This window comes from Astatotilapia calliptera, chromosome 18 (assembly GCF_900246225.1).
Source record: "Astatotilapia calliptera chromosome 18, fAstCal1.2, whole genome shotgun sequence".
NCBI classification, from domain to species: domain Eukaryota; kingdom Metazoa; phylum Chordata; class Actinopteri; order Cichliformes; family Cichlidae; genus Astatotilapia; species Astatotilapia calliptera.
The window spans coordinates 28,121,264-28,242,699 of NC_039319.1; the positions used below are offsets into that span (position 1 = coordinate 28,121,264).

General features: G+C 40.8%; 1 protein-coding gene across 6 annotated transcripts; it reads left to right on the forward strand.

The window, feature by feature from the left end:
- The first annotated feature begins 699 nt into the window (after positions 1-699).
- Positions 700-106,493, forward strand: carmil3 (capping protein regulator and myosin 1 linker 3). Of its 6 annotated transcripts, XM_026148432.1 has the most exons (41): positions 700-1,032; positions 2,802-3,075; positions 6,336-6,430; positions 19,035-19,085; positions 22,472-22,531; positions 22,613-22,734; positions 25,895-25,989; positions 26,416-26,486; positions 26,656-26,729; positions 37,354-37,429; positions 40,724-40,812; positions 45,196-45,290; positions 49,124-49,210; positions 51,545-51,654; positions 53,162-53,239; positions 59,545-59,621; positions 64,141-64,245; positions 68,427-68,496; positions 68,604-68,685; positions 70,712-70,808; positions 70,905-70,959; positions 73,190-73,362; positions 74,361-74,429; positions 74,817-74,910; positions 80,211-80,309; positions 80,400-80,519; positions 86,467-86,580; positions 87,193-87,368; positions 87,455-87,542; positions 89,699-89,824; positions 93,966-94,032; positions 95,984-96,171; positions 96,872-96,951; positions 99,384-99,503; positions 100,400-100,568; positions 101,752-102,124; positions 103,395-103,501; positions 103,601-103,808; positions 103,999-104,070; positions 104,394-104,513; positions 105,742-106,493. In XM_026148432.1, the coding sequence occupies exons 2-41, from the start codon at positions 3,018-3,020 to the stop codon at positions 105,780-105,782; spliced, it is 4,251 nt and encodes a 1,416-aa protein (XP_026004217.1). In that variant the 5' UTR covers positions 700-1,032; positions 2,802-3,017; the 3' UTR covers positions 105,783-106,493. The 6 variants fall into 6 exon arrangements, with proteins under 6 accessions (XP_026004217.1, XP_026004216.1, XP_026004218.1 ...); XM_026148431.1 differs by lacking the exon at positions 700-1,032 and having other exon boundaries at positions 2,016-3,075; XM_026148433.1 differs by lacking the exon at positions 700-1,032 and having other exon boundaries at positions 2,016-3,075; positions 100,403-100,568.
- Positions 106,494-121,436: the final 14,943 nt, after the last annotated feature.

The window sequence follows — 121,436 nt, forward strand, 5'->3', positions numbered from 1 at the left end:
ATTTAGGCTGCATCTAAGAAAAAAGCAGCCTAACTGCGTTGCATAAGCGATGACATTGACAAATAGCAGCCGTTCAGATGAGAGGGTGAATCATATGTCATTGTTACTTACAGCTTGAGCTGCAACCTGGCCTCACAATCCTCCTTCCCAAATCCTATCACAGCTGTGAGCGGTGGTCTCACAGCTCTGAGGAGAAAGCCACTGAATGAAACTGTTTGATATATGGCTCTATTCCCCCCGATGTCCTCACGTTGTTACAGACATATTGCCACGAAGACACATTTATCAGACGCATCATATCAGCTTTCTGCTCATGACATCACAAAACCGTTTCTTTTCTGAGAAGAGCTATAGTTTAAAAATTCTTCAAATAAATAATTACTTACTGTCGGACACAGGGGAATACAAGAGCCCATATGAATGGTTTGACACATGGAAGCCTTAAATCCTGCAGGAGGATTCAGGGTCCTCATGAGCAGGATCATCTACTAGAGCAGATGTTGTGACTTCCATTCAGTGATCACATTTAAACAAGTTTGATTACGGAATGTGTTTCTTACTTTTTCATTTCTTATCTCATTTCAAACTCGTTTAGTTTATAATTTACAGTGCTATTGCTTCTGAGAGAAACAAAGGTTTTTCTTATCTGACTTTCATCTTAATGCTTTATTTCTTAAAAGGGATGTATAGTTTTAATCAGTTTTTTTTAAATTAAATAGATGTTTATTGGAATCAAAAATACATACAATACAAATTGAGGGTATTAAACAGGGAGCAGCATATAAATACGTAATGTAAATATACTATCAAAATATTCAAATCCATATTGAAAAGTTTTCTAATTTGTATTTTCATAGCGACTATATGAAAGTTTTTTTCAAATATCACTTTTCATAACAATAGTAGAGTTTGCCTCACCTAACCAGTGGGCTTTCAAACTGCCAGAGAAATTAAATTAGCTAGGCTACTTGTAAGTAGCTAAGGACCACATGAAGCAGCCAACCAAAGATCCTGGCACTCTTGAAAAGCACTGTGAGTTAAACTTGCATTAAGGTCGGACACAGATGCTCCAGACTTTTCCTCTATAGAGCTGTGTGTAACTAAATTATCCACCTAACATTAACTACTGATGCAGCTCAACATACCACCAGCTCTTAATTCAGTTCATACAAATGGTGTAACTAGCAGGCAACTTAGGAACCTCATTAAGGAAAAAAAAAAAAGAGGTTGTTTTATTGTAGCTAAATGTGAATATAATGTACTTAGAGTATTAGCAACAGCAGCTAGCAAGGATGTTCAGAAATATATGTATATATATATATATAAAATTATTTTATTATTATTTATAGCTAAAGCTAGCTAGTTAATTTGATGAACATGCTAAGGAGCTTTTTGGAAACTATTGTATAGGCTAGTATTTATAGGCTTATATGAAAACAAAATCATGATTCATTAACAAGTGATTACCGTTTGCATGAATTAATAATCGGCAGATCAAAAATATATGAAACACTGTAGTTATTGCAGTGTAAAACATGTAAATTATTAGGCCAAAGTAGTGGCTAGGAAAAGTTCTGAATTATTATTTGTAGCTAAGGCTAGCTAGTTAATTTGGTGAGCATGCTAAGACGCTGATGAAAATTATGGCCGGAAACGTTTTGAAAAAGTTCAGCTTTGAAAATATTTTTGATATATGTTAAAAAAAAAAGTTTTTAGTTTTTAGTAGAATGAAAACAAAGCTCCCTCCTCCCTCAACTGCCAATGGACTAGTTAATTTCACAGTAGCTTGCAGTTGCTAATATATGCTATTACCAATTACTGTAGACTGTTTTCTACAGTCATTGGCTATTACAAGAGCATATAGCTAGAAACGGTGGTTAAATGTATGCTAACATTTATTTAAGTACTTTACTGAAGTCAATTTTAAATGTACTTTGACTGTATTAGGCTACTTTCTTATGTATTCTTCTGAAGATTTTTATATTTACTTATATATTACACTGTATATAAATAACCAGTACTATAATTAAAATAATTTCATGCTACAATATTTAACAGATAAGGTTTATACAATTCACGAATCCATACCTGACCCATTATTATAATACATATGATTCTGCACAATGAACACTTTAGCTTTAGATATTTTATGCATGATTTGATGCTAAAACAGGTTTTTTCTTTCACTATTAGGACTCCTCCTTATGTATAGAGTACATAGCAGTGCATACTTGTTTTGCCAAAACATATAGGAACTCCTGTACAGTGCCACTTTTCATGCGAGCTCAGGGTTGTATTTAAGCCTGAAAATCCACCCTGATTGTTTCCACACTTAGTTTTCTATATGGTATTTCTTTCCAATCAAATGATCAAATCTAAATTCCTGTTATAGTAATTTTGTCTAAACAGCACATCAAAGATTCTGTCGCTTAAAACAAGGTAAAACCGTCTCACTTTGTTTCCCAGCAAAGACATTTGAAGATTTGACTAGAAAGTGTTCTATTGTTATTGTTTTTAGCCAAAATCATGATTTATCAGCAAGTGATTACCTTTGAATGTAAGAATCAATCAATTAAAAATATATGAAAAGTGTAGTTATTACAGTTTAAAACATGTAAATTATTAGGACGCCTGGAAGCCTAGAATCTCTGCAATTTAACAATAGGACTCTTTCCTTTGTCTATTTTTTATGGTACATCTGCTATTTCAAACAAATGATGGTGACCTAAAGATGATGAAGAGTATCTCAAACCTCTCTCTCTCCCCCCTTTCTCTCTCTCTCTCTCTCTCTCTTGTCTGAGTGCTGAAGTCGGAGGCGCTCCTCGGGTTTGCCACTGCGCACCGCGGCATCGCTTCTCACCACACTGTGCGGACTGTTGCTGCGCCTGGAGCACCTGCAGGCGCTGAAAGAAGAAAAAGAAGAAGAAGGGGGGAAGAAGTGGACAGCGATTGCCTAAAGAGACATCTGAGAGAGGAGAGGAAGGAGAAGGGGGCCGGACAGGCGGGAGGAGCGCACCATGGCCTCAAAGGAGACTACAGCGGCGGGCTTTGCCAACGTCAACAGGGAAATCACAGGTGAGCTCCCGACCCGGGATGACTTTTTCGGGGAAAAGTGTGTTTTTAACACCGCTTCGAGCACTCCCGAGAACGCGAGAGGATGGATGAGAGCAGCTCTCGGGACGCGTACGGGTAGTTTTCTTTTACTCAGCTGCTCTTTAAACAACCTCTTTCCACTGCGTTTGATTTGAAAGGAGTTATCACCGCAGGGAAACGCAGGATATGCCTCCCCAAGGCAAAACCACAGTTAATGGCTGTTCGGGCTTGTGAGGACTGTAATCCTAGCGATCTCAGTGCAGGAGTCTTCACTTTGGGATTGATTTGTTATAAAGATCCGCGGTGAAATTTATCGTGCGCACGGGTCCAGTAGTGCTGTCAGAGTTATTTTCAAGTGCTGCGGTGCGTGTGAGCGCGTCATGGCTTTGTTGTGCATTCATTAGGAGTTTTTTTTTTTTAATGGCTTTCTTTTCTCGCTGCACGTGTGTGCGTGGGAGTTATTGTGTGACTGCAAGCGCTTTTCGTACAGCTGGAAGCCTGAGCCTGTGTCTCCCGCTGAAGAGATCGGACAGCACAGGACACACGAACACACCATGTTTGGATGGTAGAGTGTTGATGAAGGGTGTCTCTCACCGCTAATTATCCTGATGGAGTTAAGTCCCGCTGTTTACCAGCTCAACCTGGTCAAGCACCTTCTGTGTGGCCTGGTTGTAAGAGGCAGGCGGTATTAGGCCATTAACACACCTGCTAGTGGAGGACCAGATGGGGAGGGGTGGGGGAGATGGGGTTCCTGAGGCTTGGGGAAGGTGAGTGAGCACATCCATCAAACTGCCAGAAAAGGCAGGGTGTATTAGAGGGAACTGACGGTGGAAAGGGGGACTGACCCATGCTGGTTTTTCATCTCCACCGCACCTTGCCCCTTTTTTAGGGAACAGATGCTGAGGTCACACCGGCAGGCCTTGGGGGGTTCTGGATAGTGCGTTAAAAGGTTTAAGCGATTGGGTCTTACCCAGCTTAATGTCAATAACTCTCTGGTTGTCTTCAGCTGATCCTTCTTTCGATCTACCTGAGTGTGCCCCCCCTCTCAATCCCATCCCTGTCTCATCCTGCTGGCATCTGCCGCTGCTCAGTCAAGCGTGAGAGCCAACTTCATGGTTGTTGCCGGATGGGGACTGTGAGAATTGTGTGTGCGTGTGTGTGGTTGATACAGTGGGAAAGTTGGGAGACTGTGAGTGGAGCGTCGTGACACAGCATGACTCGCTGTATCTCCATCTGCTGGGCTCCATGAGTGCATATTTAGCACGGATGGCCCCATTTGAGATGTGTGCTGTGAACATATCACAGCTTGTAGGCATATGTGCGTGGTTCCACACTGAGGCTATAGGCTGATGTTATTTTGATGTTGGTTGTTGTTTGGGGGGGGGGGGGGGGGGGGGGGGGGATGTAATTGGCAGAGGCCTCTGGTGCGGTTCAGTGAGCTTCACAGGGTCGCCTGCCTGGCATGGTGGGGTAGAAGTCCCTAAAGACCGCAGCTCTGAATTGTGTGTTTGGTTCCGTTGAGAAGAGCCGGGCTGCTTTTTTCTTCTCTGAGGCTAAAAATAGTCCAGTTATGAGTCCTCTTCAGCTAGGAGTTGCATATGTGTCTGCCTGTCCTCATGTTGGCGTCTTTGAAGCTGTCTTCTTTTCTCTGTGACTGTTCGCCCCTGTGCGGCTGTCTTTTAAGGAATAATCCACCTCAGACACAAGACGTGATGGTCGTGGGGATTTAGCTGGGATGTGAACATATTTTTTGATTGATAACTACATCTTTAGAGCTTTTAAAAAGCTCTGAGACAGAAGAAGCACTGGGACTATTTCCAAAAATATGTCACCTGTTGGTGTCCTAAATCCAAAGTCTGTCATGTTCATCACCATACATCAAAATGATGACAAGAAAAACCCAAACAAGGTGTCATGTAAAGACTGCTTGTTTGTCTCATCAGTTGCTGAAAAATATCCAGTTTACCCTCTTCATAAATGCACAACTACTATGCACTTTACTTTTAGTTGTTGGACAAAATTACTTGAAGTGTTTTAGCTCTCACGTGATCTTCATCAGCCTCTTTTACTTATTTGCATAAAAACAAGACTTCAATCTTAACACGAGGCAAATGAGGCATTATCTGCTGATGATGACCACATATTTCAGCTGGTTTTTAGATTCTGAAACTTTTTATTTCAAGACTTGGCAAAGAAGAGAAACCTAAATACTTTAACCAACACATGAAAAAGGTTTTAACCCCCCACCACCTGATAGCTGGGGTGCTTGGACATCGAAGGGTTAATTAGGGATCAAGCTTTAATGTGCTGAATTGGCATCAGCACTGATACTGAACTTTATTAAGCGGGTTTAGCATGGAGCATGATTTAATCACATTCCAGCCAAGACCTCTGTAGTCAAAAGAAGATTATTGCCATCTGCAGTAATTTATATATGTATAGTGTGGCATGACTGTAGTTTGGGACCTCGCTGCTTTTCCATGTGCCTAAGAAAAGTAGGAGGCGGGAACAACAGCGGCAACACCTCTGCATAGAAGAGATTGAGTAATTGATTGACGCTGATCAAGACACATACAGCACAAAAAAAGGAGTTGGGCTTGTGGCGGGTTGCAAAGTGGCTCGCAGACTAAAGCAACTTAAATAACTGCTGGTTGATTATATACTTTAGTCTATATTTATTTTCTTCCAAAGATGTTCCTCAGTCTGATGCGCTGTATTAAGGAGGTGCTGTATTATCACAATTCACATTAAAAGTTGCCTTTGAGTCACTGCAGTTTAGTGATTCCACTTCCCTTCTGGGCTGGGTATGACAGCAGCCTCTTGTGCACAGTATTGTTTTATTTATCAGTTACTAGAAGTTAGTATTCACTCTAAACCTTTAGACAGCATTTTAACAGCTGAAGCCCTCTACTGACTTTTGTCACCCTCATGTTACTTTGATATGCAGGAGTGGCCCGATCAGTGCATTTCAGACAGTGAAGAACAAGAGCCCTTATATTGAATGGATACTCAGAATCAGTATTTGGAAAGAAAACTGGTGCATCTCATTCTTATTCCGTTTTTTTCTTTCCATTTTTCATCATGCTTTATGTTCTAATTTACCGATTTACCCTCTTGAAAGCCTTTCAAAGCATTTCTCAGAGCATCTCAGGACTGTAACCTTTTTTCTGTAATGTGTTTACATTATGTAATCAGTGCTCCTTTTTTTTATCCTTGTCTTTCCCTCTCTGCCTTCTTTCCAGAGAGCATCAGAAAGGTGCTGGACAAACAAGCCATTAAGTTTGTGCGAGCCGTCAAGCAGGACATGAGGAGCGGCAAGTCAGAGGACAGGATTCTGGTGAGAGACGCCGATACCCGCACTCCACCCCAGCACCTCCCCCCACTTCATTCTTGTGTTCACACCGGTGACCCGAGAGAGCTGCTAATAAAATGAAAGAATCTTTCCGTGCGAGGCTTTAAATGTGCGACAGAGTGACGCTGGCTCGTTAAAGTCAAAATGGAAATCAATAGAGCTTAATTGCAACAAATTGAAAGGGCCGTAAGAAGTCGCAGATTGTACTTCCTGAGCCACACAACAGACGCGTTGAAAATTAGGCTTAAGACAGATGCTGTCTAAGCAGAGCAAAGTGGACACCATGCCGTGTCCCACTGAATCCATCCTCAGAGTTTATTAGATGTGGCAGGATGGCCTTAATGCCGCAGGCGAGAGTGTGGTGTGTGCATGTGTGGAAGCCTGATGTTGTGTACATACAGGGTCCTGGTTTATTGCTTTGTTTTTGTTTTGTTTGTTATTGAAGGAGCCTCGTGTGTTTGTGTGGGACTGCATGCCAGAGGGAGTGTAGGTTGTCTGTGATGTGTTCAAGGAACCAAGGCCAGTGCTGTTATTGAGAGACTGTCAGTTAGTCAGGCACATTGGTGCCCGATCAGTTACTCATACTGTGTTGCCAAGAGCGAGCTTGTTTCCTCCTTTAAAGGCAACAAGAAAGGGATGAGCTGATGTGAGAATCCAAACTATTAACCAGGACTTCTCTCAGTTTTCCGTCCCTCCTATTATTTCTTTTCCCCCTGTCTGTCACGGTCCGCTGTGACAGACCGTGCGGTGGTGTGTATGGTGGACCCAGGTGCGAACACAGGTGAGCAGGCGGGAGTGAACTTTAAACAAAAGCGAGCCTTTATTGTGGCTGATGACAAGGTATACAAATACAGCAGGGATAGCGTGGCTAACGGAAACTTAAACTGGGAATAACTAAGGTAAAGCTATGACTAAGAATACAATAGACCGGGCATGGAAACATAGAGGGTGGAAACACAGACGACGCGACGCAGACTACATGAAACACAGAGACTAAATACACATGAGGGATGATCAGGGGAAGTGGCCACACATGGGATCACAGCTGACACACATGAACCTAACGACAGGACAGGAGGGTGCAACTGAATACACTGACAATGAATACAGACTTACAAAGTAAAACAGGAAACATGGAAATTAGACATAACAAGAACTAAACACAACCACGCAGACAGGACTCATGACCCAGGGAAACTTAGAACAGGGGAGATGACATAACTGACAGCAAGAACTTGACAGTACAAGACACACAGACATAAACACACGAAGGGCAAGGGAGACTTAATGCAAGGGAAATAAATACAAATGGCTGGACTACCTTAAAGAACCTAAACAAACAATAAACATCAAAATAGGCTAAACATAACACACTGGGTCACACGACCCAGGACCATGACACTGTCTCTGCCTTGCCTCCACCTATCTCCATCATTACCACACCCCCCTCTATTTTTGTCATCCTCTCTTTGTTTCCCATCCCTCCTCCCTCCCTCCTCCTTCCCTCCCTCCTTGTCTGTCCATCTTGATTATTCTCCTCCCTGTCATCCCCCCCCCCCCCCCCCCCGCCACGCTGATCGCCTCTCGCTTTCTCTCCATCTCTCCACTTTTATGCCCTTCCACTCGTCCCTCCATCTTTACTCAAACCTGTAAAAGGGTATTGAGCTTCTCTTTCCATCAGAAGCAATTCAATTAGGTCTTTGCCTTACGAGAGTTTTTTTTTCTCTTACTATCCAAATGGGCTTTGGCTGCTGCTGCTGCCTCTGCAACTGCTCCAAAGGATGTTGGATGCAGCTATATATGTATTCGTTCTAGCTCGTTGTCAAGGTCTCCCCCCTTCCTAAAAGGCAATCTTTTCACTCTAATGGATACATTTGTTTGGATGTAAGAAGGGCGAATAGACAAGAGAGTTTGTAAATTGACTTTTTTCAGTCTCTCTGGGTATTATGCACATAATATTCATGCTTGAAAGTATCATACATGGAGGTCAGAAAGTGGCGCATTCTAGGATTGCTGTCAGATGCAGAGCTTGAATTTTGTCCTGGAGAAGAAAAGAAAACCACATCTTCCATCTCGATTCCCCTGGTTTGTTCGGTTCACAGGAAGAGAGTTTAAAACATCAACTCTGTATTTACTTTTACATTCAAGTCTTTGTTCTACATTTGCTCTCTCTGTCTTTTTTTTTTCGTGCCCTTCTTTGCCTCCAGAGACTGCTGGTATCCAACTGTCTGTGTGTGTTGACTGTACCAGCCATCATGCTGTGACACACACTTACACACAGGCACACACAGGGTTGTCTCCCCCACCACCCATCTCAGACAGACACAGGCCCAGCGTGACATCTAAACAGCACCGAGGGCACTGCGTTGGGGAGCATCAACATGCACGATTCCATCATTGGCTATGCTCAGACACGCACATGCACATTTACCCATGTGTGTGCATTTTGCATACATGTGCAGAAGGTATTAATGCACACTCGCACTGCTCAGTGCATCCAAACTTGCTCGCATACACACACACACTCTTACAGCCATTATTAGATCACCCTATTTGAAGATTAGAGGCAACTCTGAAAACAAAGCATCTTCAAAGGCTGAGTGGGGGAGAGAGCGATATGGAAGAAGGGAAGGGAGGAGTGGGCGGGTGTTGCTGGAAGAGGAGGGGAGAGCATGCCAATGGAGCAAAGGGAATGAAGGAAGGAGAGAGGGGGGGAAGGAATCTCTGATGTGTTATGATGCCCCAGTTGCCGATTTGGTTCTTCCGCCACTTATTTACCCTGATCGGTCGCTCTGTTTTATCCTCTGTTGACTCTGCGGTTTCTTCACTCCCACCTAATAACGGGCCTATTACTGGCTGAAAGTGCCACTGTTTGACAGCCCTGAACACACTTGGGTGCTTATTCCCACTTAAGCTGCACGGTTGCGTGGAGGTCCCATTCATGGGGCTCTTGTAGAACTGAGGTTTGAGGTCAAGTTTAAGCTACTGCGTTTAATGATTCGATTGTGCCCGTGTGCTCTGTGGGTTTGCCGGTGTGGAGGATGTGCGCAGCAGGGCTGCTTGTGATGAAATTAGTAGAATATGTAATGATTTATGGTTAGCAATCACTTTCAAAGTAGCTTTATTGAACATAAATCATTCAGAACTGAAAATCATTTGCCCTTTAATGGACCCACACTGAACAAAGCAATTGCAAAAAAGCCCAAAAACCTAGCCACACGTGCCATTTCTTGCTCTTGGAGACTTCTAGTACCAAGTGAGTATTTATATTTATATTTCTAATTCTACTTTTTTGTTTTATTTATTTTATTTCTCTAACAAGCAGTAGAAATGCTAGTTTGCAGTAAAAGTGTACCTTCAGCAATATGGATGTAGCTGTGGTGCACAATATTTTTTTTTGGCATCATTGGGTGAAAATTCCATTTTAACCTTTCAGCATATTGTAGCTCAGGCAGTCTGTGAAGGCTTGTGCAAATCTTCTTGGCTTTGTTTTCAGTGCTTTTGATGATGTGATGGGTAAGGTTTGGCAAATCACGTCTTTTCATAGAGAGGGCAGTCTTACTTGTTTGTTTGTTAGATCGAACCCAAGCTGTGCGTAGCTAAAATTAGTTTTTTTTATTTATTGCACTTCATTCATGTTCTTATAGTGATGATGATGTGTTGTTTTGGGCAGCCCTTTCTTCAAGCGGTACAAAACTAAACTAAATTGACAGAGATGAAAAAAGTGAAAGACACAGTTCTTTAAAAAATTCTTGCAGTAATTCTTACAATATACAAACCCTATTCGTAGAACTATATAGAACTACAAACAGTTGCTGTTGGTCAGACAAATGGTTCATGTAATTTTCCTGTAATCAATAAGGTGTTTTGTGGTTGGGTGTGTAGGTGGATATGCCATTAAAAACAGAGGAAGAATTTAAACGTAGCTCGTGGGCTGTGGTGGTGCATTTGTGTCAGTTTTATCTTAATGCAGTGTATGAAACATGTGCACATACTCGGGTGCTTTGGGGGCTTTGACAGATTTGGTAAATTCTGTGTTTTCTATTTGTTCTAGATTTCTGCCTCCGTCACCTCTGAGAGTAGAGCCCATTCTTCTTCTTTTCCTGGACTACCAACAACATGCAAAAACTGAGAAATAACTAATCATGATTACCAAAACCGTGCCAGCATGGATTTTCCTGATTAGTTACTAATTACAAATTAGCAACTTGTAACTGATTAGTCATTTTTCAAAAAAAATTAATTAAAATGTCAAAAGATATAATTTTGATAAATGTACAACAGAAAATATTTGCCAAACTAGTGCATAACAATACTAATACATTGAAAAAAAATACATACATAATTATTTACAGTAGTAAATACTGATTATATTTATTTTAAAGAATTACAGACCTATTAATAATAACAGACATCTCCAGTAATTTGTAGATCCTGCTAAATCAGAGTAGTTGTTTGTGTTTGTGTGTGTGTGTGTGTGTGAGTGTGTGTGTGTATACTCCTTGAATAAGTAAACTTTACCACAAACTGGAGCCAAATACTGCGTCTACTGTATGGAACAGCAGCCAAGTAGTCGCTCTTCTGAAAGTGTTTGACTTTATATCCTATGATCAGTCCATGAAAATCTTTAAAGTAAAACCTTTAAGATAATCCTATAACAATAAGACAGCCAATGAAGCGTGATTGAAATTGGCATTGTGTTTATTGTTCTTGGTTTGGAGTCTAATAATTGATTTTTGATTTATACTGGTTTAGAGACCATCACAATAATCCAGCAGCGAGGGAAATAAAAGGATGAGTGATAGTTTGTGCCATCAAAAATCATTACTGAGCATATCTTGGCGACATTCCTCAGATGGTCGTAACATAACTGGATCATTAGCGTGTTTCTTGTAAGTGAAGCTAGCGTGACAGAGCATATCCAGCCTTCTGATATTTCCTTTTTAACAGTACTTTGTTAGGGACAAAGCAAAGACAGGATGCCATGATACAGCAGTTAAATTTTAAAAGAACTACTGGCGGCCATTTTTTAACCTCTGTTGGCTTTACGGGACGATACTGCTGCATGTCATTAGCAGTTGATTAAAATGGAAAGCAAGCCTCCCAGTCTGTTGTTGTATTTATTTTTTTCCTCCTTTAAGTTTTTATTTTTCGCATACTCCTATGGGTTTTTAACATCTTCATGAATAAGCGTTTTTGATAGTTTTGCTGTGTGCCTGTTAAATTATTAAATTTTATTACTTTGCAGTTGCACAATTGCTTCTGTTCCTCAGTGCCTAGACCGGTGAAGGCTCCATCATTGACTTGGGTTTTACTGACTTGTCCAGACCCATAAGGTAAATGAGGAGTTGCAAAACCAAGTCTGCATGTTTAGAATTCTTCTTGCGTCTTCTGTGGCTCCTTTAATGCCATTCAAGGTAATGTCATTGGGTCTTCTTACATTAAACAAAGACTTCATATTTTGCAAGCCTGCCTTACATTGACAGGAAGCATGAAAAATATGGGGATATCCAGAGATAGATTATCATATGGAGACAGACTGTTAGTAGCATTATAGTAAATGGAGGTGCTTTTTTTTTCTTAGTTTAATCCATTAGCCTAATATGCATTTATTCTGACAGCTTTTGTTCAGTGTGCCTTTTGTGAGTCCTGCCACGTTATGAGGCTGCAACATATTACAGGAGTATCCTTTTAAGGCTTTCATAGTGATTCCACTATGAAAGGTCAGCACACCTCTGTGAGGTCTCTTCTCAGGGTTGGGGACAAAATCTGTTGTTGTTGTTTTTTTCTTTAAGTAGCTGAACTTTTGTGCTTGCAGTGAGTGTTTTGCTATACTGTGTTGAGATTAAATGGGTGCTCCTGGGCTGGGGATGTGTACCCATGACCTGGTTATATATGCTTCTGTAATCTTGAGACAGGTTATATGGATATGTAAGAGGAAGTGCTTTGACGTAGGGCTGGGCAATATGCCCTAAAATCCATATTGCGGTATAATTTGAAGCATGTGCGGTAACGATATATATTGTGATATATTCTTTTCTTCTGTACATATATATATATATAGATGTCAAAATGACTGAACAGTATAGAATGCCATTTTAATAACATTTATTGTGCAAAACTTTTCAAATAATTTTTAAGATGTAACAGATCTTTTTCCAAACAATGTAACACAAAATTCTTAAATAGCAAATAAAAATGAAGATAAGTCTGTAAACATTTTTGAATGAAAAAATGAAGTTGTTGAAGATAAAGTGCAAAATGTGCCTTTGGAAAAGATGAGTCTGCTAGTGTGTAGGGCCACCTTTTTTCTTTCCACTTGACTGACTGGGCGTTTGTGGAAGGCGCGTTCCTCATATTCAAAACGTGCTTCGTCTCTTCGCTATTACTGTCGCCCGGCATAATTTGCAGATGATATTTTCTGCTTAACATCTGAATGCTTAAACCCAAATCAGGTGCATATGACTAACGTCGCACCAGTGTTCTTTATGAGCACCTCCTCCTCCTCCTCTCCACGTGTAAGCTCCATGCTAGCTTGCAGCCGCTGCGATGATTTTGCGCAGCAACATGCGCTATTGCGGAAGAGCGGTATAGTCAAAATCTCTACCGTTGGCCAAATTCATATCGTTTATACCATATACCATTTATACCGCCCACCCCTGCTTTGACATGTTGCCTTTTTATTACTTGTGTACTAAAACCATTTTCACTATCTTGTTTGAGTACCATTTTCTAGAACAGGGATGGGAAACTCCAGGCCTCAGGGATCGGTGTCCTGCAGGTTTTGGTTATCACCCTGGCTCAACACACCTGAATCAAATGATTAGTTCATTACCAGGCCTCTGGAGAACTTCAAGACATGTTGAGGAGGTCATTTAGCCATTTAAATAAGCTGTGTTGGATTAAACATCTAAAACCTGCAGGACACCGGCCCTTGAGGCCTGGAGTTCCCCGCCCCTGCTCTAGAATATCTTTGAAGGCCTTCCGAGAATGTGACTGTGGCATCTTTGACATGTAGGCGCAGAGAGTGAAAGTGCAGCAATCCAAGCAAAAAAATTAAAGAATCTCGTTTTTGGTATTTACAACTTCAAACCCGCTGTACGCTGAAAGCAGAACAAGGTCTCTTTTTATTTTTTAATTTCCCCCATTGTCTGTGGTTTGTGTTTTAGAGAAATGGAGCCCACAGGACGGTGTGTTTGTGGCCAGTGATGGTAAAACTGAGCCAATTCTGCAGCACTTGCTTTTGATGCTGCAAAAATTGCGTGCAGTGGTGAATAAAGTCAAAAGCGAGAGATGCTCAGCGAATTATGTAACTTGACGTGGTGAAACTGGGCCTGGAAGACGACTCTTTGTTGCACAGAAAATCTAACTGTGTGTTGGACTGTGAAAGAAAGCCGAGTACAAAGGAGGAAAAGAGACGGCCGGCGCTCGCAGCGTTGTTTCACTCTCGCCAACACACGATGTGCTTGTGTAATGGTAAACATTACCACTGCATCACCCGTCATTTTCCTTTCATGGCTTTTCCCCCTGTGAGATTGTCAGCGTGGAGTTTCTAGATTCGCCGTCTGACGGTGCGTGGCGAGCGCTCAGCTGTAATTAGGACTGAGTCTTCTTTCAATTATCATAAACACATGTTGGTACCCTGTGGCGGAGACGCTACGAAGTGTGACTGCTGACCTTCTCTCCTCCCACGAGAACGAGAGAAAGTGTGAATGAGTGTTTGCGCGCGCGTGAGTTATCAGGGCTGTAAGGGAACTCTGCCTCTATTTTTATCTCTCCGTTCTATTGAGTCGCTTTCTCTCTTTCGCTCCCTCGTTCTCATTGTCTCAGTCCTTACTGTACCCGCTGCTCCTCTCCTTTCCTCTCTTCTTTCCTCATCCATTTGGCCTTCCTTACCTGCGCTCATTTCTCGTCCCATCCGGCATCCCTGCATTTGCTTGCTTTAAGCTTTCACTATTTTCCCCTCCCTTTATTGCTTTTGACCCACTCGTCCAATCCCAGCCACTCTCCAGCCTCTATTTCTCCTCTCATCCTCTCATCTCCGTCACCCATCTACATTACAGTACTTCATCCCATTATCTGCCTCTTTTCCCCCAGTTTTTCTATCTCATTTTCAGAGTGCTATCTCTTTGATTTAGGACTCCATTTTTATCAGAGAATTTGGAACAAGATGTGTTTCGGAGCTTTGCATCTCTCCCTCCCTACCACTCTAAAGTCCACTTACGAAGCAGGACCTGGGGCATCTGTGCTTTCAGACCCTCCTCTCTCTCTCTCACACACACACATACGCACACACACATAAGCTGACAGATTGACTGATGGCAGGGTTGTGTTCTTATGATGCTGGGTTCACTTGAGTGATGGTGGCTGACTCTGTGTGACAGGATGGGAGAGAGAGAGAGGGGACGAGTGTAGTCCAAAGCCAGCTTAGCAAGCTATTGTGCATCATTATACGTGCGTGAGAGTCAAAAAGCAGTGTGTGCTGTAGGAGCACGCTGAACGTATGCAAATATTGGCGATAGAATGTTTCTGATTTTCACCCCGGTGTGTGTTTGTGTGCGAGTCTTTTGGTTTGTTTTTTTAATGCCCTTGTGGCCGAGCCACAAATACCGCAGGCGGCCGAATCTGGCACTGATCCTCTTCTTGTTCCCTTCAGAGGCAATGCCGCAACACACACGCATACACATTTACACGTACAAGACCCAGAGACACACTTTGATTTGCGCCATCTCGTTTGAAGTGCAAGACCCAGAGCTTGACAGCTTATGATTAATATAAGCCCCCGCCCTCTGCCCTCTCTGCCTCGTGTGCACGCGAACACACAAAGCAGTGTAGAGATGCGTTTGTTGCTCTGTGCGTGTACTGTACACGCGGTCCTCCGCAGTGAGCTTCGGGGGCCAGCCTGCTGGCTAGATCTTTGAACTAGAGCTTTGACACCGTGCCATCACCGCAAGGGCACTTCTGGACTCCCCCAACCCCTCACCCCCCATCATCTTCGCCTTCTAGTCCTTCTCTCGCGTTACTTCCACATCACTTTTAGAGATTGTCGCCTGCTGTCTGCCTGGCTGACCAGATCAAAAAAAAAGAAAAAAGTTGACCATCTCATTTCAGAGGATTTCCTGGGTGGAAAACGAATCTTTCTGCAGCTTTTAGGATTTGTGATTGATCTGCGGAATAGAAGGTTTGCCAGAATGTCACCTTCTATTGTGGGAGGGGGTCAGGGCAAGGTGGGCAGGATTCTGCTTCTGGCTCATCATACTTGACATTAGCGTCACTGCTTGTGCCAGCTGATACTTATTATCTTTATGCTTCAGAAACTGCTTCAGAAACTATTGACTTTCTTTTTCTTTTTGGTTACTTAGGACAACCCATTTATTTATGTGATTGTCGAGGAAGAGGACGGACAGGACCAACAGTAATTTTCTCCATCCATGACTGACAGACGCTCATGTACGATGGTTGCAGTTGATGGATACATATATATATATATATATAAAACATGTATTTTAAAGCCATGTTTTTATTTTGGGTGCTCAAATGCAACTGCATAATGATGAGATACAATTAATTCCCATTTTTGATTCATTTAAATTCACATACAGAGATCAAGCACAGCAGAGCAGCTTTTCTACCCAAAGCACAAAGTGCACCGCACCTGCTACTTAGCTAGAAACACATTCACTCATTCAAACTTCCTGAATCAATAACATTGTTCTTTACTTGCTTTGAGTTGTAAGACAAGTGCTCAGGGGCTGTCTGCGAAGTGAAACACTGAAAAAGATAATACACAAATATTGAATAATCTGACTTGCTGTAGAATACAGTGTCATCAGAAACTGTTGAAGTATAACCTCCTGGCTTTGGTGCAATCAGCTGATAATTTCCTCGTTGCCTGTTATTTCCGGATAAGATGACATTCACGAGTGGCAGAGGTCGATATGTGTGCTGTGTCGGACTGTTTTAACAAATTTGAGCAAATTTAATGACTTTAGAAGGCTTTAAACATTATTTTTTGTATTATAAATGTCCCTTGTATACCAAGGAAGCAAACAAGACAAACAAGAAAGGAGAAACAACATTGGTATGGATATCTGTGCATCTCTACTTAACAGTGATTGATTTAAACAGCACCGTAACTCTATAAGATGGTCTCTTATTTGCTTCTATCTTCCACCAGTTATTTTCATTGTTAATCATTCTGCCACATTATCTTCTCCTTTCATTAGATCCCTCGCAGTACAATGAAAGCCCAAGGTGATTATCTTCCTTTTTATCCTTACCACCAAGCACAAACCCAGAGTTATCCACCTTACTACATAATATATTAAAAAAGGGGAAAAATTTGAATTTTCAGTTTCTACTTGACAATCAAAATATTTGCCTTTTCTCCCTTTTTTCTCCCACTGATTGACTTTTATTAATCGACAGCTGTTGCTACGGTACTGCTACACCACACAAATTACTAATATGTACACCTGTGAAAATGTCAGCCTCCCGCTAAGCCGTGTGTGACAATTACGGCAGAAGATATAAATTATCATTCAGATTGATATGGGTGACAGCTTTCGGGGCGGTGGGGAGACTGACAGGACTGGCTGCTGCTCAGCTCTGAACGTTGGCCCATTCTGATTAAGCTGTCTAAAATATTAAAGTGAAGCACTTTGAAGTATTACTCTGGAACTCTGACTATTGCTTACTACCGTCTACCACTCAGTTGCTATCTAGCTACAATATAGTGTGGGCTGTTAAATGATGCAGGAAGCTAACTGAAAGGCTTATTGAGACTGACAGGCTGTTGTCTCCGTTGCTTTTCGCAAACGGCAAAAAGACTTGAACCTCGCCGACTTTATAAACAATACAGCGTGCTTTTTGACTCTCTTTAAACGCAGTCGATGCGGCGCGCAGACAACAGCTCGTCCAAGTTACACAACACATAATTAGACGGCTCATAAAACCTCAAAACAACAGGGATTTTTTTTTTTTTTTTTTTTGTAGAGGATTATTGGGTGCATTTTCCCTTCACTGCTGCACACGTCCCAGCCAAGTAAGCAAAAAATAACCAGAGTATTGATTTGTCTTTAATGATGCCTCGATAGCCTGTAAATGATATAACAAGAGAGGAGAAATCCTATGCAAGAGACTTGCTTCAGCATCGGGGGATCAAATCGGCGCCCATCAGTGAGCTTGCATTATTGATGCCTTTGTTTACATGATGAGACCTTCTGTCAGGTAGCAGGATTTTATAGTGGTGCATCTGTCGTCCACGTCTTCATTATATATACAGTATTTGCGTCTCAACTTTTGTCCTTTTTTCCCCCTCCTTCTGTGTGCTTTCCCTCTGGATTTATATGGGAAATTTGTGGAGGAGCTGTGATTGGACTCCTTCTACAAAGGCCTCTCATCAAGCTTAGTGCAGCCTCTCTTCTCTGTTGGAGCCTGTTATGGATGCCTATATATTTAAGACACAGGGTTGATCTGTGAGATGAGCTTTGCTGGGAGTTGGTGAAGTATGGTGGAGGAGAAGACTTAATTATTTGGAGGGAAAAGTGGTGTCTCTGCCCTTCTATCGCCTCCTCTATCTCTCCCCTCTCTCCCTGTATCTCTTTGTATGTTTCATTTTCTTTCTTCCTCTCACTGCCACTCAGCAGGGCGCCATTAGCCATTCAGCGCAGAGAGGCCTTGAGGAATTGAAAGTGACAGAGCAGAAAAAAGAATAGAAAAACTGAAACAGGAAAGGAGACAGGGGACTTGGGAGAAGGGGGGGGGGGGGGGGGGGGGAGAGGGGTGAGGGCAAGAGGGGTTGGAGTGAGGTGTTAGGTGGGAGCAAACCAGGCAGGACACAGTGCCACATTGGGAGATGGGAGGGGGGGTTAGGGATTAAGCAAGAAAATGAACACATTTCCATGGAGATGAAGAGAGAAATCAGAGGAATGAAAGGATGCAAGGGAAGGAATTATGGACAAGACAATTTGAAAGCTGGCTGAAAAAGAGCATGGAGACAGTGGTCGAGAGTTAGAGACGCGGCTTGGAAGGGCTAGAGACGCGCAGTGCATGCATGCATGTATTGAGTATGCTAATTATGGAATTTCTGAATTATGAATGAGATTAATTGCATAGGCAGATGTGAATTTATTCACATTTTCTTTCTCTTAATTTACCCCAGACACTTTTAAATGGTAATGGCTTTTTTCTGACAAAAGCACAACTCTTTTTGCTTACTCTTCCTCTGTCTTTTTTTTGTCTTCTCCCTGTTATTTCACCAGTATTCTTGCCGGGGCGATGAGGCGTCTGTTGAATAAGTACTACTTAGTTCCATCACCACAACTTGGCACGATAAATTGGACTGTGAAATGACTTGCAGTCCCGCCATCATATGTCTTTGACACACATACGCACACGCACGCTCACGTGCTGTCGTCATTAGCTCACTAATGTCTAGGGTGCTTAGCATGACTTACGAGCCATTTGGATGAACTGCGGAGATGATTTGCTCTCTTTATGGGATGTTTGTGCTGTGCTATTTTTTGCTGCGATTTGCATTTTGCATTTCCTGCTGTCTGACAGAAATATAAATGTGTTCTCCCCTCAGGTCCTGGCAACATGGAGACTGTATCTCTTTGCTGTCAAAGTGCCCACCAAGGTAAATGTTCCCCCGCTCTCAGTGGAATTTTATGGCTTTCACTTGCCAGCCTTGATCTCATGGTAATTCGCAGAAAATGTGACAAAGAAAAAAAAATCAAAGGCTTTTCAGAGCAGGAGAAAAGAGATAACGATGATGACTGCAGTGATGATGTTATAGGATGATAGTAGTAATGATGACAATTACAATGTAGACGACGAGGGGCAGGTGGGATAAAACTAAAGCAGCAGTTTGAGGATGTAAATATAGTTTTTAGCTTGCAGCCAGTAGCTAAGATGCAGCTGGTCACCTTTGCTACTGGCTGTTTCAACAATACACTGTATATAAAAGATACAACAAACTTCTGGGTCACAAAAGTGAAGCCAGTAGTGCCTTAAACCTGTCTCCCTGAGGTGCCTCATTGGGTCAAAGTCTGTGGGGAAAACAGCCCCACTTCTCACTTTCTTAATGATCTCAGTAAACACTTTCCTTATGATTTCTTGATCTTTTAAGTAGAGATGGACCGATCCGATATTACGTATCAGTATCGGTCCGATACTGACCTAAATTACTGGATCGGATATCGGAGAAAAATAAAAAATGTAATCCGATCCATTAAATATCACGAAAGCACCTCACAAAACTTGCAACACGCCGTAACTCACCTCAGAACGTTAGCACGTCGGAGCAGTATGCATCACGTGATAGAGCGGCTGTGGCATGCGGGACCTGTCGGTGGTCTGGATAGCATTTGGAGCTTTGCTAGCAACCCGGCATTTCATCTCCGACAAAGTTATCCCGAGAGAAGTAAAGCAAGTGTGTAAGTCCATCTCTGAATGTTTGTAAAGCATTCCTGCGTTAAGCTTAACAAGCGACTGCCTCTCGCTCTCCGACTGCTACTTCAATCGTGAAACTGCTTAAATGATCAGCTGATCGGCTTTTCTGTCACGAGTCCGTCTCTCTTGTTTGTTTTTGGTCCCCTTTGTGCCAGAAAGAGGAAACCAGCGGTTGAACAACAGCAGCATGTTTAAGCTTGATAAGCTGTTGTTAGAATTTATTTAATATTACTTTCTACACCAGGATCTTTTTCTACGTAGCTGATGGCTGGTAACTGAGCAGGGGCGGATCTAGCAAAGTTTAGCCAGGGGGGCCGATAGGGCATTAACAGGGAAAAGGGGGCACAAAGACATAATTTTCTTTCTTATTCTCATTTAAAATGTCAAGCTTTTAATAAATAATTATCTGACACCCAAAGTTTTAATTTGATGTAAAATGAATAGAAGTCAATTACTGTATATAGTAACTATTAAGTCTAATATATATACCCTAGTAAGCTATAGTACTTTTTCCTTTGGGAAGGTACCATCTGTGCAGTCTGCAATTTTGTTGAAGAAAGATGTTGAATCTATTTAATATTTCTTGAAAAATAATTGATTTCTGTGCATTTTTTTTCACACTGCATCAAATTAAGGTTGATTACGTTGATTAAGCATCATGAGGTGGAGCGTGAGGGGTGGTTCCCTATTTTTTATTTATTTATTTTTGTTGTTGCTGGGAGTTGGAACCCTATTAGTTAGGTTGCTTAATATTTACGCTAAGTACTCTTTAAAATACCAGAATAGGGAGGATGGTGTAGGTCTAAGTTTATTAGATTGATCAGTATTGCTGAACTATGAAATATTTTTTTTGTATACAGGTATAACAGAATAGCTTTAGTGTAGTTGTTGTTTTAAACTTGAGTATGAACTTGCAGACTTGCAAAATGCAGCAAGATATTTTAAAAAACAGTTTTGTTGATTAAAAAAACACTATATCGGATTCATATCGGTATCGGCAGATATCCAAATTTATGATATCGGTATCGGTATCGGACATAAAAAAGTGGTATCGTGCCATCTCTACTTTTAAGTGTCAATAGTCCCCACTGGAGTAAAGCGGAGAATAAAATGGAGTGTGCTTCAGGGTACACTCAACTTAACGCTTCAAGTTGGCACATTAATAACCAGTGGGTGATGTCCTGGTGGTGCTAATCATCCTTTATCTACAGTTTATGTTTTGAACACCTTGATTGGATAAAGTAGGAGGACTGTAATGCCTTTTAATAGAGCCAGGTTAGCCATTTGTCCTTGCTTCCACTATTTGTGCAAAGCTAACCTAATGCATATTTTTTTCTTTTTGCTAATACACTTAAGGTGGATGCAGTCGAGATGGTGCCACCAATTAGTTCTAATTAAGCCCATAAATAGATTTTGATCAGCCATCTTTGTGGGTTTGAAAGTGGATGAATAAGAAATCGAGCTACATTACACAGCCATTCATCAGTGACTTATAGGAAACCCTAAAAGATAACCCAATTTATTATCTTTATTACTCTGAATGGGACCAAAATTTAATTTAAAATAAATGAGGTTGTGTTCAATAAGACTTGAAACTCATCTGGATAGTCTTTACTGATGTCATAAACTTAAAGAGAAATAGGGTTGTTTCTATACTATCATACTAATGTTTTGCCTCCTGGTGGTCATTATTAAGTAAAATAATTCAGTGGACTTATGGCTTCACTTTTTTACCCCAAAACGGCTTCCATCTTTAATATACAGTCTGTGATATCACTACAGACATAGGAGTAGTATCTCATCTAGCATGACTGCAAATACATTTCTTAAAATGTTTTTTTTATTAGCCAGTACTAGTAGTGATCCCATTTCAAATTGTATTTGTTTGGCCATAATAATTTTCCATCATCACAGCACTGTGCTCACTAGAAATGATGAGCAGTGAATTGATCAGAAGGGTTGTAAGCAAGTCAGCAAATCATCAGGGCGATGATTCTCTCTCACATGCACAGCTGTAGTAAGAATCTGGGGCAGAGATTAGGCTGCTGACCAGCTGACTTGCAGCGGAAACACTTTTGTGCAGGACAAACATAACAGAAAATTCCAAAAGAAGGTATTTAGTCTGAATTTTAGAGTAGATCTATTGAATTGCCGCCAAAGTCGATCAAGATAACAGTTCAAGCTAGATTGGAAGGCATCCACTAGGTTGTCAATAATCCCTTTCTGCAAATTTGCACATCTAACCACTACTTATAGGTGGTGAGTGAGAGCGAACAGTTTCAGATGTAATTTTACTGGTCAGCCTGTGTTTTCTCTGAAGTTTAAGAAGCCTTGGTGTGTGTGTGTGTGTGTGTGTGTGTGTGTGTGTGTGTGTGTGTGTGTGTGTGTGTGTGTGTGTGTGTGTGTGTGTGTGTGCTTCCAGCTTCATTTGAGTTTTCCTTTTGAGCAAATTGGCATAATCAGAACTCGGAATCTTCTTTATTCTGTGCAATATTTTGTGAACAAAACAAGCTGAGATTAGGTAACATAAGGATTTTGTTTGAGCTTGTGATGCATCTCTGCTTCTCTCAGGTCGAGGTCACCTTCAATTTTTTGGAAATCAGAGCAATGAACACCTACCCAGAACACCAGGTGAGAGTGGCGCTTCCTGCCAACTGTACCGTCGTAGCAGCGTTGACTCTCATGGGATTAAAACTGTCATTGTCGATACAGGTAATCATCGATACAGACAAGACCACCTACTCGCTGAGGCTGCAGACCCAGGAACAGCTGGATCACATGGTCAGCCACATCAACTACGCCCTCTCCAGAGTCTTCAACAACTCAATTTATGCGTAAGCAATGTCAAGCGTCGCCATCCTCGAGCAAAGTGCCGAAGCTTTCTGTTTTTGTGCTTTATGTTGCTGAGCAGCAAAGGCAAGTTGTCCCACGTTAACAGACTTTGACAGTGTGTTGGCAAGTTGGCAGCTTCACTTTAGGATTGCTTTCCTCTTTAACAGCCAAAAATCATTCTTATCTTGCAGTAGTTTCCCTCCAACCCATTTCTGTGTCATTGTAGACTCTTACACCTAGCAATCACTGGGCTTAATTTGCCAGCTGACACTGAGTAGGCTGCTATCGCGAGGCACGGTTTCGTTTTCTTGCTGTTTACGTAGTACTTTCAGTCAGTAGATGCTGTCGCCTCAACCCTGAAGTCAAAAGAAACACATTCTTATGCCGATGAAAATCCTACAGCGGGCACTGAACGTCCTCTACGCTTTAATCTAAAGCGGTAAAGCGCAAAGGATGCACACAATGAAAAGCCCAGAAAGTTTTGTCCCGCAGTCATTAGAATGTATGAGGAGGAAAGGAAGGCACAGAGTTTGTTTCCCTCTCTCTTAGTTCTCATCTACAATTTCTGAGAGCACTGGGATTGACTGTGCTCCACTATTGACCTGCACAAGGCTATCTCTGCACTTTATCATCGTTCAGAATAGCTCTTTTCCATTAGGGCCGCGGCAGATGATTGCTTCCAGTGAGGACATTTAAAGAGAAATAAAGAAAGGGGAGAGAACACAGGGAGGAACCTTGTGTTGTGGATTTAATTGTGCGGCCCGGTAACTGATTGGTACACGATGCAGATAGTATCTAGAGAGCGTGCACGTATGCGGGCGGATGATGATGATTGCAGAGATAAGGCAGGGATTAAGGTCACGGATGTTGTTGGGTGTTGTGTGTGTGATTTTGTTGACAAATGCGATTAAGGATGGTGTGTGTTGAATTCCACAGTGTAACGGTGTAATCCTATCAAAAAGCCAAAGCAGGTACAGCCGCAGTACTATGTGTGAACACAGTATTTGCTTTCTGATCCATCCCTACACGCTCTGCTTACTTGTTGTTTCTTTCTGATGCAAATAAGGCAGAAAGGTAGAAAAGGTGGATGAGCTATGTTTTGCAGGAGTTCATTTGAGATCTCAATGTTTAAGTCAAATTTCCTTTTAATGTCCTAATTTCACTGGACGTTGTGTAAGGATGTATCATTATGATACCTACCAGGGTGTGAGCCTGCTGGGAATACGGGTTATACTCATTCATTCGAACCTTGGTGCATCCTTGTGTCTTTGTATAGTCTCTTGGGCACTACAGTACTCCGCTTAAGCCACTGGGAGTTCAATGTCTTGCTTAAGGACTCTTTAGCAACAGCACCAAAGGAAAGAAGTATAATATTTAGAATGTACTTTTCCCTAAACCTCTAACTGATACCAGAGGCCTTCTCATTACAAAAAATACTCATTAATAATCCAGCCGTGTGCCTCTCTCCATAAAATATAGATGACAAATATACTTATTAGGTATTGTTGCAGCAGGGTTCGTGGATTTATAGTGAACCATCTCAATGGGCCACATAGAGCCCACTTTGATCAAAGAAACTCTCATTTCACATCAGATTAAAAATAACTACTTAACTAACTATACTTTTAATGCTATAGGTGTTTAACTAAGAGGTTTACCTTAATTACTGTTGTGTAGTATGAATAGCAGGGAAGTTCTAAAACTTGTGAAAATACAGTTGAAAGTCTAAAACCTATGCCTGCCTTTAAATTTCCAAAGGTGTCAGGAGATTGGAGTCTTAGCTGGGCAGATACTGGCCCCTGGGCCTTATGTTTGACACCCTGCTCTAACTCTGTGGGAGGGTGGGGCTTATACCAGTTGACATGTTACCAGTCTATTACAGGAAGACAAATGATCATTCACGCTCACAATCACATTTATGGCCACTTAGCATCACCAATTAGCTAAATGTGCATGTCTCTGGACTGTGAGGGGAAGCCGGAGGACTGGGAGAGATGCATGCAAACAAACAGTACCCAGCCTGCTGATGGATTTAAACCCAACAATTCCACCACTGTTCTGCCCTATAATGAGGCAAATCTCATTTTTATCTGGGTGCCATTGTTGCTGGTTAATCTGACAGGGAGAAACCTGAACCAGCTCAATCTAATAAAAAGAAATCCTAGCTAAAATGAAAGGTTCGGCTATTTTCACTTTATGTGCGTTCTGCAGCAGGCGTCTTTATTTAGTCAGAGGTTGTTTGGTCGTAGTATTACACCACAGGATGCCTAACACATGGACTTATTGCCTTTAAGAGCTGAGTTTGTTGGCTGCACACTAGCTGAATGTCCTGTCCCTGCTCTTTCCACACATTTCCTGGCTTATCTCTACTGCATTATATGAATAAAGGCCAGACTAGACTATGGTTTAGAGCAGGGGTGTCAAACTCAAATACACAGTGGGCCAAAATTCAAAACTGGAACAAAGTCGCGGGCTAACGTTAATATTTATTGAAATATATTTATTCCTCCAGATATAAGAATGAATCTTTTCTTATGGACTCAAACACGTTTTGCTGAAAAACTGAATATGGAACAAGCAAAGCTTAATACTAAACAATATATATATTAGCTGTATAATACCAGTAGGCCAGCTCTAATAGTAATTTGGTATGGCTTCGCGGGCCAAATGTAAGTAGGCTGCGGGCCAAATTTGGCCCGCGGGCCAGAGTTTGACACCTATGGTTTAGAGGATTGCCATGAATGTAAGTATCCTGCTTAAATTATGATTCACATCAAATGAGCTTTTCAGTCAGATCAATTACAATTTTGTTTTAGTACAAATGTACAGTTGTTGATTGAATGCAGTACATACAATTACAATTATTAATTATTTAATAAGCATTTCACACATTAAGCTTCTTTTCTTATTGTCAGTTGAAATTGAAATTGTTTTTCACATCTTCCCCCACAAAGAGGATAGAATTTTAAATGCTGGATAACAGTTTAGTCAACTGCAATCAAAAATGTACATATTAAATGACTATAATTCCATTCAACTTCACATGTACCTTGTGTTTCATTCAAATCTGCACATGATGACCTGGGAAGCTCTAAGATGCACTTTGGCGTCATCATTGCCAGCACGAGCTAGCTCTGAATCTCCTTCCTCTCTTTGTTTCAGCCCTCCTATTTGTCGAGCAGAGGGAGAAATGCCCGATGGGAGTCACAAGTTTTCACCGAACTCTGAGTCATCATTAGATCCCCAGAAAACTTGTGGTGAGAGCCCTGCTACCTTTCTAACCACATCTCACACGCACATTCATACATGCAGCACTTCAGAGTCCATTCACACGCTGACTCAGTAGCTCACAGCAAACCATTTTGGAGACTTGTCCATAAGTGGGTCAGAAGACCAAAGTTACTGGATGCACTTGCTTTCTGCTAGTAATCCTATTAATCTACAAGAAGAGCTCCTTCATGGTTCTGTACTTTCATCTCACCTCAATATTTACAGCTAATCTCTCCCTCTCAGCTGACTATCTCTGTCTCACTCTTTTTGACTCCCTCTTTCATCTCTGGCCTGCACCCTCTCCCCTCTTCGTTTCTCCATGTCTTCTCCGCTACTTCATTCTGTCCTTGCCATTTCCGATCTGTCATGGTCTAGTTTGAATTGACTTGTTGTCCTCTCCTTCGTATTTTCAGGAGGTTTTTCTGAGACTTATGCAGCTCTCTGCGATTACAACGGTATTGGCTGCAAAGAAGAAGTGCAGTGGGTGAGGAAAGCATACTCGCAGAACAAATCCACTTGTGTTTGTTGTCTATATTACCTTTTGTAGATTGCTATTCTTTGTAGAGTGGAAAATATATTTTTCATGATACTGTCTCATATCTATCTCAAACTCTGTCTGTTATTGTTTGTTTCCCTCCTCCTCTCTGTTCCAGGATGTTGACACAATCTATCACTCTCAGGACAACAGGGAGTTCAACTTACTGGATTTCAGCCACCTCGACAGCAGGTGAGGTAGTTTACTGACATTGTGGCCATGCCTAGTCTTAGTACAGTGTGGGAGCTCGCACTGATTTGAACAGCTCAATTAACTAACAAAGTTAGTTGCAGAGAGCAAATGGACACATTAACACAAACTCATTGTATTTGATATTCATTAGTTCTGCTGGAGTTAGTCTTTGGCAGATGTATGTAACCCACAGACATCAGCCAGGCGTTTGGCACGCTCACTCGTGCTGCTTTGCCAGAATCGGTCTGCAGCCACCTTTCTTTTCCTACTGATTTAGTGGGTTTTTTCTTCCTTTCCAGTCTGATATGGAATACCCGTCAAGCTACATTTCTGCACAAGTCAAGGCCGTTCCACTGAACGGCTCAGTATAGGTGTAGTTCTACACCAAGTTTTGCGTATGAGTGTGCAAAATCATTTCATTTGAAAAGATTCTCACAGGGATCACTTAGTTCCCAGATGGTTCCCACATACATGTACTTCACGTGATCAAATTAGAGGCAAGTACAGAGAAACTTTTGCCAGTTCAACAGAGGAAGGCTTTCTAGGGTGAAAGTCAGCAAAATCAGTTTTCAAGTGAAGGGCAGCAGATTTTGAGCTATTTATGGCCTGCAATTTTACCCGCTAGCCATCCAATTCACAGGTCTACGGAAACCACATTGCTTTATGGGCACGGATCTTTTGAAATGAAATAAGATATAGACCTTTTTTTTCCTGCTCTCTTTTCTCTTCACCTAATCAGAGTTGAAGTGGGAGGTTTTACAGAATTATCCATTTGCTCCTGCTGGAGTTCAGGGTTACAGTTCTCTAATTGGTCTCTGGATGACAGCTTACAAAATCATCTCCTCGTGTAGAGAATGAAAAGTTTGTATCAGCTCAACCAAATTCTTCCCTGCTCTCGAGGCCCAGTTTGACCTTTTCATTCTGTCAACATAGAGAAGAGGGAAAAAAGAAGACATTATTACCAACATGCGTGAACTGATTTATGGCTCTGAACTGTAGAAGATAAGAAAACTGCATAAATTGATTATGGGTCCAGAATTACCATCTCACTGGGTTTAGGTGTGTTGTAAACAAATGTAATAAAGCGGTCGACGGAGAATTGAAAGTCAAAACTCAGCACTTAAAACTAATGGTGATTTTATATCCCAGTGCTCTGGAGTAAAGACCAAAAACAATAAAAACACATCTGTGTTCTTGGGCTTTATGAGTGCCTTGTAGTTTTGGAAGAGGTCTGCATTTTATTTTGCATCACGGTGGACTATTTTTTTTTTTTCTTCTTCTTCTTTTCCTGTGTGTCTCTTCAGCTGTCACTGTTCATCTTTCCTTACACGAGAGCGGCTATTTGTCTAACAAGACCCTCTGTGGTTAAAATTTTGAGTGCACTACTCTTCTGTTGACTCTCTGGCTCCCTTTCCCTCCTGTGCTTCTGTTGGGTTTTGTTAGAAGTTTGCTAAGATCTTAGATGATGTGGAATGAAACACCTTCAGAGGCAGAATCCACAACTTTAAGATGCCATGTGTGCTCTCCTCTACTTCCCTGCTGGTACCTTTTTTTTGTCTGTGTGTGCGTCTACTTTTTCAGACGTATAGTGTCGGAGCGCAGAACTTGCCCAACTGATACGATCATAAAAAGATTTGACAGCTGACATGCAAAAGCAGAATTCAGACGAGCTTATTTTTGTTTCAAGATTTATTTATTTATTTGTTTTGTCCTTAAAAAGCCCAGAAGTGTATGTATGGTTTCTACTTTCTTGTGTAGCAACAGCACTTCTGACTTAGAAAACATATTCACATTTAAAAACGTAGATCTCATCATAGGAGTGAAACCTTGCTATGGTGGTAAATCAAAAATCCATTCATAGAAACATGATTGCAGCAGAGGCTCATGAATATATTAATGTCTTTCGCATTGAGAGCCCAAATCGCTGCCTTTCTGTTGTTTTTGTTGTTGTTTGTTTGTTTTTTTTGTACAATTTCTTCATATTCATTGTGATAAAGTGGGAGCTGCCTGCCCGTACTGTTTTTCAAGATCTTCCTTCAGCATATTGTTCCCATGAGCCCAGCCCGTATCAAATCACGGCTGATAAAGGAAGCGAAGAATATCACAAAAAAATAAATAAATAAATGCAGGAAATAATCAAAAAAGTCTGTAAAATGGCCACACAAACGATGTAAGAATGGGTTGTTCCGTGATCATGTGCCAGAGGCTATTTGTGGTGCATTACTCTTTCCCTCCCTTCCTTGTCCTTTCACATTTCTATTCCCTCCATCTCCCCCGATTGATCTCATCTACCGTTACCGCGAGCGACAGGGCGATGCTTTTTCTGCTGACTGCTGTCTGTCCAAACACAGACTGTGCTCACTCGTGTTGACTGAAAACGGACACCTTTTTTCAGGGCCCGTCTCGTCCTCGTCATCTTTGCTTCCTGTATTGGCTCCCCATTCGTTCTCCTCGGCTGAGTCGCTGTCACTCTGGGTTCTGTGTGTCTACTGCAAAGTCACAAATAGGTGGAGTGTGTGTGAATTTGGGTAGAGATTCTGTGGTTTCATACAGTTGCTTGTTTGGCGAATGAGAGAGACAGAGAGAGAAAAAACTGTTACGCCTTGCTGACTCAAGAACATGTAGAGGCACCTCTTGGATTGACAGTCCACCCTCTGCGTGCATACACACATGCTAATAAGCGCTTGTCTATGTAGAGTGTCCAGCTGCTTTCCAACTTTCTGACTGGTTTAATTTTTCCTGTTACTAAAGTTGGACTCCATAACAAGCCGGGCCATCTGCCCCACCTGTCACTATTACTGGATCTGAGTTGTGTTTAGAACGGAGTTAAACTGTAACTTTGATTCATTGCAATGCAGCACTTTCATATGCTTTGAATGGAGCTTTCTTCCTGCTTTCTTCCTGCTGGAGCGGCTGATAGGATTTGCTTTATTTTTGCAGCACTTAGAAGACTTTGAATTTTATTATGGTTCAAATAGTTACTGTCAAGATGTCAGTCAAGATGATGCTAACGCTATCAGACTGTTAGCCTAGATTAACCACTTAGACTCTGTTGAAAGGTTACTTAGCACCTGTAATGCTGATAAATGACCTTATAGAGTATTTTCATTAATATATTGTTTGGCAAGTAGTGGAGAGTCTAAGGAATTTTGATCGTCAGTTTGATGCCCAGCCAAGATTTGGTTATTTTAAAAATCCACATTCAAATAATAGATTTTCATAATTATTTATGTTCTGTTAGCTGCTGCTTGGTTGTTGTGTTTATGGTTTCCCAAACATGTATGTTGCCAACAAGGAAGATGCGGAGTGCCCTCTGATGGGCAAACTATGCGACATCAACTTCAATAAAATGGTTGAAGGGCATTTCTTGTATCTATTGTTTACATTACTTTTGAAATTTTCATGTATTTGACGTTGAAAATGCTTATACTGATAGATCGGTAAATTACCACCAATGTACGATAAATCTGATCGGTCGATCAAGAGTTTTCAATCTTGGTACTTTATTAGTCTTCCTTCATGATAGTGATCAAAGGAGCTTGGAAAGAAAAGCGTCTGGACTTCTTTAAGTTGCTTGAAGACGTTTCACCTCTCATCCGAGAAGCTTCTTCAGTTCTAAGGTCAAATGGTGGAGAGTCCCAGATATAAACCTAGTGGGAGTAACCCCCCACAGAGGGACAAAAGGACCCCCTGATGATCCTCTAATCGCCTGAGCCAAGGTGGGAAACTGGGCGTGGGTCCCAATCAGCCAGAGTTTCGGGTGTGTTCATTGTGAAACCTGGCCCCACCTTATCATGCGAATTCCTGAGGTCAGATGGCCCAGGATGTGAGTGGGCGTTAAGGCGTCTGGGAAGGGATCTCAAAACTGGATTATAGATGGCAGAGAGTTGGTGTCGTAAACCCCCGCCTCTGTTCAAAGATGGCCGCTCACAGTGGACATAGATGGCTTCTTTCACTCCTCTTTCAAACCATCTGTCCTCTCTGTCCAAAATGTGAACATTGGCATCCTCGAAAGAGTGTCCTTTATCCTTAAGATGCAGATGGACTGCTGAGTCTTGTCCTGTGGAGGTGGCTCTTCTGTGTTGTGCCATGCGCTTGTGAAGTGGCTGTTTGGTCTCTCCAATGTAGAGGTCTGAGCATTCCTCGCTGCACTGTACAGCATACACCACATTGTTAAGTTTGTGTTTTGGCGTTTTGTCTTTCGGGTGAACCAGTTTCTGTCTGAGCGTGTTGCTGGGTCTGAAATGTCATGCTTGGAGAAAACTCTCCTGAGTTTCTCTGATACACCGGCTACATAGGGGATGACAATGTTGTTGCGTCTGTCCTTCTTATCCTCCCTCGCTGGTGTCTGGTCTTCTTTTCTGTGCCTCTTTGCTGACTTTAAGAACGCCCATTTAGGATAGCCGCACGTTTTGAGTGCTTCCTTTACATGTGTGTGTTCCTTCTTTTTTCCTTCAGGCTTAGAGGGAACATGTTCTGCCCGGTGGTGTAGGGTCCTAATTACTCCAAGTTTGTGTTCCAAAGGGTGATGGGAGTCAAAGAGGAGGTACTGGTCCGTGTGTGTGGACTTCCGGTAAACTTCGATGTTGAGGTTGCCGTTCTCTTCAATGTGCACGGCGCAGTCCAGGAAAGGCAAACAGTTGTCCTTTGTGTCTTCCCTGGTGAACTTGATGTTTTTATCCACAGCGTTAATGTGCGCAGTGAAGGATTCCACTTCTTGTGTCTTGATTTTGACCCAGGTGTCGTCCACATATCTGTACCAGTGGCTGGGTACTCTTCCTTTGAAAGAGCCAAGAGCCTTCCTTTCCACTTCCTCCATGTAAAGGTTGGCTACAATAGGTGACACGGGGGAGCCCATGGCACAGCCATGTTTTTGTCTGTAAAAGCCTTCGTTGTACTTGAAATATGTAGTGGTGAGGCAGAGGTCTAACAGTGTGCAGATCTGATCGGGTGTGAAGTTGGTCCTGTCCTCCAAGCTGTCTTCTTGCAAGAAAACAATTAAGCATACAGTACTTTGCAAAAGTCTTAAGCTATCCTCTTTTTCTTTATATTTTGCTAAGAATGGGAAATAGTGCAGGAGTTTATTGAAACCTGAACGGCATGAACTCTCTTAGGTAGCTTTCATGTAATTAGTAAGGAGTCTTCAGGAATAGTTCTCCGGGCTTCTTTGGAGGTTGTTTGCCTTTGTTTCTGTTCTCTGTCAAGATGCTTCACTGCTTCAATAATGTTGAGATTTGGGCTCTGGAGAGACCAATGATAAATGAAGCTGTTGCAGTCAGATTCATTGGTCAGTGTTAAGCAGCTTAACAAACAAAAAATAGTCTTCTGAAAATGGTCAGATTCAAGTGTCAGGTATAAGTGAAAATCTTACGTCTTAAGACAAACTTTTAATTAAACCAGGAAAACTATTTCTTAAGACCAATTTCATGAAATTTCACAAAAAACAAAACAAAACAGGAAATGAGGGGTGATCATGTTTAGAATGATTTACCCAATGCAGACTCAAGGCACAGAATTAAAGAACAGAAAACAAACATTTATTAAGGCCAGGCAGACAGTTCAAAGGCAGGTGAAAACCATAAATCCAAACTGGAGATCCATGAGGGAAAACAGAGGTGTGTAAACAGTAAGATGCAACAAAGCCCTTAGGGTAGACAAAGGCTATAAATACACTCTACATAACTAGGGTAATGGGAAACACTGGGGTACACAGCTGGAACTAATCGGGGAAAACAAGACAAGGGAAGCAAAACTAAATACAGCACACATGAAACAAGACACTATCAAAATAAAACAGGAAGTAACTGAAAATAGGAACATTAACACAGTGAAGGAGACGTAAGAAGACCCGGAGAGTATGGGGGAGGCAGGATAAACTGAAGGAAGAAATGCAATATTAACAAACTATAACCCTGAACAGAAACTAGACAGCAAAACTAATAGCACTCTGTGGCTATAAATAATACATTTATAGTTTAAATAATAAATAATGATACATAATAATATAGTGTAAATAACAAACCCCAACCAGCAAAAGGAATAACACAAAATCTCTGAATAATACATGAAAAGTAAACCAAGAACCAAGATAAAACGAACAACCAACAGAACTAGAAAGTGCAAAATTAAAAAACACTGGCTCTAAAACCCAGGACCATGACACAGCCTGACATGTCTTAAGAAAAATAAGGGCAATTTTCAACTGTGTCTAATTTTTTTCCACTTTCTGCCAATCTATTTTCATTATAAAGAAATGTGACTGTTGTAAATCAAGGAAATGTGCATACACAGCTTCTTAGCTTAATTACCTACTTTGTGTGGTATGCAGGTTGCGGGTACAAAAGAAGGCTGTAAAACTGACAAAAAATCAGACCTCTGCCTAGATAAAATTAATAGTTTTGGACAAGCAATTCTATGACATGATCCGTTCTTAACAGCCTGCAACACAATGCTTAATGGTCCAGAAATTATGGCTTCCTCCTCTGCAACCCACTGAGTCAAATTGGACCCTTTGGCCTGCTAGTTCTGGCCCACAGTCTGTATGTTTGACATCTATGTGCTCCAATTATATTCTCTAAAGTACACCCAGTAACAAGAACCTAATATTTTCCAACTATGCTTGTGGAAGAACTGTATACAGTTAATTCCACACATTTCTGGGCACTTTGTTTTTTGTAGTTATTTTAGCCATTTACCAGAACATGAAGCTATAGTTATGAGTTATTGAATATGAATATTTGCTTAAAGTGCACATGTTCTCTGTCTTTTAACAGAAATACTGCATGCAGCATTGAAGAGTTATAGACATTTTTCATTTCAGGCACTTAAATGTAATTGGACAAATTACCATAATCATAAATTAAACTGTTATTTTAATGCTTTATTGACAATTCCTTGCAGGTAATAGCTGCTTAAAGTCTGGGACCCGTTGACATCACCAAACTATGGATTTGCGATGCTTGATCAGGCCTTTACTTAAGCTGTCTTCACTTGTTGTTTGTCCTTGCTTCCTTGTGTTTTTGTTTTTCCTTCATTGTAATCGATGCTTGATTGGGTTAAGATGAGTTGATTGACTGCCCTTTGCATAATTGCCCATCATGACCTTTAAAAACCCTTCTGGGTAGTTCTTGCAGTGTTTGTCTGTCTATACCGTGAATCGCTGTCCAGATAACTTTGCTGCACTTGGCTGAATCCAAGCAGAAGTTTTAACTCTCCTCCTCACAGTTTACTCATCTGTTAACATCATCAGTTAACACTAGTGACCCAGAGCCATTATAGACCACACGTGCCCACGTATCACACTTTCTTCATTGTGTTTTCTAGGGGTTGTACTATGCCTCCGTTCATGAGCTTTTCCAAGCCCTCTCCATGCTTTTCTCTTTCCTTCAGTCATTTTGCCACAGGCAATCTTTTCATCTGTGCAAAGGAGCCAGTTTCAGAGCTGGTCTGGCTTTTTTAGATGTTTTTTGTCAAACTCTTATCTGGCCTTTCTGTTCCGAAGGTTATTATATTCTGAATGGATTTTTCTTTGCCATGGAAAGGATCCTCCTGTCAAGCACCACTATTATCTTCAGTGGAGTTCAGCCTTTCCTGTGGACAAATACATGTTTATCAGTGAGTGTGTGTATATATGTAAACCTAATTATTATATATTATCCAGTCCTTAAAATCCTCTCTTGCCTTTACCCAAAACTGATTTCGCAGATAGAAGTGTGCAGTCGATAGGGCAGGACTATCTGTAAAAACAATCATCTGATCGAACTTGAACACTCTTTAATTTTGTTTTAATGTATCGAATTTGGCAACAGGACAATAAAAAACAACAACAAAAGTGACAGTAATTGTGATCAAAGCTAAGCAGTGGGAAGAGCAGGCATATTCCTTTAAAGAGACCAGCTCAGCCTTATTGATATTGTACAAGTTGCATAAAACAAATTTCAAGTTGCTGTATTTTCCAATTTACATATCCATATCAAAAATGATAAATAAATAAATAACATAAATAAATAAATCGTGAACAACAATAACTCTTAACCTGCGATGCCTTAAAAAAGCTTCATATAGAATCTGATATTTGAAAAGTCCAACTGTTTAACGTATTTGTGAAAAAGGTCCCACATCATGTTAAATTTCTGTCTGAAGGCCCTTAGCTGTTTCAAAGTAGAGCAGCAACACATACTAACAGCTTCTCTTATCCATTGAATATGTAGGGGAGCTATGGGAGATTTTCGCTTAAGTCGTGTTTTACATTTAGGCAGTAAAGTAGCAAAGGCAGTATAAAAAACACAATCCATCAGAGCATTAGGTTCCACTGGTTTTCCAGTGATATTTGATCAGGATCCAAAATTTCTTCACAGAAGTGCTGCAAAACCGTGCAAGATCAAAACATGAACGTGATTTTCCTGGGACTTGACAACACCTGTCACAAGTTAGGTTTGTCTTTATAAAATTGAGAAATGTTAAACTTCGTAATAAATGTAAGCGGTGCATGCTTTTAAATGGAGTTAATCCAAAAAGATGATTTATGTGCATTATGAAGGGCATGTTTTGAAAGATTTCAGGGAAACCAGATGAAAGGAGGGATTCTGAGAATAAATACAGTATATGAAATCATTCCTTTCTAGTTCAAGTATCGAAAACCTGGACACTAAGGGAATGTTTTGCTCATAAATCTACAGATTTGTAAATATCTAAAGAAATTATGTTTAGGTTATCCAACTTTATCAGACAACTGATGGAAAGGGGCAAACGTTTTATTAATATAGAGATATTTATATGAGGTTGGGCCAAGTTTGAAATGATTCATCTGTTAAATATGGACGAAAGACATGATTTACAGTTACAGGAGCAGATATTGAATATGTTTGGCTATGAAAATTGTGCTTGGATTGCCTCCAGATTCCCAGCCTTATTATACTAAAGACAATAATGTCTTTATTATACTCAGAAGAGGAACTTTTCATGGAGTGAGCTGAGGCTGACAGAGATACCAACTCACGAGAAGCAGCTTCCATTGTAAGCCAAACTGATGACAGCCAAAATGAGTCAGATTGCAATCAGAATTGAGTTATTCTTAAATTATTAGTCCAATAATAAAATTTAATATTTGGTAAACCCATAATTTTTGGTAATCCCAATTTTTTAAAACTGTTTGTAAAAATTGCTGTCTAACCTGTGGTGTGTTTTTATTTCAAATGGAGTCCTTGATAACAGATCACGAAATGCTCAAAATACAGTATTTATGTGCATTTATACTTTATTTTCCTTTTTGGTTAGTGAGGAAGAATAGTCCTGGCAGGCGTAAGACAGCTAAAGTAGAGGGGTTCCTTTGACACCTTTCTCTGTGATTGCTCCAACTGTATCTTGGTAATCCTGTTTTTCACACTTTATTTCCTCTTCACTGGTTAGAAAAGTAGTCTCTGAAATGTTATTGTTAAAGGAAAAAGCTTCGGGGGGTGTCTATTCCTGACCCGTATGCAGGAAAATCGGTCAAGTATCCATGTTGATATCGATGTGCATTTTCCCCAGAGCACTGTAAGAAATGACTGTTGACTGGCCACTCTGCTCTCTTGCCTCTAATTCCTTCTTGCTGCAGATGACTGAAGTTTGAAAGGGATAAAGTTTCATATCCCTGTCCTAAACCTAAAATGATCCAATTAAGGACATAAACTGCAGCAGATTGACCCACTGTGCCACCGCGTCCGCACGTACCAGTACAAATTGACACATAAACACCAACACGCTGCACGACTGAGCTGGATCATAGAGGTCAATTACATGTCCTGCTGTCAAAACATGAATCAGACAGTGCTGATGAATCTTGACGTGTGCATCATCTGCTCGCTTGCACAGACTTGGCCGTGTTTGTCAGAATGGACTGGCCTGACGGCTGTCATGCTAATGAAAAAAGAACACAGCCTGTAGCCATTTTATTCCTCTGAGATAAACTGTAATGTCCTGGTTACTGCAACAGAAACATCCTTGGTCCGATTACACTCTTTCCTCCTCCTTTCCCCCCTTTCACTCTGTGTTTTCCTCCGTATCATCCTTTCTTCCTCTTTCCCTGTGTGTATTCGCTTTCTCTGTGCATCCCTTCTCTCTGTGTTGCTGCTTGTTTGTCAGATGATGTATAGCAGGTGTAGCAGCAGTACGGCCATAGTTGGACCTTGGAGGATTCTAAATAACACCCTCTCTCGCTCTCTCTGTTCTCTCACTTTCTCCCTCCCAAACGCATACACAGGATCATCTGTGGGCTCTATGTCTGGGTGTACAGTAGTGGATGTAGCAGTGTTTGAGGTCTGTAGTTGGGATCAGAGTGTGGCTTTATTGAATAATCCACTGACCCGGCCATCGATCTTTACATCTCTCTCTCCTTTCCTTTTTTTCCATTTCACTCTGCTTCTTCTCCTCAGCAGGACTGCAGTATCAGTCATCTTTTAGAAAGCAGCCCTGCCCGTGCTGTTCTCCCTGTCACAATGATAAACTGCTTTTTACTAAATGCAGAGCATAGAATAAGTTTGGCCTGAGATAATGCAAATTTATAGATCAATGGGATCAAATGGTTTTGAGCAGATGGAGTTTGCTAATTTAAAGTTTTGAATTTTATCTGTCATCTTCTTTCCAGGGACTTGGCAGTGATTGTGGCATCCATTGCCTACAACACCTGGTTCACCAAGCTGTACTGCAAAGACATGCGCATAGTAAATATCTTTTTTTTAAAATCTCCCTCACTTAAGAATTGTCTCTCCAGATGTAGTCAAACAATGTTTGTAAATGTAAACGTTTGCTCTCTTGTGTTGTCTATTGATTTATTATTTTATTAAATCAGCTTGTCTCTTTGGCGTTTTTAGAAAATTATCATTTCTTTGTGTTTCTCAAAACACTTAATAGTTACCATGCTAACACTAAATTGTCGGAGCATTACGGCTACCTTAGTCAGGAGCTTCCTGGAGTGATCTGAGTCCTAAACTCCATCTGCTTCAGGTCCCAAAGTCAAACGAACACTGTGGCGTCACTGAGAGTTAAAAACTGTCTTTCATCTTTAATAAAATGATCAGCGTTGCTGCTTTACCAGGTGTAACAATTAAGTTTAACATCCTGGCATCATGAAAACAGAATCTATTAAATTTAACAGAGTTAGAAGTTAGCAGGAAGTTAGCTCGCTAGTTTGCACCTAAACATGATATACCATGTTCTGACTGAGAGATTTCTGAAAAAATTAAAACGTACAGCTCTGCTATCACTTCCAACATAAATGAAGACAGGAAACTAAACAGTAGTGACATTTGTAGGGTTACTGAAGTTGGACTAGCTGGTATATAACATTGTGCTACGTGATCGCTAGCGACACAGCTACGTTAGCATAACATAAACACAGTGATGCTGGAGGATGAATGCTAATTTTTTCCACTCGATAAAAGTTAACGTGAAGGTTCCCGATGGTTAGGGACAAATACAATCGCGTGGCAGGATGCTGTAAACTATGGGGCGCCGTTTGTAAAGTTAAACATGCTGAAATTAACGGCAACATTTTTCCACATTTAGCTCAAAACCTTACAAAAACATGTTTTTTCGAGTAATTTTTTACAACATTTAGTAAAATATTTGTAACTTTTCATCAAATGTTAAATATTAAATCTAAATGTTAAATCTAAATGTTAAATGTTAAATCTAAATGTTAAATGTTAAATCTAAATATTATATTTAAATCTAAATGTTAAATGTTAAATCTAAATGTTAAAAGTCAAATCTAAATGTTAAATGTTAAATCTAAATGTTAAATGTTAAATCTAAATATTATATTTAAATCTAAATGTTAAATGTTAAATCTAAATGCTAAATGTTAAACCTAAATGTTTAGGCTAATATGCAAATGTATTGTACGGATCAACGGAAATACCAAAATAAAAGCTTCCCGAAAACCTCCGGTGCAAAATCGTGTCTGTTCTCTTCCTCGCTTCTCCCCGCCATGTGCTGCTTCACATCTTGCCTACGAGCATGTCCAGCGATTTTGCTGGACATGTGCTGCAGCGATTGTGAAGTGGAGACTGCAGCTGCTAAGAGTGCACTACTGCTAAACCTTTGGATGGCCGACAAAATGGATCTTCCGATGTTTTCAGCTAAATCGCCGGACGTGCTTTCTCATGGTCGGGTTATGGCTGAATTCCAGTGGAATGACGGTCCCGCCATAATAGACGTTCCAGCCATGTGTTCCAGCCCTAAACCTAACCTTATCTAACTATAACCTTATTCCTAACCTTTACTAGCAGTTAAATGACGTAAAATAGTGTTTTCCAAAGCGATTTTTAGAAAATGAACGAACGTGTAGATTGAGTCCAAACGGTTCTCATGTGCTCTCCTTTTTCCGTTGCCGTAATTTAGGAACGTGTTGGGTACCCGAAAGCATAAAATGTTGACAATTTGTCACCTAGCGAAAATTATTATGCTTTGGGAGTGAGAACGTGTCTGACCACTACCGGCACACTTTTGCACCGAAGGTTTTCGGAAAGCTTTTATTTTGGTATTTCCGCTGATCCGTGCAATAAATTTGCATGTTAGCCTAAACATTTAGATTTAACATTTAACATTTAGCATTTAGATTTAACATTTAGATTTAGATTTAAATATAATATTTAGATTTAACATTTAACATTTAGATTTAAATATAATATTTAGATTTAACATTTAGATTTAACATTTAAGGGTGATCGTGGCTCAAGAGTTGGGAGTTCGCCTTGTAATCGGAAGGTTGCCGGTTCGAGCCCCGGCTTGGACAGTCTCAGTCGTTGTGTCCTTGGGCAAGACACTTCACCCGTTGCCTACTGGTGGTGGTCAGAGGGCCCGGTGGCGCCAGTGTCCGGCAGCCTCGCCTCTGTCAGTGCGCCCCAGGGTGGCTGTGGCTACAATGTAGCTTGCCATCACCAGTGTGTGAATGTGTGTGTGAATGGGTGGATGACTGGATATGTAAAGCGCTTTGGGGTCCTTAGGGACTAGTAAAGCGCTATATAAATACAGGCCATTTAACCTTTAGATTGAATATTTAACATTTAGATTTAACATTCAAAATTCTGTTTTAAATATGAAAAGTTACAAATATTTTACTAAATGTTGTAAAAAATGACTTGTTTTGAGCTAAATGTGGAAAAATGTTGCCGTTAATTTCAGCATGTTTCACTTTACAAACGGCGCCCCATAGTAAACCGACCAAACGTCAGTTAGGAGAACAACTGAGATAATCCATCCACAATACGAGGTTAGTCATTAATATACTGCAACAACATGGGAATAGAGTGGCTGTGAGAGAATTAAACATTAATGAATCAATGGTAGGGAAGTGGAGGAAGTAAGAAGAATGAGCTAAGTAAAGTTTGACTTATCTGACTGTTTTGTTTCGCTTAATGCGCCTTATAATGCGATGTGTCTTATGGTCCAAAGAATATGGTAATTTATTGAAACTTTATCATAGAGTTAACTCTTATTTTTAGTCTCAACAAAAATGAAATGGTAATTATACTCATTATAATTAAGACACTGATTGATTTTGTGCCTATTCGAAGGCATTGTGTGTAAAACCAAAGATAAGATATGATTTGAAGTTCATTTAAAGATTTTTTTCTAACATCAGTCTATAGGCTTCCTCTTTAAAAGCAGATACAGGGCAGATACAGCACCTTATTTCCATTGTGCACTGGGTGGATTTACAGCTTGTTTTTTTTGTTTTTTTGAAAAAATAAATGAGTAGATCCTGGTTTTGGATCATTAGACAAAAAGTAATTTGTAGAATAGAGCATCAAGGGTTTTAGGAAACTATCATGGGCTTTTTTTTCTATTTATGTACTTAATCTTTTATAGGCACAACAATAAAATAGATGCAAAAAATAAATAAATAAGTTGTAGATTATTTTGTTACAGCCCTGCTTGTAGTTCACTTTTTCTGGCCTCCACTGCGGCTCGACACCACCACGTTCCACATGTGCTGTGTGTTTTTTCTGCAGGGGTCAGAGGTGGTGGACCAGGTTCTACACACAATCAGCAAGTCCAACAGTCTGGAGGAGCTCACTCTGGAGAATGCGGGACTCAAATCGTAGGTTTCCTATTTCCTGACATCATCATCAGCCCTACCCTCGCCTCTCTTAATCTAATTTCCTCTCCTTTTCTTCTCCTTGCCCCTTCACCTCTTCTCTTTTATCCTTTTGCACTCTCCAATCTTTTCTCACTCTTTCTCCTCCTTTGTCTCCTCTCTTTTCACTTACACAAGTCTTGTCTCACCTCTCCACCTAAGCTCACCTCACCTCTCCACTTCTCCTCCCCTCCCCTGCTGTCTCTCGCCTCTCTTAACCTCCACTCTTTCATCCAATAAAGCTCAAATAAAGCCTCCCCACCTATCTGCTTGTAGCAGGTGTATTGTTTCTCCATTGAAATAGATGTGAAATTTTGGGCTTCATCTGGCAAGACATTCCACCTTCTATGTATGGCTTGTATCATTTAGCAGAGCAGTTTTCTTATTTAGTATTAATTGAGATGAATTGGCTGCCCGAGGGCACGATGATTTACTGCAGCATATTGATGGAGTTTTTATACTTCCCCTGTGTTAAATCACTTCCAATAGAAAGGGTCATTTTTGTTGGAGGTGCTCTACAAGCACTATGCCAAAAGCTCTTACCTTCAACAAGAGAATAATAGACTTCAATACAATACAATATGTTAAGATACTCAAATAGTATATGATTTAAGGCGCCTATACTGACAAATATAGTTTCTGATGTGGAATTTCAACACAGATTTCCGGCACAAATATAAAATGTCACTTTTCACTTGATTGTTTACTTCAAACATTAAAGGAGATCGAGTAATCCTGACTACATGAATGCTTGGAGATTTGCCTTGAAATAAATAGCAATTCTGCCCAAATAAAACTTTGGGAACAACATTGAATGTAAATGTTTTTTGTCTATTTTACCTTTTAGATCTTTGGGAACTCTACCTGTGAGATATATGTTTTGGTAACTGGTAAATCTTCTGGTGAAATTGTTGTGTCTACAATCAGAAATTAAGAGATGTACCTGCGAGCGGGATTTATAACAATACAGCTAATTTGGGACCCAGTCAAACTCCAGAAGTCAAACTAACTTGGAAACTTGCCTTGCTTTCAGGGCTGTAGGAGACATGTTGTTCCAAGTGGTTAAACTTCCACTAATGAATATGTGTATATATATATATATATATATATATATTAGGATGTTCCTCATTGTGTACATATTGTTCTGTGGATGAGCAATATGTGCAGAAGTGTTGGGAAGCAGTGGACATTGATAAACATTAGCTTTCATTCTGAGTGGTGTTTGTAGCCGACAGACAAAAGTAAGTCAATTATTTACAGTCCTTGTTTCTCTCCAGAGGGAAATGTTTGACTCTTTACAAGTTAGATGGAGCAAGTTTACTAGCTAACTTTGCTTGGCTGTAATCTGTTCATCAGAGTTTTGTTCAAACTAGCCTTGGTCAGCTGAGAATAAGCTACCAATTGGCTAAAAGACAGAATAAGTTGTACTAGTGCATCTCAAAAATAGAAAATCTTGAAATTTTCTTGAAATTTTCTGTTTTTTTAAAAGATCAACTTATATAAATTCCATAATCTTTAGATGTAAACTGACTATTACACTGAACAAAAATATAAACGCAACACCTTTGTTACTGCTCCCATTCCCCATGGGATGGACGTAGAGACCTAAAATTCATTCCAGATACACAATATAACCATCCCTCCCAAACAGTGGTCACAAATCAGTCCAAATGTGTGGTAGTGGGCACATCTGCTATATTGAGATAATCCATCCCACCTCACAGGTGTGCCACATCAGGATGCTGATCTGACATCATGAGTAGTGCACAGGTGTACCTCAGACTGCCCACAACAAAAGGCCACCCTGGAATGTGCAGTTTTTTGCGCTATTGGGGGTCTGGGGACCCAGAACCGGTCAGTATCTGGTGTGACCACCATTTGCCTCATGCAGTGCAACACATCGTCGCATGGAGTCTATCAGATTGTCAATTGTGGCCTGTGGAATGTTGGTCCACTCCACTTCAATGGCTGTGCGAGGTTGTTGGATATTCGTGGGAACTGGTACACGCTGTCGTATACGCCGGTCAAGCACATCCCGAACATGCTCAATGGGTGACATGTCCGGTGAGTATGCTGGCCATGCAAGAACTGGGACATTCTCAGCTGCCATCTGCCCTGAACAATGTGAACCATGATTCATCCGTGAAGCGCACACCTCTCCAACGTGCCAGACGCCATCGAATGTGAGCATTTGCCCACACAAGTCTGTTACGGCGACGAGCTGGAGTCAGGTCAAGACCCCGATGAGGACGACGGGCATGCAGTTGAGCGTCCCTGAGACGGTTTCTGACAGTTTGTGCAGAAATTGTTTGGTTGTGCAAACCAATTGTTCCAGCAGCTGTCTGGGTGGCTGGTCTCAGGCGATCTTGGAGGTGAACCTGCTGGATGTGGAGGTCCTGGGCTGGTGTGGTTACACGAGGTCTGCGGTTGTGAGGCCGGTTGGATGTGCTGCCATATTCTCTGAAACGCCTGTGGAGACGGCTTATGGTTGAGAAATGAACATTCAATGCACGGGCGACAGATCTGGTTGACATTCCTGCTGTCAGCATGCCAATTGCACGCTCCCTCATTGCTTGTGGCATCTGTGGCATTTTGCTGTGAGACAAAACTGCACATTCCAGGGTGGCCTTTTGTTGTGGGCAGTCTGAGGTACACCTGTGCACTACTCATGATGTCAGATCAGCATCCTGATGTGGCACACCTGTGAGGTGGGATGGATTATCTCAATATAGCAGATGTGCCCACTACCACACATTTGGACTGATTTGTGACCACTGTTTGGGAGGGATGGTTATATTGTGTATCTGGAATGAATTTTAGGTCTCTACGTCCATCCCATGGGGAATGGGAGCAAAAACAAAAGTGTTGCGTTTATATTTTTGTTCAGTGTACAAGCATTTTTGTTTTAATTTTGAGCTCAATATTTATGAAAATCAGAAATCCAGTATCACATATTATAACAATATTTGTTATAAAAGATGATTTAAATATAGAAATGTCCAGCTTGATGTGTGATTGGGGCTCTTTTACCAGCAATTACTGTATCAGTTCTGTGCGACATGGAGGCCATCAGCTTGTGCCACTGCTGAGGCGTTATTGAAGACCAGCTTGCTTTGATAGCCGGTGCTTCTCATCTTCTTCTTAATAATACCCCAATAGATTCCCTGTGGGATTTAGGTCAGGAGGGTTGTCTGGCCAATCGAGCACAGCAGTATCACAGTCAGCAAATCATTTGGTAGTAGTTATGGCACTGTGGTCAGGCAGGTACTGTCCAGTCCTGCTGGAAAAGGAAATCAGCATCTCCATAAAGCTGATGGAGATGCTGGATGGAAGCATAAAGTGTCCTGAAGGCTTTTGGTAGACCAGTGAACCAATCTTCAGCAACTCCAGCAGATGACGTGGCACTCCATATTGTCAGACTTTACAAACTTGTGGCTCTCCACTCTTCCTCTTTCTCAAAACTCTAGAAAATTAATTTTCAATAGAAATGAAACCTTTTTTTCATCTGAAGAGAAGACTTTGGACCACTGAGCACGAGCCGAGTTTTTCTCCTTATCCCAGGTAAGATGCTTCTGACATTGCCTCTGGTTCAGGAGTGAAACGATATGAGGACTACGACAGATTTGTAGCTCCTTTCTTAAAGACGTCTGTGGGCGGTGACTTTTGATGCTCTGACAGCAGCCGCAGTTCACTTGCAGCACGGCTCTCCTGTGTTCTCGCCTTTTCTTGACAGTTCTCTCAAGACTGTTTGTGCACTTTTTCCTGCCACACTTTTCCCTCCCAGTCAACTTTCCATGCATACTGTTCGACACAGACCTCTGCACACAGACAGCCTTTTCAGCATTGAGCTTTCATGGCCTACTCTCCTGAAGGATGTTGATGATCTGGAAAACTATCAAGTCAGCAGTCTTCCCCATGATTGCAGCTAAGTGTGCTGAGCTAAACCAAAAGATGCATGTTTATATGTTTTGAGCTATTTTTTATTTAAGCTTGAAATGACATATTCTAATAATTTGAGATGCTGGACTTCTGAATTTGATTAACTATGAGACCCAATTGTCAAAATGAAAACAAAAATGGCCTGAAATGCGATGAATTTGAAATATTAGAAAGTTTACCTGATTTAATTACATTACATTTTTTGAAGCATGTGCAAAAGCAATGCTAGCTTAATTTAAAAAAATCTAAAGTACCTTTATCAATTAATTGGTACGTTTAAGCAAAACACTGGAATTATTGTAAAGTGCTTTGAGGTAAGACAGGAGATTTGTTTCGTCAGTATCTGAGATCGGTATTGAATTTTCAATTTTGCAGAAATAAAACTTTTCTTTTTAATGTTGTCCACAGGGATTTTCCACAGAAGATGGCATCTGCGTTATCAGAGAACCCAGCCTCTGTGATTCACTCTCTCAACCTGGCTCATAACACACTAGACAACCAAGGTACCAATCTGGACTCTTATGAACTCTTCTTCCCTCCTCCCGCTGTCTCTCTCAGGGCAACTTTGATTGTTTTTTGGGGGGTGGGGGGTTTCTGCCCCATGTTATTACTTCACAGCTTTTGTTTGCTTTCAAAGAATTCAGAATCAATCCCTGTCCTCACAGAACCTTTTATTTTCTTTTATGTCTGTTTTTTCTCATTTTTTTCTTTCATATATTTCAAGCTGTAGGTTTTGATTGGTCTTTCACTGTGGAGAAATCCTTTATTTTTCTGGTCTCACCGCTCACCACACAATCCGAACCTCTTAGACCTTTCTGCACACACACACACACACACACACACACACAGACACACACACTTTGCCACTTTGTGATCTGTCTCTGCAAGTGAAAAATAAACACGCACAATTCTATGGCGTTATTTTGGTGCCACTATTCTGAGCACACATAAAAAAATTGCAGGTGCAAGTGTTGCATTTTGAGGAGAAATTTATTTTGAGCAAAAAAAAGCCAAATTTGAGTGAACAAAATTTATTGCTGCGTGCAAAAAATGTATTTCAGTGTTTGCTATTATCCACACACACACACACACAATAGCAGCCCCTCTCGCTCAGTTTTTGCACTTGCGCTCGCTCGCATTGTGTTGCTCGCGCTCTCAACATTTCTGCCCGTGCGCGCTCAACTCTTTCTGTACACCGTTATATTTGTGCCACAAAACCATCCAATCACAGACTTGGATGCAAAAAAAATCTGATTGGCTGTTTTGGTCTTGGAGACCAGCCAATAAATTCTAACAACAGCTTATCAAGCTTGAATGTGCTGCTGTTGTTTAGCGCGACACCTGCTGATTTCCTCTTTCTGGCGCAAAGTGGGCGATAAACAAACAAGAGAGACGATCAGCTGATCATTGATCAGTTTCATGATTGAAGTAGCAACAGGAGAGGGAGGGGAGAGGTTGAGAGAAGAAGGGGCAGCTTGTGTCTTTTTCATTGTACCTGAAGTCCGGGATTCCTTTTCCCCTCAATACGGATGTATTGTAATTGGTCCAGCCCAGAGTTGATCATGACCAACTGGCTAATCCACCACCTTTCATTGTTTATACTGTTACAAAGACAAACAAAGACAAACAAACAAACATAAAAAGGAAAAATCACCATCGGCCCACCGGGCAAATGCGGTCAGCTGGTGGGTAACAGGCATCTCCGAAAACGTTAGAACACTTATGCAAATATGTGATGTCTTGATGAATCAAGCAGATATTTGAAGGTTACACAGCACCATTTTCACATGAAAATATCTTAAAAGTTTATCTTGTGACCCAGAAAGAGTAATATTTTAAACTCCGCCACTCTGTGTTCCTCCGCCACTGCCTCGTTTGAGTTTTGGACGAAATGGATTCTGGGATATTGCATTTCGTCATTTCGAGCTGATTGGAGACCAAAACAGCCAATCAGATTTTTTTGCATCCAAGTCTGTGATTGGCTGGTTTTGTGGCACAAATATAACGGAGTATAGAAAGAGTTGAGCGCGCACGGGCAGAAATGTTGAAAGCGCAAGCAACACATTGCGAGCGAGCGCAAGTGCAAAAACTGAGCGAGAGGGGCTGCTATTGTGTGTGTGTGTGTGTGTGTGTGTGTGTGTGTGTGTGTGTGTGGATAATAGCAAACACTGAAATACATTTTTTTGAACGCAAAATTCATTTGCACGCAGCAATGAATTTTGTTCATTTGAGCAAAGAAATTTGGCTTTTCTTTGCTCAAAATAAATTTCTCCTCAAAATGCAACACTTGCGCCTGCAATTTTTTTTATGTGCGCACAGAATAGTGGCACAAAAATAACACCATACAATTCAGGCAGCCTGAAGTGTGTGTGCAAAGTCAGACCTTATATGCATGCAAACGCCACTTATTAGCTCATTTCTGTCCTCACGTCTGACACTTGTCACTTCTACTCACCTCACAAGTGACAAGTGTCGGGGGGGCGGGCCACATACTTACTTTATTGTGATTGGAGCTGTAAAATGACTGCAACCTTATCACAATAATGCACATCTTTACAGCAAAGGATGACCTTCAGTCTGTGTGTGCGGTTGCCTAAAGTAAAACTACTCTAAATACAAATAAACAAAAAAAAAAAAGGATGCGAGGGAGACACGAACTAGGAGACAACTTTTGGCATTTCAATGAATTCCATTTTTAATAAAAGCAAAGCCTTTCATATTATCTCCATGGCTGCAGTATATTTAATGAAACTGCTGAGCTGAAACTCTTTTGTACAAGGTGCTCATGTGGATTAGTCACTGCAATATGTTTAAAAATTAAGGCTGTAAATTATGTCAGTTGGGTTTTTATTTATTATTTATTTTTAGAATTACAAGGACATGGTTTGGAGAGTACATACATAAGGGAGTCTAATGTTACATGGCCAAACTATATATAAGCTCTGTGAGGGCATATAGATGCAGGGATGTACTGTAAGCAAGCCTTTTAAGATTTATGCCCCTACTGAAAAAATGATTCAAAGAAAGCATGAAATACCAACACTGAGATTGAAACTGTGGAGAGGAATGTGAAGAATGTGCTCCTTTTGAAATCGATGCCAGCGACAGTGAAATCTTTACCAATGTGATGTACTTTTTGTAAAATAGGACTGTGTGAGCATTATTGAAAGTCTGACCTGAGCAGAATGCAGTGGTGCTGAAATGAGTAAGAATGTTCCCGGTCCACATGACCATCTTGATGTGTCACTTTCTCTGGGTTCAAACATTGTTGGAAACATTTGCGATTTGCAGTAGAAGCAGGAGTTTTGCAGACATGCGACTGATATTTTATTTACATCTTCTCATGCAAATGGAAAATATGATGATGAATGGTTTAGCCGATTTTGAAGCTTAAATATGCAAAAAAAAAACAAAACTCAACTTTAGTGTTAATCTCCAGGTACGTACCTTTCTTTCTCTCATTTTAAGAGCAATTTCCTGTTAATATACCCAAAATTTGTGATGGTGTTCTCTCATTTTCCCAATATGAATATTTGAAATACTAATATTCATCTAAAGCAGCCAGCATTGTTAATAACTTGTAATATTTCTCAATTTTGCTGGTTTTAAGTTAAAGGGTCTAAATTAAATAATGCATATTTTGCAAATTGTAGATTTAGGCCTGCAAATCTGCTGTCAGAGACTGGACATTCAGATATTTGAGTGACTTCAAGGATTCATTCTTCTCAGTCCATAGTTACAGAGTCATAGCACCAGATATTTACCATAACAATAACCCATCTCAAGTAGTTTTCTATGTAATTTCCTTCTAACACGGCCTCTAAACAAGTTATACTAAAAGATATGTGAAAACACCCCTACCTTCATTCATTGAAATATTTTTTTCCAGGTGGTCAGTGTGCAGGTGATCACATGCCACATGGCCAGTGTGCAGCAGCCCAGTTTGAATCCCACTTGCAGCCCTTCACTGCTCCACTATCATATCCAATCTAAACCGGTCACATGTGAGACATTTGGTGAACTGACATGGAATGACCAAAATGTTATTTAATATAGGCTAACATTTCAGATCAATTGCTTTGTATTTTCTCATTTAACCTGCAAAAAATATGTATCAGTTCTCCATCACCATTTTCCAGAGCCCAACATAGTATCTACAAGTTGCTTAACCATTTCATAATTCACTGTTAATGAGCAAGTCTGTTGGCATTTTTGTGATTTGTCACTGAACTGCTCATTTAATGTCTTTGGTGTAGATAGATCAATATATGTTCTCTTATGTTTAAGTGATGACTTGACTTTCCTCTCTGTCTTCCCCCACCCCTCCTCCTACCAGGAGTTTCCAACCTTATTCAACAGGTGTGTCGCCTTAACAAGGGCCTGCGTCTCCTCAACCTCTCCAAGACTTCACTTTCCTCAAAGGGTAAGTGTGCAGCGATTAGACACAGCAGCCCCTAGTGGCTGACTGTGTGACAAACACAGATTTTTATCATTGTGAGTTCATATTACATTACACAAAGCAGTACAAAACACTGTGTCTTGCTCAAAGACAGCTTGGAAATTGTCTGTAAAAGCTAGCTGTAAGCCAGGTTCACAATGGTGGCCTGCTGCTCTAAATGCAGTTGCATTTGAACGGACAATTGCTCAAACAGAAATGCAGACCAGTAAATGTCCCACGTGAATCAATCCAACAAATAATAATCAGGTCAAAACTGAAAGTGGTCGATTATTTATATAAAAAAAGTATTCTCCATGAAATCCTGTGTATTAGCAGAGTGTCCCAGTTTTAATGCTTTTATCCCAAACAATATATTAAACAGTATTAAAGCAGATTCAAAAGGATAATGTTAATACAGATGTAATTCCATATGCTTTTAGCTTATTCTTTGATGATTATTGCAAATTACAAGTAATTCCTGATCTTAAATGGCATTATGGGTAATGATTATCTGATTTAGCTGATATAATGGGCGTTTCTGTCATTACAGAGAGCAGTATTATTATACTACTTGAAAAACACACAATGTTGTAACAACAATAAAATTTTAAAAAATGAATTAAATTAATAAAAACCAAAAGTACTACAAAAAAGCTAATGGCCAAACAGGCTAATCTTTACAAGCTAATGTGACGTCAGGGTTAAAGCTAGCTGGTGAGATACAGCTACAGCTTTCCTGAGGGATTAAACTAACCCGACCCATTTCAATGAAAAAGATCTATCTTGTTGATCCAAGATTCAATTTGTTATCAAGTAGTGAAATGCCAGGAAAGCAAGGAAATCAAACTCTGGCTAAAGCTAACTAGCTAACTAGCATAGTTGGGATGTAACAGTCATTTGAGATCGATTAATGAGACTTGTTATCTTGGTTTTGCCTGTAAGTCTTATTTTTAAATGTGCTAAATGATTAATATGTTTATTGTAGTCACTGTACTTGCTTGACAATACAAGTATACTCATATAAATATATTTTCTGTTCTTTAGCTTGCAAGTTCTCCCCCCTCTCAAATCTTCTGCTTGTGCATTTACTGCTCTGCTCATTTTCAATGCAGAATAGGCAAGGAGATCCCTAATTTAATGGTATAGCTAAATGCAAACTTCATGCTACAGACAGTGACCTTGACTGCTTTTGTATGTTATGAATGGGAAGACCACACTAGGTGCCGTTTTAAAAGCCACTGGGTTGAAACAGTGATTTGGGAGAATGAAACGATCATGCTGACCTTGAATGTTGGGTGTTGGTAGGTGGGTTTGACTTTGCAGGGGCTGAGCACTTTTTGTTGAATATTTATAGATCTCTCTCGCTCCCCCTCCTTCCTTCTGTCTCTAAAACACCTATGCCAAGCAAAGCCCGTATGCACACTTATGCTATAAACACATGCTTACGTCACCTCTCAGATGTTAATCAGACATGCAAATAAGCTGATGCATCCCAGGAACTCTCATACCATTACTTCTATAGACACTTGACAATGTCACACAGACTAGTTGGCCTCTAAAAGTCTGTGCTTGCAGCAGAATCAAGCAGCTGATAGATGGATTGAGGCAGAGTGTGGGGTGGATTAGACACTCTGCCCCCTCTTCCCCTCATTTCCCTCCTAATCGCTACAAATTAGGGATGAACAGCTTACTGCCTTGCCAGCTTCAGATAGGCACATGCAATGGCTGTCTTGTTCCACTCTCCTCTCTAGTGCTAAAAACACTTCCTGTTGGTTGTTATCAGTGATATATTTTAGATTCAATACAGCACAGAGAAATGGTAGTTGTAGGCTTTGCATTTGTTTGGCTCTCATAGATGTTTCACCAGTGCTGTTGCTGTGTCTGTATTTAAGCTGTAACCTGACATGGGGTGCTGTGTGCTGCAGAATGAGGATTTTAATGAGGGCTTCCATCAGGCCTGTGGCTGTAATTGTGTAGTGATCTGATTTATACATACTTTTGTTTGGCTTTCAGGGCGCACTTGGAAACTGGGATAGTGGGTAAAAGGTGGCTGGCTTCCTCTGAAAGCTCTTTTCGTACAAGCCTGCCATGCACTGACAAGTCTCTGCTCAATTAGTTTTTATTTTTTTGCCACAGATTGTTTTGTTTTTCTTCACCTCTTCAGCTTTTTTATTCCTCAGTTGATGATATGTCATGTCCAGAGCATTAAATTGGCCCCCTGAAAAAAAAAAGATTATAAGTGATTAAATTAAACTACTGTATCCCTTCTCTTTTAATCCTTTATCAACACCCCCCCCCCCCCCCCCCCCCCCCCCCCAGGTGTGGTTTCATTGTCCCAGGCACTGTGCTCAGCTGACGACTATTCCAATTCTCTGCTGCATCTGGACCTTAGCAAGAACCCTGGGGTCTTATCTGGAGAGGACGCTACAGTAAGGCACAAAAATTGTTGCATTGTGTGTTCCCATTCAAATATATTAATGCACGCTTACTGTAATAAATCTTGAGTGGAGGAGGGGGGGGGGAGGAATCTTGTAATATTATAATAAAGATTTTTTACACTTGCCCATCAGGAAAGAGTCAATGTATCATTGCATGGAAAATTCTCAGGCCTCTGTTACTTACACTGTTTACAATATCTTAATTCTGATAAACTGGAAAATCATCATTTTTTTAGTGCTGCTGTTATGCCACCTTAGGATGGAAATGTAAAAAAAAAAACATGTGTACATAAATATTGATTCTGACTTTCTTTGACGGAGTTGACCAGGTTCAGTCAGTTTGCGCAGTGAAAAAACATTTTTCAGCCCAGCTGCAGATTCTGAAGGCCTTATGGTCTCTTATCAGACCACAGGGGCTTCTTCCAGCCTACTTCAGAGTCTCCCATGTGCCTCCTGGCAAACTGTAGCTGAGATGCCTGCGCTTTTTAAAGAATGATCATTTTCTTTTCCACTTCCCCATAAAACTGTGGAAGATGAAGCGCCTAGCAAGTTGCTACTGCCTCCACAATCTCTTCAGGCTTTCAGGCTGAGCCTCTGAAGCTCAGCACTCCTTCGTTGTTGCCTTAGCTGCTTAGTCAGTCTTTTCTTTTTTTAAATCCATACCCTGACTTGTGTGTTTAGGTCACAGTTTAGCTGAGTTGCTTAGAGGGTTTTTCCAGGTATTGCAGATGCAAATCTCAGATTTTACAAATATTAATAGTAGTATTTATACTAATACACATAAACAAGTGAAACATGCTTATATATAATTAAGACATTTTATGTCTATAATATAATATGTAATATAGGTTTATACTCAAGTTTAGATCACTTTACTGATTAATTTTGACATTGTGATCTAGTGAAAATCAGTCATTTTCTCTATATCCAATCAGTTCAATTCAGCTTTATTTATACAGTGCCAAATCACAAGGCGCTTTATATTGTAAGGTAGCTCCTACAATAATACATACAGAGAAAAAAACAACAATCGTATATCCCCCTATGAGGCAAGCACTTTGGCGACAGCGGAAAGGAAAAACTTCCTTTTAACAGGAAGAAACCTCAGACAGAGCCAGGCTCAGGGAGGGTCGGCTATCTGCCGCGATCGATTGGGATGAGAGATCGGTGTCAAAATGCAGGATACTGTTCAGAACAGGACTGATTTATCAATATATCAGCAGCTGTTTGTACTGGCATTTATAACAGTTGATAAATGAAAATCTAAAAAGAAAAGGATATCAGAATATCAGACTTAAATCACTAAACATCAGCATTGGTCTTGGTCTTAAAAATCCTACATTGACTGGGTTCTAATGATGTTAACTAATTCCCATGTGAGAGTGTATCAATTAATCCAATGACCACTGCCCTTGACTGTGCAGATGTTTACTTGTGTACATCCTTAACTCAGAAATATTAACACTATCTTAAAGTCTCTCTCCTTCTTCCCATGCAGAACCTGTACCTCTTCCTGGCCCAGCCTAACTGCCTGGTCCACTTGGACCTGTCTGGGACAGACTGCACTGTGGACTCGGTTTGTACTCGCTGTCTTTGTTACAGTCGATATCCACCCATCACTATCTGATCTCATCACTAGAATGGGATTCAAGCCAAGAAACCGAAAGGCCTAGCGGTCTGAATATGAAACGCCTACCACACAAAACCTCACTTTATTCCATATCTCATAGAGATTCTCTCTGCATAATGCTTTAGGTGAAAGTGGGAGCTCTTAGAAGGGCCAATAATGAAGACGTATAACCTTTGTGATTTATACAAATTATGTCTTTTACGGAAAGCACACAGAAGCATTTGTTGCAAGCTTTTGTTCGCATCTTTGTTGTTGTGAGTATGTCTAAATTTAGCATGTCTGTGAGCCAGTGTGACAAATGGCATCTTGCTGTGGTAGCAGATATGCTAACAGTGGAAAGGATGACGGAGCTTTCTCTCAGGGAGAGAGTTCATTGGCCACACTTGAACATGTCTGTCCCTGCAGATTACTGCTGCGATGGCAGTTGGTTTGCTGCAAATATGCGATACTGTGTGGTTAAAAATGCTGAAAGTTACAACTGTACTCACGTTTTTAACGTCTGTGTCTCCTTAGAAGATGTAGGGGTTTGTGAAAAGGTCACATTTTATTGTTCATTCTCAGTCATTGCTGCTTTGTCAGTGCTGTGTTGCTGCTGATGCCACAGAACGCCATAGGGACAGGCAAGGTTGGGTAGAACAGACATAAATATTCTTTTTTTATCGTTTCCACCACGGCAGTGAGGTTAAAGGTCAGAGTCGGCTACAGATCTAAGATCTAAGCACTGCCATTGTTCAGCGGTTCAGAAGGACAAGATCTACAGTAAATGCTCCATTTTCTGTACTGACTACTACAAATACAGTACACCAGAACTTTCAGCTACTTTATACTTGTATCCACCATAACAGGCAACAGAATTTTATCCTTATTACCAAACTACTTCATCTTAAACTCAGTTTAGTTTAGCATAGTTTGGAGATTGTTTTTCATATAAAAATTATGATCAACCTGCTGTTCAGTGAAAAAAATATATTTAAATTTTTTTTTGATTTAAATGTTTTGAAATATTTTCATAACTTGATTTGATCTGGGCTGAATCCCGTAGAGCTTTACCACGGCAGGTGGAGTTGCATTTAAAGCTGCATTTAAATGTGTTTCTGCACTGCTAACCATCACGAGTGAAACCCAGCGGATTGTTTTGGACTTGGAGTAGATAAATATTGAACAACATGCTGTTTTGCACGCTGTGTGTAGACTCCTGCCGTTTTGAAGGCTTCAGTGAAAGTAAACAGGTCTATGTTAGCGAAGCACTGGCTTTTGCATTAGCATTGCATGCCAGCTAGTTACAGTTACGGCATTTGACATTTTGTTTCACTGAGGCATTAATCTCGTGCTAATATATCCTAAACTATTATAATATATAATATACTGCATTTACATGGTTTTGCTACCAAGCAGATCCATCACAGCTGGTGCAGTAGCATGAATTCTAAGGTGTAGGTTACAATGTACAGCTGCACCTTAGACTTTATGTAGTACTGTAAGTCAAGCTTAGTGTAGGAACCTTTCTTACTTTGTGTTGTTTAAAGAAACAGACACATTTTTTTGAGTAGAATGACAAATAAAAGAATAACCAATGGTTACTGTTTACGAACACCACATGACAGGTGCTGCAGTTTTACATTAAAAAAATACATTCTTAAGCTTTCGTGGGAAGGTGAAAGTATAGAGTTAGTGCTGAAAACAACAGGATGTAAATACTTTGAAAGTCTGCTAGTAATGGCAGACCAAACTGTACTTTATAAAAATGATGTAATGTGTAGATATATTAATATAATGGGTCATTCTGTGCAATACTTCTGCTTCTTGAAGAAATGCAAAAAAATTGTACTTTTTCTTTCTCCAGTTCATTTGTATCACAATAAATTAAATTAAAAAAAGAAAGAAGAAGAAATCAAATGAAAAACTAAAGCTACAGTTTAGAGAACATCTACCTCTGATTTAAAAATGACAAAATAAAAAACTCAACTTAAAGGAAGTACATATTTAACCTTTGAAAGAAGAAAGAGAAAGAAATATCACAGATGTAGATTCTAGCTATAGATAAATTCTCTTTATCTAAAGCTTTTTGACACTAAATATTTATCACAATACAGAATAATTATGTTAGTTCTTTACAATTGTTTAAACAAGTTTTAGTGTGGAACTAAATCAGAGCACAGACACTGGCTAACCTTGGGTTTCTCAAAAATATAATTTCCTCTTGATTTGTACTTATTATTATGTTTTTTGGGGGGAAATGGGGAAAAAAAGAAAAAGGCAAACAGTTTCTGGACTTTTCTTGCCGCTGTGATACGTTTACTTTCCTCCCTCGCCGCTCTTCACTTGAGCAATTTTAACACCTAAAAGCAGCGAGCTTGTCAGCCAGGAATCTGTTTCGCAGAGGACTAGCCCACCCGTCCTGTTAATGTGGGCAATGAATTTTATATTGAATTATGTGCATGGATGGAAGTCATTGCTTCTCTTCTGCTTTATTTCCAAGTTGAACTTGCTCACCTTCAGAGGGTGACAGAAAGAGTTCTCTGTGAGACCTCCTTTAATGTCCTTTTTTTTGTGCTAATTGTCATTTATCCTTTAGAGAGGAACTATCTCAGGGAAAATTAGTCTTTTTTAGTGTTAGCTTGTTGGATTGAATTATTAATACGTTTCTGTTTTTAATCTACGCTTGACACACAGACAACGGTCGATTAATCAATTTGCGTGATGGATCACACTGCCAGCGAAAAAATGGATTTGTCCGATAGTTTAACCTCTCACAAGTGATGGGATGCTGCTTAAAGTATTCCAGGGAATCTGGGTTTGGTTTAATGCCAATCAAATTTGCGTCCTCCTGCCTAACAAACACATATTTATCATCTTTATTTTAACATTGGGCGGATCACAGGTCCCTGCACATTCACTTTAGTACTCTCTAAAGCTCTTTATTTTGAAAGTCAGCCATATCATCACAAGGCATGGCTTGATTGATAATGGCCTCTGATGAATGATACATGGCGCTGTGCAGCATAATGCAGCATGGATCATATAGGCAGAGAACTGCGTGCGACACAGCATACTTGGTTTCCTGCACGAATCCTGTACAGCTTCTTTTTTTTTTTTGAAGCATTAAACATTTGATAGATATCCAGTGCAACAAATTGAAGAATAGTAATTCGTTTTTCCTGGTATGGGCTCAGCTTGACTTTGATTCAGTACAATACAATTACACTTCTTATTGCCCATTTGGTCCTGCTATCGGGAATTAGTAGACTTCTCTGACAGATGAGCACTTTCCGTACACTCTTTCAAAGATTGGCAGAAACACTACTGGCTGTTTTTCATTTGACTGCTGGAACTCGGGGCCGTTAACCCTTAAATATACACGGGAAAAGTAGCCAAACAAGACTCCGTTTTGTATAAAAATATCACTTTTATTTTTCAGTCTACATTATTGTCGCTCATTTAGGGTGTAGATTTGAGTAAGTGGTGACGTGCAGCAGCTTCCAAATATTCTGAAACAAATATTAATGATTCAAACCTTCATTCAAACATTTCTTTAAGGTAGAGAGAAAATGTTCTCTGTCAGTCTTTCACAGACAATAAAATTAATTCAGTGTTTTAACTAAAGTTCAGCTAAAGTTCTTTTCCTGGCTGAATGCCGTACTGAGAAACCTCGTTATTTCTATAGGCCTAGTTTATACAAGGATAGTTTCAATTCTGAGTACAGGAACAATGTTACTTAGCATTTAAACTCCAAAGAGATGAATTCAACAAATACCAAATTTAACAGAGTACAACTCTCCTTCACAAGTGGAATTCTTAAAAAACTAAATCTTACTTATTCTTTCAGATAGTGGCCTTGGTGACTATTATTTGACATGATTAGATTGCTAATAGTGTTGCATCTGTGTGGAAGTAGCAATTTACCCTTTATAAAACTTTAAATATAGTTTAGTATAGGGCTGCTCAATTAATCGAATTTTAATCACGATTACGATCTGGGCTTTCAACGATCATTAAAAATGACTGAGCCGATTATTAGCCCCTCCCTCATTTATCCGCGACACCTTAAAGGCCGGTCCGTGAAAATATTGTCGGGCATAAACCGGTCCGTGGCGCAAAAAAGGTTGGAGACCGCTGATTAAGAGGACCCGAGGGAAGCTCGGAAAGCTAAGCAGAAGTTATTTGGAGAGGAGAGTGACTGCCGTTGGTTGAAAAGAGAGTTTAAAAAAAAAAACTTCAGTGGTGTTGCACACTATTTTATATTATTTTTTAAAGTCATTGTTAACCCTTTAAAGCCGGTCAGAGCAGCACGCTCCGTTTTGCGTAACTATTGTTAAATCCCTGTAGAACCTGAACCGTGTAAGCTAGCGCAATAATTTGTTTTGCATATGAAACCGGAGGAGTTGTACTTACATCTGATGCCATCAGCTTGTCCTCGGTCACGGTTTCGTTCCACATATAGCTTTGCAAAAATTGCATAAAAAGCGCTTGCAGGAACAAAAACATAATATTCCAGAAACACGCTTTGCCGTTCCTATCAGCTGTTCGTAACACTTCCCACAGTGAAATGATGCACATGCTGTTTTCTTTGCAAATTTGCATCATAGGATTGTTTGTTTTTCCTGCAGTATATAAAAATTGCTGTATCTCCAAAATAAAACTATGAAGACACTCAAAATAAATTTCCTGTGGTGGGAAACTATTTTTTGCAACTTTATTGTATTTAAAGTTTTGAGGGATAAACCTCTTAAATTTCTCCAAGTAGAAATATATGTAAACAAAACAAAAGCGATTTTCAATTTTTTTTGTAGTTTATTGCACTTTTTTGCAATTTATGTAATTACTATGGACTTAATGCATACATATTATTAAAATATGGGCTATAACAGTTGTATTGATGTATAGCAACTTGAAATGCTCCCACAAATGGCACTACAGCATGTAAAAAAATAATATAAGCTCTGGTGGACTTGGTTCTATAGTAGGTCTTAAAGGGTTAAATAAATATCGTCAAATAATCGTGATCTCAATTTCAGTGAAAATAATCGTGATTATCATTTTTGCCATAATCGAGCAGCCCTAGTTTAGTAATTAGTCCACTGGTTCAGGGAGATGGGCATCGTCACAGTGAATGGTATTTGGACTGATGTTTATATACCAATAAACTACTCTTAGTGAATACTCAGTGTTTTGAGCAAAATACAAAATAGATTTACCAAAGTAGGAAAGAAAACAAAAGCCTGTCACAGGATTACAGTTTATATGCTTTTCTTTGTTTTTGTCCTGTGGATGCAAACAGAGATTGAATCACAAAACACCTTGTTTTTAGACTCTAAATGCAGTGAGGGGTTGCACTAGATAAACTGTGAATCATGCAGAATTTGTCATGAAAAATATATGGTTGTTCTATTTAAGGTCACAAGGCCCAAACATTAGTGTGCTTGTTGACAGTCAGAATGAGAAGTTTAGTAAAAGGTTTTGTGCACTGGAGTAAAAATATAGAATTGAATTTAAGTGAAACCAGATGTTGATATGGGGAAAATGACTATGCAGTGGAACTGTTAACAATTGAACCATTTTTTATAAGCTCACCATGTTTTATGTAGAATATTTATGTAATGTATTTCAAATGTATTGAAAAGACAAGTACAAAAGCTCAAGTAACTACCTTTTATACTCAGATGCAGGGATTCAGAGTAAGTATTGTCCAATGCTAAGTGGAATGAATGAATGACGCAGGACTGTGAGCATCTTTTATCATGTACTCCTCTCAGCCTCAGAGTTTCACTTTGTTTAGTTTTCACCCTGTAGAGGAGAATTCCCAGCACTGATTTCTGACGATGTCATATTTCTTGGAAAATCACATGCAGCAGATGCTAAATGCGCCTGTTTGCAGTTGTAGAAAGTTAATGACAAACACTGCATTATTCTGTGGAAAGTCAAGCCATATGGCACAGAAAGGATCAAATAAATCCCGAAACGAGACTGCTTTTTGTCCTGATTTGACCGCCTGTCGTATCTCGTTGTACTTGTCCTTTTTTACAACATGCAGAGCTTCTGCTAAATTCTATTTTTCAATTTCAAGCAAGGCTGTCTTTATACTTCAAACTATATATTTACTCAAGAGTCTTCACATTGCTTTTGTGTCAGCTTTAATTTGTGCTATAACTGTTTTTTCAATACTCAAGAGCCAAAATAACTGTTATACAACACAATCGTGTTCACCATAGTGAACATGACACCTCCCATTTATCTCTCTGTTTCTCTGCCAGTTGTTTGGGGCCTTGCTGCGAGGCTGCTGCGCTGACCTCTCCTACCTGAATCTCTCCAAGAACTCCTTCTCTCACAGGTGGGCATTCACCTCAAGTGTAAATCCCAGTTTAGGCTATTTTTATTTGAATATAAATATATAAATATATATATCAGTTTGCTTAATATGACTCAGCCAAACAGCTCTGGAAATTTTCCAGTCAGGAGGCACAGAGGAGAGCGAGCATCATCATTTATTTCCCGTAGATTAGCGTTTAGCCCTGGACCTCGCTGATAGAATTAGCATACAAGCTCACATCGCATCCCTCATTTATTCTGCCTCGCTGCATCTGTGTGTGCCGAATGTTTCCAGCTTCCTTTAATGTACACATGTCTCTGTTTGCTAACAGGTTTTCTGTCTGTCAAGCACTTGTATGCATGCCCAACAGTGCTTGGGTTGTTGTTGTTGTTGGCGTGCGTGTTGTGTGCGGTTGAACCCTGTGTGTGTTTGTTATCTTCACTAGCAGGCAGAAGCCGTTCCGGCTCTCATCATGTCATGTCCCACAGGAGCCTGGGAGCTTCCCTGCTCAGCATATTACATTACAGAATTACAGAGAAAGAAGTTGGTGAAAAATGAGACTAATTTTAGACGGGAATTATTGTTCCAATCCCCAGGCTCCCATGCCTCCTTCTTTTCCCCTATCCGTGTCTACTTTTATCTACTCTATCTCTCTATCCATCTTTTTTTTTTGCACCTGTCTAGCAGCACCTCTATTTCTCCCCTTCCTTTTACTTATGGCATCTATTCTCCATCAGTCTTTTCTTTCTGCTTTTTATCGTTCCCTTTTTCATAACTCTTCTTCCCTCATTTATACCTCTCTCCTTTCCTTCCTCATCATTCTCAACTTATACGCCCCACTCTTCCTTCCCTGTATCCTTATCGCTCTACCTCCTTCTACACATTTTATCATCTTTACCTTTGCTCTTTCTCATCACATTCTTCCTGTGTTTGTAGTTCCTAGTTGCAGTCCTCCTGCTGCTCTTGTGGTATTAAATGCACGCTGGCTCGGTGCTGCCGGTCGGATGGCTGCTGTGTTGCCGTAACGACACGAAGGCACGAAACTGAACCGACTTGATAAGAACCGACCACCTGACTGCTGCTCATGAATATGGAGCGGGCTGCCTCAGACCACTCCTTTACCCTTTGCACACATACAGATGTGGTCACTTTTGACTAACAATGAGGAGTCTAGGAAGATGCTGCCACACAGACGTGCAGGCACGGTTACAAGTTGCTGATAGAGCTCTCTGGAGAGTGTTTCATGAGAGAGACAGTGACACCGTATCTGCTTATGTGACAGAAGCCATTCTGTATCCGTGCAGCTTTGACGGGCTATATGCTAATCGTTACAAATGGGTCAAAGGAGAGCTGCTGTTACACACACTGGGAGGTTATCTGAAAAGGAGCGACTTGTGATTGTAGTGCAGCTGCCGGGGTTTCTCTCACTACTGTCTTCCTCAATGTCTTTATCTTCTTTTTTCTTTTTTCTTTTTCCTTGTGACCTTTTCCTCTTTTTTTTAATCCCTCACAACTTCATTTTCTCCCACTTTTTCCCCCTCTTTATCTCACATTTTCCCTTTCTCATTTCCTCTCTCGCCATGCAGTTTAATCTTATAGCCAAGCTAACATGGTTTTGTCTGCATGGGGCGAATGTTCTAAAACAGGTTACTGTACTCTGTCAACCATGCATTTGCCTAATGGGAATTCAGACGCCACAGTTCGGCACGTTTACTTCCGCCCGTGTGCGTACGCCACTTTTAAAATGAGAGCCCGTTAAAAGTTAAATGTGTCCCGGTCAAATTTCTCAAGGCCAGCGTGGCAAGTTGCTAAATTATATTCTAATAGACAGTCATAACAGTCAGTGTGAAGCACTGGGTCGTGTGCACAAGGACAATAAGGGCTCGGGCTCACGCTGCAATATGCACACAGGAATTTGTTGAAGTGGAACAGAAATTGGAAGGGTGTAGTGATTATTCATTATATTCCCAGCCAGTCAAATTACTGCGCTCATATCTGTGAAGCAGCTGTGCCAAACACATGACAAAATTGTCTCAGCAATCAGAGGAGAGGAGAGTGCAGAGCAGCTTTCCCTTTTAGGCTATTTTGGGGTGCTGGTGCAGCATTACAGGGTGTATTTCTAAAGACAGGTGATGTCTCTCTTTAGTTCTGGCGTGTTTGTGCAGTTTTCATAACCGTGGCTAAGTTTGCACTTGCTGTTGGAGATGCTTTGAGGGGACTTCCACAAAACGCTTCCTTCCCCAGCTATCCAGACAATTTTTTTAACATGAATCTTTTAACGCCCTGCTCTCTGAGACTGACGTAGCAGCTGCCTAGGCCTGACATATTTTCAAGCTGAAGTGTCAGTGGAAGAGGAAACACTAAAAGTAATTTGTGTGTTTCTGGATGTTGGAAAGTAAGGTTGACAAAGTGTTGATGAAGTTTGAAGGACTTGTTTGAAAGTGTGACTGTGTTTCTGAAATGGCTTAATTCAGATAACGGAGTCAAAGTGTTGATCGAGCTTAAGGAAGCCATTACAATAAGGTGCTAAAGCATCATTGGAAAAGACGAACCTTAAATGATTATGATATGTATGATTAAACTGTTAAAGTAAGGAATAAGCCTTTTATTGTAGTTTGCTGTCATATTAAACCAACAATAATTTGGTGAATCATCAATTGTGCAGTCAGGATAGATCAGGGACTCTGAACATATGGTATATATAACTCCACCATCACCCCTGGGTGGTAGTTTGTCTGTTCTTCTCAAGCTGGGGTGCTCTAACAGAGTCCTTGGAGTTTGGGGGTTCTGCTAATTAGGACTATGCTCTTCTGGATGGAGATCTCTGATGTTATAGTTCATACTGCTCTTGTTACCAGTGGGACCTGTTTGGATTTTACTTTTCAAATCTGCTCCAGTTGTTTCTTTAGCTCCTTGTACTCCTAGTACTCTATTTTCTCATGCTTCTTCTTCCTGATGTTGCTATCTGCTGGGATTGCCACATCTGTCACAACTTTTTTCTAATCTTCCGTGTCAACCACCTCTATGTCTGGTTGGTTGGCTGCTTGTCTGTATGGAACTGGAACTCCCACAGGACCTCAGCCCTGTTGTTCTCAACCACCTTTGGTGGGATTTCACATCGGGACTTGGGGACTTCTAGTCCATATGCGGCGCAGATGTTCCTGTAGCCTATCACAGTCACTAGGTTGTGCTTCCAAATGTATGCGTTTCCAGCTTGAATCTTACATCCTGCTACTATGTGTTGGATAGTCTCCATGGCATTTCTACACAGTCTGTAGAGACAGCTGAGCACTTCTAACTGTGGATCTGTTGCTCAGGGCCTATTCTAGTGGACAAGGACATATCGATGTTCAAAGCTGGTCAAAGAAAAAAAAATCATGCTGAGATAAAACTTTGGTTTTAAACTGTGGTACTGGGAGTGGGTATGACATTGATTTTGGTTAAAAAAAAATGTTCTTCACCCTCAGCATTTCAAAATGCAACATGCATGCCTGTGCCTATGTGCTTCATAAAATACACTGGGTTTCAGGTGGGAGGGACTGAATATAGTTCAAATCCCTGGTGGCTGCTTTCATAGAATTGTTAATGAAATCAGCCACAGTTGTGCTTTTCATGTCAAGTATAAAAGATTGTCTATCTCTCTATATATAGGGGTTTTTTTTTTGACTAGTGAACTATGAGGTAAATTTTACTTCTCATGAGTTTGCTTTCAAAGTGCCTCATCAGTGACAGCAATACTCATTTATCAGGTAGAAGCTAAAAAAAAGAGTTTTGTGCTGCACAAGTAAACAACATATCAGCCGCCTGAAAAGCAATAGCAGGTAATCTTTCCAAGAAAAACAAACTTCATCTTTCTGCAAGATGAATTCATCCTTCCCCTCACTCTCTCCTCCTCCTCCTCCTCGCCACTCATGACTTTATCGTTCCTCCTCTAGCCTCCCTTCCTCATCCTCCCCTGTGGTGAATTATGTGTACAGCGCGGGGGCTGGAACGGCAGATTGACAGCTTTGACAAGTGCTAAACAGATCGGAAACAGTACACTATATTCATTCCATGAATGCCGAGTACAGTGCCTGCTCTGACTCAGAGGAATGTTGTTCATACATGGAGACTTATTCTCTATGCTTCCTATGATGACGGGCTAATGTGCTGTATATGTCAGGCAGATGGTTAGATAATAGGTCCATGTTACCTTTTAAGTGATGGCAGTAATTAATGCCGACTTCACCTTTTCATGCTGTCGGGTTGATATAATACTGACCCAAATGTCGCAGCGAGCATCTTTTTTGCTTCAGCCTTCTTCTGGCTCTCTTCCCTCCCTTGTTCCCCCCCTGTCATTGCTCTGCTTGTCTACTGCAAATTCTCTGTCACTCTTTATGAGCGTATCAAGTCCTCCTGTCATCCTCGCTCTTGTTATAGATCAGTGTCATCCTATTTTTCGGTCTGCCTGATTAAGATTTAACTTAAATGCTCTCCTCGGTGCTCCTCTCCCCCTCTGTTTTAAAATCTTCCTGTTTTTTCTGTACTGTCCTTTTTCCAGAAAAGCCAGAGATTCTCTGCCAACTTTCCGTCAGTTCTTCAGCTCAGCATTCAGCCTCACACATGTCAGCCTGGCCTCTATGAAGGTCCCCCCTGATTCGATGAGGTGAGTCGCTGTGAAACGCATGGATTTTCAGGGAAAATCAAACTGGAAATTGGAAGTGCTGTGCAAAAGTCTTGAGCCACCCATCATTTATGTATATGAGGAAAATGGGAAAGAAGTACAACAATTTAATTTAAACATGTGGAGGCGTACATGGACATAAGTATATAAGGCAAAAACAGTTTGTACAATTCTAACAAGCCTGAAAGTCAATATTTGGTATAACCACCTTTATTCCTTAACTCAGTTGCTTTAAACAGTCTCCAGGCTTCTTGAAGGACATTCAATACTCTTCTTTGGATGTTGGCTGCCTTTTGTTCTCATCTCTGTCAAGATGATCCCACACTGCTTCAATAATGTTGAGGTCCAGACTCTTTGGAGGCCAATCCAAGACTGATGGTGTTTTTCTATCCATGTATGTTTTTACTGCGTTGGCTGTTTAGGATCATTGTCATGCTGAAAACTGAAGCTGTCGCCAGTCAGACATGTTCCAGATGTTGCTGCATGGTGTATCAAAATCTGATGGTACTTTTTTGTGTTTGTTATTCAGTAAATTTTAACAAGGTCGCTGACACCACTGGCCAAAATGCAGTGCAAAACTGTGACAGAGCCTCCACTGTGTTTTACAGACGGCTGTAGACATCCACTGTTGTAACCTTCACCTGAACCCCTCCATATATTGACAAGGATTTGAACCATATTTGCGTTAATGACTTTATAAGACTGGTTGCCAGTGATTTTCAGTCCAGGTCTTGTGCAATTTGGGATACCTCAGCCTTTTCTCCTCATTTCCTTTCCTTGGCTTCTTGACAGCCACCCTTCCACTGACACAGTTTCTGATCATGATTCATACGTCAGCGTTAAGTTGCTTAAGAAATAAAAAAAAAACCCCAAAAATAAAACCCATTCCTCTGTAAATGGCGAGGATTGAAAATGACTTAAAATCAAGCAACGTCCGGCGGGAGGAAAAAAACCCTGTTGCTTTTGCACAGTACTTCAGGATCTTTTGTATGTATTGTTATGTGTTACTGGACCTTGGCTCATTACATTGTATTTCCATATGACACAAAAGACTAAAGTTTATTTGATGGTGGAAAAAACAAGATATAATCCCCAAGAGTCACAAACCTGTATCCAGATATAGATAAAGGAGAAAAATGCCAAATAAACAAGTCAGTCAGAAAAATGCATCAAAACAACCTTTCAAAAGCTGCTCTGTGAAGATGCTCATAGTTCTGACAGAAGAAGTGACCTGTGAAGAGAGAGGTCTCTTTTCTCTTATGACACATAGATCAAAGTCAGCGCTGGGCACAGTTGCCATAAAGGTACCAAAGCACTATATATTACTAACTGGCATGTTAAGTCTACATATAAAGAGGGTCAAAGAATATGCTCAAGCTCAGTGTCTGGCAGTAAACTGGTAATTGTATGCTGTCATCAGGACCAACCCATGATAATTAGGGGTGCATATGTCTGATAAGCCAAATTAGAATCTGTCTTTATGATGTGACATTATGACAAAACCAGTCACAAGAAATTGACTTTTTTGTCATCAGTCTTCAGGTTTAATTACAGTTTCATTCAGGGAGTCATACAAAGGAGTATTGTTATGAAATTAGCGCACACCCTAAATGGAGTTCTAAACAAAATTGGGTTGGGCTTTGCTTTAGCTCATAAGACTGTCAGTCGAACTCTGCTGCCATCCTGTTAGAGCTCATATAGGTTGTGCTACTCAAAATGCTCTAGCCTGCCCACAGTTGCTGTGGAGGTGCAAGCAGCTTGGCAACCCACCATTCCTGCTTTGCCTTTCATGCTGTGTCTAACTTGATCAGTCTCATACTTGCTGTCATTGGTGTCTGCTCTGTAATGTGCTAGGTTTGCTGCTGCTATCCCACAAAAGACCCCACACTGTCAAATATAAATTACTGCAGATAGAAATATCAATCATCTTTAGACTCTTGTGGTCCCGACCTAACTACTGTTAGTTTTGTATTCTAATTATGTATTGATACACTGGGTCTTCTTGATGTGGCTACAGTATAAATATTCTGCTGACTATATGTTTAGCTTTGACCTGTATATCATCATTTGTGACAGCCAACTGGCATCTGATTCTCTTCCACTTCATTTGGGAAATCTCTAGACGTGATGCATATACTGACTTGGCAAAATATCCTGTAATAAATGCCAAGATGCCAACAGGATGCGCTAATATAGACATCAAGCAGCTACTGAAATATTATGCTAGTATTATTAGAGGAAAAAAAGCTATAAATTACCTGCTAAGGAGACGCTGGAGAAAGTGTGTTCCTGTGCCTCCTACATACTTTATGACTGAAATTTGGAGAAGCCACTTACTCCTACAAGATAAGTTTAAAGTCCTTTTTGAAAATAGAAATATTACAGTAGGCTTGGAATTATGAATTAAGCGAATCTGTTGCTTTAAAAAACCTCACTTTAATAATTTTTTGGATGATGTCTCCCAGCATTTCTACTACAAATTTCATGCACAGTAGGAGTAATGAAATCTGCAAAATAATCCAATTACGGGATGAAACGCCTTAAGTGAGCAAACGCGGACTTGAGGGAGACACGTTTCTTTCGTTATGATATTGGACGCAGCATTTCCCCCTCAGACTACCTGCCGAGCAGCTGTGCGATCAGGTACATTTTTTACTTTTGCGGGAGAATAGTGATGAATGGAAACTTTGCGGGTACAGCCAGAACTCATATTCTGTTTAGCTTCAGTGGAGGTTGATGATATATGTGGGTTATAAGACAAACTCGCGCATCTTGTTATTTTTAACTCCTAACCTTGTTCAGGGTGTCACTGGCAGTTTTGACTGCGAGTGCTGAAGAATGAATTCCCACTGGGGCCACTCCAGCTAAAAATGTATCCACTCATGATGCTGTAAGCTGCTTTAGTTTCAAAACACTGTATAAACCGAACTCAAGGAGGAAGACCGCTGAAGGCTTTTCGGTTTTCCATCCAAAAGGAGACTCGTAGAAATGGGAGAGCCACCCCCCCCCCCCACCCAATGCATTATTTCTGCATTCCTATTCCTGTACTCTAACTTTAATGCATGCAGAGGCCTTGATAGGAGGAGGATAGTACCCTAACCTGTCCTAATTTAAAGCAAAAACCGCCCAGCAAACAAGGTTGCCATTTTTCGGTCATCATTGTTTCAGTACAAAAATAGCTTATGCCATATGGAGTGTGGTTTGCATCCAAACCACCAGTGAGAGTTAATCATCAAGGTGCACATTAGGCTTCAAATGCTTTTCCTTGACAGTGGAGCCAGTTCACTGTTCCGTTAGTTGACTGGCCTTCAATCAGTTGACACAGACTGAAGCCCTCGTGTTGGCCAGCTTCCACTGTGCTGACGTGTCTTTGTGGAGCACTCTATGCCCACCAGCTTCAGGAGATCTGTAGCTAAACCAGCTCACAAAGCAGCCAAGCAACAAAAAAAAAGGAGTTTCCCAACGGGGATAAATGGAGTTTTGCAATATTACAGTTTCTCTGCTAGGCGTATAGCCTGCTGAACACAATCAATAGCAGAGAAAACAAAGCAAAATGCCAGCAATTGGGATGATTGCGCGCTGCGTGATGGATCCCTGCCAAAATGGTTGGAGCAGACTCCCCACTTAGCACTTTTCCTCATTACCTCCTCATGGTGCATAACTCTTAAATGTGTATTCATTGCACAAGAACAACCTCCAGCGGAGCCTTGATGTGCAAATGTATTTTTCCCCCGCATCCAGCTGGGCTTGTGTAAATGTACAGTCGCTACAATTGGCCACTTCTGAATAAAACTTGAAGGTTTTTGAGGTAATTTCTGTTGCCAACTTAGTGAGCTATGAATCTTATATTTAAGCTACTTTTCTCTAAATCCTTTAAGATGGTTCTTAAACTTTTAGGTGTGCAGAGGAGAATGTGGGGCAGGAGGGGGGGTTGTTAGAGGGAGAAAGGCGATTGGATTTAAGTGGAACTGATTTTTATTTATTTTTCTTTTCCAATGTGGTTTTTGCTCATCCTTGTGCCTCAATTGACCTCTGTTTCTCAACATTTCCTCTTATCTAACTATCATTTTCGTACCCCTTTTTCTATATCTGCTTCACGATTAATCTGTATTTCCTCTCTCTCGCTCTCTTTCCCATCCCATCCTACCTCTGTTTTCCTTCAGGGCGCTGTTCCTCGGTTTGTCCAATAACCCTCATATCACTGATTTACACCTGGACATCAGCAGCTGTGAGGTACGCTCTGTCGGCCTGTACTCAGGGTGTATTCACTCATCATCTTCATATATCACCTCCTGTGGCTATCCCATCATGCTCTGCTCCTCTCTGTCTGCCTTCCACAGTTGAGGTCAGCAGGTGCCGGGGTGATTCAGGAGCTGTTTCCTCGAGTTTCATGCGTGGGGACTTTAGATATCTCTGATAATGGTAAGAACCCACAAGGGATGCACTTACAGGGGTTGTTGTATGTGTGTTGGGTAGCTGTAAATCGTATAGACTACGCCATTATTGTTTTGACTCCATCAGCTTTTAAATTGAATGGCTTTCTTTTAAACTAAACTAGTGAACCAGTCTCAGTCCCTAGAGCCTGGCTGATTTATCGGTGGGCCAGTACTGTTGGTTGATATTGGTTATTTCCTGATCTATCTGTCTGCATTTTATAACAACCAGTAAATGAAAATGTAAGTAGAGCTGGGAGAAGCACCCTTCAGCTGTGAGTGTTGACATCGGATAGTTTGAGGTGAATCTGCAGCTTCACTGTTGGCAGCACTTGTACTTGAAATGCCACAAACACAACAACCAGAGGCCTGCACTATGAAGAGAGTTCATCATACCCAGGGTGTCTTACTGTTATCTGGACTCACTTACCCTCCCTGTGGCGATCAGTGGTCACACGGAGCTGGTTATCGGCTCGCTAACTAAACCCCTGCATGTTCACAGGCTGGCGTTGGCATCTTCTGACCCATCCTAGTGATGGAAAAGTGTTCTGGCAACAAAGTAGCTGTTTTTACAAAGAAAAATGAAACTATGGGAAAATATGAAAAGGTTAAATGTATAAAAGAGACACGGCAGTGCACACCCACATGAATGCGATTAGAATTTACTAGTCTACTAGCATGACTGATAAAATGAGAATGATATTTTGAAGCATGAATAAAGAAGCTGATTCCAGTCCCCTTATCTGTGTGAGTTTAGTGGCTGAACTAATGTATTTCTTCATAGTTCAACAATGATGTAATCATTCATGGCGACACCAGATTTTTGTCTTTACATTCAAGACCTGATTACCAGCTGAGCATAGTGAATAAAGACCTGCTGCATCATACCACTGATGATGCAAATGTATGTGTGAATTTGAATCACTGTGTTAACATACCAACAAAGGCATGTTTTGATTCATGCCTAATCTTAGTCCTGTTTGTCGGAGTTATCGAAATCTCTTTTAAAGACCATTATTTATGCAGTCCAATTAAATTGTCTTTAAATAAATACCATAAACTACTTGATGCCTAAAAATCTGCTATTGATTGTGTTGACTAGAACTACTGCAAAGTGTAGTTCTGTTCATGATGCATGTCCATATTTAGTTTGATATATTTTCAAATTTTACAGGACTGTTCTTCACCTTGAAGTTTCAGTAAAAAATCTGACACTTAACCAATGAATCCTGTGATGTTGTAATGGGTAAAAACTAGAACTAAAAATATATATTGGACTGTTTTTACCACCTACCCTGCTGACCGCTGACCAGCTCGTTTCCCAAACAGCCAGTAATCTAGTTATAGTATTATAACAGAGACGCTAATAATACCTGAAACATTAGCTGCAAGCAGCTTCCGTCACCCACCCTCCTTGAATGTGTCACAGCAAGCTTTCGTAAAATGAATGCACTTCACTGTGAGCGCTGGAGTTTATTTAACCCGCAGATATTTTTGATCCCTGAATGAGGCATTTTACTCTGAAATATCTTGCCATGGTAACCGCTTCCATTTAGCAGCATCCTCTATCCTTGAGCTTTTGAAAAGGTGAGTGGGTGTGAGAAGGAGGAGGTTTAATTGGGAGTATTTTGGAATTTCAGTGGGCAGTGAGATTTTGTTCCAAAATGGACTATGAGAGAGAGAGAGGGAAAAATGGAGCTTTGAGGGCCAGAAATGTTAGCACCTGGCTCAGCAAATCATGAGTCACTGGTATAACGGCCCAGTAATACTCAATTTTATGTAATAAAATACGACTTGTTCGGTCCTTTATACCAGTTAATGGATTGCCTATTTATGGTCCAGAATAACTTGAAGTTTCAGGCATGTTTCTACTTTTTTATTGGCACGTACTAGGATGTAATTAAAGGTCTACTTTGAATGAGTTTTCACATAAGCTCCACTGAGCGTACCACTGCTGGCGTTGCGCTCGTACTCCAATGATGTGTGTTGACTTCTGTTTGTGTGTGTGTGTGTAGGTTTGGATGCTGACTTGCTGGCTGTCATCCCAGCGTTCTCCCGGCATCCCTCCCTCAAACACCTGATGCTGGGGAAGAACTTCAACATCAAGGGCAGGTATGGACTGCGCGGGGGGGGAAGCAGCTGTGTGCAGATGGTTTGTGGAGATGATGCAGATGATGAATGCTTTCCCTCTTGTTTCTGCCTCCTCAGGGTGCTGGATGAAATTCTGCAGAAACTAGTTCATTTGGTGCAAGAAGAAGAGTGTGTGAGTTTGATTATGTAACATATTGTGCGTGCACAAATTCTCTGTGGTGTCATGCTCAGATGCACGCCCACGCGGACCTCCAAGATTTGTCACTGTGCGCACAAACCCTCGCTTGTCACAGTTTAATTCTTGTATCCTCATTCGTGCAGTCTTAAGCTCCATCTCCCACCTGCCACACGCGCAAGGTATAAACATGTACACGAGCCACGCTGTCTACGAGCCAGACGAATGATTCATTTGGTCTCAGTTTGTACGCGGGGCTCCCGAGGCTCTCTCTGCTGCGCAAATTCAGCATGACAAGTAGCTTACTCAATTATTTACCACTGTTGATGGTGATAGTTCACAACGATGCTCCAGAAGCGAACATGGACTGATGCTTGTATGAAAGCGCACCAACACTGGCCCAGGCGGTTGTAAATGTGCACATTTAAAGGAATTACACAGGCACTTTATCAGAGGTCAGCCATAGTCAGCTCACACATTAAGTGTTGAAAACACAAGCATCAAAACAATCTGTGAGTGTCCCCTGCAGACTGTTGGCATTAGTGTTAGTACCATGTTAACGCTCTAGTATGAGTCATAAAAGGCTTCTAGCCTCAAACGTGAGAAAAAAGAAAACTCTCAACAGACTAAATGAAATGAAGATGATTCTGAATGCATAAGACTGCTATCAGTAGGGATAAGGAAACAGTTTGTTTCATAGTCTGTACACCAGGAGTGTGGATTTTAAAGGAATCGGTCAACATGTGATTGAAGTGCAGATTTTCAGCTTTAATTCAAGGGGTTTAACAAAAGTGTAGCATAAACTGTTTTGGAACTGCAGCAATTTTTATACACAGTCCTCCATTTTTGCTCAAACCTAACTGGACAATTGCCCAACATCAAGTCAGGAACAGTCCCACAGAGGTAGGAGTGTCACTGTCAAGGTCTGCCATCAAGAATGGAGATGCAGAGGGTTTACAAAAAGTGCAAACCACTGGTTACGCTCAAGAGCACGAAGACCCCACTAGACTCTGCCAGAAACCATCTAAGAGCGCCTGCACACTACTGGAAAAAAGTATTTGCATAGATGAAATTAAGATCAACCTGAACTTAAAAGATTGCAAGAGAAAAATATGAAGAAGGACCAAAAAAAACTTGATTTGTAGCATACGATATTGTCTGTCAAACATGGTGGAGGCAGTGTTATGGTATGGGCATAAAGTGGAACTGGGTCACAGGTGAATTCTCAAATGTACAGGGCTAAACTCTCTGTTCAAAAAACTCAAATGCTGCAAAACTTGGACAGTAATTCGTACTGCAAAAGTACGATACTGGCACAAAAGCACACTGCAAAACCAAACCAAACTCAAAGCAAGGAAATATTCATCTTGATTGTTCGATCTAAAATCCACTGTGCTGGTGTGCAGAGGCAATATTACAAGTTCTACAAAAACGTATAAAACTAACTGGAACCTCATTCTTGTTTGTTTTAAGCTGTAAAAATGTAATCCATTTTCTCCTGTATTGAATTCTTTTTTAACCCCCCCAAAAAACTGCTTGTTCCAGGTTTATGTTTACCATAGAGACATGAGAAAAGCATCAACCTTCACATCTAACTCTTTCCTAGAAAACGAATGAGTATTCTTCAAAATATTGTAGATGGCTCTTACAATCCTAGCCAGGTCCAGGAGAGTTAACCACAGGAGACTGTGCATGGCTGGAAATCTTTGTGTGCATAAGGAATATTCAAAAATGTGTTCACAGAGTCGTTTAAGCAGAGACAGGCAAAAACCTTCAGTAGAGCCCTTTTCAAACCTTTTTTTAACAGAAAATATGTCCAATTTGTACATCAGCAACATCATTTAAAGGAGTGTTAACAATCAAATTAGTTCAGCGTGCATTTCAAAGTCCTAACGAGTAAAACAGCAAAACAACAATTAATAATGAATGAGGGTTTGAAATGAAATCTGATCTGATTTTCAACCATGTTCTTTCATTATTGATTTTTTTCCTAATTAAATTTCAACAGAAATTGTAATAATTAATGAACCTGATAAATACACAGATTTCTTTTAGAGTATGGACGAAATTGGAAGTAATAACTTCTTGCTTTAGGTGGATGTTTCTTTTATCATTTAAACATAGGTGGTGCTTCTCACATATAATTGCCCTCTATAAAAAAAAAAAAAATCTGATTTTCAAATATGCTTCCGTATTGGTTACTCCCTGCTCCCCTGGCATCCTCCAGGCCCTGCAGTCCCTCTCGCTGGCTGACTCGAGGCTTCGGCAACGGGGCACAGTGCTCGTCAACGCCCTGGGCTCCAACGCTTGTTTACGGAAGGTGGACCTGAGCGGCAACCTCCTGGAGGACTCTGGGGCCAAGATGCTCAGCAAAGCTCTGCAGATTAACACAACACTTAGGTGGGTGTGTGCGTTACAGCAGTAATAGACGATTAAGATGAAGAAAAGAGGGGATTTCAGTGCAGATCAGAAACCCTCATACGTCGAGGGGCATGTCTGGAGAAGATGCTATAGACAGCAGATTAAAGAAAGAAAATTAATATGTTAGGTTTAGGAAGGGGATACAGTGAAGTTTCTATGAACAGTGAGTTGAAGGTGGCGCTTCAAAGATGGGAGGGGGTGGAGTGGCATGTAGGAGATAAGAAGGGTGGGGGGTATTAGGACCGGACCTAATACTGAGTAGCCTGAGGGATGTTACAAACTGGAGAGATGAATTAGTGGGAGGGGGCCTTTCAGACATAGCTTTTACAGCACCACCCTTAACAACACAGCGAATAACACTTCATGTTCGGAGGTATGTTTGACTTTAGAGTTGTAACAGGAGTCAATAAAATATTGAGAAAGGGCAAAGGAGGCCAGAAACCTCCTTGAATACTGGGGTTGTGGGGTGGGGGTGGAGTAGTACTGTGTGTGTGTTGGGAAAGGTTGGATGTGAAAGTTACGAAGAGATCGGAGAGGGAGACCACCTAAAGAGATAGATCTGGGTTTTTGCTGATTGAATTTCTAGGGCAAACCAAGTCGGGGGGGGGATTGAGGAGGAGGATGGATGAAAGGAAAGATGAGCTGAAAATGAGTGATGTATTAAAAACAGGAGCTCGTCGGTGTCGGGTGTAGGTGGAAATTCTGCTCTGCGAAATAACAGAAGCTCATTAGCGGCACGGCAGTTGTTCATGCATCTCTAATGTTGGGATACCATACACCTAGCTAAAAGAAAGCTCTGACGAATATCTTAATATTTATGTCTGTCCTGCGTGGTCAAAGAAGTACTGTCACTTTGATGTATCTGTGTGAGATTTTAATGTGGATTAGGCACTTTAGAAAGCAACCGATCCTCTTCTCCTTTTCCCTCCTCTCGGTGCTGGTCTTACCCCATTTCCCGCTGCTTTAATCCCTCTCAGGAGTGTGACGTGGGATCGCAACAACACCACGGCGACAGGCTTCCAAGATGTGGCGAGAGCGTTGGAGCAGTAAGACGAACGCAACGCAGCACACCAACATCCTTTTGAAGAGGGCGGACGCACACACACATGAAACGCATCACTCACACACCCATATGAAAGGCAGATAACCATCTCTGCGTGATGTTAGCGATTACAGAATGTTTCATCATTCTCCTGACGTGTGTGCCAGTCAAATAAGTGTGGGCGTGAAGTTTGTACCCGCGCATCTCTGTCTGTGTGTACAAGGGTGTGTGGGTGTATTTGCGTATTAGGGAATTGCAGACAGCTGTTATAAGTGCCCCGGGCATTTCCTGTTTGTTCTTGTTAACATCAGTTTCTCCAGTTTATTATTGCCAGGGTAATGTTGTCTTTCTATCTGCCCCTCTTTGTCTTCCTTCGCTCTGCAACAAACAGCAACTTTACCTTGCAATACATGCCCCTGCCCCTCAGCGATGTCACTCAAGCGCACCGCAGCGCCCCAGAGAAGACCGACCAAGCCCTGACCAAGGTGAGGAGGACTTCTTTTCTTTAGCCTGTGGTTTGCTAAATTTGCTGCACCATGTTGCAAGACACAGATGGTTAATAAGAGCCTGGTAATAAGAGTCACACTTAGGCGTGGGTCTGATGAATGGCTTTCATTTACTCGTGCGTTAGAAGTGATGATTAAATGTGAATGTTCCCAGAGATGATTATGTTGATGTCTGTATGATATGTTGTGACATGAGAATGACTTTTCTAATACTGCCAGAGTCCTTCTGAGAGTTAGGTTTGCAATCTGTGATAGAGATTCCAGATGTCTGTAACTGCTAACGTAGTTCTGTCTGTGTCATATTCATATTGCATCCATGTATTACAGGTTCAGTTTAAAGGATTTAAAGACTTAATTCAATTCACTTTTATTTATATAGTTCCCCAAAAAGGTGATATTACAGTGCTTTATATTGTGAGGTAATATAGCGTGAGATCACAAAAGATCTGGCAATTCCTTACAGCATGCACTTGGCGACTTGAGGGAGAAAGAACTCCCTTTTGATAAGAACAGACTTCCAATAGGCCAGACTCAGGGAGAGGCAGGCATCTGCTGCCACTTGTTTTCCTTTGGGGGGGGACAAAATGCAACCTAATTGATAGTGGAGACAGTTTTTAACATAATAAGTAAGTAAGGTTTATTTATTAAGCGCTTTTCACAGACAATCGGTCACACAGCGCTGTACAAAAATGGCAATAGTGGCACAGAAACACACAGGGAAAGAAAAAAAAGGGAGTGACCAATGCTTGGTTTGTCATGGGAAGTCCTCCAGCAGTCTGCCTGGTAGCGGCATAATTAAGAAAAAAAAGGTTCATGGTCACCTGATTTAACTTTGGCTATAAGCTATGTCAAAAAAGCTCAAAAGTAGGGAAGGTGTATCTTTCCCGAATGCAAACTGGGAGTTCTAGCTCCAAAGGAGAGGAGCTTGATAGCTGAAAGCTCTGTCTACCGCTTCTACTTTTAGAAACCCTGGGACCTAAAAGTAAGCCTGCAGTCTGTGAGTGGGGTGTTCTGTTTGGGTAATAGGGTGCTATGAGGGTTTGCTCTCATGCTCTCAAATTAAAATCAGACTTGTCTTGGAATGCAACACCTTGTCTGTTTAGATGAAAATTAGTATTATCATGATAAAAACATATACAGTCTGTGGTTTAACTAAAATATAAAGAAAGCAGTAGTCACATCCATTCATTTGGAGGCAACGCCAAGTGCCTGCTTGAGGAAGTGCAGTCTTTGGAACTTGTGTTTGCTTCATTTTTCAGCCCTGGAGGTTCCTCCAGGAGGTCTTTAGGCAGAAACAACGCAAGAAAAAGCCCAGGCGGGCATCTTTGCTGCAGGGTGTAATGGTCACATTAAAAAATTCCAACAACATTATTCAGTTAATTGTTAATTTATGCAATTTATTATACTGCTCTACGCTGGTCATTGCCAGCAACATTCAGAAGTGTTCTTTGAGTTTGAACTTGCTCTGTCACTCATGCCATATGCCGAAATGTCAAGATTTTTTAACACTCTTCTGATGATTTATTTTCTTCCTCTCTCTGATTCTGAGTATCTGCTCTGCAGCATTTCTCTAAGTCTCTTGGCACTTCCTGTTACTTTGAAAAAGAGAAAAAAAAAGCCAAAAAGTGACAGATCTCTTTTCGCAGACGTACAGTTTCTGGGCAGTGAGTTGCATGGTTGTCTTTGCAATTATGATGTGGTTGCTTCAAGTAAAGGCCACTTGAATTGTAGTTGAGGTTTTTCTTGCCAGGGAACAAAGACATATTTAAAGTCCACCTGTGTTCCATGTTACGAAGAAAATCAACACCCATTCAGAGTTTTCACTTTTTGATCAGCCGAGCATCAGTTGTCAGTTTGCATTGACTGCTGTCTGTCAATCCGGCACGTCGAGGCATACGTGTCAAGATTCTTATTTTGATTGTAGACTCAGTTTCTTGTATTTGTAATCGGAGAACTTTTTCAAGTTGCCAATCAAAGAATGAAACTAACTGACAGCAACACAAAAAAAATGACAGGCAGTGTACATACAGCAAATGTGGCCTTTCTTAGCAGCTGTGTCTTTTTGTGTGGATGCTCATCCTAATAAAATCCATTAAACAAATCCTCATAAAGTGTGGCTGCTAATGGTGCTAAGCAGGAGAGTTGGCCGTAATTAAACATTAATCATTGTAGCTGCTGAAATGGTTACTTAGTATCACTGCTAAATAAAATGCTACTCATCAGCTAGCTTGTAAGCTAGTGTACATTGCATGTCAAACACTATTTCCGTGACAGCTCAGTTTTCAGTCAATAGCAAATCCGTCTTCCCCAGAGGCTTGTGACTGAAGGTACATTTCTGATACGGCTCGACAAAGCTAACACATAGGGTTGCCAACTCCCTGAAAAATAAATAAGGGACACCTCGTGGCCAGGGCCGGGCAACCCAGTTGTCTTCACCCTTCCCACTGTTGTGAATTTTCTAGCTCTTTTTTTGTGTGTGAAATTATTTTTTTTAACCATTTGACTTGAAGTTGATTTAAGTAGATGCATATTCTATTCTTTGTGATATGAACACATGTGAAACAAATGATCATTTAGCCATTTATTTTTAGCTCAAAATGACAACATTAACACAATAAAACAGGTCTCTTTCTTAAACAGAAGCCTGTCATGCTTAACTTTTGAGAATATAAGTAAATCTTTCTTTAAAAGAACTCTGTCCCGCTTAACTTAAAATAATAGAAAATAATAGAAAGAAAAACATTCTTGTAACAGTGCACATTTAGTGCATTTAGTACAATTGGCTTCAGTTGAGGTATTATTTCAGCTTTTCTAATGCTAATCAGCTGCTCCTGTTTGTAAACCCGCTTGTTGCCATGATTACGCACCTTAATTCATCATCATTATTCATCTATGTATTACTTTTATGTATTAGTCATCTATTTGTTGTAATCATCTATCCTTGCAGTTGTTTATTACACAAAATAAGTTATATTATCACACTTCTGGCCACATAGCGCTGATATTCACTGCACATATTAACTTTTTCCAGCCAGGTGTTTTCCTTTTCCCATTCTTACCCTTTCTCTGAGCGAACAAACATTGCTGCTCTAATGCTGGGCTTATGCTGGGCTTACACTGTGCGATTTTTTCAGTCGCATTATTCAGCTCCTGCTCAAACTGCACGATTGACTCGCAGGGGTTAGAAGTTCGTAGGTCACGATGCAGGGTCTCACACTATAGCTTGCCTCCACCAGTGTGTGAATGTGAGAGTGAATGAATAGTGGCATTGTAAAGCGCTTTGGGTGCCTTGAAAAGCGCTATATAAATCCAATCCATTATTATTATTATTATTATTATACGGCCCGATGCTCTGATGCGACCTGAGTGCTCACACTGTGCGTCCATAAAAATGAAGGTTATAACAGAAATTCTGTCGCTCGCTCTCTCTGTCTTTCACTCACACAGACACACCACCACCATCAACTTTGCTAAATTGCTAATGAAAAACATTGATCAGGCAGCTGTGATTGAGCAGCAGTGTAAATCCAACTATTTTCACGGTTGTTGTGGTCGTGATAATTTTGTGAGGCCACATCGAAAAGGCTCGGATGAGCTTTCCAAAGTTCTACAAGTTGTGCCTCCATCGCTTGTGTCCAGATCACACGCTGCACTGCCGTGCTGCTCCGTCTTTTTCGCTGACATTTGTGTTTGCGCAGTGTGACAAACTGCGGTGACACCCTCACGACAGGTTTGAAATCCTCGCGACCAAGCGATTGATGATCGGGAGCTCGTCGTGAGGTGTTAATCGCGTCTCGTTACCCCACATATACTACACGATGCACGACGCACGATGAAGGCCAAAATCGGGCCGATCGCCAAAACGGTCGCACGACTCAAAAATCGGCTCAAAATGGGCCAAAAATCGCACAGTGTAAGCCTCACGACGAGCTCCCGATCATCAATCGCTTGGTCGCGAGGATTTCAAACCTCACCGCAGTTTGTCACACTGCGCAAACACAAATGTCAGCGAAAAAGATGGAGCAGCACGGCAGTGCAGCGTGTGATCTGGACACAAGCGATGGAGGCACAACTTGTAGAACTTTGGAAAGCTCATCCGAGCCTTTTCGATGTGGCCTCACAAAATTATCACGATCACAACAACCGTGAAAATAGTTGGGTTTACACTGCTGCTCAATCACAGCTGCCTGATCATGTTTTTCATTAGCAATTTAGCAAAGTTGATGGTGGTGGTGTGTCTGTGTGAGTGAAAGACAGAGAGAGCGAGCGACAGATTTTCTGTTATAACTTTAATTTTATGGACGCACAGGGTGAGCTCTCAGGTCGCATCAGAGCATCGGGCCGTATAGTGTGAGACCTGCATCGTGACCTACCAACTTCTAACCCCTGCGAGTCAATCGTGCAGTTTGAGCAGGAGCTGAATAACGTGACTGAAAAAAATCGCACAGTGTCTGCCCAGCTTTAGGTGTACTGTCGTCCGAGACTTGCACCGCAGTGTCGGGGTTTGTTTCCCTGTTGGCCATGCTTGTTGTTGTGGTCATCTGTTGTCTTCCGGTATTTTCTCCGCAAGCGACCTTTCCTCGACCAATGAGATGAGCGGTAATCTGAATTGTCATACTCGAATTGTCATAAGTGTGCTGTCAGCTCATTGGTCACAAAGCAGGAGAGGGGCTGGGAATTATGTTTTCAAACAAAGCATTAATTCCATTAAAAGTTATAGACTACTTTTGATTCTCACTGTATTACGGGACAAAGTGCGTCCCTTATTAGCTCAATACGGGACGTGTACTTTTATTTCTAAATACGGGACGATTCCGTATTTTAAGGGACGGTTGGCAACCCTACTAACACATTACTATGTGTATATATCTGTAGGATTTCTGACTGTTAAGTTGCCTGCAGACTTTCTGGTTCTAATCAAACACGGTTCCCTAAGGAGAGCTTTTAATTTAATTTGAGGCTTTATTACCTTGGACAATGCGTGTGAGCCTTCAGAGTCCCTGTGCAATTCTTTATTCAATCTTTCTTTACATATGCTAAGATGATGATGCAGTCAACGCATCCACCTGCTGAGTCAAGAAAACAGATTAAAGGCGTCCCGTATTTTTTTTTTTCTAGGGATCAAACCTCTCTCTCTAGTCTCCTTATTACCATGCAAATGGGTTCGTCTCCTGTCTCCCGCACACCGCACTTTGTAAACACCTGTCATCACCACTCCTCTTCCTCCCTGTTTGTTTTCTGTGTGTGTGTGTGCGTGTGCGTGTGTGTGTGTGTGACAGATCCAGCGTGCCCTGCTAAGGAACAACCAGACTCAGCGTTTCTCTCAGAAACAGGCTCTCAGGCTGCACCAAGGCCTCGTCACCAGCACTGCTGAACAGGTGTGTGGCTGTGCTCATGCTGAGGAATAAGTCACTTCTGTTTTGGGTCTAATTGTATGCCTCCACTTTTGCACATGTGTATGTGTGCAGGTGATGGAGCGTCTGTGTGTACGGGTGCAGCAGCAGGTTTGTGTCCTGAAAGGCTGCGAGGAAGGAGAGGAGGTCCAGACGGCTAGACAGATCCTCAAAGAAGCAAGGAACTCGAGAGCTGTGAGTGGGTTATAAGTGTGTGTGTGTGTGTGCGTGTGTGTGTGGCTACGTATTTTAATCTTTGACTCTTCCACATGTACTTTAGAGTCTTGAACCAGCATTCATTTCTTTATAGTTGGTGAAGCCACTTAACACTCACCTGTAAATCACTCAAGCATAAAAAAGACATCTATCTCAAGGGATGAGCCATCGTTCTGTCTATACTTAACACACAACTTAGCAAAAAACATGTTTTAAACTATATCTTCAGACATTTTGTTGCTAAAAGCCTTTCACAAGAACACATCATTTATTCCCATTTCTTTAGTAAAGTCTGTGAAAAATGCCAAATATGACACATTTAATATTTTTTGCACCAACAAGGTGATTCCCTAAAGAAGTACCGTATTCGTCCAAAACGTAGCATATCCCAGCATGGTGTGCATGTTCTTAGAAAAAGTAAAAGACGTAAAGAATGATCTACAACAGATGAATGCCATCTGAAAGTCACGTCTTAAAGTAACAGGGATAAAATCCAGCAAAGATCTGACAAAACGTAAGCGATGCATCTGGTCCTTCAGCTGATCCTTCTGCTGTAGTCGAAATCTCAGGAAGGATAACTGGGAGAAAAAGGCTGACTTAAGGCAAATTATACAAGAACTGGACTGATAATTTCTGTCAACAGTTCTTATGGAGAGATGAATCCAAAGAATGTCAGAAGAGAGCTCCAACAGTGAGTGTCTACAGCCATTTGTAAAACAGGGTGGAGGCTCAGTCATGGTTTAGGGCTGCATTTCAGCCAGTGGTGTTGCAGATCTTGTCAAAATTGATGGAATTATAAATGTAGAAATGTATTGTCAGGTTATGGTCCACCACACAATACCATCTGCCAATCCAGTAAAAGCATACCTGGATGGAAAAACACTGGATTGTTCCCCAGAGCCCAGACCTCAACTCTACTGAAGTGTGGTATTGTATTGACAGAGAACAGAACAGAAGGCAGCTAACATCCAAAGAAGAGCTTTGAATGTCCTTCAATAAGCCTGGAGAACTATTTCTGAGGACTAGAAATGACAAAAACAGCTGCCTTGGAGAGTTCAGGGTTTGTTGAAGATTAAAGGTCGCCACTTCATTATCGACTTTAAAGCTCGTTAGAATTGTACAAAGTCTGTTTTTACCTTATATGATGTATTTCCATAAGTAACAAAATGTTAAAAATGAGAGTTGATTAAAAACTTTCACATAGTGCTGCAGCATTGTATGATTCAGAGTTCTGGGTATTGGTGGACCTCCCAGGTCATCCACACTTTTGCTCAGCCGTCTCCCACTGCAACAGCTTACTTTTAACTGGCTGCCCCTCTCAAACACAAGATTTGAACACCAGGTGAAAAATGGAGGCAGGACAAGCGGTAGCTGGAAATTTCATGGTGAGCTGTGACCATATTAGGGATATTACCCCCTTACATCATAAAAATCCCACAATGGTAAGAACTGTTCAAAGCCAAGCATCTAGTTAATGAATGTGTGCCAGTTCAGTTTATTGCAGTGGGAAATATTGTACTTTGTCCTTCACTACATTTACCTAACTGCTGTAGTGACCAATTAGTTTGCAGTTTAGGATTATCCACTTCTAAGAAGGCATTCCCTTTTCCCTGGAGAAACTTTACAGAGCCTAACTGCATCACAGTGCACTGATGCAAAGACATATTTAGCAGCCTCCTTATAGTCATTCGTGCATTAAAATACAAGAGCTGAAGCTCATGGTCGGAACAGGAAAACACCAATAAAAGTAAAACGAAAGGGCTGCAAAAACCAGTAAAACTGGAATTATGCAAATGTTTATTACACAGTATTACCCGGAGCACGACGTCAGACCCAACTGTAAGATGTTCTGTGACCATATAAACGTGCATTAATGCAGCTGTAAATGCAGCTATTTAAAACCTTTTTTTAGGGTTCACTCAGTATTTTATAACCCAAGCCTGCACAGCAAAATACAGCCTGGCCAAACAAACACATAGAGAATAAAGATTATGAGGGTTGTTTTTTTTGACCCAGACCGACGCTAGGCTGGTGCAGCCATTTTGAATCGATAACGGCTTCTGTAGTGTGGGAGATTATAATCCAGCATCCATAAATCCGTACAATGCTTTAGCCACATGAGCTCTCAACAGCCACAACTGCAAGCACTGCAGTGTAACTTGACTAAACTGAATGCTAGAATCCAAATGAGAAGTCTGTTTGTGCTGAACGCCAATCAAGTATTAATAACCTGATTTTCAATACACATATCCTGCTGCAGCAGCAAATAAACATAGCATGTTCTGCATTGAGCTTAATGTATGTGCCCTGCAAACAGAGCAAGAACAAGATGAAAAACACAGCTTTGCAGCACAGTTTGTTTCGTGCTGCTCACTTCTTCAAATACACAAATATCCTTCACCGATCACCAGTTGTAGACCTGCACTCTTCAACACCTACACCAACACATACACTGGAGACACGCGGGGGGAGCAGTGCTTTCTATTTTCTTCTAAAGAAAAGGCGTGAACAGGATTGTAAGTGATAAATGGATTGTTGCATTCCAAATACAATTTAACAGGAAGGAAGAAGATGTAAATAAGCACGTTCTCCCTGCTTTTTACTCTAAAGCAGTACGCAAACATTTAATAAATGGTTCTGGACACTGTCGAGCATAATGTACATTCTTCATGCTTATTTATACACAACACTTGTCAACAGTTTTACAATTTATATGGAGCTGTATTTCATAGTGTTTGTTAGGGATGCACTTAAAATTCTACACCCAGAGCTGCTCAGAGGTTGCATGAATGCAGGCATAAGAAGAAAGAGATGGCACTCAAAGAAAGGTATATTGAGATCCTTCTCTAAAACCTTATTATGTCTTAACCTTCCTGCTATGTTGGTTTCCAGGAACACCAATTATGCTCCTGGGTTAATTTGGCCCGGGGCAAATTTACTCATCCAAAAGTGTCAGAAACACTGGCATTGATTATTTTACAATTTTCTTTTATAATTTAGATTTTTTTTTTTGTTTTCTGTAGATATGCAGATGACATGTGACATCTCTTCTGTTCTGGGTCAATCTGACCTGCAGCATAACAGGAGGGTTAAAGCAAGCAGACCCGTTTTATTTTTCTGTCAGATGTGACTGACAAGTTTATAAGTGCAGCTTTTATGTCCTAGTGACGTGAACTAAAAAGTCATTTATGCTTCAGACTAATCAAACGGCTGATAAAGATGGTTGTCGAGTCACAAATCGTGCATCTAGAAAGATGATGCATCATTCATGTTGTTGTTTTTTTAAACCAATATTTTTAATTATTTTGTTTTGGTTATTGTTTATTTCCTGATTTTGTTACAGAGAGGCAAAGAGACACAGTGAGTTCTTTTGGGGTTTTTTTGTCTGTCCTGTCCGGCAGTGTAGGAATCAGAGTTTTTGTCTGAAGGCTAAACAACATGCCCAACATATTGATTTTCCAAAGTGGACCTTTATGGCTTTTGTTATACTGGTTTACTTCATAGTTATACTTTAGGATTTTTTTGATCTTAAGTCATTACAATCAGAACGGTGTAGACCAGGGGATAGAAAAAAGAAAGAAAGAGAAGTTGTGGAGAAAGTTAGCAGAAGGTGAGGGAGAGAAAAGAAGAAGAGGGACAGAGAGAGATGGAGAGAGAGAAGAAACCCTGAGAATCTGCTTGATCATCTGCTGAAAAAAAACCAGGAAAACGAAAACAACAGCGTGCATTTGTGAGTACCTGTTTGGACACTTGTGTGTGAGAAGACGCTTGCGTTCATAAGGTTTATCCATTTAAGTATCTAAGAATTATTATTATATTATAATAATTATTATGGTAAATGAACTGATTCTTATATAGAGCTTTTCTACTCTATCTGAGCACTCAAAGCAGTCATTATAGGATCTGCCTTACAATATAAAGCACCTTCAGGCGACTGATGTTGTGATTTGGCGCTGTATAAATAAAATTGAATTGAACAGAATTAATAGTGGGTGTGGAAGCCACAGCCCTGCGCCCAAAGACATGAAGCAGGCGTGGAGGAGACCTGGGCCCCAGACATCTAGAGGCTCCCCCCCAGAGCACGAGAGCCCCAGGAGGACCACCGCAGGGACAATGACGGCACCCATCTAGAAAAGAGGTGAGGAGGGCCTCAGATGGCGGTCACTCAGCAGCCATAGTGTAGAAACCACAGGGGGCTGCAGCGACAAGGCTCCACCAGCAGCCAGCTGTGCCAGAGCAGACCAAGCCCAAGGGCCCAAAAACCAGAGAGTCCCCCGCCCCCAGCAGTGGCCTGAGAAGCCAGGCCCCCCGGCAGCTGCCCTGAGTGAGCCAGTACACACCCGAGCACCCAGCCCCAGTCACAGAGAACCACCAACACATCGGCGGGTGGGGACACCAGCCACCAGCAGGGAATGTGATGGGGGAAAATAGGCCGCCACAACTGGGTTGGCCTGAGATGCTCTGGGAGAGGTGGAGTCTGAGACCTGACCTGACACACAGACATAAGACAAACAGACACACACAGACACAAGCATCCATTCCCACCCTCATGCACACATATACAAATACTCCGCACTCGCCCAACATGGAGACACAGAAATGAACGCTGTACACACTCTCACACTCCCCATACACCCTCTATACTCCCAGGTCCAGGCACCAACACACCCAGACCCAGGAGGTGGTTCCCTTTACTCTGCGGTGGAGACAAGCAGACCGCATTGACCTGCAGCAGCAGGGAAGCCCACCAGTCCAGAGCCTGACCAGGCGGCCAGCTCCTCCTCCTGGCCCATTGACAGCAAACAGAGAATGGGGATGTGAAAAGACCCCATACCTCACTCCGCTTGCAGTGTTGATGCGTGCTGATCTAAAGTGCACTTAAATAGGGGAGGGGCATGGCACCAACAACCCTCTGAAAGATAACAGCTGGTGACAGCTCGGCCCCTCCCAAGACCCTCAATGTCTACATGCAATTTAAAATTGAGAGGTGGGCACCAGCACCACAGATGAGGCTGAATAAACAGACTGTTCTCTGGATGCTGTAGTGAGGAGTTGAAGTGAAGGGTTGCCTGATAATGCTTCACTCACAGAAAAAAGGAAAACAGTGGATGGAGACTGCGGCACAAACAAAATTATTGCCACTGTGTGCAGTGAACGTACCATCTCACTGCCTTTGAAATAGTCAGTTGCCATCTTCAAAACAACTTCATTGCGTTGAGACTGGAACAGCAATAAGATAAAGTCAGTCTGCTATCAATTTGTGATCAAAGGGTTAAGTTGGGAATTAAATCTGTTGCCATTTGTGGCAAATCTGTTACCGTCCACAGAAACTGACATTAAACGATGGTAACTCACAGAACGAGGTGCACGCTCAGTCTCTGAGCAACAAGTCGGTCACCACAACTACGTGCATTCAGTAGCAAGAAAATTCTGTTCAGTCACTGGGCAACCAGAGATTTTTTTACCCTTGTTGCAAGAGGATGCTTTTTTCATCTGACATGACTGAACCATCTCAAAACTAAGGCAAATAAAACAGTTTGTGAAAAGCTCACGGCAAGACAGTTCACAAATATATCACCAACTGAAGTAAAGATTGCAGATTTTTCTTTGTTGTAATCATCAGTAGAAAAATTGAGGCCACTGTTTCTTCCGTTATTTGAGCTGCAGAATTGACTTTTATATCAAAATAATGTGCAAGTAAACCAAAACTCATTCTGGATTAAGCCAACTCCCAATACAAATGCTTTGTTTTGCATCATGTTCATTAACATTAAAAAGCCAATGTGACAAAGCAAATCTTTTCATTCCATGTGTTATTTTTCTTTAGTATTTGCTTTTCCTTTAACCAGTTTTTAATGTAGGTGGATGTTTTTTCATTGTATTATTGCTACTTTCACTGAACGTGTGTGTGTTGTGTGTTCATCAGCTGTATCCATCTCTGTGTGAGCTGGCCCACGTGTTGTCAGTGGATGGACCTGTTAAACAGCGCCTGGACACTCTGGCAGGAGAGCTGGCCAAGGCTGCAGACAAAGAACTGCAGGTAGGCTGGGGGTGGGTTTGAACCGTGGCCTTGGTTGTAATCGCTGAAACATTCCTTCGCTGATGCATTGGTATTTTAAACAGTAGTGGAGCGCTGTACTAGTTGCATTTAAATTGCCCATTAATGCCGTGTGAATGTGTGTGCAGTGCAGGTATGCTGACTTCAAAAGAAATTCTCAGGGAGGGAACACTCGGACATTTTTTTTGTTCCATTTTGGTCTCATTGGGATTCAGTAGCACAGCATAGGCAAATGATAAAAAGCAGCACGCACCCCGAGGAGGAATATGGCATGCTTTGTATTGAATTTCAACTTACTTGAGCATAATTTACATCCCTGTTTATGCTGCCTAATTTTGTTATTATGCTAGACGCTGCATTTGTAATTTGCATTTGTTAAGATCAATTTAAAAAAACAACAAAAGAGCCAAAAATGCAGGTTTAGATAGTTGAGGTGTGTTTTTGCCCAAATGTCTGATAAACATAACATCTTGAAGAGACAAATGGATTATATGAATTATTAATACAAGTTTTGGGCATATAAATATGTTTTTATAGCTAATCCATCAGCTGTAGGCGACATATGATACATGTCTTGGGACACTTCTACTCTAGGTGGTTGTGGACTCCATGGTGTCCCTTTGCCGTGAGTTGTGCCCCATGTCCTGCTCAGCAGCTGAGAGACTGAGTCCACCTTTGTCGTCCATCTCTGAACAAGTTTCTATCCCTCGCTCCGCCATCCGCAACGCCCTGATGGAGAGGGCGGCAGAGGACATCAACAGAGCTCTGGAGTAAGAAAGAGAGTGGTTTAAAAAGTCCTAGAGAGGCAAAGAACTTCGAGATACTGATTGAACTGTTATTACTTTCTCTATCCCAGAGAAGTGAAGCTGTCTGTGGTCTCCTATCTGACCAACTCCATAGTTGATCAGATTCTACAAGAGCTCTACACCACCCATAAAACCCTGGTACTGGTAATATCACTTTACTGCATGCTTTCTTGTAGATTCTAGAAAAATATGTTATTTGAATGTAAAGCTGGAATTCTGTTTTGTTCTAAGATATAGTTAAATTTATAATATGACTATATGAAAAAAAACCAACCAAAATGATCCGCGTTTGTCTGAACTGTGCAAATAACAGGAAAAGCTCACCTCAGTTTCTTTTTTTTTTTTTTACCACACATGCATAAAACATTACAGATTTCACTTTAGGTTTGTGTTATTTGAAGTTATATTCATAAAGAAAATTGTTTGCTGTGTTGGGAATGCAGTCTATTAAATATGTCACTGAAGGAAGGAGATGGTTATCTTGTAGAATTAGCATAAAAATTGAAAACAGGGCGAAACTGCCAACTTGGCTCTATTCAAGTAAAATAACAGTCAGGACACGTCATGTGCTGGACTATTAAGCCTTTTTGTCTCCATCAAGCCTTAAGCAATAACATCCACTTATATTATATCCCCAAATATCCATTTGTTTTTTCTCTTTAATCAAAAAATTAAAGATAAAATGAATCTAATTTGTTACCCCAAAATGATTTTTTATGACTTGTGTACACTCTACACTTTATTAGCTACACCTGTTTAACTTCACCTTAATGCAAATGTCTAATCAACCAGTCAGCAGCAGTTCAGTGCGTTTATGTACTTAGATATGGTCGTGATAACCCACTAAAGTTCAAACCAAGCTTCAGAATCAGAGAGGGACTTTGAACTTGTCCCATTTGTTGGTGTTTTAGAAACTGTGGATCTACTGGGATTTTCCCCCTCATCACCATCTCTAGGGTTTATGGAGAATAGTCCAAAAAAGAGAAAATACCCAGTGAGCAGCAGCTCTCTAGGCAAAAATGCCTGTTTGATAAGAGTTCAGAGGAAAATGGCCAGAGTGCTTTGAGCTGATGTGATGGCAACCGTACCTCGAATAACCCCTTGTTATAACCAAGTTATGCATAAGAGCACTTTTGTAGTATCATCCAGTAGATTATGAGTAATTGAGCAGAGGGTCTACAATACTTGTGTCACCACTTTGCAATATGTTTATCAATGCAAAGCAATTATAAAGCTCCTGTGCACCTCCAGTGAACAACAGTGAAATGTTCTCTATCGTGTGTTCCCATAGCAGCCCATTTAAAATAAATTTATAATAACAAATAAATACATCCTGGAAAAGTACCCATTATGTGCATATATACATAATGATGTCTAACCGAATTAAGAAAGTCCTCCTACGCTGTGGACATTCATTCATTATATTCCATATGATGCTTTCAAACATTAATATTGTTATGGATGTTGTCTTTCAGTGCTGCTATAACTCTGGTATATTTATTGCACATCGCACACATGGTTGATAAAATAATAATCCTACCTCCAGCCGTACCAGTGTACAAGCACAGGATAGGAAATTTCTCAAGATCATATTGAAATATCAGCGAAGTTAAAATTGAAACTGAAAACATTTAGTTCAGACATGTTAATAAAAACTCTGAACTGTACAAGCATAGTTTGGATAAATTCTTCTTCGTTATTCCAGGTGAACAGTAGCATACTAATGCGTGCAGTTATCTGAAGAAGACACCCTGGTTCGCATGTCATTAACATATACAATGAAGATATATAGGTATAGAGCTTTGTTCTTTAAAGAGAATATTGAGCTCAGAGGCCAGATAACAACTTTATTTAAGCTGGTTAAGGACATGATGAGACCCTCCGGGCTCTCCTCTCCATAAAATTAAATTGTTTAAAATGAAACCAGCGGAAAAGCAGGGAAAAAAATCGACTCTTAGTAATAACACGGCCTCCCCTGCTCTGCTTGGCATTCAGTTCACCACGTCTGCTGTTACATCTCATTCTCCTTTCTCTCTTTTGGTGCAATGCCGGTTTGTCCTCTATCTTGCCTTACTCTGCTTTGATAATCAAGATATTGTATTTAATTCATATTCTTCGTGGGCTTTACGAACGGTGGTAAAGTACTTTGTTTGTGAGCTTCTCAGGTACAAGGGCAGACATGCCTCTCCTCCCAGATAGCATTTAAGGATATATTTCCAGATGTCATCACTGCGCGAGTGTGAGTGTTTGTGTCTATGCAATGATACGTGCCTTTGATGTGTGTGTTGCATCAGCTGCGGCAGGTGTCCCAGGCAAAGCGTTGGGACGATGTCGGGACGGGCAGACGCACTGTCAGACAGTCCAGAATAGTCGAGTCCCTGGAATTCCCCGATGAGGACTTTGGTGTCAACCTGGGAATAGTAAGTGTGAGAGACACACGCTGACCTCATGTGCACACTTAACAAGAATGAGCTTCTTCATTTAAAAAGAAGCATGTCTAATTTCAAGGCATGGATATAATACTTAACTGACTGCACCTAAAATAAGTGTTAAGAACAAAACCAGTTTTCAGAGACAAAAGACAGAGGAAGAAAAGTTACATTTGATTTGATGGTTTAGAAGAGCCAAAGCAAACAATGGAAAGATGTCCACCTTTGACCTGTATTTTAAAAGATTAATAAAGCATTCATTCTTCCAGATGTGCTACTGTTTTCCACAACCCCAAAAATTGGGTTCATACCACATAAAAATCAACCAAATCTGGTGAAAGGTTCTCATCCATCTCTGACTCCCTCAAATTGGGGGAGTCTGCATAAATGTAAGGTGTGATTTTTTTTTTTTAATTCACCCTCATAATTTCATGACTCCCGGAAAAAAAGTGGGAGAAATATTTATTAGATCCTCTGCTGAATTTGTACATTTGCTCAATGGTAGTTTGCAGTTTCATTAAAACACAAAAAAGTTCTAAATAAATTTTTAATGTCATTGAGAAAAATAATGATTTGAACGCAAAACATGGCTTAGTACTTGGGTAGAAACCCTTGTTGTCAAACATAGCGTTAAGGTGCTTCTTGTAGTTGGTCACCAGGCTTGCACATATCTCAGAGGGATTTTATCCCACTACTCTTAACAGAAACTCTAAATCCTGTAGGTTTCTTGGCTGCTGCCTGGCAACTCGACACTCCAGCTCCCTCAACAGTTTTTCTAAAGGGATGCGATCTGAGAATGGCCAGGCCACTCCATGACCTTAATGAGCTTCTTCTTTAACCACTCTTTTGTTGGCTTGGTGGTATGTTTTGGTTCATTGTCATGCTGGAAGATGCGTCACTAACCCATCTTCGGTGTTCTGTCTGAGGAAGGGAGGTTCTTGTCCAATACTTTACAGCACATGGTCCTGTCCATTTGTTCGTCACTGCTGTGAAAAGTCCTATACCATTAGCGAATAAACAGCCCCAAACCATGTTTCCGCCACCGTGCTTGACTGTGGTGACGGTGTTCTTTAGATCATACCCTGCATTTCTCTGACTATGCGGGTTGAGTTGATTTCAAAGAGTTTGGTTTCATCTGACTGCAGCACTTTCCCCCAAGTCTTCTCTGCCAGTGAACATCTAAATGTTGGAGACATAAGATGGGCCTGTGCATGCGCCTACTTGAGCAGGGGGGCCTTGTGGGCACTGCAAGATTTCAACTCATTACAGCGTAGTGTGTTACCACTGGTGTTCCTGGTGACTGTGGTCCCAAATGCCTTCATATCATTAAAAAGCTCCTCCTGTGTAGTTTTGGGCCGATACATTCGACAAGATCTTACGTTGAGCTCCAGAATGAGGTTCATTTTATATTTCTTACATTTCCAAATATTCACACCAACAGTCGTCACCTTCTAATCAAACTTCTTGTTGATGGTCTTGTTGCTCACTGCAGACTTGTGCAGGTCTACAAGCTTGTCCTTAATGTCCATTGACAGCTCTTTGGTCTTGGTGATGGAAGGGTTGGAATGGAAGAAACTGTTCCTGTGGACAGGTGTGCTTTATACACATAACAAGTCGAGATCAGGAGTGGCTGTAATTGATTTAATCAATTGTAATCTGTGTTTTGCATGGGCACGCAGCCAGTCTATGGGAGCCAGAATTCTGGGTGGGATCTTGGGAATAAAAGTTCACTCAGTGACATGCAAATCATTACTTTTATGCAGTGTAAATTGTTTTTGTCTGGATTTTTGGTATTCTGTTTCTCTCCATGAAACTACCATAAAAATTTGAGACTTTTAATTTCTTCGTGTTCAGCAGGGGATCGAATAATTATTTCACCCACTGTATCCACATTAAATTTTCAAATGGATGCTCTCCTTGCAGTTTGTTGCTTTGTTGCCTGTTCGGTTTGTCACTGTCTAATTTGAAACTAAACTTCTCACTAAAATTGCTGTGAAACCTGTGTTCAGTACAGTGTCCTCATCACCTGGCTTTTTAAGTGAGCATCCTTTGATCCAGAATCCCTCTGTGATCCAGGCCCTTCTGCGTGCTCAGATTGCAGGGATATTGAAGAACTTCTACTGAATCTAAAGTTGTTTGAGATATATATATATATATATATATATATATATATATATATATATATATATATATGTGTGTGTATATATATGTATGTGTGTATATATATGTATGTGTATATATATATATATATATGTGTGTATATATATATGTGTGTATATATGTATGTATGTATATATATATATGTGTATATATATACATATACATATACATATATATATATATATATGTATACATATACATATATATAAGTACCTGGGGGATCCCGCAGGCAAATGGGAACCATGAAGAGGCCGCTAGAAAGGCTGCAACCACCAAGTACCTGCAGAGGGTCAGGCAAGTCCTGAGGAGTCAGCTGAATGGTAAGAACAAGATCCGGGCTATCAACACGTACGCCCTGCCCGGTACTCTGCTGGGTACCCTGCTGGGGTAATAGGCTGGCCAAAGGAGGAGATAGAAGCCACTGACATAAAGACAAGAAAGCTCCTTACCATGCATGGAGGGTTTCACCCCAAGTCCAGCACCCTGAGGCTGTACGCTAAGCGGAAGGAAGGGGGCCGGGGACTGGTGAGTGTCAGCACCACAGTCCAGGATGAGACAAGGAACATCCTGAGCACAAGATCCATAGAGGCTGGGGTCTATCACACCAGGCAAGACCCCAGGTGCAGGCTGTGTAAAGATGCCCCAGAGACAATCCAGCACATAACAGCAGGGTGCAAGATGCTAGCAGGCAAGGCATACATGGAACGCCATAACCAAGTGGCCGGCATAGTGTACAGGAACATCTGTGCCGAGTATAACCTGGAAGTCCCGAGGTCAAAATGGGAGATGCCCCCAAGGGTGGTGGAGAATGACCGAGCTAAGATCCTGTGGGACTTCCAGATACAGACGGACAAAATGGTGGTGGCTAACCAACCGGACATAGTGGTGGTAGACAAACAGAAGAAGACGGCCGTAGTGATCGATGTAGCGGTTCCGAATGACAGCAACATCAGGAAGAAGGAACACGAGAAGCTGGAGAAATACCAAGGGCTCAGAGAAGAGCTCGAGAGGATGTGGAGGGTGAAGGTAACGGTGGTCCCCGTGGTAATCGGAGCACTAGGTGCGGTGACTCCCAAGCTAGGCGAGTGGCTCCAGCAGATCCCGGGAATAACATCGGAGATCTCTGTCCAGAAGAGCGCAGTCCTGGGAACAGCTAAGATACTGCGCAGGACCCTCAAGCTCCCAGGCCTCTGGTAGAGGACCCGAGCTTGAAGGATAAACCGCCCGCAGGGGCGCGCTGGGTGTTAAAAAAAAAAAAAAAAGTTTATATATATATGTATATATATATATATATATATATATATATATATATATATATATATAAAAATATATTATAACATTTTGGGCACAGAATGAGAAATTTAAAAAATCCCAACTAAGAAGAAGGAAGCCTTTCATATGGGATAACATGATTTGACCAGATACACACGGCACATGGAGATATTAGCCTTAAAAATGTAAGTTTTCTCTAGTAAATATTGGAAAGCAGGTAAAACATCAGTGTCCCAATGCTTGATTCACTTCTGTTTACTGGTGCAGTTTTGCTGTTGAAACTCTGATCCGTTCCACCATACTGACGCTCAGAGCTGGTTACAAACAAATCGTGTTGAACAAGAATTACATTTTTTCAACTTCAGATCTTTTCTCCCCTTCAACACGAGTATTTTTATTGTGACTCTTCTCAAAATCAAGACAAATCCCACACTTCCTGTACCCTCCAACATGCTGTTGTTCTGAGCTTCACACTTAGATTTTGTAAACAGTTTCTGCATCTTTTCATTGCCTTTGCTTTACTCCAGTTGGATTTTCTGTGAAATACTGTACGTGTATGTCATTGATCTACTTTATTTCATTCATTTATTTTTTTTAAGCGAGGATGGGATACTTTGTCCATTTAACTTTTTTGTGCGTTGTAATTGTGTTATAAATGTAGTGAAGGCATTTGTGTATGTACAATGATCTCTTACAAAAGGACACCATGGCCATTAAGAAGCGGAGCTCCAGAACTAGAAGAATTCGACCCGTCTCCACCAGACTGAGTGAGTGTTCAGTCTGTAGTCGCAAATTATTGCTGTCACGTGCTAAAGTATCGTGAAATACAATACTGTGCAAAAGTCTGAAGTCACCACTCATTCCTTTATATTTTGTTTCAGAATTTGTTGTAAAAGCTTTTGTGTACTAGTTCTCCTTCTGCTTTCAGAAGGCCTTTCAGAGTTTTTCTTTGGACATGTTTTATTCACTCATTTTCAGTCCAGTCCTTGTATCTAAGCATTTTCAGAGAATTGATTTAATTTCATTTATTTATTTATTGTGAAGCCACTTATCACTGACCTATCAATCATGCAAGCAAAAGAAGACACCTCATTCGAGGGATGAACCAGTGTTGTGTCTACACATGACAGACGACTTAGCAAAGAACCCAGTTTTAATTGCGTCTATGTGTTACAGTCCCCCAAAGAACTGCCTAATTGTTTCCCCTTTTTTTGTTAGATCTACAAAAAAATATTGATTGACATGCAAAAAATAATATGTTTGCACCAACAAGTTGATTCTCAAAGAGCTATTAGACTACAAGTTGTCAAATCTCAGCGTGGTGTACTGTGTGTCCTGAGGAACCTTGACAAGGAAAAGACAAAAACACAAAAGTGATAGGCCTAAAAAACAATTTACAGCAGATGAAAGGTATCTAATAATCATGTCTTTAAGAAATAGAGACGTTGGGAGACCTGATACAGGACTTGACATGCATCCATCCTCCAATGCAGTAAAAGAATACCTGGATAGAAAAACACACAATGGAACATTATTAGTCATGGATTGGCCTCCAGAGCTCAGACCTAAGCATTATTAACTCATTCACTGCCATTGACGTCTATAGACGTCAATTACGTTTTTCAATGGGAGGGGCCAGAATACAACCTCGGGCAGCTTGTCAGTGAATTTTATTTTTTCATATATTTGTAAATAAATTGTTTTGATAAAACATAACCTTTCTCAGTGTTATTTCTGTTTTATAGAAGTGAAAAACTATTTTATATGTTAGAGGTGTCACAGGCACTTTTCTGCTTGAAATATATTTTTCACAAAAAGCTCGTTTTCTCCCTTTTTTTGGTCAAAACAGGCATTTTTGGTGGAACCCACCTCTCTTCTACAGCTGATTACTAAAGAATGGAAAATGGTAGAAACAAGCTTTTTTTTTTTTTGGATGAAAGAAGAGAGTCTGTTCTTCATTTTGGTAGGTTCAGCGTTTATATGATCATAACACACAGTTTTCTGTGGCTCTTCAAAAATGAGTAAAAATGCTCAAAAACCCTGGCAGTGGGGAGTTACCTGATTTGAAAATGGCTGGCAGTGAATGAGTTAAAGCAGTGTGGGATCATCTTGATAGAGAACAGAACGAAAGACTTTGACTGTCCTTGAAGAAGCCTGGAGAACTGTTCCTGAAGACCATGTAAAGAGGTTTAGAGACAGAGTTCAGGCTGTGTTGAAGAATAAAGGTGGACAAACTTCCATTTCACAGTAAAATATGGAGTCATGAAGTATGGCTTGAGACTTTTGCACATTACTGTTTTATATAGATAGCCAATACCAGGGCAAGAGTCACTTGATCTTTCATTTTTTTAGTCAGTTAAGTAGTTTTTCGTCTACAGTAATGAATGTCCAACATGGCAGAATGACATAAGAGATAATGTTGTTTCATTTGGGCTGTAATCAGTATAGTAATATTTCTGTAGATAGAATGAAGCATTATTATGAAATAACATTGTTTTCTGACACCAACCCAACCATGGGTGAGCCTTTTCCCCACTAGTGGGATTTGTCTTCTAACAGGAAGCATTTTTTCTCATTTCAAAAGCAATAAAAATGTGAAATTCACAAGCTGATTGCAAATTTAGTCTAATCATACATTTAATTCCAATCAAAGAGGATTTTATCAGTGGTATTGCATAAATGAAGTTCTGTCACAATCCATTTCCCTTCCTGTCATAGGTTTAGGCGAGGAGCCCAGTTCCTCTCCGACACCTTCAGCTCCACCTCACTCTGCCCCTCTTACCCACTCGGCATCATGGGAGTGTCTGTCCACTCTCCCCACCAATGGATCCCCCTTACGCCACGTGACCCACGCCAGGCCACGCCCGCCACGGCGACACAGAGCAGGACACCTACCTCCTGAATCCGTGAGTTTGTGACTTTGCAGTGACATTTGACCATGTTATGAGCTTCAGTGGGCAGGGATCAGTGTCCCCTCCAGACTAGCAGCTGCTTCCACAGGATGTATACTGACCAGTTTCACTTTTAAGTGAGTTTTTATTGCGCCTGTAGCACCACTGTATGTGTTTAACTGGCCTATTTTGATCTGATACTACAGCATGAACTTCAGTCCATGTGTTTCCACAAAAGTGCACAGAGGGAGGCAAACGAGAGAAAGTAAACCAAACATGGCTTTTCTGAGGTGTTTTTTTCTTTTTTAAATCTCTTGGCTGCTGCATGTGAACTTTTGTTATTCATCTTGTTTTCATTGCCAGCGGCACCTTCCAAAAATAAGCTCTCTTTAAAATAGGAAGCTGTCGCACGTGTCTCTGTGATTCAAATGGTAATCATGCGCAGCCATCTCCCCTGGGCCACAGGGCAGCCGCTAACTTAGCAGCTTGTTTGTTTCGAGACTTTGTAAAGCTTTTCCCCCCTAAATCAGTACAAACTGAGTTAGGGCAGCATGATGAAGAGCTGTTTTACAAACAGATTTCTGTTGGCAGCAGATTCAGGTTTATCAGCCAGCCATTAGAAATGATAATAACTTTTGTCAGCCTTTCATCCCCTTTGTCGGCATGGCAAGACTGATCATTGTCATACTGTGTGTGTGTGTGTGTGTGTGTGCAGCATTGCTCTGAGAATGGAGGAGTCAACATGCTGGAGGACGGACTGCCTGATTTCTACAGCAAACGAGTTTTACCTGACAGGTAGACGCCAGAATCGTCTCTGTGCAGTCATTAAGTATGTGATAAATTCTTTACTACACTGAGCCCCGAGGACGACACACAAGACGAGACATTGAGGGAACTGTGTCTTACATCTGGTGTATCAGTAAAACCTGTTTTCTATTGTTTGTCATTTAAACAGTAAAATGAAAAACAAACACACAAAAAACAACATGCAAATAAAGTACAATGTACCATTTTCCATTGTAGTTTCTTTTCCCTGCATTTCTTAACCACACGTTTAATTTTACCTTGTACTTTTTGTTGAAACGCATGCTTTTGGACACATTTGCATCACCTTAGGTCTTGGTGCAGTCCTCGAGTCATCCTTTGTTTGAAACAAACTGTTGTATCTTCCTTCCTCCTCCCTTTAAGTCAGCTTTCTGGTGACTTTTTTTTACCTCACTGACAAAAGATTTAACAGACGGTGTGAGAGCCGGTCAAGTCACTGATATCATACAGCACTAAAAGTAAAAAAAAAATTCTGAAAGTGAGCATTTAGATATATGTTCACTCATATTTCAGCATTTACAACTTTGTTTAATATCGGCATCTACGATTGTAGCATTGTACACAGTATGACGGAGAAGAAGGAAGGGCAATTTCTGAATGTTAAGAAGAGAACAGTAGCTGTGTCTAAAGAATGCAAATGGTGCATTTTAATTTGCTGTTTAAATCTTTGCAAGAACTCTGCAGTTGTGAACCCGTGATACGTTTTAAGGAGTAAAAACACAAAGCTGGAGACTTGCTGCTGGACATAGTGGAGCATTTAGCAGCTAAGAAACCACATATTTTGTTGATAGAGACCGAGTGCAGTGCTTAAAGGAGAGTAATTACCAGAGTTACCAACTGTCACTGCAGAACAATCCTAATGATATTCAGTATGTGCTCAATGTGTCAGTGAGTAACTGTTTGCTAAGTCTTTCACCATGTCAGTAGATGAGGTGATTAAAATTCCAATGTTACTCCCCACAAAAGTGGGAATAAAATCAGTTATGCACATTTAAGTCAATTACAGTATGCTATTCACTGGAAAAATTCCCATGTTCCCATTTTTTCTGGGCAGTGTTGGTATATTGGTGGTGCCATGTGGATAAGTGACTGAAGCTGCATCCTCAAAGACTCAAACCCAGAAGGAAATGTTGGCAAAGAAGATGGAACTAAGTGAAAATAATAAATAATGAATGAACTTAAGGATAGCTGATTGACTCTGCAGTCCCTCTAACCTCTGCACAGAATGAACATATTTAATTTTATTTTTTTAATTTTACAGGATTTCAGCTGTTTTTTTGGGGTACTTAGGAATTTGTAACTAAAAACTACATGTTCCTACACTACTAACTACCTTGAAATAAATAGTCTATATAGCCACTTGCATACCAGTGGACTATTTAGCAGCTGAACTATTTTCTTTAAATCTGAGTAATCTCTGGACACCAAAAACAAAGTTTAAAGTGGTGTAAGTATTGAATTTAAATTGATCAGGCAAGCACAACACAGCTGCAGATGGATGCCAGAATTGTCCCAAATTTGAAGATAAATAGATGCTGAGTTGCTGACATGTTAGCCCTATCAATAAATAAGGCCAATTTATTATTTTATTATATTTCACAGTTTTGTTTACAAGTCACAATCAATTTTCCATAATCTAGTTAATGTTGTATAAGAAATTAAAACCATTTTTTTTTACTTTATGAATATACTGTATGTGTAAAATAAAGTGTGAATTATTACATAACTTTATTCGTGCTACTATCCCAAATAACCAAAGTATTCTAGTATTAGGCCAGTGCTGAAAAGCTACACAAGCTATTTTTAAACATATTTAACACAAAACTCCTTTTTTTAATTAGTAATTATATGTGTTTTAAATTATTTCCAAAGTTTGGGTTAAGGTTTTGGTGTAGTGTAAGATTTTTTATATTTATGCAAAGTGAAGCTCATTTTAAGCATTATTCCTTTAGATGTCGTAACATTAACTGTTTGGTAAAATCGGCATGATTTTGCATCTCAAAGCTGGACAGCACTATGTAAATGATGGTTAACCCTGCAAGTGTTTTAAAGTTACATGCCAGTGTAAGCTTCATGCTCAGCAGCAGTGTGCTTAGGCAGCAGAAACACTGCTTCTGTCCAGAGTATTAAACCATGTGTTCAGGACTCGGCATACTAATTATGTTTCCTGTTCTTGTCAAACGGTTCATTCAAATAATGTAGTCGGATGTTAATTCTGGGTTTAGCCTGCCACTTATGACTTTCACAGAATACTGATAAATACTGGCTGCTGGCTGATTGCATTAACAAAACAAAACAGTCCAAATGATGCAATCTAGCTTTAATCTCACTGTGTGTGCCTACCCTCTTACCCAATGCTTTAGTTTACTCATTCTGTTTTTTTCTCTACTTTTCACTTTCAGTCAGTTGTCGTCCCTGCATCAGGCCCAGTCTCTGAGGAGGAAGAAAAGACGAAGTGTGTTGTCCATTTTCTCAGGATTCCGCAAGAACCGCAACTCCACCATCTCTAATCAGGACTTGGAGTGAGTATGCAGCACAGGAGCCGAGTGGAAGAAGTGGAGGAAAGTAACATTTAAGAGCACATGCCCAGAGAATGAGATGGTGGTTAAATTAATCCAGCGCTGGGCATTAACGCCACTTCAAAACTTCATGAATATTTGAATAGGAGAAAATATTTCCCCATCCCCAGCTGTTTTCCTTTGCTTTGAATTTATGGCGCTGGATGCATTTGAGCTGCTGTTACATAATGGCACTGGAGTTAGAAAGTGTTGGTGGAAAAAGTTTGCAAACTTTTTAAAAAAAAAAGAAAAATCATTTGCACAGATTAACAGCTGAGTGGGGAGAATAGCACTTAATAGGCGCACTTTGTTCACTTAAACTACACAGCTGCACGAAACGGACGAAAGGGTTTCTCAGCGAGAGCCGCAGTTTGTTTTTCAGCTCAGAGGTGTGCTTTAAAAAAAACGGTGATGCCTTTGCCTCTGCTGGTTAACAGCCTTGCTGCGGTGCAGGAATTTCACACATATGCTGTAGGCCGAGTCTACAGGAGTCTGAAAGAGAAGCATAAAAGCAAAGATGACTCATCTGAGGGGAAGTCATAGATGGAAATAGTTTCTTAAATACAGTATGCTGCGTTTTGTAAGCTTTCACCTGCAGAATGTTGCTAAGCAATCAAAGAGATTGTTTGTTGCTGCGTTCACTTGGCTTGCTCTCTACGTTCATTTCTTTTGTTTTTTAACAGCAGCACATTGTGTAGGAAGTAAGCTGTTGCGCTTCAGAAAAACTGCAGTGTTTCAAACTGATGGTGTTACTGTAAATTCATAAGCATAATAATATTGTATCCAAAATGTAGTGTATGGTTTATGATTGAAGTCAATTAGAGGGACCAGTGCTGAAAAGTCTGCCTTTTTCTGTCCAGCAGCGCCTCAGAGAATGTCTACTCCATGATTCAGCATCCTAAAGATGCCGTGAGGCCGGAGAGCGTTGTCCCAGGAGCAAATGGGAGCATGCCTTCACCTCACCCAACTCAGGGCATGCCGGTGCATGGGATGAGAACTGCCAGCCCCCCCTGCCTCATCCAAAGACAGGTACCGTGCTGTGAAAAGTTGGCTGTTTGAGCTTTTGTAGATTCACTTATGTCTCTAACTAACAGGGGCAACAATGACACATCCCCCAAGTCAAGGAATGTTTTTACAGGTGGAGGACACTGACATTTTTCCCTCCTCATCTTTTCTGGCTGTTTTTCACTAGTCTTGCATTTAGCTAGGCTAGGGTCAGTGTCACAACTGGTAACATGAGGTGATACCTGGACCCTACAGATGTTGCACAGGTAGTCCAACTCTTCCAAGATGGCACATCAGTCCAGCTATTTCCACAAAGTTTGCTGTGTCTCCTCCATCTCAGGAGGCAGGCAGTTGCTCTAGCAGAGCTGAACAAGGCTGTAGAAGGTCCCTAACCCATCAGCAGGACAGGTATCTGCTGCTTTGTGCAAGGAAGAAAAGGATGAGCACTGTCAGAGCTACAAGTAGGACACTGGTGTGAATGTCTCTAACCAAACAATCAGATACAGACTTTATTAGGGTGGCCTGAGGACCCTACGCTGGTGCAGTGGGTCCTGGGTTCCTCCTGGTGCACAACAATGTTGCAGCTACATCTATATCCTTTTCTCACCATTGCAATCTGATGTGTTTTCAAAGTGTTCATTTAATTTTTTTGAAATTGCATTCCTCAGGGCTTTGCCAAACACAGTGACTTGATAAAAGTGTTTAATAGTTAAAGAATATTTTAAAGTTTAAATTAAATGCTAATGCATTTCTATTTCCATTTTTTTTTCAAGTCTGCTTCCAGTTTAATTCATGAGTGAGCAGCTGCTACTTCTTTCTATAGTTCTACATGACATGTAACAGTGCATGGCCGTGTGCTGTCCGAGCCACCTGCTGTTCCCAGCCTTTTTATGTGTCTTATTGTAGTAGCTTGCCTAAGGTGTGGAGGGCTATTTAAACTCTGTGCTGAGGGACGGCTTGGATTACTCCAATTCTCTCTTAAGTAGAGCCCGTGGATCCTTAGTGATCATTAAGGGGATTTGAGGACATCCACTGCAAAAAAATGAACGATAATTTAATTTTGTTATAATTGAATTCAACAGAATACATTTTAATTAAGGCCTTCGCTTTCTCTATTGTTAGCACCAGATTATGAGTTATGCTATTCATTAAATCATCAGCGATTTGACTCGTTCTAACTGTGTCCATGACTTCTGTCCTCATCCAGTCCACAGACCTGGTCAGCATGGTGTACAGCTGCATCGGGGCAGAAATCGAAGACTCCGATGGCAGCAGCAACTGTGACATCAAAGGGATAGACCAGGATGCTGACAGATCAGTCACCATCTCAGATGCCCCGACAGATACTCGAACTAACGGCCACGTGGTGTCCTCCAAACAACAGACGGACAGACAGATGGAGACAGCCAGGCAGGAGAGGATTGTGCCCCTGACAGACTCGCGGACTGAGATAGAAGATGATGTGCAGAGCAGCGGAGGTGGAATCGTGGCCCCCGGTGGGCCAAGGCCAGAGCCGCCTCCACAGAGTGCTAAGCCCAGTTTGGCTGTCATGAGGCGGAGACACCTGCAGGAGAGTTTAGGTATTGCAATTTAAACAACAACTGAAGTTCTGTTAAAGTATAATATTGTAAAATGTCCCTATTGGATGAATAAGTATCCAACATGATAATAATCACATGGTATGAATATGATGATAAAATAATAAATGATGAAGACTCAGGTGTGACTCTTATTAGAATGACTGATAATAATGATAATTCTAAAAATAGACTCACTGTACACTGTACACGTGGCATGTGGTTGACCGTGATATATTTTTAGATCACTGTCTTGTTGGATAAAAGTTCAAAGGGAAAACAATCAGAAGATGCCATGTTTTTAAAGAAGAAAAAAAGCAGAAAACTCACAAAAGCTGCAAAAACCGTGTAGACAAGTATGTCAAAGTGTGTTTAATGAGAGATGCAGTACGAGAGCAGACGATGACATGATTGGCTATAGCTATAGAGGCCTTTTGTGGCGAAAGAGCCATTGTTAAGTCTCAAGTCTAGACTTCTTAATGAGTAAAACCTCCGAGTATTGTAGACTGCAGTCTGACTCAAAGGGAATTAAGAGATCACTGTAACAGAAGTGGTCATGGCATAAAATCAATGTTAAAGCCAGCAGTTTGGCGTTAAAACGGAGAAAGGGTGCAGGGATGTGCATCTTTATCGTCCGATTGAAATCCTTAATGCAAGCTGTGGACAGCAGCACATATAAATAGTTGTCTCTTAAAAGCTGGAGCAAGCTCTTAACACAGAAATGGAAAAGCAATCCAGGTTGGTTGGTTTTAATTTGCACAGTTTGTGCTTTCAGCCCCTTCAGCCAAAGGCTCCCATTCCCAGGTTCGTGTGAAATGTGTGCTGCTTGCCAATATTCCAGCTTCAGGTCTTATTCTGCTTTTCTTATCTTACGTCATGTATAGTGTATATGTACTGTTATAGTGGGGTATGCTCATATTAGACAAGTTTCAGATAATGAGTTTAGTCTATGAATAAATAAACACCGTGAGCCAAAAACCTCTTCAGGCTTCAGAAAGACGGGCTGTCTTTTTTTTCTTTGTAGGTTACTTTTTGCTCTGTGTGACATCAAAGAATGGATGTAGTTGTTTCAGGAGAACTAGCAGCAGCACCACCCACATTAGTGAGGGGCAGCCAATCAGAAGGAAACTGGCCTAAAGTCAGAGTGAAAAGAGGAAGTGGATGAACTGAAGACAGCTAAGAATAACTTTGACCTGTGAATCGTGCAAGGCTACTATAGAAATCCCGAAATAAATTGAGCTTTGTTTGTGTCGGCTGCTTTTTGTTTTCCCAGAAGAAGCAGGAAGGCTGGAGGCAGAGGGAGACCAGAGTGAAAGAAAGCGCGAGGAGAAACAGAGAGGGCGAGGGCCAGAGGGAGAGCGTCCTCTCATTCCCAATAAGGTAACTATATGCTGTATGCGCTGTACGTACTATAAGAGAAAGCACATCTTGTTGTCATATTTTTCTGTTGCATAGTCAAATTTTGTGCTCCTCCATCAGCCCAGCTTGGATGTTTCTAGAGACAAGACCTCTCCAGATAAGGCCAAGACCTCCCCCGTCACCCCAGCAGAAGAACAAATCAATGATCAGAGGTGTTTACCTCCTGGTCAACCCATCGCTGAAGGTGAGGGAAGCACCGAGAGGATGAGCCCACCGGCGTCTGTCAAGCCTGGGATGGAAGCAGCAGATCCTGCTGTAATCAGTCACGGTAACCATGTCATTTTATATCTATGCACAGTCATAGCAGTCACAGGAACCGTAAACACCCCCAAAAGTAAAAGGCCAGATCTCTAGCAGGCAGTGTGTTCTTAATGATGTGGATAGAAAGGGCAGATTGGCATAATAAGATGCAAATAATTGCTGTGATCTTCCCAATTAACAATAACCAACAAACACAGATGAGGAGGGAGGCCATAATGGATTTCCAGCAGCATCACATCAGACCAGGAAGTCCAGCTCGTTTGACATAGGTACTGTGTGTCTGGTGCTGTGTTTGTTTCTGCAGCCCCGCTGTTGTGCATGCATTTTGTAGTACTGCGCACTAGTACGTAAAGATACAAATGCACGTCTTGTTTTTTTTTTGTTGTTGTTGTTCATAATTCATAACAATGGCGCAACGCCTTTGTTATTTTTTATCAAACAAACTCAGCGTGACTCTCCTATTTGATGTGCTTCCAACCCTGTTGAGCGTGCTGGCTGCGCATCAACTTGTTGCTTTATCCTGCATCCTTTATTCTGAGTTCCTGTACCCCACTATGTGTGTGTGTGTCTGTCTCATGCCATTTATTCCCAGGCATGGAATGGGATGTGCCCTACGATCTGGAGAGGTCTTCAGATCGCAGATTCCTTGTGAAAAAACCCTATTTCCCTCAGTGCAGAAACAGGTCTCTGGACTACCCTGCTGGGACCGGGTGTATGTATCCGTCTCTCTTTCCTGCAGATATGTGCGGTATGACAAGCAGCATGAAGTGCATGCGTGTTGAGATTTTTGCACAATGTATTTTTTTTCTTTTGCTCCCCATCTTGTTTTTATAACAATAAAATCTTTCATTCATATTCCAAAATCTTCAGTAATTTGTTTTTAGCATTTGCGGAAGCCTAAACGTGTACACGCTTAACAGAGATGAGTCATACCCTACATATTGAATGCAAGCCTCCTTTGCCTCAATTGGATTGCCAAAGAAAGAGATCATAAAACATAATTTAAAGATGGAATTTGGCTGTTTTCCAGATATGTCTCATTGCAGCTGGCAGCCGGATCTGACACTGCTTGGGATTAGTGTGCTGTTAGATGAGACCTTCTCCCTTTTTCAAACGAGGACCTTTTATCTCCCCTCCTTTAATTGGAGCAGATTCTTTCCTTGATATCATGTTCCATTATTGTGCTAATTGGCAGTACGGTTTAGCTGATTCATCATCTCTTCCTGCTTTGAGCAGATTGACGCCGAATGTGAAAACCCCGGGGCAGTGGAATTCAGCTCTAATGACATTCCAAAAACTACTGCCAATTATCCCAGTAATACAGAACTATATATCAGCAAGTTGCTGCAGGGGACTCAATTATCATCACTGTGAGAATGATAAAAGGCTCCACGTGTCACAAGCATAAAAGCCGGTCATAAAGAGCGTGCGGGATCCTCTGTGACCTGTCGGGATGAGTTTAGGTGTATTGGAAGTTTAAGCGCCGCATTGTCACGTTTGTGTTTCTTGTCCACACCGAGAGGTTCTTTTTGCATGCGGCAGATAATATCTGAGCCTAGCTCCAGGTTTTTTTAAGCTCAAAGCTTTTTTTTGTCTCCACCCACTCATGCAAGCTTAAAAAGTTACGTTTGAAATATCACCTTCTAAAACTAATGCAGAAGACGGCCATCTGTTTCCATAGAAGTGCAGCTTTCAGTTTTATTTTATTTTTTGGCCACTTGGGGGCAGCAGAAACAAGCTGTGAACCACTGACTGTTGAAGAGTCATTGCTGTGAACACAACACTGACATTTTATCGCCCTACATATTTCCGGATTGAGCTAAGCAGCAACATTAGCATTCATTCAGAGTGGTGTTCCAGTCTAACTGTGGAATTAAGTGTAATGTAGCTGTCTAGCATTTTTTTTATTCCCACCACTCACAGTACATTTGCTTCTGTAGGTTATGAAAGCCCCCAGCTTGGTAACAGAGATGCATTATGACATTACCTGTGGACCAGGAGACGTTTGCTGGGAAGAAAGGACTTGGACGCGGAAGACTGGAGAGAGACAAGCTTTTAAAACTGTGGACTCGGCTGACAAAGATTCAACAGGATGTCTTTTTTTTAAAAATATATTTTTATTTTTAATCCCTGCAAACATTTGTTGCTGAAAATGCATGTACTGTATGCCGGTTTTGACTGCTTGCACTTGCTATTTTACTCTCAGGCATAAACAAAGCTCTACTTTTCATACAAACACAGTGGATCAGTGTGTCTCCAGTATGCTCACAAACAGCTGTTTTATGCATTTGTGCAAAAATCATTTAATATTGAAAGCGTGTCTTTTCATGCCCTATCTGTATTTAACTGACAATCTGTGACTTCTGAAAGTGAGTTTTGTAGTGTATTTATTCTAATTGGATGTATATACTGAATATATAACTGCACTAACCATTGTGGTAACTCTGCCAGTTAACAATCATGATTTTATTTGTGATAACATATCATTTGATAACCGTGTTTGTAAGTATGCTTTTGATGTATGCTGCCGGTGATGACTGAGAAACGTGTTACCATGCACTCCTGTCTCTCCAAGAGTATTTAAACTAGACAGTAGATCATTTTAATCAGATTTTGCGGGCCTGAAAATGAGTATTTTTTCTAAAAATGCTTCTATGAATCCGAATAAATAAAAGTGACTTTCCAGAAGGAAGTGGACTGCTGAAAGTTACTTTCACAATACATTACGCTAAATGTAAATATGTGTCAGAGTGGCATCCTAAAACGGGAACAGTTTAGCTGTTGTCACCATTTAGGCTGTGTTGTTGCTGAAGTAACACAGTGCTGTGCTTGTGTTGAGCCACCCGTCATTTCTTTATATTTTGCTGGGAAAATGGGAAATGGGTGATTTATCAAAGCAAACATCCACAGAAATGCATCAGGAAAAAACAGAGGCTGTCATTTCTAATGAGCTTGAAAGTTACTATTTGTTACCGACTTTATTCTTTAACACAGCCTGAACTCTCTCAGGCAGATTTCTTGTAATTTCTTTAAGTAGTCTTCAGGAATAGTTCTCCAGCTTCTTGAAGGACATTCAAAGCTCATCTTTAGATGCTCCTACCTTATCTTCTGTTCTCTGTTAATACGACACCACACTGCTTCAGTAATGTTGATGTCCGGGCTCTGAGGAGGCCAATCCATGACAGATAGTGTTTTTCTATCCAGGTATGTTTTTATTGGATTGGCAGATGGTATTGTGTGGTGGACCATAATCTGATGATACATTTCTACATTTATAATTCCATCAATTTTGACAAGATCTGCAACACCACTGGCTGAAATGCAGCCCTAAACCATGACTGAGCCTACACCCTGTTTTACAAATGGCAGCTCACTGTTGGAGCTCTCTTCTGACATTCTTCAGATTCATCTCTCCATAAGAACTGTTGCCACAAATTATCCACAGTTCTTGTATGATTTGCCATAACTCTTTTTCTCCCAGTTATCTTTGCTGAGGTTTAGAAAACAGCAGATGTAGTCAAGATGATCCCTCATTGCTTCACTAATGTTGAGGTGCGGGCTCTGGGGAGGCCAATCCATGATTCAATCAGGTACATTTTTACTGCAGTGGTAATACGTTTAGGATCATTGTCGTACTGAAAAACAAAGATGTTGCCAGTCAGATGTTATTTCATGGTGAATCAAAATCTAATGGTTCTTTTGTTGTTTACAATTTCATCAAATTCTCAACACAGATGAAATGCAGCACTGAACCTAACAGAACCTCCACTGTGTCTTTATACAGATTTCGAATTTTGTATTCATCACTCTGCAAGACCTGTTGTCACCGATTTTCTGTCCAGTTCTTGTGTAATTTTAAATTTTAAGAACAGCTCCTTCACAGCCACTCTTCCACTACGAGCATTTCTGATGAGACTTCAGCGAACAGCAGATCAGGTCCTGCTTGAGGTCTTTGCTGAATGTTTTTCTATTTCTTAAGAACATGACACCATTCATCTGCTGTCAACTTTTTTTTGATGGATACAAAAGTGGCATCAGTCCTCTCTTCTAACTCTCTGCAATGAAGAAAAAGTGCATATCTACCAAACTATCTGACCATTGGAAATCTGATATCTTTACTATTAAAACCGAGTGCTTTAAACTGAGACACTTTCACACTCTGGTTTTAACTATCGTTGTCGCTTGTGAGTGCTCCAGTTTTGTAGAGAGCCACATTAGTGGTGCCAAACTCTGCTTTTGTAAAATATGTGAAAATTATGACGCAAAATTTTATATCTCTATGCATTTTCAGTGCTTTGTCTAATAATAGGCTCAGAATCAGGAGTGGCATGAAGGATGCTTTATGATATTTATCATCTATGCTCACAGTACAAAGCTGACTCCAGATGCCCTTTTAGCATTACTGCTTCTCAGCACCAGATGGCAGCAGAGACTGAGCACATCTGCGGCTTCTGAGTGCCAGTGACAAGTCGCTGCCAACTCGTGATGCACTGTCATTACCATAATCATGGATCCTAGCAGCATCCAGTTACTGTAATGAATGCAGAATATGCACGATCATATAGTTATGACGCTGATGGTTGCTGATGAGATCGTTTGGAGCTCTGGAGGAGACTTGCCACAGAGCAAGATCAGCATTTAATTGACACTATTAACATGCTCTATTAAATGCTCCCATCTCTGGCATGTAAATCGCAGATTAGACCTCAGACTCTCTCTCTCTCTCTGTGAGCCGAGGCTTAGACGGTTCGTCAGCGTTTATTCCAGACAATGACGAGACGCCTGTTTATCTTGTGACAGTGAGAAGCTTTTAATTCCCTCCATGCAGTCACCTGATCTCCCACACTGCCAGGACAGATCACAGCCAGGGGTGTTCACATTCACGGGGTCACCAGATAAGCTCAGCTAATTCTCTCGCCGGCTTCCCTTCCAGACACAGTCCCACGCACCATATGCCTAGCTGAATGTTTTATCACTGTATATTGTGTTCACAAACCCAGTGTTACATTAACAAAACGGTGTGATTTTCTTAGGGCACTCCAGGTCATTCATCATCATCATTTGAATATCAGCTGGTGTGAGGGTTGTGCTCTTTTATCTGCGTGTTTTTAACCTTTACCGTTTCTGTGTCTTCGGTGACTGTGGAGAAGTGCGTGTCTCAAGTGTTAGGCACCAGCAGATGGGTCAGCAGCGGGCCATTTGATTCACCGCATCAACAGTGGAAGCCCCGCAATGAGTGTACGCATATGAGCCAGTGTGCTACCGACAGAGCAAAACAAAAACAGGTGTGTAAGAAGAGACTTTGGGCTTGGTGGGCTTATGTGTAAAGTAATATAAAACGTGGCAAAAAAATAAGTATTTCAGCTTAGTGTCAAGGCCCATATGTTGCCTTTGGAGTGGGATACTTTCTACGTAAATATAGAGCATTATGCTGATTTTCTCCTCACAAACTCTAAGCCCTTGTTTATCTCCTTGCAGCCAGGCGGTGCTTTAAATTTGTATTGCTAATGACAGAAAATGTAAACAAATTAAGCATCCTGTTCTTTATAGACCCCGGCACCATCCATATTTAGTTCCCTGAGTTAGTTGTGGACATTCGAATAAAACAACCGAGACTGTTAGTGTGATGCTCGGTGAGGATAACTTGAACTCACTTAGAACTCACCAAGTCTGCAAAATTGAGCCTTTCTTTGAAGATTAACATGCCATCATGCCACGGGGTCTGTGGTCATTGCATGCATATGCAGTCTCACCAACCATCACTGAGCCCCCTGCCTCAGCAGCACAACACTGTGTGGAAGAAGTAGCATTTTAATAAAAATGCTAACTAGAGGAGTTCAGCCAAAGGTTAAAAGACCCAAAAGTTTCCTCAGCAGGCTTAGAAATATGGCAGAATAAGCATTGGCGACAGCAAGGGATCTCTGGCCTCTAGGTGCAACAGGATGATCTGGCAGTCCCTAAAGACAAGAGATGACAAGGCTTGGGATCAAGGGGAGTACCCTAATCCAGGAAGAACAAAGGAGAAGGACAGTGTGCAGCCAATGCCACAACTAGGAATATGGATAAAGATGGTGAAAACTGCAGCACAAGATCTGATGTAACACCTGCCAGCCAGAACTTCCTCTGAGTTTAAGATATCCACGATGTCTTACCAGCCCCAACAAACGTCTCCATCTGAGGGAAGACAGTAACTCCTTTCTGTCATCTGCACCTTTGGAGATTATCCCCGAAAAATTAATTCAACAGCTTCCTGAAGTCAAATGTAATACCAGTGTTGACATGAACAAGTCGTAAGGTTGTTGCTTGAAATGTTGCTGTAAGCCAGAATCCATTTTCTTGTTGGAATAAAACCCGATCAAGCTGACAACCAAAGCCATCCAGCACATCCACATATGCACACTGGCAGTTAAAAATAGACCTTTTGAGATAATTGAGATTTCCTGACCATGTGACATCAACAATTTGCTGGCCTGTCACGATCATTTGTTTTGATTCCACTAAGCAGGTGATCATGTTAAAGCTCACAGAGGCGTGGGCAGAGCTTGTGTGGAGGATGCTAATCAAAGAAAGTGCCAGGGATACTATATCTTTGAGGCTGTGAACTAAAGTGGGATATAGAGGAAAACTCTAATATGAGCGAACAGCTCAATGAGATTGCTCTGGGTCAAAATGCCTGACTCACGGGGGTGCTGCTCAGATGAAAGTTGAAGTCTGATTATCCTGAGTTGGGTCACTTGGGTGTTGGGATATGGAAAAACCTGAAATTCAGGTGACAGGAACACCAATGATGATGCATACCAGCTCAACTAAGAGTTGAATTTTGCACTTTTTCTTGCAGCAGTGGATGCTGAAATCTGAAAGTGAGTAGAGCAGGCTGCTGCTTGAACTGGAGAAGAGAAAGATGGGACTCGAGAATTAAATATTTTTCAATGTTTGCCAGGTGCAGTGCAGTCCAGCGGACAAAACAACAGCTGACATCTCAGATGACACTATCACAGTCCAGGGCTGGTCAGGGTTTTCTCTCTCGCGCTCTCTCCCTTTCCAATCCACTCCTTTTTCTCTAAAGTATAGTTTTGGTTGCCCCTCCTTGAGCTCCCCCTGCCAGCAGAATCAGCCTTTTTACTGTTCTTTGGCTGACATACCTGTTTGTGTTACCTCTCTCTATACAAGGACAAGCTCAAGTCTGCACTCCTCGTCAGGTTGTTGTTATATAATAACCTGACACATCACGGTAAATGGGAATCAGACTCTCTGATGCACTTTGAAGCTCCCAGGGAGATTTTCTTGCTAATGTTGCCTTCGCTACGCCTCTTAGAAAACCACCTTGTCCTTGGTCAGCTGAAGCTTCTTTCCCAGAAGGATTACTCACCTGGAATCATGAGCCTGCCAGACACACACCTGAGTATCTCCCAGCTCCAAACTCTCTCTCTGTTGATCTTTGTGCCTAAAATAAAACTATTGAGAAGTGAACACTGTGGTCTGGGTCTCGCTTCAGTATCCTTCAAGGCTAAACTAATTGGCTATGGCTGATATAACTTCTGGAGCTTTTGACCATATTTCAAATATATCATAACTACACTGGCTCATTGACTTTAATCATTTTTAAAGTCTCAATGAGATCATTTTGTCTGAAACTAGAACTGTGCTAATTTATAAAGTTTATTTATTTAAATATCTGCCAAAGGTTTGCAGTGGCACACTTTTCACAATTCCTAAAATGTCAAAAGTATGTAAAACATAAGAACTGAAACTATAAACTATAAACACTATAAATTATACACTATGTAGTGTCGTAGTGACACTACAGTTTAGTGGCAATAGACAGTTTCCAGAAAGCAAAAAATTCCTGGTTCAGTCCTAAGAGATGTACAAATTTCTTTGGAGTCGTGTCAGGATGTCATCTCATGTGGAAAATCTGCCAAATCAAACACTTGGAACTTCCCACTATTGCAACCCCTTGTGAATAAGGGAGCAGCTGAAAGCAGCACGTTTTCAGAAGGTTAAAAAAGTAAGTGTGCCCAAACTTTATCTGGTCCCGTATTTCTGTACATTACTATGGAGTCTGTCACAAAGCCTACAATGACTGATTCAAGACTTGGCAGACAAGGTTCTGGCAAAACAATCAAAATCAGACTTTGTCCAAAGCAGTGATGGAAGATCTGCTCAGGTCCTTTCCATAAGTACAATAATCACCACAGGCACATTACAAGACCTGCCATGAATATGCTGGCCTTGTAATGTGACCAAAAATGCTGCTTAAGTTAAAAGAATTTATCTGATCACGAGCAGGACTGTTAACTGTTCTGTTGCTAAACATTATCGCTTTTCTATTTTTCAATTAAAATTTTTATCTAATATACATTTTTCATTATACACACTAATGAAACACCAGCTAACAGCAGCTAACGATTTCACCAACAGTAGCTATCAGTAGCAAAAAAAAAAGCCGCACTTATTGAGAAAACAGTTCAGGATGTCCTCAACAAGTGTCAGCATCACTCTCATCAGACAGAAGACAGCTTCCCCGACTTACCAAGGGTATATCAGGGTAGTTTTACAGCTTCCTGTGAAACTTTGTGCAGTGGACATCCGGCATATTGACAACTGAGGAAAGCAGCATACTGACAGTCTAAACTTACCACGGATGAATGCAAGACAGGGTTGTTTGTCCCACAGTTGCCACCCTAGCTATGATTGTGCACTTGAAATGTAAGAAAAACACATTCAGCTGACTGCTTTCCGCAATCTACTGCCATCTAGTGGTGAGATTTTATACACTCTATCTTTACACCAGTATTCAACTTAAACTGGTTTCCAGTTATTCCAAACTAGGAAATAGTCTTTGGGACAAGGAACTCTTTAGACAGAGAGCTGGTTGAGACCTAAATTGTAGCTGTAAAAAAAAAAAAAACATGACTAAACATCATTTTGATCCTAACTACAAGTAATTTAAATAGTAAATCTATTCTGTCTGCTATAATTTTCCTGTATCGTTTCAGCAGTTTAGATACAGGCAACATGGCAACATACCTTTTGTACTAAAAGGAAGCGATGCCTGTGATATCACCGCTACAGCCAAATTTACATCAGATTCCTTAAGGTTTTCTTAAGATTTGATACTTTAAAAATACTTTAATAGTTAATGATCAGCACTCAATTTAACTTAGTATTCTGTGTTAAACTATAACTATAAACTGATTCACTGTTATGTTTTTGCATTTCATTGCTGAAGACATCAACACTCACTCACTCGTTCATTCAGAAATAGTCTGTAGCTTGTTTGTACTAGCCTTCGTTCTGTTGTGTTTTTTTTTCATATTTCCAAAACTTTATAAGAAACAGTATAATAAGAACATTTATGATAAAAGCAAACAAAGTGTAAAATGAGGTAAAACGAGTTGAGGTTTCAATCTGACTATACTGAAAATCAGCTGCAAACCCTGCTGCTTCTGCAGTTCCTCAGGTTAAAACCTTTATTCTTCCTTACAAAGAATAAACATGACGCAACTGAGCGCCACACACTTAACAGATTCCTCTGGCTCCATCCTGAACTCGAAATGACTCAAACATCTCCCACCGACGCAGCTGTCGCTGTGTTTTTCCTCTCAGGTTCATAAAAGGCTTCTATTCACGTTGCCTCCATCTTTACGATCTGAGGAGGCGTGCTTGACACTTTCAACACTTTCTTGGTGGAGGCAGTCATTCATACTCCCTCCCTTCTTCTTAATGCCTGCGTCTGCCTTGCTCTCAGTGCTCTCTTCCTCCCACCTGCTCCCTCGCTCTATACCTGTTTGTTTTCCCTTAAAGCATAATAATACCCACCGCCAGCAATTAGCGGAGATTAAAGCTGTGTGTGCGTGCTTCAGTGTGCTTGCACTTGCGGGGGTGTTTGTACCCTCTTCTGTTTCACTGTGTGTGTGTCTGCGTGTGAGAGAGCAAAGTGATAGTGAGGTCAGAGCTGAAGAAGATGAGGCGGTGTTACCTTTAGTGGGAGTGAGATATTTTGTAGACAACAAATACATGTAGCTAGAGGCAGCGTGGCCGGCTGAGGTCACCAAGCCAAGGGAGGAAGAGAATTCTGACACTGAAGGCCGCAGAGTGAAGATGGACTGCACAGCCACATTCAAATAACAAACCATATGGGATTTTTATGTGTGCTGCTTTAGTTTGCAGATGTCAGTCTCCTTGTTTTGTTAATCTGTATCTTTGAATTGCTCTAACCCCTCCACCAGTCAAGCATTGGAATATGCAGGCACTTCATACAAGCTATAAAGTCAATTTATTTGTGACTTTAAATTTGAATTAAAACAGGTGTCAAACCATGTTCTCACAGGTGAAAGCCCAGTTCTGTTAAAGGCCAGTTTCATTAGTTTTCATATTACCTGACAGATGATCAGGTCTGAATGGCCCCAGAATCAGCTAAAGTCACAGGCTGATTTATTTATTTATTTTAAAGTCTGAAAATAGACCAAGGGGGTGGTGCCGAGACCTGGTATCCTCTCAGACCACTTCAATATCAACATAGTATAAACATCCACCGAGGCTGAAACTCCCTGCACAGCATTTATGAAATGAGTCACTGGATTTAGGAAGGACATCCAGATTAGTCTCAGACATGTTGGTTTTTTTTTTTGAGATATTACCACAAAATCTCCCATTTTTCTTGTTTCAATTTATTATGCTTTTTTGAAAAACATGATGCAAAATGTTCATTCTTGTCCTATGGGTGAACCCAGGCAAGGATACCCGTAGAAGTTGATCACTTCTTACCTGGAACAGTGAGAAAAACATTATTTGCAGCGGAAAATTTCATTCATTCATCATAACAAATGATATAAAACTGATCAGTTGGTTGCTCAACATAGAAATTAACTGTTTGTGTGATTTAATTCCAGTGTAAAGTCTATAGCAGTGCCTTACGATGTGGAAGAAAAGAAGCTAGCTTCCATAATATATTAGGCCTGTGGATAATGCACTGTGATATAAAGCAATCTGCTCGTAAAAGCTATGTTTACTATCACATTTAATTGAATGAGTGACAATCCAATTACAAAGAAAACGTCATTGGGCACCATTAAAATGACATAGTGGTGTTTTGCTGCAACCTTCCGACACTGATTTTTCAGCTAGTGGAGCATCAGTAGAGCTCAGCGCTGATGCTGGACATGATTGGCTTTCCAGTCACTCCCAAATGTGCCAGATGGTGTTGATGTCAGGCTTGTGCAACACAGACAGTCCCTAAACTGTGGAGAGCACAGTAGTATTTACAACCTCGCTGCAGGAAGAAGCACCAGAAGACTTTTCTAACTGCCATTAAAACTGTCTTAAACATTGAACAGAATTGATTCTGCTTGTTTGAAAGTTTCCTTTTTTCCAGCTTGTACACTTTTACCTGAAAAAATGACAAGAGTCTCCTTTAAGCTCAAGTTGTGTGTTTGTATTTGTGTATGCGTGTGTCTGTGTGTGCATAGCCAATGGGCAACGTGGGAAGTTAGAAAGACGAGTGGATAGAGGAGTAACACAGGTGCGTGCCTGCTCGTTCTCCTCTTCATACTGCACATCAGCTGATGGTAAGGGAAGGGCTTTTTCCCGGGAGCAGGTCACTGTTCACAGTAAGCGAGTCGCACACATGTACCATCCTTTTTGTATTTCCCTTTGGCTCTGCCCCGCATTTCATTCCTCTGGATTTCCTTTTAAACTCCAACTTCAATCCACACCTGGGTCTGTTTGCACTAAATTCTTGGCTTCTATTTTTCCTCCACTTGGGATTCGACTTTGTTGTGTCACTCTGAAGTATTTCCATTTCAGTTCATCCTCTTGTGACTCGTGAAGAATGCATGTAAGTCTGGATGTCCCTGTTCTCTACCCTCCACAAATGCTGCTCTAACCATACATCAAAGTATTTGATGTGTAAGCGCAATAGAACAGTTCTAGATCAGTAATGGATCAAATATGGTGCTAGTGAAGACTTCCAAAGACGAGCATGGTTAGGTTCATTGGCGACTGTAAACTGACTGTATGTGAATGTGAGTCCTGCAACAGACCGATGACTTCTCCGGGGTATACCCTGCCTCTGGCCCTATGACAGCTCATGGCCAGAGGCTTTCTTTTGGAAACAGAATACAATTATGCTTTAACACTGCTTTTAGCTTCCTGTCTAATGTTACTGTTATTTTGAAGAAGGTATTGATAGAAGGTAATAGCTTTGTAGTTTAGTCGCTACTGAAACTGAATAGCTATAGCTAATTATTTGCGAATCCTCTGTCCATGTCATTTAAAACCTTCTACTGAGTGAATTTCTTCACGTGTACCAGCTGCCTCACCCAGAGCTAAAACAGCCTCAGAGATGCTGAGTGAGGAAGAGGCAGTGTTGGACTTGGACATCTTCAAAGAAAGGCTGGAAGGCTGCCTACAACTTTCAACCCAGCTCATTTCAGGTGGTTTTATGGAATGAAAAGGAAGCCAGATCATTCCACATATAGTTCAAGTGATCAAAAGGCAATCAGCTCAAATGTACATTTGCAGCAAGTTTTGCTTTCCTATAAAATCCAGCCTTACGTGAGCCTGAAATGATTGATTTTCATGCTACAGTTGTAATTAAATTTATCCTGCCACTGAAGAGTTAAAGTGGTTGAACCGAAAATAGCCGGGAGCCAGTCACAACTTCTACATCAGTAAATCAGCTCAACTTGAGGTCAGTGTGTCTAAAATTAAACGCAATTAGTTTAGCCCTGTGCTGTGCATTTCATGTCTCTTCACTTCCCATCACGTTTCTGTTCTTCTCCTCATCTGTCATGTTACATCTTTCCTTCTTATCCCCTTTACTCTATTTCGGCTCGTCATTCCTCATCCGGTTGCTGTTGAACTAATAAAACTGGAGAGTTAGAAAAAAAGATAAACAATACTAGAATGTGTGGAGTAAATTTTAGTATGACTGGAAGCAGGTTGCTAATTTGTTGCCCCCAACCATCACTTTTATTTAAGGCCTGTATGCAACAAAACAGTTTCACTAGCTATGCTGCCTCACTGACCCCTGGTTTATGTGTAAAGCGCGCAGCGTCAGCCACCCCCAAAGATGGAATTTGGACAGGTTTGTTAAGCTTTTCATCAGATACTGCATAAAAAGGACAGATGGGGTAAAGAATGAACAAATGTTCGTACAGTTGATCATCCATCTGTCCTTCACACACGATGTTGTGGACGCCGTTGATTTTGACAAAAGTGGGAGTAATGATGCATCCCACCACCGCACACTGGCATTTTCAAATTCCATTGATAATGTCACAGTTAATGGTTAAAGAGCATATCTCTGGAGATGTTGACAAAATGACACATAGTCATCATAAAAAACAAATAAACTACAACTGTACTTTGAGTCATGCCTGCTTTTTTTTTTTACCGTGTTATTGTTCTCGAAATGTGTGACGAGAAAAAAACTAAACCTATGTGGGCAGCATTTGATTAGATATGGGTAAGTGTGAGGCTTGAAATTCTAATATTTAAAGTTTGTTGAATATTTGGTAACACTTTATGTTGAAATTTGCATATTTATTACATTTAATGTGGAAAGCGATTTTCAGATTTTCAGCCATATCTCTGTGTTGTCGCTATCATAAAGAATTTGTGGGTATCCACTTCCTTATAAGCTTGGGTACTAGTTTCACATTGATAATAAAGCACTTCTTAATAAACATACTTTGCACTAGCAGATAATCTACAAGTGTCCCCTAATAACATCCTAATTTTTTCTTTTTGAAAGTAAGTTCCCCATCCTGAAGGGAGGGCAGGAGCACACCATTCATCTACTAGTAAGTCAATATTCTCTATTGTGAAGTTACCTTCTCTTCACACACAGTAAAACTACTGAACAAAAACTGCAATATTTATTGAAAGCTAAGAACCAAACCACACTGTTTATTTCTATTTTATCATCTCAGGAGCTTTTATCGGTGTTTTGCAGAGATCAATATTTCCCCCTCACACTGAATTCAAATTGCCTAGCAAACACAAGAGGGGAAATTTGTAGAATTGTGGGTAACTGTCCACACCTCACTGTTAACGGTTTACTTTCTTTACACTAGGTTGTAAATTAGTTTTGATGCTATGCAGCCCCATTCTGCCACTGCTCTATTTGTAGCACTTACCTGGTAAAACACAGGTAAGCGTTTACTGTGAAACCTTTTCAGTATAAGATTTAAGTTTCTGCTTTCTTCTAGAGAATGAAATATGAAGATCAGTTTTACATCTACCCATTTGGTCCTAAGGAGTGGTTCAGTTAATGGGCTAATAATGCCATAAAGACTGAAAGGCATTGTAAACAAATAGCCTATAAAGAAGATCCATTAACACAAAGTGCCTTAAACATGCATTATTTTAATCACTAAGAGGGAACAAAAAATGTATTGGAAAATTATCCGACCGCTAACTTGTAGGACCTTTGTGAACACTTTCCTGATGAACTTACTGATACTGTTCCATCAATCCCTCACCCCTGCTGTCTGCTTTAAAATATACCAAGATAGTGACGTACAAGCCTGAGGACTCGAAGACCACGAACCAGTGAGTGAGGTCACTTGTCCATTTCTCTTCATGCAAATCATCCAGTAGAGAAATCTAAACACATGATGGGAAAAGATTGAGTGAATTACATTTATTGTTTTTAATTTGAAATTGAAGTTTAAGAAAAGGGGGAAAAAAGACAGATTGGTATTAAAACTACCAACAACTATACACACCGGCCTAACTTCACTATACCAAAAGCTATAGTGAAGCAATGTCTTCACAAAAAGGGAAATTCAGACATTTCACAAAGGGAACCTGTTCTTTTATTGATTTGTAGCCTTTGCCACACAATATTAATTAGCTACGGTCATATATAATAATCAGAAGTACAGCCCGTCACTTTTTAAGGTTATTTAATAAAATAGACAGACATTGATTAGTGTGTAATTACATCTTCCAGCAAAGTGATGCATTCTCATAAACTTAATCCATTATAAATACATAGGAGTGGGCATTTGTGGAAGCTGTTGTGTTGACCCGCCATCTTGACTACAGTGGTTGAGATGTAAGTTGCCTAATAGTGTTTTATGTGGCTAGAGACGTTGTACGCCATAAGCCAAAGAGAAGTTGTATTGTAGGGGCTGATTTCAAATTGTGTCTGCACTTTCAGACTCAAGATGTGAAGGATCATACACATGTTTTATCATCTGAGAAGAGGTCCTCTTCACCAAAAAAGCAAAGATGTGAAAAAAGACAAGGCAACTGGCATCTTGGAAAAAAAGCATCATGCTCTTCCTCCTCACCTCAATCCTCATTTCCTGAACTAAAGATATTTATGCACATAATCTGCATAAATATGCTTATTTATTCCCTATATTGTCAAAATTACTAGGTGTCAGCAGATTAGACATGCGATCCTCCTGTCTCTGGACAGCTGACGAGCCAGCTAAACAACAACAACAGCTGCTTATAAGCTAACATTATGCCGGCCAAGGTTAGGCTTGCGTGTCCTAAAAATCACACTCCCACACGCTAAGTGTCACAGTCCAACAGTGTTAGATCGACTTCAAAATAGGTCTATTTAATTCTGGCTAACAGCAGCTAACCTTGGCTAACAGCAGCTAACATCGGCTAACAGCAGCTATCAACCACTATCACCGGCTAACAGCAGCAAAACAGGAGCACTTCTCAACAGATTAGTCCAGGATATCCTCAACAACTCACCTCACTATTGCTGTCATCAGACAGAAGTGAGTTTCACTGACTTATCGAGTCATATCAGCCTCCTTTCATAAAGTTTTACAGCTTCCTCCAAAGTACATAGATGTGGACACCTGGCTATTGACAATGAGATGAACAGCAGCCGTTGTAGATAGGATTTTAACCTAGTTAAAGCTTAGTTACATGCAAATTGCAATCTACTGATATCTAGCAGTGGAATTTTACTCACTTTAACTTTAATGAAGCTTAAAAAATTGGGTCAAAGTAACTCAACAATTGATATGAGTGACTCAATTTAAATTATGTAATTTAAGTTAATTGACTCACATCCAGACAACTCCTGGCATATTTTGAGGAGCCTTTATTTGGATCCCTCTTTAAAGTGTGGTTTTCTTCAAGATGTTCCAGTGGGATACACTGGAGAGCAGCTGAATCAATCCATGAAGCCATTAGTAATGCTAATGACATTTAGTGGTGCATTCCTGTTGATGCATTTGGTAAAGTATCTGGGCAATGCTGAAGTTTCTGCTTAAACACTTATGTAGAATCAAGTATTCAGAAAACATCCCCTAACATCAGTGCGCATGCAGCCAAGTCCTCTCTTTAAACATCAAGTGAGTGTCTTGTTTACTTGTGGGGATAAGTGGTTTGTTTACATTCGGGGCTCCACTCTGGTTAAATCTTTCTCTTCACCAAAGTCTGCACGTTGTTTTTCCTTCTTAACGACTAGTTTGTGTGTGTTGTCTATCCCTCTGGGAACAATCCTCCTTCGTCTGTCTGCTAGTGCCCGCCGAGGTGAGTTGTCTCGTTTGTGTCACGATGCAGTGGACTTGCTGATGTCACTCTGATTGTTTGTTACTTAAATCACTTGAGAGACAGATCATCTAGTCTGAATCATCAGGCTTGTCAGTCTGAGGAAGGGCCCGGTGAGCTCCGAATTGCAAGTGATTTGGAAGAAGCAAGTCCTATTAGGAATATGAATAATACATTGGTGGCTATTAATAACTACAATTAGGTCTCAAAGTCATCATGTGTCTCTCTAAATTCCTGATTTGGAATGCTGTGCTCTCACAGTTGTTGGCATTTTTTCATCTTTTTCTTCATATTTGTAATTGTAGACATTTGCTGAGCCTTTTCGACCTCACGTACAATAGCTTTTTGTCCAACCACCCCAGCCTGGCCGTCATGCTCCCCTTTATTTTCCTTTATTTCCTATGCCTGACTATCCTCCATCTGTCTTTATTTCACAGCAGCATCTTTTTGCTGTCAGATTTGTCAGAGCCATGCCTGCTATCGTAAACCTCCTCTTTAATGTGGTTTCCACCAACACCACCATCTCCTTCGGTGTGGTGCTGCCAATGGTCAGCCTTGTCTCTCTTCTGATGGGTGTTGGTCATCTTCTGCTCTGGCTGGTGCTGTTGAGGAACCCCCGCAGTCGTTCCAAGCCAAGCTCCATCATGCTCCTCAATCTCAGCCTGGCAGATCTTGGCGCTCTGCTCACCCTGCCCTGTGCGCTCCTGACTGCCAGTTTCTATAACTGGCAGCTTGGCGGTGGGACCTGTGTCCTCCTGGGATTCACAACTTCAGTCACAGTGAGAGTGGAGATCTTCAGCCTGGCAGCATTGTCTGTGCTGAGGTATCGTATCGTTGCACCATGGATGAGACCGCCTGCTAGTCTGACAAAAGTGTGAGTGTGAAGCGGAGGTGGGTTTGTAAAAATCATTTGAGGCAGTGTTTGTACAGTTGTTTGACTGTATAATGTTTACAATGATTCCTTTAACATGTTGTTCACACCTGTAAAATATTACCTTTAAAAAGCTGCATAAATCTTTATTAAAGGTATTTAAATGTATTTCAGTACAATGGAGCAACTGACTGCTAAAGGATATCACATGTATCCCCTCTCGAGTTG

Bases quoted from the DNA above. Each gene is read 5' to 3' on its own strand.
- carmil3 (XM_026148432.1), top strand. From the start codon at position 3,018: ATGGCCTCAAAGGAGACTACAGCGGCGGGCTTTGCCAACGTCAACAGG. The intron at 6,431-19,034 runs GTGAGAGACGCC...TTCTCCCCTCAG, and splicing joins AGTCAGAGGACAGGATTCTG to GTCCTGGCAACATGGAGACT. The intron at 59,622-64,140 runs GTGGGCATTCAC...TCCTTTTTCCAG, and splicing joins AAGAACTCCTTCTCTCACAG to AAAAGCCAGAGATTCTCTGC.